The 121,959-nt window shown below is 52.7% G+C and overlaps 36 protein-coding genes across 36 annotated transcripts; 15 read left to right on the top strand and 21 right to left on the bottom strand.

Moving 5' to 3' along the window:
* Positions 1-5,895: 5,895 nt before the first annotated feature.
* Positions 5,896-7,503, bottom strand: J7T55_010661 (uncharacterized protein; the record flags this gene model as incomplete). The annotated part of the gene is made up of 1 exon (XM_053130753.1): positions 5,896-7,503. The coding sequence occupies one exon, from the start codon at positions 7,501-7,503 to the stop codon at positions 5,896-5,898; it is 1,608 nt and encodes a 535-aa protein (XP_052990942.1).
* A 647-nt stretch (positions 7,504-8,150) lies between these two features.
* Positions 8,151-9,047, top strand: J7T55_010660 (uncharacterized protein; the record flags this gene model as incomplete). Its single annotated transcript, XM_053130751.1, has 1 exon — positions 8,151-9,047. The coding sequence occupies one exon, from the start codon at positions 8,151-8,153 to the stop codon at positions 9,045-9,047; it is 897 nt and encodes a 298-aa protein (XP_052990941.1).
* A 1,062-nt stretch (positions 9,048-10,109) lies between these two features.
* J7T55_010659 (uncharacterized protein) lies at positions 10,110-11,783 on the top strand (the record flags this gene model as incomplete). Its single annotated transcript, XM_053130750.1, has 1 exon — positions 10,110-11,783. The coding sequence occupies one exon, from the start codon at positions 10,110-10,112 to the stop codon at positions 11,781-11,783; it is 1,674 nt and encodes a 557-aa protein (XP_052990940.1).
* A 305-nt stretch (positions 11,784-12,088) lies between these two features.
* Positions 12,089-13,223, bottom strand: J7T55_010658 (uncharacterized protein; the record flags this gene model as incomplete). Its single annotated transcript, XM_053130749.1, has 2 exons — positions 12,089-13,070; positions 13,135-13,223. 2 exons carry the CDS (start codon positions 13,221-13,223, stop codon positions 12,089-12,091), a joined length of 1,071 nt encoding a protein of 356 aa, XP_052990939.1.
* A 7,026-nt stretch (positions 13,224-20,249) lies between these two features.
* Positions 20,250-21,758, top strand: J7T55_010656 (uncharacterized protein; the record flags this gene model as incomplete). The annotated part of the gene is made up of 3 exons (XM_053130748.1): positions 20,250-20,890; positions 21,059-21,384; positions 21,445-21,758. 3 exons carry the CDS (start codon positions 20,250-20,252, stop codon positions 21,756-21,758), a joined length of 1,281 nt encoding a protein of 426 aa, XP_052990938.1.
* An 833-nt stretch (positions 21,759-22,591) lies between these two features.
* Positions 22,592-22,896, bottom strand: J7T55_010655 (uncharacterized protein; the record flags this gene model as incomplete). Its single annotated transcript, XM_053130747.1, has 2 exons — positions 22,592-22,691; positions 22,745-22,896. The coding sequence occupies 2 exons, from the start codon at positions 22,894-22,896 to the stop codon at positions 22,592-22,594; spliced, it is 252 nt and encodes an 83-aa protein (XP_052990937.1).
* Positions 22,897-24,781: 1,885 nt separating this feature from the next.
* Positions 24,782-28,522, bottom strand: J7T55_010654 (uncharacterized protein; the record flags this gene model as incomplete). The annotated part of the gene is made up of 2 exons (XM_053130746.1): positions 24,782-25,348; positions 25,421-28,522. The coding sequence occupies 2 exons, from the start codon at positions 28,520-28,522 to the stop codon at positions 24,782-24,784; spliced, it is 3,669 nt and encodes a 1,222-aa protein (XP_052990936.1).
* A 679-nt stretch (positions 28,523-29,201) lies between these two features.
* J7T55_010653 (uncharacterized protein) lies at positions 29,202-30,759 on the bottom strand (the record flags this gene model as incomplete). The annotated part of the gene is made up of 2 exons (XM_053130745.1): positions 29,202-29,741; positions 30,091-30,759. 2 exons carry the CDS (start codon positions 30,757-30,759, stop codon positions 29,202-29,204), a joined length of 1,209 nt encoding a protein of 402 aa, XP_052990935.1.
* A 556-nt stretch (positions 30,760-31,315) lies between these two features.
* Positions 31,316-32,839, bottom strand: J7T55_010652 (glycosyltransferase family 1 protein; the record flags this gene model as incomplete). Its single annotated transcript, XM_053130744.1, has 1 exon — positions 31,316-32,839. One exon carries the CDS (start codon positions 32,837-32,839, stop codon positions 31,316-31,318), a length of 1,524 nt encoding a protein of 507 aa, XP_052990934.1.
* A 2,345-nt stretch (positions 32,840-35,184) lies between these two features.
* Positions 35,185-36,485, top strand: J7T55_010651 (uncharacterized protein; the record flags this gene model as incomplete). Its single annotated transcript, XM_053130743.1, has 2 exons — positions 35,185-35,482; positions 35,584-36,485. The coding sequence occupies 2 exons, from the start codon at positions 35,185-35,187 to the stop codon at positions 36,483-36,485; spliced, it is 1,200 nt and encodes a 399-aa protein (XP_052990933.1).
* A 568-nt stretch (positions 36,486-37,053) lies between these two features.
* On the bottom strand, positions 37,054-38,974 carry J7T55_010650 (eukaryotic translation initiation factor 3 subunit d; the record flags this gene model as incomplete). Its single annotated transcript, XM_053130741.1, has 3 exons — positions 37,054-37,348; positions 37,418-38,663; positions 38,764-38,974. 3 exons carry the CDS (start codon positions 38,972-38,974, stop codon positions 37,054-37,056), a joined length of 1,752 nt encoding a protein of 583 aa, XP_052990932.1.
* A 7,051-nt stretch (positions 38,975-46,025) lies between these two features.
* J7T55_010648 (uncharacterized protein) lies at positions 46,026-47,150 on the bottom strand (the record flags this gene model as incomplete). The annotated part of the gene is made up of 1 exon (XM_053130740.1): positions 46,026-47,150. One exon carries the CDS (start codon positions 47,148-47,150, stop codon positions 46,026-46,028), a length of 1,125 nt encoding a protein of 374 aa, XP_052990931.1.
* A 918-nt stretch (positions 47,151-48,068) lies between these two features.
* Positions 48,069-48,986, top strand: J7T55_010647 (uncharacterized protein; the record flags this gene model as incomplete). Its single annotated transcript, XM_053130739.1, has 1 exon — positions 48,069-48,986. The coding sequence occupies one exon, from the start codon at positions 48,069-48,071 to the stop codon at positions 48,984-48,986; it is 918 nt and encodes a 305-aa protein (XP_052990930.1).
* A 369-nt stretch (positions 48,987-49,355) lies between these two features.
* J7T55_010646 (uncharacterized protein) lies at positions 49,356-50,085 on the top strand (the record flags this gene model as incomplete). Its single annotated transcript, XM_053130738.1, has 3 exons — positions 49,356-49,665; positions 49,770-49,930; positions 50,056-50,085. 3 exons carry the CDS (start codon positions 49,356-49,358, stop codon positions 50,083-50,085), a joined length of 501 nt encoding a protein of 166 aa, XP_052990929.1.
* A 565-nt stretch (positions 50,086-50,650) lies between these two features.
* Positions 50,651-52,791, bottom strand: J7T55_010645 (major facilitator superfamily transporter phosphate; the record flags this gene model as incomplete). Its single annotated transcript, XM_053130737.1, has 2 exons — positions 50,651-52,186; positions 52,258-52,791. 2 exons carry the CDS (start codon positions 52,789-52,791, stop codon positions 50,651-50,653), a joined length of 2,070 nt encoding a protein of 689 aa, XP_052990928.1.
* Positions 52,792-58,105: 5,314 nt separating this feature from the next.
* J7T55_010644 (catalytic protein) lies at positions 58,106-58,381 on the top strand (the record flags this gene model as incomplete). The annotated part of the gene is made up of 1 exon (XM_053130736.1): positions 58,106-58,381. One exon carries the CDS (start codon positions 58,106-58,108, stop codon positions 58,379-58,381), a length of 276 nt encoding a protein of 91 aa, XP_052990927.1.
* A 636-nt stretch (positions 58,382-59,017) lies between these two features.
* J7T55_010643 (uncharacterized protein) lies at positions 59,018-59,676 on the top strand (the record flags this gene model as incomplete). The annotated part of the gene is made up of 3 exons (XM_053130735.1): positions 59,018-59,169; positions 59,241-59,347; positions 59,429-59,676. The coding sequence occupies 3 exons, from the start codon at positions 59,018-59,020 to the stop codon at positions 59,674-59,676; spliced, it is 507 nt and encodes a 168-aa protein (XP_052990926.1).
* Positions 59,677-60,170: 494 nt separating this feature from the next.
* J7T55_010642 (uncharacterized protein) lies at positions 60,171-60,386 on the bottom strand (the record flags this gene model as incomplete). Its single annotated transcript, XM_053130734.1, has 1 exon — positions 60,171-60,386. The coding sequence occupies one exon, from the start codon at positions 60,384-60,386 to the stop codon at positions 60,171-60,173; it is 216 nt and encodes a 71-aa protein (XP_052990925.1).
* An 896-nt stretch (positions 60,387-61,282) lies between these two features.
* On the top strand, positions 61,283-63,750 carry J7T55_010641 (metabolite transport protein YwtG; the record flags this gene model as incomplete). The annotated part of the gene is made up of 7 exons (XM_053130733.1): positions 61,283-61,764; positions 61,866-62,069; positions 62,124-62,194; positions 62,253-62,321; positions 62,431-62,558; positions 62,631-62,893; positions 63,000-63,750. 7 exons carry the CDS (start codon positions 61,283-61,285, stop codon positions 63,748-63,750), a joined length of 1,968 nt encoding a protein of 655 aa, XP_052990924.1.
* Positions 63,751-64,282: 532 nt separating this feature from the next.
* J7T55_010640 (uncharacterized protein) lies at positions 64,283-65,916 on the bottom strand (the record flags this gene model as incomplete). The annotated part of the gene is made up of 6 exons (XM_053130731.1): positions 64,283-64,486; positions 64,576-65,077; positions 65,223-65,488; positions 65,571-65,668; positions 65,752-65,819; positions 65,909-65,916. 6 exons carry the CDS (start codon positions 65,914-65,916, stop codon positions 64,283-64,285), a joined length of 1,146 nt encoding a protein of 381 aa, XP_052990923.1.
* Positions 65,917-66,834: 918 nt separating this feature from the next.
* Positions 66,835-68,439, top strand: J7T55_010639 (uncharacterized protein; the record flags this gene model as incomplete). Its single annotated transcript, XM_053130730.1, has 4 exons — positions 66,835-66,937; positions 67,099-67,151; positions 67,731-68,004; positions 68,111-68,439. 4 exons carry the CDS (start codon positions 66,835-66,837, stop codon positions 68,437-68,439), a joined length of 759 nt encoding a protein of 252 aa, XP_052990922.1.
* Positions 68,440-68,973: 534 nt separating this feature from the next.
* J7T55_010638 (uncharacterized protein) lies at positions 68,974-70,824 on the top strand (the record flags this gene model as incomplete). Its single annotated transcript, XM_053130729.1, has 3 exons — positions 68,974-69,411; positions 69,500-70,037; positions 70,127-70,824. 3 exons carry the CDS (start codon positions 68,974-68,976, stop codon positions 70,822-70,824), a joined length of 1,674 nt encoding a protein of 557 aa, XP_052990921.1.
* A 563-nt stretch (positions 70,825-71,387) lies between these two features.
* Positions 71,388-72,913, top strand: J7T55_010637 (uncharacterized protein; the record flags this gene model as incomplete). Its single annotated transcript, XM_053130728.1, has 3 exons — positions 71,388-71,654; positions 71,962-71,996; positions 72,811-72,913. The coding sequence occupies 3 exons, from the start codon at positions 71,388-71,390 to the stop codon at positions 72,911-72,913; spliced, it is 405 nt and encodes a 134-aa protein (XP_052990920.1).
* A 450-nt stretch (positions 72,914-73,363) lies between these two features.
* Positions 73,364-79,419, bottom strand: J7T55_010636 (serine/threonine-protein kinase RIM15; the record flags this gene model as incomplete). The annotated part of the gene is made up of 5 exons (XM_053130727.1): positions 73,364-76,698; positions 76,810-77,634; positions 77,803-78,646; positions 78,761-78,886; positions 78,940-79,419. The coding sequence occupies 5 exons, from the start codon at positions 79,417-79,419 to the stop codon at positions 73,364-73,366; spliced, it is 5,610 nt and encodes a 1,869-aa protein (XP_052990919.1).
* An 11,204-nt stretch (positions 79,420-90,623) lies between these two features.
* Positions 90,624-91,780, bottom strand: J7T55_010635 (uncharacterized protein; the record flags this gene model as incomplete). Its single annotated transcript, XM_053130726.1, has 2 exons — positions 90,624-91,117; positions 91,351-91,780. 2 exons carry the CDS (start codon positions 91,778-91,780, stop codon positions 90,624-90,626), a joined length of 924 nt encoding a protein of 307 aa, XP_052990918.1.
* Positions 91,781-95,260: 3,480 nt separating this feature from the next.
* Positions 95,261-97,234, top strand: J7T55_010634 (uncharacterized protein; the record flags this gene model as incomplete). The annotated part of the gene is made up of 4 exons (XM_053130725.1): positions 95,261-95,691; positions 95,765-96,244; positions 96,503-97,030; positions 97,117-97,234. The coding sequence occupies 4 exons, from the start codon at positions 95,261-95,263 to the stop codon at positions 97,232-97,234; spliced, it is 1,557 nt and encodes a 518-aa protein (XP_052990917.1).
* Positions 97,235-97,936: 702 nt separating this feature from the next.
* J7T55_010633 (uncharacterized protein) lies at positions 97,937-100,825 on the bottom strand (the record flags this gene model as incomplete). Its single annotated transcript, XM_053130724.1, has 5 exons — positions 97,937-98,159; positions 98,245-98,254; positions 98,329-98,619; positions 99,352-99,903; positions 100,441-100,825. The coding sequence occupies 5 exons, from the start codon at positions 100,823-100,825 to the stop codon at positions 97,937-97,939; spliced, it is 1,461 nt and encodes a 486-aa protein (XP_052990916.1).
* A 640-nt stretch (positions 100,826-101,465) lies between these two features.
* On the bottom strand, positions 101,466-102,230 carry J7T55_010632 (uncharacterized protein; the record flags this gene model as incomplete). Its single annotated transcript, XM_053130723.1, has 1 exon — positions 101,466-102,230. The coding sequence occupies one exon, from the start codon at positions 102,228-102,230 to the stop codon at positions 101,466-101,468; it is 765 nt and encodes a 254-aa protein (XP_052990915.1).
* Positions 102,231-102,938: 708 nt separating this feature from the next.
* Positions 102,939-103,798, bottom strand: J7T55_010631 (uncharacterized protein; the record flags this gene model as incomplete). Its single annotated transcript, XM_053130722.1, has 3 exons — positions 102,939-103,578; positions 103,670-103,704; positions 103,763-103,798. 3 exons carry the CDS (start codon positions 103,796-103,798, stop codon positions 102,939-102,941), a joined length of 711 nt encoding a protein of 236 aa, XP_052990914.1.
* An 850-nt stretch (positions 103,799-104,648) lies between these two features.
* Positions 104,649-105,641, bottom strand: J7T55_010630 (vegetative cell wall protein gp1; the record flags this gene model as incomplete). Its single annotated transcript, XM_053130720.1, has 1 exon — positions 104,649-105,641. One exon carries the CDS (start codon positions 105,639-105,641, stop codon positions 104,649-104,651), a length of 993 nt encoding a protein of 330 aa, XP_052990913.1.
* A 2,013-nt stretch (positions 105,642-107,654) lies between these two features.
* On the bottom strand, positions 107,655-107,960 carry J7T55_010629 (uncharacterized protein; the record flags this gene model as incomplete). The annotated part of the gene is made up of 1 exon (XM_053130719.1): positions 107,655-107,960. One exon carries the CDS (start codon positions 107,958-107,960, stop codon positions 107,655-107,657), a length of 306 nt encoding a protein of 101 aa, XP_052990912.1.
* Positions 107,961-110,447: 2,487 nt separating this feature from the next.
* J7T55_010628 (uncharacterized protein) lies at positions 110,448-111,932 on the bottom strand (the record flags this gene model as incomplete). The annotated part of the gene is made up of 2 exons (XM_053130718.1): positions 110,448-110,673; positions 110,749-111,932. The coding sequence occupies 2 exons, from the start codon at positions 111,930-111,932 to the stop codon at positions 110,448-110,450; spliced, it is 1,410 nt and encodes a 469-aa protein (XP_052990911.1).
* An 838-nt stretch (positions 111,933-112,770) lies between these two features.
* J7T55_010627 (uncharacterized protein) lies at positions 112,771-114,039 on the top strand (the record flags this gene model as incomplete). The annotated part of the gene is made up of 2 exons (XM_053130717.1): positions 112,771-112,825; positions 112,943-114,039. 2 exons carry the CDS (start codon positions 112,771-112,773, stop codon positions 114,037-114,039), a joined length of 1,152 nt encoding a protein of 383 aa, XP_052990910.1.
* An 872-nt stretch (positions 114,040-114,911) lies between these two features.
* On the bottom strand, positions 114,912-115,535 carry J7T55_010626 (uncharacterized protein; the record flags this gene model as incomplete). The annotated part of the gene is made up of 1 exon (XM_053130716.1): positions 114,912-115,535. The coding sequence occupies one exon, from the start codon at positions 115,533-115,535 to the stop codon at positions 114,912-114,914; it is 624 nt and encodes a 207-aa protein (XP_052990909.1).
* A 719-nt stretch (positions 115,536-116,254) lies between these two features.
* Positions 116,255-117,578, bottom strand: J7T55_010625 (uncharacterized protein; the record flags this gene model as incomplete). The annotated part of the gene is made up of 2 exons (XM_053130715.1): positions 116,255-117,131; positions 117,193-117,578. The coding sequence occupies 2 exons, from the start codon at positions 117,576-117,578 to the stop codon at positions 116,255-116,257; spliced, it is 1,263 nt and encodes a 420-aa protein (XP_052990908.1).
* Positions 117,579-118,556: 978 nt separating this feature from the next.
* On the top strand, positions 118,557-121,400 carry J7T55_010624 (uncharacterized protein; the record flags this gene model as incomplete). The annotated part of the gene is made up of 1 exon (XM_053130714.1): positions 118,557-121,400. The coding sequence occupies one exon, from the start codon at positions 118,557-118,559 to the stop codon at positions 121,398-121,400; it is 2,844 nt and encodes a 947-aa protein (XP_052990907.1).
* Between the last annotated feature and the right edge of the window lie 559 nt (positions 121,401-121,959).

Genomic DNA, 121,959 nt, shown 5'->3' with positions numbered 1-121,959 from the left:
GGACAGCTGTGTTTATCGCTGCCAGGGTGGGAAAGGGCTCGATAACACATTGGTGAGATGGCTGTCGATCGGCTGCCGCGATGGCACCGGGAAGAGCAGCCAAGCAGGCGAAGCAACCAGGCTGCAGCCATCGCAGAGATGTGGGCCTCGCAAAGGGGGAAGGGAAAGGGGTCGGAAGGAGATGCTCTGGGCTGGCTGATTGGCCAGAGAGACAGCATGGTGGGAGGAAGCTGACCTCGAGGCGAAGGAGGCGACGCCGGCCGGGGAGTCTGATTGGGTTGGTGAACAGTCAAACAGGCAACACGTGAGCGTTGTATGATGGGGGCAAAGGCTGCTGGGCTGCTGGCTGGCTGCTGGGCTGCTGGCTGGCTGCTGGCTACTGGGGGGGCAAAGGGGCCGATTGGGTTCTGAGGACCCTGGAGGATTAAGCGATAGGAGGCTGCAGTATAGATTTGATTGCGCCGAGCATCTTCGGCTACGCCTTCTCCGCGGTGCTGTGGCTTGCGAGATTTGTTTCTTTGTTTTGGGACAGCGGATGCAACGCTATTTTGGCCAGCAGGGCGTGCGTGGCAGCCGTGGTTGGCTGGGGGTAGAGCAGCATCGATACCCGCCGCGGGAGATGGCTCGCAGCCAACAAACAACCTCGGTGGCAGGCTGGCAGGCTGGCTGGCAGGTGGGTTGTGCTGAGATGTGTTGCAGGCAGTATCGCCGTCCACGTTGGGCCTCTTGTTTGGAGGGCTGAGTGGATCTCGAGGCGGGGAAGGGTGTCAGCCGTGACGCAGCCGGGCTCCTGGGTGCCAGGTCAAGTGGGAGATGAGATCTGGTCTAGCAGCCATGCTTGAGGGATAGGCAGACGATGGAACCAAGGAATCATGGAGCCATGGAACAGGAGTGGAACTGTGGATGCCCCGAGCTGGCCGATGACAGCCCTAGCAGAGCCCGAGACAGGGACAGAATCAGAGACAAGACACAGAGACGGAGATGGATATGGAGAAGCCAGCCGAGGCAGTTGGGTAGAGACCAGCTTGCTGAAAATAGCTTCTCTCTCTCCTACGAGTCATCGTCACGGAGCCGAAGAAGACGGGATCGGAACTGAGACTGAGATTGCGGCGTGCATGCTGTCAGCCGCGAGTGGGCCTGCGTCTACTTGGTTGGATGTGTGTACTGTTTTGTGTGGTTTTGGCGCCGTGTGCGGGAAGTGTCGTCGTGTCGTCGCATCTACTGTAAGCCGTCGTCGGGTTTTCCCTGGATGATGGCTGAGGCTGCTGAATCAAAGGATGCGCTCTGATTGGCCAAAATGGCGGCTCCCCACGCACGCCCCCCGATGACGACACTAGTTGCCCAAACAGACGGCCCGATGACGTAGGCGGAGAAGAGCAGGAGCAGGAGCAGGAACAGGGGTCCCGGGAAGGCAAGAGGCACAGAGAGGCAGGTGTGCAGCAGCAGCTAGCAGTTACTGCACACGCTGCAGTAGCAGCAACAGGTGTTAGGGTGTGTGTGTGAGTGGTAGCGCCCAATGGGGAGTGCTCCACTGCCTGCAGACCGCATCCACACACACCCTGCCACTTTCATGCATCCACATCCACCAAAATCCACCACATCCTTCCTCATCCATACAGCCCTCTCTCCTCTTTCCGCATCGCCAAGGCCCGATGACTGGAGGAGGTAAGGAGGAAGCCGTCAGGGCGTGGGGCAGCTAGGAAAAGCTAAATGAAAATAAGATGGCAAATCGTTGCGCGATGCGGCAACGCCCCAATCCGAAACAAGAAGTGCCATTGCAGCCACAGTTGGGAGATCGTCAGGGTCCTCCTGCTCGTCCTGGCACATGCCGTCTCAAGGTGCAGTAGCAGCAATCATCTACACGTATACACCTTCAATCCGTGTCGATACAGTCAAGTCTGAATGTACGTCCCGCTTGTCGCGGAGTCGGGCTCCTTGTCCTGTCCTTTCTGCCGCCGTCCTGCCTTATCCACATCGTCTTCTCCATCCAAGTGCATATGTGCATCTGTGCATCTGCGAACTTAGCTTGAACTGCCAGAATCGTCACCAAACCCCACACTTGATTGATGCACATGTGTACATAGAAAACAGCCTTGCCTCTCCTCTTCCTTCCACCACGCAGCAATAGTGAATATACCCAGCTCACCTCAAATTGAAGGATCCAGAGAGGGCCCAGCAGCAAAATTGCTTCTCAATGCAAGATGCTGGCTCGTGGCCATATTAAATGCGGAGGGCAGCAAAGGGTGCGTTATTAAACCCCGATATGGGACTCCACCCAGCATACTCACCGAGCCCACCGCGATTAAAATTGACGCAGTTGTCATCAATTCTGCCAGCCAGCCAGCGAGCTATTCCAAGCGCACACCTCGTAAAATCCCACATGACATCGTCGCAAGACTTTCGACTCTGCCGTTGGCTGCTGGCGGCGGATGATGATGCCGCCCTCTTCTCCTCTTACACTCGTGTCCCATGTCGCTGCCGCTGCTGCTGCGGTGGGTGTGTGTCGTTGAAATAACCCTTGATGCACAATGACGCAGTTGGCGCTGTGGCCGTGCCCCACCCTCAAAAGACCCCTGCACAAGCGCCCCGCTTTTCCCGTCGCTTAATCCAGACCCCTACCGCTGGATGCTCTCGTACCTGTACATCTCATTTTGTTCAATGGAGACCCTGAGGATGGAGCCCCTTTCCCTACCTACCCCCCTTAGCGTCAATTACGCGTAAACCTGGCTGAGATCTGAAATCTGCCCCCGTCTGTGTGAGGTGAGTGATTGAGTGAGAGAGTGTCGTCGTCCCGCCCTCAATTAGACGCCCAACACGGAGAATTTCGACCACAACATCCACTCCAATTACATCTCCTCGAATCTCTAGTGTCTAGTGATTTTCATGTATCTCGTTTCGTGATCACGTCTCATCTTGATTTGGACCATCGTACATACACGGATGATTCCAGCTCAAGCTCCAGATCCAGGGTTGTAAAATCTCCCACTGGAGGAAATTCCATGGGTCAGCAACTTTTTTTTTTTTTGTATGGGCCCTTGAACAGACTAAATCCAGGGTCCAAGCAACAGCCAACTCCAAGCAACCCTTGGTGTCATTCTCTTATTCCTTTCCCTAGCGTCGCCGTCTCCCCTCCCAAGATGAAACGAACTGTTTGCGTCCTAGTTCCGCTCGTATGCGGATTTTCACTAACCCACATCGACTTTCCCCGAAAATCCCATCCCCCAGATGGGTGCTCTTGGAAATCTGCACACCCATGCATGCTGTGACAAGAGAGTCGCAACAAGGATTGCGCTTCTCATACGACTGTACACTCTTCATCATTCATTCCTTCATTTGCACAGTATACAGCGTCTTCTATCTACACCCTTCCCTGGCTTCGCCTCAATGAAACAAAGCCTACCTTTCCTCTTGCAGGCTCACTAAGTCATTTATCCAATCTTCCCCTCTCCTCAAACCCAACAGCGACCAGGAACCAAAAACATCCTTCCTGCTTGCCCTTATACGTCAACAGTCCGATTGGCAGGGCTATTCTGTCTCTCCGCCAGCCAATTCACCCGCCCCGTCTCACATCCTCGAGACCCCCCACCCTGTCCCCCTCCCCTGGGCCCCCTCTGCGGCTGCAGCTCGCTGCGCATTACACAATGCGTTACAGCAGCCGTAATCCGCCTCCCGCCCTCCTCCCACTGACCCTGCCCCCTGCCCCAGTTCCCTTCCTCGCAAGGTACGACAAGGCACACCGCTAGTCGAGCGTGCAGGCGGGATTTGGAAAAGAGCCCTGCGATGTGACTGACACCTGCACGGGCAGGCTATGTCCTGCACGCCCTCCCTCACCTTGCCCATCGCAACCCACCCGCCACTCCAGGAATAACAAATTCCCCAGATGAGTGATATTGAACAAGGCCCTTAACTAGACAGTTGAGGCGGGCGCGGCAAAATCGCATTACACCAACGCCGGCGCCGCTGTCGTGCCCTTGGCGCCGGGCGTCAGCTAGCTCTTCCGTGCCTGACCCCCCCTGCCCGGTGATTTTGCTCCCCGGGTCTAACTGCTAGGTCCATCGGCGCAATCCTACCCCAGACTGTACACACTATAGTATTTCTCAAATCTGTTTTTCGCCACTTCTTAGGTAAGGAAAGTGAGGTAAAGCATGGGAGGCGCTAGGCTAGGGCACATTCGCTATAGCGTTTGGCTGTTTCCGTCTTGAGACGATGATGAGGATGGGACGGGGATTACTTCAGATGGCGCCTTGTGTAACGTTGCTGTTTGAGCACAAAGAAAGTTTAGTCTCAGGCCAGGGTCAGTGAAGGGGTGTCCACGTGATTTGAAGGGGGCCGGAAAACTTCTCGGTCGAGTGTTGAACTTGCGCCTGTTCATCGCCGGCCAGTTTGGTGGTGGATGTCGTCCATATGACGGGTCCCGGCGCTTTGCGTCGAAGATCTCAATGAAAGATAGAAAGTTATTGAATGCAGACGTGCTAGGGGGAATTGGCTGTTGAATGGTCAAATATTGTTATGTTGTACACCACGAGTGCTTGTAGAAGCCCACAGACGTGCCGCCGAATGCAGATCGATCAGCTTGAGCTGTCCTAACCAAGGAAGATGGGGACACATTTGACGTGTCTTCTGCGTGCATTCTGTCATGTGTGTTCTTATTCATCATCGACAAGTATGCGCGCCTCATCATTATCGCCGTCTTCCGTTGAACTGTTCCATCCGTGAAATCTCGCCACCTGTCAGACGGGAGATCGTCAGGACCCTTTGACTTGTGCGTGCCTGACAAGGCCACGCCAAAGTCCAAAACAGACACGCTTGTTCAAATTGGAGGGCGTAGGGCATATAACGATAGCCGCTGTCAGAAATCTTTTTTCGCGGCAGATCAACACTGCCAACACAGGTCGTCGGGTTTTAGACTCGAGACGAACTCTGAGCACTTGAGCTTTCGCGTGATGATCACTCGCCACCTGCAGGGCTGCCAGCTAAAGAGGGATCGGCAAACTCTGCGTGATTGCGCTCATATCTACTGCACTGCTTCGGTGTTTTCGTAATTTACGCGGGATGTGCTGATTGATGTGTCCTACACTCCTGCAGCCTCATGTTGGCTTTTCGAGATTCACGCACCAGCTTAGGCTGGAGCCGCTCAAATTTCTGCTGCGCAATGTTTACTCAATTGAGAGCCAGTTTGCAATTGGCACTACGCCTCTAGAAAATCTCTGAGCGCCTCCAAGCCCGAGCGTCGAGTCCACGCACGATGGCCGTCGGTAAGGCCGCGCGTCACCTGACGAAGAGCCACGCCTCTCCTCTCATTGTGCACGAACTCTAATGGACGGAAGATGCACCCAGTCGGCTCGTGGTCTCGGCATACAGCTCGTATGGTCACATTTCGATGTGAGCCAGGCGGACGGATTTGTTAGAGTGATGCCTTCTCGATTTTCCTTCACTTTGAGGTACTGCCTGGACGTCGTATGAACCTAGATTACATGCGCTGACAATATCTCAAAGCCGTCTTCCATCCCTGGCGTACCGCCCAGCCTCTTCGTGAGGCTTATCGCGTCCTAGTGGTGCGCAGCCTGCCGAAAACGGCGTTTGCCTCTCAAACCACTTCAATGGCCGAATTGTTGACAAAGTTGTCTGCCGTAGTAGACGTTGAGGTGGACGTCATGGCAATGCCGAGAAATGATGGTGTCGATTGAGCTCTGGTGCAACAGGCAGAGACTCGGGTTGACCGGTCCAGTCTCATCTGCAAGATGTTCGACTGCTTGAACAAATGCCCATAGCTTCAAGGTCTCTGCCATTCAGAAACAGAACCAGGTGAGTCGATTCTCACATCCTCCTCGTCATGCCCAATCCGCATGCTATACAAAAGTAGACCTGCGTTGTTCTGTGAACATCAAGGCAGCATCACATATCATCCTGGGCATCATCGCCTTCAGTCAGAGGGCTATGGTACAGACCCAGTATAGCAAGAATCCCACCCGCAATGTGGCTATCCAGGCCGTGCTCCTCGAGAAGTCTCAGGATCTGATGAAACACGCCCGAAGACTGCCAGGCAGCTTGAATCCACCACTTCTCGGCCGCGCCCTGTATCTCGTCCTGCAGCTCCCTCGCACTGGGGCTGGCGCCGTACTCAAGGAGTAGAGAGACGAACGCCATGGCCGCATCCTTGGTTGTCTCCATGCACGCCAGGCGCATCGCCGTCTCCATGGCGCCGGGCTCGTCGGCCTTGGTGCCGTACTTCAGGAGGACTCTCACAACGGGGATGGACATGGCCGCGCTGGCTGGGTTGCTTGCGAGGTTCATTGCGTGTGCCAGGTCGCCCTCCTCAGTAGAGACTCCGTGCTCCAGGAGCGCGGTGATGAACGGGAGGCAATGGTCTCGCTGGTAGGCTTTGTTTCTCAGCAGGCTGGGATCCATGGCACCGGCTACTGAAGGCTTGACGAGGCTGGGGTCGCTGTATCCGGTCTTGGTCCTTGGGGGAGTGGGCTTGAATCGAGCGAAGTCAGCGGCCCCACGTCTGGGTGTGTCAGAATACGCATCATGGCCGGTCTGCAACATTCCGCCGTTGCTGTAACGATAAATGTTGATGCTTTGGGAGCCTGGGGACTGTTGCCCAATGACCATACAAAAGTCGTCGGCCGGGAGCGCAAACTCGACGGCTTCGCATGGCGTCCACTTCGCGCCATACCGCTGGAGGAGACTGATGAGGCGCATTGGGCATTCTCCATCTTCATTTGCGCCGCAGCCGCATTCCCACTGGCATTTCATGCACGTGCGAAGAATGAACCAGAGGTGCCGGCCAGTCGGAGTGAGTGCCTTCTGGGTCTCGAATGGCAAACGCGATGTGAACTTGGACGTGTAGCCACTCAAGGCGGCTGCCAAAAGCATGGGGAGAAAAGTGCAACGACAGTTGTTCTTGATATGAACAGCTACTTCTTGATCGCTGATCTGGTCGGCTACTCTTTGATAGAGGGGGTCGCGCAGGATACCCATCACCAGCTCGTCGGCCTTGTCAACTCCGCGTCGGAGGAGGTAGAGAACTACGGGAAGCTGGGCTACCTCGACAGCGAGCCTCAGCGGTGTTCTTCTGTACTCGAGTTTGGTACCCATCTGGTTCATATCGGCTCCCTCCTCGACTGCTCGGTGGACAAGATTGATGTAGCCTTTGTCGATGCTTCTGCAGAGGGTGTTTTGAAGACCGTGCTTCTTGGAGTACTCGTTGAAGAAGACGTTGCATAGTCTGGTACTTGTGGAGGCGAGGGCGAGTATCGAGTCATAATCTTCCCGATGGTCGAGGTCCTCGCTCATGACATCGGTCTCTGTCCAGGACTGTTGCGGAACGGCATTGTTGTTATAGGCGATCCAGATGTTCCCGTCTCGAGCGTCGACTTGTACAGGTGGAGAGTCTTTCAGGCAGCAGCCGATTCTTAGCTTGATCTCATCAGGGAGTCGTTCGAGGGGCGACTGCCCTGGAGGGAAGACGTGCGTCGCCACCGGGGCTTGGTCGTTCATGGTGAAGGGACGGTAAGAAATTGCACGATGCATGAAAATTGGGCGCAGCAGTGGCAGGCTGTTGAGTCGCTCGATTAATAGAAAAAGGCATCGGACAAGCGACTGAAGTGATCTGAAGGTGTTTCAAGTCTGGGTAGCGGTGGTTGAAGTGGTAGTGAGGAGTGTTCACCGAAACGAACGATTGAAAGTTTCCTTTTGCAGGCAAGCAGTCGAGGTATTTACACAGACCCCACCAAATCCAACTTGTGAATTGAGTTGAATCATTTGTGGTTCGTTTGGTTTTCAAGTTCTCACTTCTTGCTAAAGGACAGTGGAAGGCGTTTCCGTCGTCTCATGTGCCAAGTCAGTTACGGGCGCCACGAACTGCAGGCTTTCTTCATTCACTCATCCGCATATCACGCATTGCAAATAGGAGAAGTTAGATGGCTTCCCACAACAACATCGCGACCTCTCAAGGCGCTCCCTGACTAGTTCCAAATAAAGGCCATTTTGTTGACTTGTTTCCGCAGGAACAGAGCTGAATCGCCCTAGAGGAGCCCGGAGGAGCCGCGAATGCCCCGCTTTGCTCTATTACACAATCCGCGCGGTTTCTCGACTCGGCAATCCAACTGACAACATCCTCAGAAGCCTCGACAAACAAGCTCACAATGGCCACTACAAAACAAACCTTCGTGTACAAGACTGCTACGGTCCCCATCGAACTTGACGTCTACCTCCCCTCTACCCCACCTAGCGATGGCAAAGAACTGCCCCTGCTGGTCTGGTTTCACGGCGGCGGCCTGCTCCAGGGCAACCGCGACGGCGTGGCACCGCACCACCTCAACGGCGTCACCAAGCACGGCTATGCCCTCATAAGCGCCGACTACCGGCTGAGCCCCCAGGTCAGCGTCAAGGAGGTGCTTGATGACGTCAAGGACTGCCTGGACTGGACCGCGACCGAGCTGCCAAAGAAGCTCGCAGACAGCGGCAACAGCACCCTGCTGGACACGACGCGCATCGCCGTCTCAGGGAGCTCTGCTGGCGGCTACCTGGCCCTCCTGGCCGGTCTGTATGCCACGGGGCCGGGGAAGCCCAAGGTCGTCCTGCCGATATACCCCATCACCAACCCGCTAGGCACCTTCTTCACCACACCGCAGCCCCACCCCGCCGGCCATGTCGACAAGGCGACCCTGGAGCCTTACCTTGACCCCAAGGCGCCCGTGCAGGCTCGTACGCTTTGGGAGAACGACCCGCGAGCGTCCTTCTATTTCTACATGTTGCAGGAGGCCAACCTAGCGCAGCTGCTGCACATCGAGCAGGGCGATGACACGTTCATCATTGCGCCGCAGATCCGGAAGAAGGGTAGCTTCTACCCGACATTCATCGTCCATGGTGATGCTGACAGGTTTGTTGGCGTGGAGCAGTCGGATGAGGTCGTCGATGTGTTGAGGGAGGTCGGTGCTGTCGTCGAATATGAGAGACCCAAGGGGCTGGACCATATCTTTGACCTGAACGAGGATGTCAAGCTGGAAGGGTATTATGCATTTTTGAAGAAACATCTGTAGATGGTGCTTGTCATACGCCACGCGGTAGTACGCGCTGATATATAGACTTTTAGGTAGCTTACTATTTGCAGAGTAGACCCGTACTTGGTTTCCACAAATCGTAACTGACATATTCCAATGCCGTCTACTGCTGGCTAACATAGTATCAGAAGAGCATGAACATTATGAGCCTTGCATCACCTAACATACACACCGAACAATGTGAAAAGGCTGTCCAGCGTCTTGGTGCTGCCGTCCCATGCACTAAAGCTTAGATGGAACTGGCGTATTCTCATCGAGTCTTTTCTCTATGTCGTCTGGCCTATCTTGCCGCGAGAGGGTATATAATGCAGAACCATTGTAACAAGGTCAAGTTTACATTGCTGCCTTTTACCACTGTAATCTGTTCTAACGTGGGCCCCGGCGTTCTTCTCACTGTCGTAAGAATCATTCCCCAATTGTTTCTTAGGAAAAAGTCCAGAGTAAGGTATAGAAAGATAAGACCAAGCAATTCTATCTCTGTAGCTTCTGGAGAGCATCAGGGTGCCAAGTTTTCTGCAGCGTCCCCAGGACATCTTTACAGCTCAGGAGAACTCTCCTGATCAGAAAAAATGGGTCTTTTGAGGCTGACACTGACATTTGAACTTAGGTCGTCAGGGTGCTCACAAACGATCAGGTCTCGGAATACCAATTGCCTAAAACGGAAATAAATTCCCGGCCCGGCCCTGATCTTACGGCATTCAGAGGCCTTCCCCGTACATGATAATGACCCAGAGGGCTTCGTGAAGACAACCCTGGAATATTTCGGCGCAAGAATTACTTGATCTGAGCCCTTCATGTCCGGATTACGTTATTTGGAAGATTCGGATTTCAAAGACAGGAGAGAGCACATGCGGCAGATGAAGGTCCATGTGAGTCGCTACAAGAATATGACGACTGCCATAACTCGTCACTAGTTTTGTCTCGCTGAGTCCTGTTCTTTCTCTTTTATTTTTGATTTGGGGACGCAAATTGACAGTCTTTATCACGCAGTGCTTACGCTCGCAAGAAGTATCAAGCTCGCAAATCCAACAATTTGACACGATGGGGGACAAAGAAAGCACCACCGCTGAATTCCCGATCAGCGATGCTTCTGCCAACCATGCCATCGAGAAGCGAGATCAAGATGTTGAAGTTGTCAGAGAAAGTGCGGCATCGGAAGCATCCCCAAGGAATATTCACGGCTTCAAATGGGCGTTTTCGTGCGCTGCCCTGCTTTCTTCCATCTTTCTCTACGCGTTTGACTGCACCGTCGTAGCCGACATCCAGTCCAGTATCATCGCCGAATGGGGTGTCATAGACAAGCTGCCATGGCTCAGCAACGGCTTGGTCATGCCAGCCACCGCCTTCGTCATGCCATGGGGCCGCCTTTACGGCCAATTCAACGCCAAAGTTCTCTATCTGGTCTGCGTGCTCCTCTTCGAAGTCGGTTCCGCTCTTTGCGGCGCTGCGCCCAACGTCGATGCTCTCATCGTTGGCCGGGCTGTTGCCGGCGTGGGCGGTGCGGGAATCTATATGGGCGTAATGACCCTCATCGCTGCCACTACCACCATGAGGGAGCGGCCCTTTTATGTCGGCCTCACAGGCCTCACATGGGGCATCGGTATCGTCCTGGGCCCCATCATCGGAGGTGCTTTCAGCATATCCGCTGTTGGGTGGCGCTGGGCCTTTTACATCAACCTTCTCGTCGCAGTTCCTGCAGTGCCAGCATATGTCTTCCTCTTGCCCAATCACATTGATCCCCGGCCTGGCATCTCTTCGCGGGCACGCTTTGCAGAGATAGACTACATTGGCAACATTCTCCTCATTGGTGTTCTCATCTGTTTTATCCTCGCCATTAACTGGGGCGGCGTCATCTACCCCTGGAGCTCAGGCCAGGTTATCGGATGCTTCTGCGCGTCTGGCATGTTGCTCGTTCTCCTCGCCATCCAGCAGGTCCGCACTATCGCCACTACTCCGACCTGCCGCATCATCCCCGTGCAGATCTTCAACAACTCCACTGTCCTGCTCCTCGTTGCCTGCTGCGCGTCAGCCGGTGCCTCCGCCTTCGTGCCTATCTACTTCATCCCTACTTTCTTTCAATTTACCAGAGGTGACTCAGCGCTGGACGCCGGCGTTCGCCTCCTTCCGTTCATTGTCATCATGGTCGCCTTCATCATCATCAACGGCGGCCTGATGGGCAAATTCGGATACTACACGCCATGGTTCACAATTGGCGGTCTGCTCGCCATGACGGGCGCAGCGCTCATGTACACAGTACGGGCTGACACTGCCTTGAGTCGCATATACGGATACACGGTCATTCTCGGTTGCGGAGTCGGCATGTGGTTACAAGCTTCTCTCTCGGTTGCCCAGGCAGTTGTGTCGCCGGAGAACGTACCCGCTGCTGTGGGATTGGTGATGCTAGGGCAGTTCGTCGGAATCTGCATATCCCTCGCCATCGCCAATACTGTCTTTCTCAATGACGCCCGGAGGGCCATACAGGTCATTCTGCCGGATGTCCCATCTGAGACTATCGGGTCTGCCATACAAGGCTCCACGAGCGGATTCCTGGATACTCTGGAGCCTAACGTGAAGTCGCGGGTGTTAGATGCGATCATTGTGGCCATGGGCAAAGTCTATATTTTGGTTATTGTGGCGGGAGGATTGACGGCTGTCCTCAGCCTATTCATGAAGAGAGTCAGGCTTTTCGGGGCCGGGGGCATGCAGTCAGCGTAGGGGCGCGTTGCTCTGCTTTGTGCGAGAGCCTCATCACCATCAATGCTAATTTCATTCGAGAAGGCTTGTTCGTGTAGTTAGGCCTAAAATGTTGGAAGTGACTCCCTGGGATTCATCAAATAGTAGAACACTAATGCAACACAAGAATGCACCCACAAGACAGAGTGTGTAAAGGAACTGGGCTTGATTTAGCGCGCTGTGCTACTCACCTTGGAGCTGGATATTTTCTCAACTAGGGATCTTAGGTGGCAGACAGATGGACACGCTCTGAAGTGTTGAAAATAACAATACGTGTCTTGAAATCCTTACTCTACCGTCCTCGCGTCATCCTGGAACCCCTCCATGACATGTTGGACATTTTCCCTGGAGTTCCCAATGACGGCCTGCAAGTAATCGATGTTCACCCTCCCCAACCGACACGCCGGATCCAACACCTTCAACATATCCTGGCCCCTTGCGCTGATGGAGTCCAGCAGCCCGTTGGCCCGCCTCACCAACTGAGTCACTAGCATCCTCCTCCACAGCTTAGCGTCCTCCTCATCCGCCTCAATCGCGTAAGAGCCCATGCTGACGTTGATGTTGATAGCCCGCTCGTCCATGTCGTCCTTCGCAATGTAGACAAAGCAGGCATCCGCCTCCTGGAAGACAGCCATAATGCAGATGAGGTCGGTACAGTTTAATTTGCAGCTCTGACAGCTCACGATTCCCTGGCACTGCTTGATCACGTCGTTCGCCACCTGGAAGATACCGTCGAGCCGCCGCTCTTGCAGAGCCGCTCTGATGCCGGGGATGAGCAGGGTGAGCCCTGTGCGGCACTGGCAGCCCTGCGAGGTGAGCTGATTCTGCCAGGAGAGATCGTCTGCGCTGGTGATCAAAGGGAAGAGGCCGAGGCTCGAAAGGGATGACTGCTGCTCGGCTGTCGATGTGGGTGGCCCAGTGTTGTGATGGGCCGACGTATTTGATGTGGTTGTGGGCGCGCTTGGGAGTGCCCCAGATAGTTCGAGGGATGTCGCAGGGCTCACTTGCGCCGTCCAGCCAAGCGTAGGGTCGACCGCCCTCCAGTCCATGTACTGCTGCTGTGCTGACCTCTCTGTTGGGTGGCTCATATCGGACCAACCTGCAGAGGACCCAAGCAGTTGCTGGAAGTCGGTGTTGTAGCCTCCGAACTGATCCATAGGGTCGACACTACAATCGATCCGAGTTTCTTCTGAGAAACTCTGCCCAGGTCCCTGGTCCGAACGCTTTGGAGTGGTAGCAGAGCTGGGAGACTGAGTCGACCGTATGTAACTGCAAGAAAGTCCCCGGCTGATGCAGCGCTCACATTCGTGCTGCCTAGACCCGTTTCCATTACATCTGACCTTTGCGGTACGGCATCTCTCGCAAGCCGTCTTTGGCCGCCGGACCTGTGGCCTTATAATTCGGAGCTCCGAACTCTGCCATTTCTGAATCAGGTCAGCGGGGATATTTTGCTTCCCGGAGCCACGAGGCTTGCGGACAGTCTGCGTTGACATTGTACTTTGAGTGCAAGTAAAGAGGTTTGGTGTCGGTTGTGCTGCGGATTGAGACTCGTGGTGCCATTAGTATGATTTGTAAGCATTTCGTATATGCACAACGCCAGACCGTGGGAATAAGCATAAATTGGTACGTTGAATGATATTGTTAAAAATCGGCTTTGCCTTCTTGAACTCCAAATTTGAGGAACACCAACAAATCGAGTAACAACTACGAAAGGGGGAAAACATGGGTTGAGTGCGTCTTGTGATAATAAGTAAAGAAACGTCAAACTAAATTGGTCGCGTAAAAGACTAAGAAAAGAATGGTGTGCATAGAAGGGACGAAGACAATGGATACTGCATCTATGTGGATACTTCAAGACGAGTCGATGCTACGAAGCAGGTTTGGCTTGCCAGAAGGTCCCTGGCTTCTAGCAAAGATAATCTTGGCCCGCGATCTTGTTTGCCTCACAATCGTCCCTATTCCGGATGTCGCCGTCCATTGGCCTGCTTTGAGGTTGCAAATCCAGTTTTGAAAACTATAGTAGATGAATCTTGTGATCTCAAATGATAGCTATTTCTCGTCGTTCCATCATTCGGATATGGTTGTCGTTGCGGAAGTAAGAGACGTAGAAAGAGCCCACTCGCTCAAAAGTCCCAACACGCGTGAATGACTCCTGTAGGATTAATCCATGAATGAACCAATCTTCTCTCTCCGAATACTTGGCGAGGATTAGTGGGACGACTGTGACTGCTATTTCAGACACTTGATTCTCCTCGTTCTCCCCCTGTCGTAGGCGTCTAACAGAGATACGCTCCATCTGGGCGCCTTTCTCTTTGAAAGATGTAACCTGTAGTGGTGTATCGAACCTGACTTGACTGAATGACTCGCCTATCTCAGGCATACATATTCTCCACATTCTTTGTGCATTATCGAATTTTGCAACTGCTGGCCGTGCTATTGCTGAAAGCTCAATTTGTCCACTGGATACCGGTCCAAATGGATTGATCGTCGAAGGGTGTGTGTATGCTTTGAGAATTCGAGCCAGTGGCTCTTGTATGTCACAATTGCAGTGAAATGGATGCCATGAAATTGGGGCGTTGACCGAGACCCAGCTCCAGGTAGGGGCGTAGAAGTTCTCCTGGCGTATTGAGGGGCGGTCTATGGCATCGCGAAAATGTCCAATGAACCATAAGAGCTCCGATATGAGATCTTCTTTCCAGAGTCCAGCGAGGTAAGTGGCTCCGAATTCGGACTGTAAATGAGAAGCGGCAGCCGTTAAAGCAATGAGTTTATCCGTTGATTTGGTCAGAAGCCGTCTGCTGTAGGGCGTCAAGACTTTGTCCCTCCAGTACGTCCCAATGGTGGCGCCTTTGGATCCAGTGGTGTGTCGGTTTGCAGGTTTAGCTTTTCGAATATTGTCAACAGCAGGATAGTAATCAGGGCGGAATTCCGAGCAGCCACATTCGCAAAGAGTGGATTCCATGCACTTCACTTGACATCAGCGATATGATCTCCTTCCCAGCGCTGCGTGCATGATAAGCGTCATGATGCTAAGCAAATGTTTGTAAATAATACCGTCACGAGAATATTGGGACTATTTTAAGTCTTCTGAAGGCTCGTACCGACAACAGTTCTGGGTATATATGCCCGTTCTAAGGTCAGATTATAGGGAAATCAGACCCTTCTTTTCTCTTCTCTTCTCATTTACTCGTGGCAGATAAGATGTTTCATATTGGGCTGAGGCCAAGGTTTGCTTGACCACGCAACAAGGTATCGCTCAACAAAGAGCTTGCGTCGAAGAAATATAGAACAATTGAGAATGATTGCTTACTGTCCAAGATAGTTCACGTCTCCCAAAGGCCAGATATCGTCTGGCCAGCAGCCTTTCTTGCAAAGCCCATCCTCGCATATCCAACGGATCTCCATCTAGTGGATCAATGAATACGTCATTCTCCATGTACAATGGAGGGCCCAGACGATATTTCAGACGTAGTGGCTGTCCATTTTCTGATCGAGACGGAATATGAACCGATGACTCCCTTGTGAGTCTCTTATGTCCAAGAAATCCCTCATTGGCGGACGAAGAACTGGCAGCTGCTAGCACAAGGTCTGCGTTGCTATATACAGATGCCACTGCGAGATACCGCGTCAGTATTTCGTGGGAGTACTCAAACTTTGAATACAGTCTGGGCAAGATCTCACTCTGGCTTGACTGTTCTTCCCAGTCTCGGTGATCATCCTGAATGATGCAAAGGGAGTCTATCCATATGAATTTGAATCCCAGATTCCGCGACACTTGAACTAAAAAAAAAACAGTGTTCAGTATTCAGTTGATTCACTGCGTAAAAATGAAGATCTCGAGTAATTGTGGGTGTTGGAGTGCTTCCTTCCCCCCTGGCAGGCGTACCTGCAACGCCCTTCGATTACACTTTCCGATACTTGACGATGTGCCTTTTGCCACTCACCCATCGATGACGGCGCTAGTCATTGAGTCTTCCGGTATCTAAAGACGCAACTAGATATATACTCACTAGCATCGCGGAATGTAGCTGGTAAATCATTTTGTGACATTCCGTATGCAACGTGTATGTCAACATTGTCTCGGCAAGTTTTCAGAGTTAGCGCAGTTCCCCAACAGTGGCTCAACGCCACATAGCGAACATTTGTGCCAGAGCTCAAATCCAGTGCGACCAGTCGCTGGGCCCGACCAGTAATATTAATGAGTCTAATTGGATATTTGAAGTGGCTCATGTCCTTCTGATTGCACTCCGTGTGGTTGCTTTCACATCCAGCCAGCCACTCGCGGGCCAGCTGAATGCACTCAGGCGAGGATGCGAACTTCTGTATTTGCCGGTACGGTTCAAGCTCTGGAATCGAGTTTTCGCTTTGGCCTGGAAGAGCTATAGCGTTCTACAGGCGTATTCGATCAAGAGACTAGACCAGGGTTGGGATTTACTTACCTGCTGAGTAAACAACCAAGTGGTCTTTCGAGTGTTGTGATCCGAGTGTGCTGTTGTTCACTTGCATGAGAAATCGGCCTTGTCTTGGCAGAAGCGTCATGCTGCATCGATCGCCTTTCGGCTCGGTAACGTATTTTTTCTCACGGGCATCACGCAGGACAGCCTTGACCATTCCCCACAGAGGACATCCCAAACCTGCAGCTTCGACATAGTCCTCCCATCCGTAGTGTGGTTCTGAAAGTTCGGCCAGCTTCGGCCATTCCGCCGACATGTCGCACCCGCACTTCAAAAAAGTCTCGACGGGAGAAAGAGATTTCTCTTGAGTATCAGTTGCATCCATCTCGGCCCACAACGTCAGATGTGAGTGGGTGGGGAAAGGATGACCAAGTTTGAGGGCACAAAGTCGAACCCCTCTTTTGAGGCAATCATAGGAACATAGCGCATGTGTAACGCGTGGCTGCCTGCATGTACTGAATAAGCCATGCCCAGTGTGCTGTGAAAGAATGTTGTTGCTTACATGCACCTTGCCCCTCAGCCCTGAGGCTAGTCGAGCAGGCAGAAGCCGATCAGCCTATCAATAATCAAAACAACAATTTCGCGTCCTGTCAGATAGTTTCAGATGGCGACTCAGCACAGTGGAACTTACTCCTCATCCTCAACTTTAACCAACCTCGTCACGAGCAGCTGGTCGTCATAAACATGGAAAATCATGAACCTCACATCACCTACCACTCATCTCCCTGCCCTTCCCATTCTGCGTCTTCCTCTTTCTGTCCGGCAACGTATCTACCTGCACGCTGATTTGATACCGACACGTGGTTATGGTCGACATTGTGTGCTTGACTTGCATGGACAAAACTAATCATTTCATCTACGCTTCCATGGCCTGCTGTTTTCCATGCTGTACCAAATATGCCGAAACTTCCGCCATGGTGTATTCTGCCAATAGATTCAACATTCATTACTGGGACACGAGATCTATTGAGCCCTTGCGAAACTTGACTTCTACTTCGCTCTCAACACTCAAATATCTCTGAAAGTTATCCTGAACGAGACTTGTCATGCTCGAAGCGAGGTAGAAGCCTACGATGGATACAATGTTGATTGAGACCACTCGAAGACATCCATGCAGAGTGAAGACGAGGAATTCCCCAAGGCACAAAATGTGCCTCTCAACAGCTGCCGGCCGCTAACGGAGGCGTTGCTCGCAACATGGTGCTCAATGGCTCGTTGTCTATCGTCCGGAATAGCTACAATGCAGCTCGAGCTATATGTGATTTGTGATATTGATTCCGAAGACATCAATGCAGCCCAGCGTGTGGTCCATCCAATATTCTGCCTCTCAGCTGAAGAAATGCCATCTTCGCCTATCTAGGACATCGACTCCTGAACTCAATAATATAGCACGGCTTGCAGCTCTCCAACTCCATGACATATGCTGGTGACGGGAGATGCCTCTAGTCCCGTTACGCCACGACTCATCGCCTCCAACGCAGGCTCAGAAGTACAATGGTTCCCGGCTCCTAGCCCTTCCCCGTGAGTTGCGCTTTCGCATTCTGGAGCTTGCCGACCTCATTATGCCGTGGAAAGAGGTCACGTGGAGCAAAAAGCACCGGGCTTTCTTAGGACCCGCGCGTTCTGTGCTATTCTCGATCATCGGGGAGAAGGATGCCCGCCTCACGTCCACCATAGTTGTCAATTTGTTCAGTGCTGGCAAAGATGCCCTCAGTTTGCTATTGGCTGCTTCTGTCGTATCAACCACTCGGCCTTCTCGTCCACTTGCATGTGTTGGATGCCACCGCGAGATCTGTTTCTTGTGTGCCGCACTCCGTAAGAAGATGCGCTGGTAGTATTCTATTCAGGAGACCGAATTTCCGTCCACGATCATAGCCAGAGACTCATTGCGGGGCCCACCCTTCGATTAGTCATGGCAGATTTGGACGGATGGGAGATTCCTGATGATCGCAGAAATGTGACACGAGAGCAAGGAAGGCATATCATTGCCAATTACACACGCATCGTGGCCCCAATAGCTATCCTTGGGGCACAAGGTCTCGCGAAGTTCTATCGTCGCTTTGCTTGGCCCTGGACCCACACTCAACAGCCCGAAAGTAAATGGATAGAGTATGGTTGGGAATGGGTCACGACCAAAGAGAGGGAGTTGGGAAAGCGTTGAGGGCGACTTGCCATGGGCGGCCGATACGAATCGCTTCACTCTGTCGGGACGGAGCCTCCTGACAGCCTCTGGGTGCGAAAATATGTTAGGGACGCTTGAGAGGCGATAACGTACCTATTGTTTGAACAAAATAAATGGAGTTACGCCTAACAAGGTAAGAAAGAGAATATACAAAGATATGGAATACATGAGGACATGCCGGTGTGACTGACCAGGAGATGATGCTCCATGCTGAGTTCAGCAAAGTGAGGCCATTGGGAGCAGACCAATAATCCGATTCCATGCGTAGTGCGAGATTCCTTGATTGCGTGACGACTGCTCGTGCCCCATGTACCAAACAGCACATCATGCCCGTTCCCGTGGGCGGTATGGATCGAAGATTTTACAATAATTTGCAGTGAACAGAGACACGCATCAAGTAGCTTGGCTCACTTTATTTCTACTCGTCTCTCCAATTCCAGACGTATGATTGCTACGAATGAGCAAGATGTACCATCGCTGTAAATACAACGGGAGAAGAGTAAAGCTTCATTCGTTTCTTCCGGTCATCACGCCACAGAAATTGCACGAGTTTTCATCCCAACTGTGCCCACATGGGTGACTACCGCTTTAATTAGGATGCGAGTACATAGATGTTACGAGGGTAGCATGTACCACCTATTTGGCAGATCGATTGGTACATAATGTTTGCTGCACGTAATGCGACATTGAGAGCCGGTAACACATGCAGGCGACTAAATCCCAGCAACACATATACACTTAGCATTTGTCTGTCACGCTTCTGAGTATGCTGCTACTTCGGCGATGAATCTAAAAGTTGAGAGAAAGCTGGGCATGACGTCGGAGAAAAGATCAAGAATCACGCAGACCGCATCTAATTTTGTTTCCACTTTTGTAATCTTTTTTCTCGTCCTTCTTCCTCTGATTAAAAAAGGTGCTTCTAGTGATACATGAACTTACAACTTCATGCTAACCTGTGAAATTACAATGCAAAAAGACACTTCTAACACTGTGCTATCAACATTCAACTGGGGGCACATGGGTGGCACTGCCGAAACTTGCATTACTTGCAAAATTCTCCTAGAAGCAGCTCACCTTATAGCGAGTAAGAGCATTCAGAGACGCGACGACGGAGATGGATTTGAGCAAGACACGGATGAACGCCTGGCCAAACTCGGACGCTTGGGTGACATTTCGGAGAATTCAAGCTGTGAGGCACACAAAGACTTTATGCGACATGCGTTCAGTCTAGATGAAAGCCAGACATTACCAACTAGATTGATCTCTGAGGACGGCGTAGTTGAAATGGGCTGGCGGGTAGAGACAGGCTTCGCAACTCTTGCTTTGTATGGTAGCGACAGCTGCGCTGAAGAAGACGTTTTGTTGCTGGACAGTGAGCCCGACCATTTTGGGTTGTCTTGCATGGGGCGATCCAGAGATGAAGGATTCATCAATATCGACCTATTAAAGAACTGGATCTCCACTTGCGAAACATATCATACAGAAAGTTGTTGTGTATCGACTTCGCCTTCTACCTCGCTATCATATATGATCGACACCATAAGCTGCTGCTTAGTTCCAGCCAGGCAGGAATTTCGATATGTGGCACTTAGCTACGTATGGGGCCAGACTGAGATGATAAAGACAACCAAGGAGACGCTCAGCGCTCTGCAGGAGGCTGGAGCACTGGGTGCAAATACACACTTGAAGATACCTCAGGTCATAAGAAATGCCACCGCCCTTGTTTCTCGGCTAGGAGAGCGTTACCTATGGGTGGACTCTCTCTGTATTATACAGGATGACCAGGAGAACTTGGATCGCCACATCCGTCATATGGCTTCCATCTATGCATCTGCCCTTTTCACAATTGTTGCTGCCGACGGTCTGAATGCAGAGCATGGCATTTTGGGGATCAGAGGCATATCCGCAGCCCGAGAGCTTCCACCCTCGTTGCAACTAACGTCGAAACTTCGTCTACAACTGCGAAAGTCGGTCAACATACTTGCCAGCCCCTGGGGTGGCCGAGGCTGGACTCTGCAAGAACACATCTTCTCCAGGAGGAAACTCGTCTTCGTCCATGACTCTGTTCAATGGATATGTCAAGAATGCCGATGTTTTGAAGACATCTGCCAGGTCTCTCCGTCCATCCGGAAGATGAAAAGAAGAGAATACGACATGGAGCAGGAACTTGAAAGTCTTGGGGATCTCGCGCTCGAATATCCAATGATATCTGAGTTGGAGGGGCTTTTGCATGATTATAGTACCAGACATCTTACCTACCAAGGCGATGTCCTCAATGCCGTTGGTGCAGTCTTCACGGCTCATCGTAAGGCTTTCCCTCATGGATTTCTCCTTGGCTTGCCGATAGATTTCCTCGACATGGCGCTGTTGTGGTCTCACTCCTATCGCCCAGCGAGGCGTCAGGCGCGCTTGCACTCTTCGCGGACTCATTTCCCAAGCTGGACGTGGGCTGGGTGGGTAGGCGTATTGAAAAACGGGCAATGGCGTTCTGCAGCTTATATAAAAGACGCAGATGAGGAATCTTGGATTGATCGCAAGGAGTGCCAGACCATCCCAATACTTGAATGGCGGTGTCGGTCTAGCAGTGACTTTCTAGATTTGCTGATCCCAGGGCAAAACAGCGCCCATGCTTACAAACAAAACTTCATGGGAAAGAAGACTGGGCTCCCACGTGGATGGAAGTATGAAGACGAATCATTCGGGCCAGTCTCTGAAAAAGACACCCGCTTAGCTGAGAGCAACTCGAGCAGCGGCTGGGCTCTCGCAACGCCTTACTATTATTCCTACGACGCTGCTCCTGGTGTCAAGTTTTGGCATCCGGTACCAGTCTTCCTTGAGCCATTAAGCACTACTATGGTTCCTGCCAATGCTCGGATTCTATGTGCGAAGACCCGAAGAGGCCGTCTTTGGGTGATCAGTGCCAAGGATCATGCCGATGGAATCAAAGGTTTGCCATTCGTAGGTGTAGGAGCAACATGTGTCCGCCTTTTCAGCCACACAATTAAAGTCGATACTGTGCTCACGAATGAAAAGGGAGACTTGGTTGGCGATTTGCGCATCGACGATCGGGAAGACATCCATCTTGTCAACGAACTCAAATGTGAAGCCGATCAAGCCGGCCTTCCTTGCGAGCTGGTTGCAATTTCCAAAGGAAATGATTTCATAGAGCCTATGGAGCCTTTGAAGGAGACCTACACATTTTACAACGTCCTGTGGATAAAATGGGAAGACGGCATCGCGTATCGAAGAGGCGTGGGTCGAGTCACAAAGGAGACATGGGAAAGCATGGAGCTGGAAGATGTTGACTTAGTGCTAGGCTGAGGAAGACCAACATTCATTATCACCGCGTGAAATAAATAATGCGTTGCTTAAACTAGGAAAGGTTTCAGAGCTTCTGGACCAGTGTTAATTCTTACTACGGTATTCACATAAAGTATTGGGATGTGTCTAGAAACTTTCTGTTGAGTTAAAGGCTCTCCTCACAACCTGGGAAGATATACTTATTCCGCGCATGAGAATTTCCAGAACCCTATGTGATAATTGATTGCGATCTTTCAAAATTGAAGTTAACGCAAGTTTTTTCCCCAGGTTTTCAGAATGTGCAAGCAACCCTTCTCATGGTAGTCTAGTACCTAGGCGGATATACCTCTGTCCAAGCGGGCCAGGGAGAATATCTCTGCAAGCATGAAGATAGGGACTAGTGCACGAACCAATGATCTTAGCCAAAGCATCTGAAGGACTTTAACTTACATTGCTTATATCTATATGTGTGGATCAGTATCTGGGTGATGTGAGTCTGCTCACGTACGGACAACGTGTGATATAATGTTGCCCAACCGGCCAACACTACCTACATACACTTAGGTGTCCATTTCCTCACTAATTACCAATTATCTAGCATTCATATAAAGATGTTTGGCTCCTCCTGAAATGACCATATCTACAGTGTGCTGTGACGCGAAATACTCAATTACACATTCGGGGGGCGGGGGCACATTTCACGTCAGATGCATCAACTCCACACTTTGCCAAAAGCGCTTGATCCAGCTGCATTGATTCTAGATTGCTTTTAGGTCTTATTTCCCTCACCAGATTGAGACCATCCACCAGCAGAGAAATCTAGTACCCATCCTCTCAATCCTCAAACCTCTCGTTTAGCCTGTGTATGTTTCCACTTTTTTTGGCCGGTAGTCCGAGACATTCGGCTGTGATATGACCGGTATCGTCGGCCAATGATATGGTAATTTTGGATCACTAGCAGTGATTAGCATATTTCTGGATATGTGTGAGACCTCAGTGGCACATACCCTGTCTCTCCCTTCTCTGCGATCAGGTTGACATCGTAGACATAGAAATCGAAGGGTTTGACCCGCTTAGCTTGTACCACGGCACCCAGGTATTTGTCGTCAAAGATGACCGCGTCGTCCTGATTAAACACGGGTTTCATCATGTTGCTCATTGTGGCGTTTGTACTTTTGGGCTGGTTTATGTTGCTGATATTGTTCTGGCTTTGCTCGCACTGCAGTTGCGTTGACTAATGCTGCTTCTCTTGATAGCTTGATTATTGGTTATGCTTTCTGATTATGGTGTGCTCTGTCTTGAGAGTGGGCTGGTAGAAGGCAAGAGAAAAGGCTTTTTATAGGAATTCTCCGAACAGTCACACTACAATCTTCTAGAAAGACTTTCTTGTGACGGTATCTCTCCAAATGATGAGCAAAGTTTCTATACACAGGTTATTGCTTGTCAGACCTTGTCCAGAGTGGAGTTTCATCGTTTTTCACAGACTCTCGACTGCAATACCCAGTTCGGCAGTCGTTACTTTAGAATGTAATGATTATCAGTTAACACTGACTGTTACTTATCAAATTCTTGTCCTTTGTGACTCGCTACTCTCTTGAACCTTGGGCTGAAGGACAAAAGCCTGTGTACCGATGAGTTCACAATAATCACACCTTTGCAATACTCATAAATGAGTAGCAGAAGGAATCTGGCTGAATTTGCATGACAAGATATCGAAATCTCGTAACACCAGAGAACTTTTTTTTTTTTTGGAATCAAACTGATCTCATGCATTTCCTTAAGACTGCCATTGACTATCCGTCCCCGAACTACAAGACACCACGTATGCCCTATCTCAACACTGCCGAAATGATGTTCTGTGCGTTCTGCGTCCGCGCACAATGATCCTCAGGAAGACACCACAGGTGGCCTGAAGCCATAGCTTCGACTCCTCTGCACAGTCTCCGACATACACAACAAATTTGCGTCATTCTCAATGTCCGTATGCTTCACGAGCGAGGCTGGACCACCACCTTTACAACTGCAAGTGAACCGCCACTTCCGACGGCATGAGCATGATTTCATATTCAAGCAGAAGCAACCTCGACTTTGGGTGTAGCATGCGTCTTGACATATAGAGTCCCAGGCGATCCATGGGGCGTTCCCGGAGGGCCAGCCTGAGCTGGGCTGCTGTTGCCTTAGTCGACTTTTTCGATACTCCGGGACATAGTCAAGCAAGGCTGTTTGAAAACGGTATGGTGTGAGTATGAGTGGAACTATTGTGTTATAAAGCAGAATGCGAGGACTTGGTTTAACCCGTCGCCAAAGCCTTCCGCTGACGGATCGACATGTCGTGGTCGAGGTTCCAAGGGATATAGCTTTTTTGGTATGGCTATTCTGTTGTCCAGTATAAGTGGGGTTCATATTTCCCAATCATTCAAATTGGGTGTTTGATGGTGTGCTTTGGTCATGTCGGGTCAACATCAGTTGAATTATTGCGCTTAGTCGTTGCCGTTCGTTGCACTCGTCCTCACGGTCATGTCCATAAAAAGTTTTCTGGTCTAGGCTAAGATCAAAGCTCGGTTTATCGGCTGTAGTTGTTGACTGCCAGACACCATGAGGCGGGGGTATTTACTATTTTTCCTGTGAGAGTGACCCAAGGTAGAGGCATCCTCAGATGGGAGAGAATAATGTACCTGGGCTGGAGGAAGGAACTTGAGGGGGAGGGGTTGTGACCTGGGGGAGAGCGAAAGTTGGGCCGAGTGGCTTGTTTTAGAGACAAGGAGACAGGAAGAGGGAGATAGGAGGATGGAGGGAGGGACCAAATCATTTCACGAAGCACATGAGCACATTAACACCGAACATGATCAAATGACCCAGCTATATTCCAACTCCATGCCCGCACCAACAAAGCCTCCTAACCTCACACGAAACAGAGCAAACTAGACTCATTCTGCAACTGAGAAGCCATCCACGCCTATGTGTATGTATGCGGGAACGCGTTCTAATTTTTCATACAACACACAACCCTGCCCTCCCTTTCAAAACCCCACCCCAATTCAAACCTACAAGATAATGCCCAACTCCCCACGATCAATGCCATCTTCAGAAAGGTTAGGGTAATAAGGCACCATAGCATCAGCCTGCATGACATAGGCATCATTATAAATCCTCCAGAACGGCTGGCGCACCTTGCGCGCAGGGTGGAACAGCCCAGCCCAGACATAGTTCATGACGAGACCGGGGCCCACAGCGACACGAATAGCCTCGATGGCCTCGATGACACGGTCGATGACGTGGGGAGACTGCTCATAGGCGTTGGGCAGGATGAGGTTGAGGCAGTGGAGCATCGCGTCCTCGAGCCCGAGGCCGACGACGCCGAGCGCAATGTGCTTCACCACCGACGCCGCCGTCTGCCGGTGCACTTGGTCTCGGTCGATGAGAGCGTCCTCGAGAAGTGGCACTACTGCGTACACGTAGTCCTTGGCCATCTCGCCGATGTACTCGAACAGGAACGAGAGCGACTTGAGCACGCCCGTGCGCACGTTGAGCTCCGCCACTGACGCGTACTCGTTCATCAGCGCTGGGAGGACCGTGAACGGTGCGCAAGTCTCAGCGACGATACCGATGGCCTGATGTGCGTGTTAGCAGCCTGAACAAACATAAAAATGAGACTTAGGGTTGGAGCTGGGGGGATCACTCACAACTGCCGTGTTAACACGGCTCTGACGCTCCTGCACCCGCAAGTTGGACAACAATGTCGCCAGCACATCTTGGGGGCCAATGGCCTTGGCGATGAAACCAAAGGTGTTGTTGGCAGCGCGGCGGATGCCCTTCTTGTGTGCCTTAAGCATGTCGAGCAGCTCAAAGCAAATACGCATCCACTCGCGCGCGTTAACAGACTCGGGGCCGCGGTCGGCGATACGCCCGACCAGGTCAACTACATTCTCCTGCACCCGCTCGTGCCGGTTGCGCAGGATGGGCGTCAGCCGCGGGAGCAGGTCCTTGATGGGCGGCTGCATTTGGTTGATGCCGACGACGGTGACGATTGATCGCAAGGCACCAAGGATGGCGCCGAGAACCTCGGGGTATTCTTCGCCCAGGTATTCGTAAAGCACGATGCCGAGCTTGCCTAGGAGTGCGTCTTCGCCGCACTGGGCCATGACCATTGCGATGCGAGAAATGAGGTCGGCAGCCTGCTGTCGGGTTGCCGCACTCTTGTTGTTGAGCCGCCAGAGGATAGTACTGACGATTTGCGGCAGGTATGGCTTGGTCCTTGTGCCCAGCGCGTTGACGCATGAGCCAAAGGCGTTCAGCACCACGACGTCTTCGACCGACTGCTCCTGGAACGAGTGGAGGATACCGTCGATAAGCCGCTCCTCTAACCTCTCACCAATGTCAGCAGCGCCAAGAGATGCGACAAGCTTCTCAATAGTTTCGACGGTCATTTTACGGTAGGCCTCGCTCTCGTCTTTCAGGTTGCCGACGATCCTCTCCAGAATCTCACTGACACCAACTTTCTGCCCAAGATCACAGGTGGTCTCGACAACCGAGCGGTAGTTTCGTTTGTCAAGTGCCACTCTCCGGACCCAAAAGTTGGAAAAGAAGTCATCCAGCACGTGAGACTTGAGGTAACCTGCAGTGACTCCTTCAGTCTGGGACATCTTGGAAAGCACTGTCAAGACCACACGCCTCATCTCATCGTCAGGGCTCTGGAATTCTCGTAGCACAACATCCATAATCTGTGACGTGTAGTAATTCGCGTACTCTTCGTCCATCAACGGGATGATGAAACCAACAGCCTTGAGGAACGCAGCCAAGTTCTTTCCTCGTTGTCGCTTCGTGCCCGTCCACAGCGGGTTGAGGATACTGTCGAAGCTTTCAATACCGTAAGGGTTGGCAGCTTCAGCCAGTGCCGCGGTCGCGAGCGCCGTGACGGTACGCACCTTGGTCTGCTCGTCGTTCAGGTTGGGCCTGATGCATTCGACTAGGTCTGTGAGGTGAGGTAGCACGGAACAACCCATTAGGATAGCAATTTGCTGCACAATCTTGACACCCGTGTGTCGTGCCTGCCAGCTCTTCTTGGTTCGCGTAACAGCTCGCAGGAAGGGAATAAGGGCCGGAATTCCGAGGGCCGAGGCGACAACTGCAAAAGCACGAGCCGTTGTGTTTCGAACGTACTCATCGACGTGGTCAATATCAGGTCTCATGGTACTGATCATAGTTGACAAGCCAGCGGCCTTGGCGAGGTTGGAGATAATCTCACGACCCTCGACACGGGCGTAGTAGTCTTGATCGATCAGAAGAGGCTCGATGACAACGAGGATCTTGTGCGTATATGGCCTCACCAATTCGTCCAACTTGTACAGCACTCGGTCAATGACCTTCACCAGCAAGTGGCGCTCCTGATCCTCAAGCGTCCTCTCCATAAGAAGCGGCAGGATCTGGTTGAATAGCGGGCCGGCGCCGAAGCTTCGTGCATTGTCGGTCAGCTGACGCAGTGCAGTCTTTCGCATGGGCGGTGTACCGTTCTTGATCTTGAGGAGCAACCTCATGATCTTCCTCTCTTTGAGCTCATCCACGCTCAGATGTTCCTCGTCGACAGTCTCGGTAAGTTTGGAGAAATACTGCATATCCTCTGGCTTGAAAAACTGTAAATCACCAACACCGGGAATCTCCTTTGGTAGCTGATTCCCAGCCAGCCGCGCTGAGTTGGGGTCCTGCATCATGAACCCGGTCGTCTGAACCGGAGTTTGCATGAGCTTGTGTGCAGGAGCACGAACTGGGGCGTATCCTGGCGGTGGCTCGAGAACCTTGTATCCGTCAGCCTCGCCCGGCAGGATGGCGTCGAGCTCCTCGTCGCTAATGGGCGCATTGCGTGCTGACATGTCCATGCCAAGAGGAGCTGCCGGAAGCATCGAGCCTTGAGAGGGGTGCATGGGCGTGGCAAGTCCGGTGTTGCCAACGGGCGTGGCCGCTGGAGCCTGGTCCCAGCGCGACCGCTTCTTGACTTCGGCGCCCGGAACCTGGATCGCGGGAGCTTCGTCCCAGCGCGACCGCTTCTTCTTCTCCGGCTGTGCTTCTGGCGCAGGTGTCGCGTCATCCGCCGAACTCACATCCCACCTCTTCTTGCGCTTCCGACCAGCCGCAGCCTCTGTAGAGCCGGCTTCCTCGTTTTCCTTGTCTCCGTTGGTCAGTGCCAGCGTCGGCTTGTGCTCCTCGGTCGCATCGGCATCCCCATTCTTGATCTTATCCTCGATGGCCTTCCTGACTCGTTCCTCTTCTCGCTCCAGCTCTGCCTTTTCCATGACGGTTCTGTAGGTCTCGCCATCCTGGCCCGCGGCGGCCGCCTGCCTGTTCGCCGCAAAGGGGTCGGCACGTGTGGGGGTCAGCACGCGGTCGAAGCGCCTCTTCTGGTAGTCGGTCTCTCGATCCGAGATGCGGTTGCTGCGCTCGCCCTTGCCCAGCAGCACATCCTCCTCTTCGACACCCTCGCCTCGTGAGAACTCGTCGATCTGCGCCTGGGTGGCGGTGTACTGCCCGACCAGGCGGCGGGAGTTGTCGGGGCCATCGACGTCCATGTCATCGCCATCGTCGTCGCCGGCAGGCAGCGAGGTGTGGTATCCGGCAAACTTGTCGGCGCCATTTCGCTCGTAGAGGTCGGTGTCATAGGCTTCGGTGAGGCTGGCCTTGGTGGACGAGTCGCGCTGGGAGGAGAGGTCTCGTGAGGCTCCTTTCTTGGCTGCTGCAGCGGCGTTGCGCTCGGCCTGCAGCTTGCGGATCTGCTCGAAGTCCGAGTCCGACATGGTTGCAAGATTAATCGACTACATGTATCGTGTTGGCTTGTATCTGTAGGACCGTGGCACAGGATGGGGAGGGGCTCGGACGGGCTGTCTGGATGGCGTTGATGGTTTGGCGAGGAGGCGACGTCGCGAAAATTAGAGCTCTGTCGTGAAATGGTAGGGACCTAGTCTGCGGTAGCACAAGGCTGGAAACTTAAGTGGGTCTCCTTGGAGGTGCCCATCTCCGCCGAGTGGCGGCTTTGCGTTAGTCCCATTTTCGGCCCCCGGGGCCCCCTGTCAGCCTGTCTGCGGGCGAGGGAAAGTGTACATTGTACCATCCCTCTCCAATCCTCATGCTCAAGAAGAGGACTTTCAAACAAGACTCATTTCATTCATCGCTTTTTGTATGACTTCAAAAAGCTAGTTGTACATGGGTATCAATCTTATCATCCTGCCTTGAGAATGAGATCTACTGTAAAGCACCTTCTCAAAAATAAACACCAGAAACCGTGGCAGGCCCCCGAACGCCTGTTTGATGCTGCCTCTCACCAACCAACGCCTGACCCGACAAAGATGTTTCCATGATCCCGTTGACCCGATACCTTTCTGATTGGCCTCGTTACATCTCCAAGTTGTATGCCTATCGAGTACTTTGGGGTCCCATGGCCTGGCGTGAGCTGATCACTCCTGGATTCCAACCGGCTTATTGCTCGAGAAGAGAAACCATCCATGGTCCATCAACAGGATTGAATTGTCTCTGCTTCTCATCGAGAGGCAGATACTCATTTCCTTGCTCCAGGATCTTTTTGGCCTCTTGGACTACCTGGTCAGGCAGTAGAATTTCCTCCTCGTCCATCGCCTTGTGCTGAAACAGGAGCTTCATGGCATACACACCCTGCTTGGCGGAGCACGAGAACTTGACATGAGGGTTCAGAATCCAGACAGTGACGGCCTCCTTCTCTCCCTGCAAGACAACCTTTGCACTGCCAGAGCGAGCCTGGGTCGCGACGAGGGCCGCAGCGAGACAATGAGACAGAGATGGTGGGGCAGAGGAGGGCTTGCTCTTGCCGGCTTCAGCTTGGTCGACGAGGTTGAGCTTCCACTTGAAGAGCGCGAGGCCATTCTTGCGGTTGTCAACCCGCCCGAGCTGAGTCTTGCACTTGTGGCAGTGTGCATCGAGAGTACGGAAACCGCTGTAGTCCTGGGATACGATGCTGTCGTGTGCGGCGTCGTAACGAGGGATCTATATCATGGCAAATCAGCAAGGGCCGTGCTATGGTGCAGTCGTTAAGATTTATGTGACTCTGACTAATCGCGACAGGCCCAGGACTTTGAGCAAAATCGGTGAAAAGCAGAGTAGCTGGCCCTCTGCCTCAAAACGAGAAAACCGCGTCGCAGACACGAGGGTTCACTTGTTCCTCAGCAGCTCGCTGGATGCAAGGCGAGCCAGTGGTTCGATCTTGGGCAAATGTATAGGTAGCCACACCACCAAGGAGGCGGACACCTTCTTTGATGCCCTATCGGGTGGGACATATGTGTAGGGAGGATTTGGAATGGAACAGGAAACTAGATTGGAGATGATATATGCTTACCAACAGACAGTTGCAGTCGTCCTGAGAGAAAAGAATGGTCATTAGATCAACAAATCCGACCCCATTCTTCGCAGAAATGATGGAATTGGCACCGTAACCACGAGAAGCCAGGTCATCCTCAGAAGCCTTCTCTTGAGCACCGGCAGCAGCATCATTCGCCTGGCCACCAGCAGGTTTGTGGCAGTGCCAAAACTCCATCATCTCGGCCCAATTTTCACTGGGCAAGTCCTTGAACGACTTGATTGTCTCCTCTGGGATGATGGGCTCATTGCATCCTCGACAAGCAATACGCAGTCCCGGCTTAAGATCCGCTGCAGACCAGGGCACGCCGTCCGCGGCGATAAGCTGTGCGGCCTGAGCCTCCTCTGGAGTGGGAAGCAAGCGCCAGCTCATCTTATCGAGGCCTGGCTTGACCTCTCCTGGGAGATGCTCGCCGGCGATGCGGTTCTTGACCGGCAGGCGCAGCTTGGTGCTGCTGCCGTCGTGGTCGACGATCAGATGTAACGCATCCCTCGCGACGAGAACCTTGGTCTTGTGGGTTGAAGGGGTAGGGAGGTGTATGACCACAGAAATCCGACCCAGGCGTGGTAGAAACTCGGCATAGATGTTGGGCTGGGTCATCACTGTGGTGGCCGCAGCTGATGCAGGAGGCTGCGGGTCTGCCGCCATGGTGGAGGGCGACGAAGAGCCAGCCAAGGCCTTGCAGCTAAGGCCTGTCGTTATCAGTTACGCGACATCTATTTCTAGGTATCATCCATACGTAGACGTACATGGAGAACCGATGAAGTAAGAGGAAAGACAACAACACAGCCAAAGGAGGACTACGTTGCGTGAGGATTGAGGTCGAGCCGTGCCCAGTGGTGGTTGCAGAGAGTGACTTTGAGACTGATGCTTTGCAGTGTTGATTGAGCTTTAGCGGTGCTGATTAGTCAGGAAACCCTACCCCGGAGAAAATATCTAGATGAGCCTCCCTCCCCCAAACACACTACCGTCCACCTTCTCACATCGCAAGCAATCAACACAGCTAACTCCAAGACTTCGACTAGATGCCATCAGCATGCTCCCAAGGCGTGTGATTTCCTCTGCTATTCTTACCTATGATCTCGAAATACCATTACAGCGCTCTATTTGTAATTAAACCCATTATTGCTGCAACTCCTCCCGCTCTATCAATGAACAGGAAAAGCATATGATGGCGCATAGAAACGTGGAAGAGTAGAGCCGTCTATTTTCCCAAGATGTCCAGAATGATCCCTGCTGCCTTCTCCCTCCCAGCATTCTCAGGATGCTTCGCTCCAACTATACGCGCCTTCTCACGGAACGCCTCCCGCTCGCTCACCAGCACCCTCTTCAGCGCACTGCCGAGCTCGACCCTCTCCCACCGCGGCGCGGCGCCCTTGTTGGCCCACACCCCGACCCCGTTCAGCTCGACCCGGTTTCCAAAGTCGTAGCAGTCGATCCAGCCCGGAACCAGCACCTGCGGCACCCCTGCGGCGATGGCCTCGTGGTGCGAGTTGGCCCCGCCGTGGTGCACCGAGCACGCGATATGGCCGGACTGGAGCACCGCGCACGGGTCTGCCTCGACCCAAGGCGTGATGCGCACCCGATCTGTCGATATCTCCGGGCTTAGTGTCTCGTAGACAGCCTTCCAGTCGCCGTCCCACGAGGACTGGTCGCTGGCATCCTTCCGCTTCAACTTCCACAGGACCTGCAGCTTGCCCTTCTCAGGCGCGTGCTCTTCCGCAGCGTCGAGCAGGTCCCGCAGCGCAAGCGCAAACTCCAGTGCCTCACCCGGCTTGACCGCGAACTGTGTGCCCAAGTTGACATAAACCGTCGGGCCCTTAGCAAGCCACCTCTCGAGCGCAGGGTCGACCTCAGCCAGCCTCCTCGACGGCCGCACGATGGGCCCACACGGCGTGACGTGGGCCGGCAGCACGGAGAAGGGGTAGTCGAGGTCCTCGCTCATGGCGCAGAGCAGGCGCACCCCGGGCGGCGGCGCCTTGACGACGCCCAGCTCCGCGAGCGTCAGCAGCTCCAGATCGTCCTTGCCCGTCTGCTCGCGCAGCAGCCGTACCGCCTCTTTCATTCGCGTGTCCGTAAGCATCGTAAACGCCAGCACCATCAACAGGCCCGCGTTCATGGGCACCTGGTGCCACGGCACCGGGTACGGCAGGGCTGAGCCGATCACGGGGTACTTCCACAACGCCGCGGCGTACGGCTGCAGCGGCACCGCAAAGTCCTTGATCGTGTTGGGTGCGAGGACGGTCCACTTCAGCCCCAGGTTGAACGCCGCCGTCAGGGCTGGCACGTGCAGCGGGTCCACGACCGTCAAGTCCGGTCCGACTGACTTGATGATCTCCACTATCTGCGAGTAGATGTCGGCGACCTCAGCCGGCTCCCATGGCATTGCGCCATATGAAAACTGTCGCATAAACTTCGCGGCGTTGGCGAAGTTGGGCAGTGGCAGCTCCCACGCCTGCGCGATGCCTGCCTCGGGCCGCATCATGGCCTGGAACTGTGAGATGCCCTCGAAGGCATGGAAGTGGATCTTGTGCGGCGCCGTCGCCGGGAGCGTCTTGTCCGCCAGGCGTATTGCGTTCTGCACCTCGGACTCCATGCGCTTCTCCGAGCCGATGTGAAGCTGGACGGGCGCCCCTGTCGCGAGGATTGCGTACGCCGTCGCCAAGATCACGTTGGCTTGGCCGTAGTCGCTCGAGCAGAGGAACAGGATCTTCTTCGGGGCTGCCATCTTGTCGGGTTTTCCAGCGTGATCTCCCAAAGGTGACTGTTACTACCCTAGAAGGTAGATTGATCAAGTGCGAAGAACCCAAAGGAATGGGTCGTCGTCTTCAATCTGGGGTTGGTCACATATGTGGTTGTCGTGGACCCCTGCTTATCTTCCTTCATACGTACCCCTGGACCATGCGTGTTGGTTACATTGAGTGGGCCCGGCCAATACCCCCGGAGGTTTTAAAATTGCGATGGGAAAGGATTCAGCATCGAAGAAGCAGTTCATGTTGCTGCATAGTTTTGTCATGGGGCTGAGTCGTGGTAGATGGCAGGAAGGACCTGACTGCACCAGTATGATTGGAATCTGGGTATTAAAAGCGAATTACAGACTTTTTACGATCGTCAGAATTCCTTTATTCATCATGAGTTCATCATTACTTTTTCTAATTATTGTCCCTCGGTAAATTCAATAGTCATAGTCCGAGTCAGGTTTGGATCTAGCCAAGAAGTTTGAGGCCTGGATACCAATCCTTCCAAGTTATGCACTAGAATGGCTTAGGTGTAAATAACATGGACCTCAATCAGCAACTTGATCGATATTTAGCTGCAACGTAAGAGCCATGAGGAGAGGCAATTTGGAGTTTATGCGCTGCCAGTGCCCACGCTTTCCTCAAAGTCTTCATGGACGAAGTATATGTTATACCGGAGTACAGATCGAGTGGAAAACTCCTGCGTGGCCCAAATACTACATGACCCAATGCTGTCCTTGTTTGAGATATCTGATAGGTCCCAGGATTCCAGTTATGCGATGTGAAAAGCTTCACTTGCCGTGTGAATTACACGACTCTCAATGTCATCACCGCGGTGTAGAGGCAGTGATAGAACCGTGTCGTTTTGATTACTAAATTAAACAGTAAAAACAATAGTAGAAATTAGCAGTGTATTATATCGATTTACATTGAAAGTGTTGGGAAAACCATCGCAGTTGGCTATTAAGGAGGTTTTGTACCCCATAGGCATTGCCTGTGAAATTGAATGAGCCCTCATAGTCCACGAAACTGGCCCGGAGTTTTTCAGTCAATGATCATCGTGGTTCAGAGACGTCTGTAAAGCGCTTAGTGCTACCATTCTCTTTCAAACAGGCGTAGAACAGCATGCCATATCTGCACTGCAGGTACAACCAACCTGCATTAGTCTGTAAAAGGTTTCAGTCAGAAGGAACTCAAACCTTTACAGATAAATGCTACTTCGGTAATGTCAAAGGTGCTTTAATTTGAGATTCGTCGGCGAGTGTAAAGTATGGCATCATTTGAAGTGAAAAACAGCTAGAGTCTCTGGGAAGCTTAGTCTGCGAGAGAGAGACTTGCTCTTAGTCACTCCAAATGCACATTCCCATCCAGTCGTGATGGAATGAGTCCTAATGCATCAAGATTTTGACAAATATAATGATATGTGTTTGCCTCGCTAGCATGAGTGAGTTGGGGAGTGATTTGGAGAGTGAGTTGTTTAGGGGTGACGAGTTTGGAGTGCAAGAGGGAGATTTTCCTGTGTATAGAAAACAAAGTAAGTGGTGAACTTTAGAAACATAGAAATGAATCTAGAGAACGAAAACAGTAGAGAAAGAAGAAGTTTGGGCACGGTAAAATGTTGGGATACAAGGTCTCGGGCTAAATCAGGACGAGGTTCATGGGGCCAAAAATAAGAGAAGTACCATGACTAGAGTCCAACTTGCAGTGTCATCTCAAGAACCCTTTCTAATAATGTTTACAAGCGAGGCAATTGTCAGGTCTAAGGGGAATATCATCAGTCGCCCAGACAAGCTACGGGATAAAACGCGTGCGGCTTTACCGTAGCTGGTAGCGTGATCCTACCGGAAAGGCTCCAGTGGCTCCATCATCGTACCATCCAGACCACCCGGAGACACAGGCCACACAGCATCTAGATCTAGACCAACTGGACCCGCGAGAAGTCAAAACGTGCCTTGCATATAGGCAGAAAAGTTCTGGGGAGAATCCTGCTCACCTGATAGGTGGAAAATTGGCCGTCCTCTCCTGGATTGAGACTCGTCACTTTTCCGGCTCCGGACAACGAGAACAACGTGACAAGACACTTCGCAAAGATGATTGTATCGTCGGGTTCGTCCAGAACGTCCTGTCACGCGTGGGATGGGTAACGGGTGGCCAGATGCGATATCATGACCTCGCCGGCGCAACGGATGCGTTGGCCACAGCCACACATGCAGCTGAAGATGGAATACTTATAGTAGAGCATCATCTCGCAAATCAACAATGCAAGATACCCCAGACTCTCCAGGAATCAAAACAACAAAACCAGTGATATAGATTCGACACAGCCTCTCACATAATGTCGGCTACCACGCAAATCTCCTCCGACATCCATTCGGCCGCAGGCGCCAGCCTCACGCTGACAGGCGCTGGCGATGTAAAACCAATGAAGCCCCTGACCAGGGACGAGGCCATAGGCTTCGAGGCCGACTCACCCGAAACATGGACCGAGATGCACAAGCGCGTACACAAGCTCAAGCCTCAGGGCGACTACGATGTCGACATGCAGATCCTCGCCTGCGGCGTGTGCGGCAGCGACGTACATACTCTCTGCGGCGGCTGGGGCGATCAGCACTACCCTCTCTGTGTCGGCCATGGTTAGTCCTCACAATTTCACTTCTTGGCCATCATGGTCTCCTTTTCAACTGCCATGTACCAAACCCTCAGTCCCAATGCTAACAACAAACCCACCGCACAGAGATCATCGGCCTCGTCACCCGAGTCGGCCCAAAAGTAACCCTCCACAAGCCCGGCGACCGCGTCGGCGTGGGCGCATCCTCATGGGCATGCCTCGAGTGCCGCAATTGCAAGAAGGACAACGAGCAGTACTGCGCGCACCAGCTGGACACGTACGGCGCCAAGTGGCCCGACACGGGCTACGTGACCAAGGGCGGCTACTCGTCGCACATCCGCATCCACGAGCACTACTGCTTCCCCGTCCCCGCGAACCTGCCCACCAACGTCGCGGCGCCCATGATGTGCGCGGGCCTGACCGTGTACTCGCCGCTGAAGCGCAACGGCTGCGGGCCCGGCCGCAAGGTCGGCATCGTGGGCGTCGGCGGCCTGGGCCACCTGGCCGTCATGTTCGCCAAGGCGATGGGCGCCGACGAGGTCTGGGCCTTCATGCTGGACCACAGCCTGGACGAGGACGCACGCCAGCTGGGCGCCACGGGTGTGATTGTCATGTCGGATCCGGGGGTTCAGGAGGAGCACCGCCACACCTTCGACCTGATCCTCAACAGCGCCAGCTCCAGCGTCAACTGCGCGCCCTTCCTGCCGCTGCTGGACGTTCACGGTCGCTGGATCAGTGTCAGCATGCCGGCCAAGAACGACAAGGGAACCGAGGTGTCGACGTGGACGCAGATCGAGAACGGGTGCCTGATTGGCGCGTCGCACCTCGGCTCGCGCAAGGAGGCGCTCGAGATGCTGCAGATTGCGGCTGACAAGGGCGTCCGGACGTGGATCGAGGAGATTGACATCAGCAAGGACGGGCTGAAGACGGCGTTGGAGAGGTGTCGCAAGAGTGATGTGAGGTATCGCTTTGTTTTGACGGGCTTTGACAAGGAGTTTGGTGAGGACATTAAGGATCGCGAGACTTGATGGGTTGAGTGGGAGTTAGTGGATTGGCGTACGGGTCAACTTCAATAAGGAAATGGAAATCCGAGTAATGAATAATAAACAATAAACATCTCTGACAAGACATCATTTGTTTTCGAGACGAGCTTGCATTTGCCCATAGGAGGGGAATTAGTCGGTTGAAGATAGAAGGAGAAATGAGGCGAAAATTGAAAAAGTAAGAGCAGCGTCTCGGTATCATCCAAGCTTGGAGTTCACAATCCAAGCAAGCATGGCCGTGACCACGGAGCAATACCTCCACTACGAAGGTAACAAATTGCAAGGGAGATGCCCCTTATGTGCTCTCAATCAGAGTTTGCACCCAAAGGAGACGCATCAGAGAGGGAGAATAGAGAATTAGAGCGCTAAGGTGGACTGGATAAGAGGCAAAAACCCGCTGTCCGTCAATTCCGTGTTTTGGTCCGTCCATTCAGTTTTGTCTATCACATTGATAAATCATTCACCTCCAATCTCATCATCTTCATCGATCAGGCCACGCGCCACACAACTTCAAGTCGCAGGACCTATAAGCCTAAGGGGACGAAGAGGAGCTCTACTCCTCGGCGCCCTCCTCCTCGGCGGCGGGCTCCTCGACATCCTCTTCCTCATCCAGCGAGCCGGCCGGCACGTCGTACAGGCGCAGGATGCTCTTGTTAGGGTCCTTGACAAGGACGTACTTTGCGTCACCCTCGCCCGCCTTGAGCACCATGTCCGAGATGGTTCGCACGATACCCCAGCCGTTGGACAGCGACAGGTTCATCTGGTTGGCGAAGTCGCGTGGTTTCCACCCGATGACGCCCAGGATCACGTGCTTGTCGTTGGCCTTGGGGTTGACTCGGGAGACGAATCTGTGAGGGTTTGTGTTAGCAAAAGCTTGCGAGGGTGTGTCAAATGGAGTCTGCAAATGATTCACTCACCCAATCTTCATCTGGTCCGCCTTGGCCAGGATGCTCTGCACGGTCCACCGGGCAAGCTTGCACGAGTTGTTCTTCATCTCGGTGGCGACGACGGCACCACGTTGCGAGACAAGCTTAGAGCGCCAGTCCAGGGCGCCGCCGCTGCCCTGGGCCTTGCTGTCGAACTCGTTGAGAGCGTGCACGCGCAAGAACTGGTCGTCGCCGCTGATGGCGTTCTTCTGCACCGCGTCCAACTCCGTCCGCACCACCAAGTACACAGGCTCCTCATCGTTAATGCTGATGTCGAACTTGCGGTATCGGTACGCCTTGGACGCCGGGGGCTCCGTCTCCTCGGCCGCGTTGTAGAAGGGGTTGCCGTGCGCCATCTCAACCTTCTGCGACTCCAGCACGACCTGGTTGGCGAAGTTGTGGTTGATGTACGTGGCCTCCTCGGCCAATGCCGCTGGCTGGTTGATAACGTCCTTGGAGCCCTCAGACGCCTCGAGCGGCGCGTCGGCCGCGTTCTCGTTGACCGTGACCATGTCGAGAGCCGCGTTCTCGCGCTTATCAAGGAACACCTTGTTGCCCTGCTTGACGATGACAATGTCCCAGGGGTAGACGGATCGCGGCGCGCACATGAGCATGGATAGCACGCTGTCGGTAGCGAAGACGGTGGCCTCGTTCTTGTCCGCGAGCTCCTGGATAATGGGGTCGGACGACGTCGTGACGTTGTAGGCGGCGCGGTCGATGGGGCTGAGCTTCTTCTCGGCCGACTTGACGGGCTGCTTGTCGTAGGAACGATCGTAGTAGGAAACGAAACCGTAGCTGTCGATGTCCTCGCCCTCGTCGGCGTCGAGGTTGAGCTTGAGCAGCCTGTTGTAGTCGATCTCCTCGAGCAGCTTCCAGTCGGCACGGATGTTGATGGAGGCGTCACGGTTGCGCTGCGGCTTGTCGTAGTCCTTCCAGCCGAAGCGACGGCCACCGCCGCCACGACCGCCGGCGTTATTTCGTCCTCCGCGCCCACTGTCGTAGCCGCCCCGGCCACCGCCACGGTTGTTGAACTGTTGGCGTCCACCGCCGCGGCTGTCCTGTCCTCCTCGGGCACCGCCACGCTGGCCACGGCCGCCACGTGTGAAGACGGCGCCACGGCCGAACCGGGACTTGCCGCTGTCGCGGACGTTGGAGACGACGGAGAAGGAGGCTTCGTCTTGCTCGACTGCCGGTGCGGCGAAGAGGGAGGCACTTGCAGAGCCGTAGGTCTGTTGGTCTGGAGGGAGACGAGTTAGTGTCAGCGAGGTGGAGCTACGTGCAGTATGATATGGCAACCAGTGCGAGCTGATGCCACTTGGTGTTGTTGGGGGGCGCACCTCTGTAGTTCCTATTGTACTGGGCCCTTCCTCCGCGACCATCACGGCCATCCTTGCCATCAGCAGTCCAGTCAGCCATGCGACCCAGCTTGTCGCCCTTGGAGAAGGGGGCGTAGGGGACGCCATCGAGGGTGGTCTCGGTGGTGACTGGGGGTCCCCATCCGTCGCCGTCAGGCAGCGCCGCGATGAGGTCGGCGATCGATTGAGACATGGTAGGAAATGTGTACTGTCAAGCGATAGAAAAAGATACGATAACTGCTATCTGACCTGGATGATTTCTGGGTTGGGGAGATATGCCGTATCGTTGCTGTCGGTCGACTTTGCCGCCTCTTTTGCCGCCTTGGATGGTCAGTGAGTTTGTGCAAATTCGTCAAAAGCTGCAGAAATTCAATGTTTGGTGGGGTCCGGGCCTAGCGTAGCAGTCTTGGCGGGTCCCGACTATGGAAGGCGGCCAGGAGCTTACCCAGCTGCTCCCTCCTTCGGTCCTGATCCCCGCATGACTAGACGACCCTGCCAGCGCCCCCCCCCCAAAAGCCCCCCCTCCGCCTGGAATGGAAGCCCTTCCAGGGTTAGGTCTTCTGGGAAAGGCCTAAATATCACAAGTGCCACTTAGTCACCGTCGAGATCTAGTTTATCTGGTTCGCTTCAGTGAGAATGAAGATAAAGTCGTTCATGAGATTGCCACATTGGTACCATGACGGTTCATATGCCCACATCTCCAGGAGGCAGCCAGTGGCTCTTCACAATTAAGCGAAGCTTGAGACCCCGAGGTCTTGCGAAGAATGAACATGAATCGTCACCATTTTATTTGTCGATATCTCGTTGTTCCCTCAAGTTAGTTCTGCTCACGCCTACTCTATGTATGGGCATCCCCTGCACTTCTGAGGATATGTGCATTTCTTCCAGTGACGCAACTCTCTCTTGGCCCAACAGAGCCTGGAATTTGGGTCCTGTGGCTTCTTCCACACTTTCCATTTGTGTTCTTTTTCTTGCTCTAGAGACTCGATGTAGGTCTCTAAAACCTCAACGTAGTGCTTCCCAACTGTAGTCTTACGCAAAGGCACTGTTTGAAGCTCCTCTCGGAGCTGAACGATCATCTGGGTGCCTGACTTGATCGTGTCCCGCACTGACTTTGCTGCATCTTGGTGCGAGGTTAAAAACACTACTTCAGGTCCTGAGATATGCTCAACCCAGATTGAACGCATAGCGAGGATCTCTTGAAGATTGCGGCTGGACACCAAGAATTTGGACTCTCTAGGCTTGGGAGGCGTTCCCAAGATGCGACTCCATACTTGTAGATGAAGTCGATGTGTCTGTACTTCTTTCGGTGATTGGGAGTCGTCGACAAGGTAGACGAAACTTGACACTTTAATGTGACCTTCCCTGGCACAATGAATTTATCAGCGACTTTCTTCAATTATGCTACAGTTTTGACCCACATATTCCTGATTTCGTCCGCGATTTTTGCCAGTGTAAAACCATCCATCAGAACATCGTCGCAGAGACATGGGAGCCTCAGAAAATATGCCACAGAACCTCTGTAGAAGAAGTCGGCACTAGACTGGACACACCTTTCCTCGCTCAGGGAGTGTTGGCAAAGACCCTCCGGATTACAAATCCCAGTCACATAGTCAATAAACTGGCAGCGAGATAAGTCAGACCTGCAGAGGTATGGAGAGATTCACGTTGGAAAGTACTTCTCTTTTCCCGGAATTGACGAGCCCTCCAACACTGCTGAGATCAGTGAATGATTCTTACTGATGTGAGCTAAACAGGTACCTACAGTATAGCGGATTTCCTCGGGAGTTCTTTTTGTTGTGTGGCTTCTAGCTTTAGTAAGTTCTTCAGCATGGTGTCTCGATGATCGTGGTGGTTGATTGATGGGTTTCTTTTGACTATCTGGCAATGATTAAGCGTCTATTCGTACAATGAAAGTCTCAGTCTCATTTCTTTATGTTGGATCGAGCCCGTCAGTGTATGCTTGAAAGCGACGAGGCTCTGCCTTAAGTACTTAGTACCTACATGTATACTCCCCAGCCTCAGCTGAACCTCGGGTCCGGTATTTCTCTGTTCGGAGATCAGTGGGCGTTTTCGAGAAAAGTGGCGGACCTATCGTGACCTTGGAACTAGACATCTTGTGCTACCCAATCTGTCAAAGTCCACCCACCTCAGCTGAGTGGCGGCCTCTGGCAGTGCAAGCCGAGCCCCCCTTTCATGCAGGAGAGGCCGATGAGCCATCAAAAATATATATCAACACATTTTAGCTCTTTACTAGCTGCGAAGATGCACACCTGAATTTTTCTACCTAAATCATGCACGTAAGCGGAGCGCCACAGCCTATATTTAAGCTCTCGAGTCCGGTATTACAGCGCTGTAAACGACCCCCTATGTGTTCATTTTCTCTGTGCGCCATTTTATATCTCGGGTCTGAGAAAGCCACACATCGTTGACACAGTACCTTGAAAACGACGGGCGCTATGTGGAGCTTGAGTAACTTGTCAAAACTTATTTGACCTGAGCCCTCCACTGGATTTCATTCTTCCGTCTCCTCATTTCACACTTCTCTCCACATCAGGACGGCCGAGAGCAACCTTCGCCTCCGCCTTGAGCCTCAGATTTTCCAGTTCACTCCTTCGCTTCAGTGGAATACCAGAAAAAATGGAAGAGCCCCACGATACTCCCTGGGCTATGTGTCCAACAACTTTCCAAAGATCGATTCATCTGGTCCATACGCTTCCTTCCGCTAGTCATAGTAATGAGTACCCAAAAGTTCCCACTGATGCCCATTCTGATACGTCAGACGATGAGGTCAAGTACTTTGATAGTCTCGAGAGAGATATTCCCGGTGTTGAAAGCGATTTCTACAATGCCATTACCAATCCAACCTTAACAACAGCAAAGTGTGGACGGGTTGCAGTACTGCGCATGTCACATCCTACCTTTCCGGTTCAAGAGAGCGGGATAGATCTGATGCCGAGGAAGATCATCTGGCGAAACCCACGAGATACGTATTCAGACCCACAAAGCTCGACATCAGCGGCCGGTGCTTCAGCATCGCTGGAATTCCCGGAAGGACTCGTCTTCGAGGATCTGGAACTGTTCAAAAGGACCTTGGAAAAGTTCCCACACCGCTCTGAAAACGAAGCGGTGCATCGATTCTTCGACAAACAGCTGATCGTTCTAGAGAATCTGGGAAGGGACTGGGTCGAGACCGTTGGAAAGGCCTTCCGAGTACCTCCTCACGTGTTTGCTCATCACTGGGCTTCTCCAAGCCTTTGCAAACGTGGTAGAGCCCGTCTTCCACTTGGCCAGCCTGCCGAAGAACATTTTGTTCTGCCATATTCGGAGATACTGCCCTTTGAGCTCAAAGACAGTATGACACTTTTGTTTGGATATAACTCAAATACGCTTCATTGCTTCCTTTGGTTTGAGTCGTCTGTCTGACATTGTCATCACAGACAACGAATATTACAAACTTGATTGCTGCCAAATCAGATTTGTGAGTTCCGAGATGCAACAAGACCAGAAAGAAAATCTAGCGGACTACCTTGAAGACGAGGCTTCGAACGCAACTTGTGAAGGCGCCATCAGTTATTGGGGTCGCTTGGAAAGTCGAGAACAATGGACAGGTGAGCACTCACAAATACTGCATTCTATTAATCTGTGGATTGTACATTAATAGTGGTGTTGGTAAGCAATTTTGTTGGTAGACCCCCGATCGCGGTCAACTCAGCCTGGTCAACGAAACGAGTACGACATTGTGCGGGCGAATGCGCGAGGTGATACACTCGAGTCTCTGCGGCACAATAAAATCAGGAAAGGACGAGCGATGATTCCAAATCCCGTCCCTGCGTTACATATTCCTCGTGATGAGTCTACCTGGAGACCCGCAATCCTGGAGGCCGCGGTCGATGGCGACTCAGGATCAGCAATGTGGACACCAATCGGCTTTAACAATATATATGGCGAGACAAGTGTGAGATCGGAAACGCCGCCAATTCAACCGCGCCCTCTACGAACTGATGAGCTTCTTAGTGAAGCACCGCTAGATACGGACTTTGATTCATACAGGAGCAGTTTCCCAGCAACACCACGGACCCGGTCTCTACCCATGTTTGACCAAATCCTCCGGGCTCCTCCCCCAAGACCGAATTTTCATCCTGTTCACGCCACTAAGTTCGTGAGACGCCTTGTCTTGGCTAAGATGGCACCAATCGTAGATATCTATCTAAAACAGACATACTCACTCACGATCAAGGCAATGCAGAATATATCAAAGATAGCAGATTTCGACCCTCAGCGACTTGGTGAGAAGCCGTGGCAGGACGAGTGGAGGTCGGAGTTTTTCAATCGACTGTGGGAGCTCCGCGGAAATATAGAGCTCCTGGGCTTCGATATGGAAAGCACAATCCGTCTTTTCCAGGACCTCGCCGACGGAACGAGCTGGCCTGAAATGCTAAATCTTGACATGGCCGACGGTGGGAGGTGGCACGACGAGAGACGCTGGAAGCATAGACAAATTCGAGACCAGGACCTAGACGATCTTGAAGAGTGGAAACGTCTTGAGGCTACCAGGAAATATGCTGCCGGTTTTATCGAGCGCACCACAAATTCTTACCTCCAAGCTGCCACGGCGGAGGGGGCGAAATTTGCGAACCTTCAGGCAAAAAGGTATGTGCGAGACCATCCTTATTTACTATGGTTCTCTGATAGTAATAATACGCTGATGATCCCTCGCAGCTCCAAGAAAATAACGTTGTGAGTCTCGGGTGCTTCCTTTCCGCGCATGTATGTGATGTCATTTGCGACTATACTTACGGAATCTCTCCACTAGTCTTGCAACTCTTTTCGTACCGGCGAGCCTTTGTGCGGCTATACTGTGAGTTTGATCACTCACAGATGAGAGTTCTCTATTAAGCATGAGACGCCCGTCCTGACTGTGCCTGAAACAGTGCACTGCCCGGTTACTCTGGAGCTCAGGGTAGTACAAGATTCTGGTATGTATTGTATACTCTGGCCGTTGGCACAGACTCTTGGAGCTGATATATTGTCAGGCTGTTTTGGGTCGTGAGTGTGCCTATAGCAATTGTATTGGCAGCTACTCTGCTATACAAGGATATACGCACGTACATCAATGAACACATGCATCGGAAGAAGAGAGACCAATCATATAAGGAACCGGAAAGCCAATCCTACAGAGTACCGACAAGATTGAGCCTAAGCGATTACATGTTTTCTAGAAGAAGAAATGGTTGAGAATATGCTATCTGAAGGATTGTTCTCGAAAAAAAAAACAATTATTGCTTTGATTACCCAGAAGCCAATCGCAACAAATTCACAGCAAGTACAGAGCATTGAACGAAAGCCTCTATGTCAGAGTTTATATAACTACTAATTCTTATGCGTCTATCGAAATCTTGATTGGAACGAGACCTGGGCCCCGACGGCGTTACGCCTGAGAAGCTTCGATCAGACTATGCATCCTTTAGCGTAAGAAGAAGATTCCTTCGCCCCCTAGACATCGACATGTATGGCCCTGTTTGATCGAATGTAGACTTCAGCGGGTTTTTGAATACCGAATTCCGTTCAAATGCAGTGATTGTGCCCTAATCGTACTAGCGGCTAGGATGTGGGCGCAGCCAATGCACCCTGTACCTCACCAATGTATACGCAAGCTGACACAAAGCGGAATGTCGTCGCGAACACCGGCCCGATCTTGACTTTAGATGGCTGGCTCGTATCACTGAAAAGGATCGAAGCCGGCGAAATTTGTACGCGTTGAGTGCTTCTTGAATCAACTTACATTCATTCACCCTACACACAACACAAGCCTGCCGCGGTGACTCCGACATCCGATTCCGGTCGCAACAGAGACCCATGAAGCTTGTAATTGTTGGAGGCACAGGCCTGGTGGCCACAGAGCTCATCAGACAGAGTCTGGTCATGCCAGACTTCACTTCGGTTGTAGCTGTGGCCCGCAGACCAGTCGAGCTCGAATTCGATGCGGTCAACAGCTCGAAATTTAAGACCGTGGTGATCCAAGACTATGAGGGATATCCGGACGAGATTAGAAAGGAGTTATTTGAAGCGGATGCCTGCATCTGGTGAGTGTCGTGATTTCATCTTTTCGAAGAGAACGCAGTGTTAAACAGAGTACTCTGGCAGGACTGTGGCAATCACACCATTCAGATCGTTTAATTTTGACTTTTCTGAGGTTAAGCGTGTCTGTCAAGACTGCACCATAGCGGGGTTGAAAGCAACATGCGAGGCTAATGTTGCTTCACCGAGACCCGTAGTCTTTATTTATATGAGCGCAGAGGGAACCCTAACAGATCTCTCCAAGAAGCCTTTCATTCTAGGGGACTATCGGATCATGCGGGTATGTGAGGGGACTGCGACATTTATACAAGCGCGGGCGGCATCCACGAAATCACTGACATTAATCTAAATAGGGAATGACGGAGAAGCTCGTGCAAGAATTCGGTAAAGAGCATAGGGAGGTGGATATCCATATCGTCCGGCCTGGAATGGTCTGGTCTTCCACTACATTTTGGAGAAGTGCGCAGGCGAACACGTTTCGGGCCATCAACTTGCTGTCGCGAGGTATCCCTAATATTAGTCTGACTGAGCTTTCTGCGGCGATTTTGGAGCAGACCGTGGGTGGCTTTGAGAAGGAGGCTCTGTCGAACGCTGACCTAGTTCGCATCGGAGGCCAGGCCCTGAAAAGGAAAGCGAGGCCCTAGACAGAACTTGAATTAGACAGCTCGGTGCACATCCCTCGTCGGATTTAGCTACCTATCCACAGAGTGCCGAGATTTATTTGCTATAAGGGCGATCTCTCGTATGGATTGCTCTAGAAAACCATTCACTGTTCTTGCCCCAACACTCGATCTACTATTCAAGAGTAGGATGGGATAGAATGGTGCAGACATTTGAATGGTCATTATTTCGAGGTACAAGCTTTATAAACTCTGACTAAATGACCTCACTAATCTGTGAAACAGGTGGTAAAATGATTTGTCAAGTCAACACATTAGTTTCAAAACCAGTCTCAATCTGCTTCTAAAGTTGGTCGTCTTGTCTCTGGGTTTTCCAACGCGCCTTTGGTTAATTCAGAAGCTTTCAACCTGGTTGCAAGTGTCTTAATATACTGAAAAAGGGTGCTCCGCAGCCGGTATCCCCGCGTCACGAGGCACACTCCTTGGTGACCTCTGAACGCAGATTCGATGTGAGGAAGGCAACTATTATTTCTGGTGTCTAATCTAATACTGCTTTGCATCTATGCTCTTGGTCAAGAGATTTCGCTGAGAGAACTCCTGACTGAAGGGATAATCAATATAACCACTCTTGGTCTTGGGCGCGTAGAAAGTTTCCCGATGGTAGGGACTTGGCATCAGACCCTCTCGGATTCTGAAAGGAAGGTCGGGCGTAGAGATGAAATATCTCCCGAACATGACGACGATGTCTTTTTCCGGAAAATCCTGCTCGACCACCTGCCTCGCCAATTCCGGCGTGAAGCCACCAGCGACCAGTACGGGCCCGTCGAACTGCTTGAAAGCAAAAGAAAGGCTTTCTGAGCCCACAGCGTCCACATTCCCGGCTACTCTCGACTCAATTAGGTGGACGTATGCGATCCCCAGCTTGTCAATCTTCCGAATGACGTCCGTAAACTGCGGTACGGGATCGGCCATCCTCATGTTGTTGTAGGTACTCCACGGGCTTAAGCGGACCCCAGTCCTCTCCGGCCCGATGGCGTCACTCACAGCCCTCACAGCTTCGACGGCAAAGCGGGAGCGGTTTTCCACGCTGCCCCCGTACGCGTCCTCCCGGTTGTTGGTGCTGTCGGAGAGGAACTGGTCAATCAGGTACCCGTTGGCTCCGTGCAGCTCGACGCCATCGAAACCGGCAGCAATGGCATTCTTTGCGGCTGTAGCGTAGTTGCGGACCCTGTCCTGAATCTCGTCGGTGCTCAGTGGAGTGGGGCGTCGCTCCTCGTCCAGTCCGATTGTGCCCGAGCTGACTATTTTGATTCCCTCGCGGGCGGCGACGTCGGCATAGACGTCGCGACCGAGAGCCCAGAGTTGACAGAAAATGTAGCTACCTTTGGCATGGACAATGTCTGTAATCTCCTTCCAAGCGTCGATCTGTCTCTGATTATAGATCCCGGGGGCGTTGGCGTGGCCACCATCCTCGGGGGAGATGAGCACACCCTCAGTGATCAGTAGAGTACCAGGGACCGAAGCTCTCTGTCCGTAATATTCTTTCACGAATTCCAGAGGGACGTGGTCATCCGATGCTCGATAGCGAGTCAAGGGACTTAGGCCCACGCGGTGGGACAAGGTCAATTTTCCAATCTTGAGTGGCTCGAAGAGACGAGAAGAAGTCATTGTAACTAATTAGCAAGATGTATGACGTAAAGTTTTCCCGATGTTACTTGGAGACGACTTGTTACTAGCCATATTCAAGGGGTTCATAATTATCAGTTCTGTTTGCGTACCGTGTAAGTATATAAATACTCTTGGGCTATTTGGAACTGACATTTCATCCGCATTCATCAGCGAGAGCGCAGATTTCAACGGGCAGCAACTCGATTCTAGAAGTGATGAATTGTCAGCTCAACTCTCAATCCCGACTTGGGCCGCCTTGGCGAATATGTTCTTGCTGCAATTCTTTCTCGTTCTAGACTAAATCTCAACAATTCTTCCGAGGGGTTCAGATACCAAGACGTCCTCTTTTAACGTATCCTCGTTGTAGCAAGACGATAAGACACTGTCCAACGTACCACTTGTGCATGATTGAACTTATCTGATCTAGAAAAGAAACGAAATCACATCACACCCATCGGGTGTGCAAGGGAACGCTTACTCATAGCCCTGCTACGCATCTTGGTAATCAATGTTTAGTGATCAATTCCCAACCACATCACATCCGACTTGGAAAGCAAGCCCCTTATCGCGTGGTTTTGCTCATCTAAAACTTCACATCATAGACTGGACGATAAAAAGCAGGAGTGCTTGTGGGGTGTAATACTCGATTACTGAACGCCGTGCTGAGTGTTATCGCCTAACCGCGAATGCCCACTCAGTTGAGCCTCGTCGCGATTTGGAACACGGCACGCGACATAACAACTCGATTTTGAGCTACTGAATGTTGCTACAATAAGACGCGATTTCATATAAAAGTGATTGTTTAAGAACACTGAACAACAACCAACAGCTCTCGTATTCACAATTATCTCCCCTTTCAAACGCCATCTAGAAGACTATCAAACAGTGCACAATTATTGAACCACACTTTCACCGAACATGTCTTCCTCTTTCCAGAACATCGTCATTATCGGCGCCTCGGGCGCCATAGGTAGCATAATACTCGAAGCTTTCCTCAAAACTCCTTCTGTGACAATCACAATCCTTCAACGCGTCTCCACCACCAGAACCGTCTTTCCCCCGTCAGCTCGCGTCATAACCATCCCGGACGACTACCCCCACGACTCACTTGTCGCCGCCTTCGCAAACCAAGACGCAGTGATCAACTGCGTTACAACCCTCGCTGCGCACACTCAAGTCCGGATCATCTCCGCCGCCGTCGAGGCCGGCGTCCGGCGCTTCATTCCTTCCGAGTACGGGCTCAACAACAACAACCCGGCCGCCCGCGCACTTTGCCCCGTCTTTCGCGAGAAGGGTGAGGTGCAGGACTACCTCCGCACCCTGGAGCACCGCATGGAATGGATGGCCGTCGCGAACGGCATGTGGCTCAAATGGAGTGCCACACATGAATTCCTTGGCATGCACATCGCCGCGAGGAAGTTCGTCCTTTGGGATGATGGCGAGGGCTTGTTCAGCACGACGACTGAGGAGAACACAGCCCTTGCGGTCGTGAACGCACTGACCAACAAATGGGAGGAGACGGCGAACAAGGTCGTCTGGTTGAGCGATTTTGCTGTGTCTCAGAAGCAGTTGCTGGAAGCGGTTGAGCGATTCATGGGGGAGAAGTTCGAGACAGAGTTCATTGACTCGAAGTCATTTATACGGGAGAAGCAGGCAGCTGCCGCGGCTGGGGATGGTGGGGCCACGTATGCACTGATCGAGACAGGGTTCGTTATGGGAAAATACGGGGGCCATCTGGAGAAAGAGGGCGATATCATGAATGAGCTGCTGGAAATTCCAAAGCGGTCACTTGATGAGGTTGTGAAGGCTGCTGTTGAGGCGGTGAAGACGTCATGAAGACCAGTTGACGGTGCTCAGGATGTTTCACGACTTAGACTTTGATGTCAATCTCTGACATTCTCTCTTTGTACACCAACTAACACCTTCGGTGAAAATTTCAGTCGATGGGCTTGAAGTTGCGTCTCAGACAGTCTAAAGTATCATTTTTTATTATTCAAACTGAAGTATATTTTATATATTAATATTTTCAAAATAGCTTACGTGTTATGCAGTGGCAGGGATCAGACCAGGCACCAGTTCCCCGTGTGGTATAAAGTTCGAGCCCCATCACTCCTGCTTTTCGTCTCCTTTTGGCTAGAACTACCGATTACACGCAGTCTCTCTACGTCAACCACCGCTCAACCTAAAGCCCCCCAGCAACACGATATGAGCGTCGTGACCGTCCTACGCGGCTTTAAGGTCCCGCTCCCGGTACTCGACGCCTTCCTACTCGCCAACAATATCAACGAGTCCGAGGTTCTCTGTTCGGGCTTTCCACCCTTCTACGACGAGGATACTGACCAGGTCACCACCCTCCTGCGTAATAAGGTCGGCAGCGGAGACGTCAAGACACGCGTTTTCGTCCCGGCACGAATGAGCTACAAGAGGGCGGCCAGCGGCTACATTGCCTACGACTGGACAGTTGTCTTTGCACAGCGCAGATTTGATGCTGGGGACCTCGCAGAGCACCCGCCCGGTAAGCATCACTTTTCTCCTGTAACGGATCTCCATCTTTCATGTTCTGGAATCTTCTAGAATGCAACACTTTAGCATCGGTAGCAGGACTAACGTCACCATCAGTGGGCTTTGAGGAGCTGAGGAAGGAAGTGCTGTCGTACGCCACCGCCGGCGACGGGGCTGAGTCTCTTGCCGACGATTCGCGATACCAGAATGCCCTCTATATCGTCATCACTGACGAGCGGACATATATCCCGCCTGAAATGCTGCAGCGGGATGAAGCTGTAAGTTGTTAACTCGGCTTAGAGAAGCCTCACATCAAGAACACTCGCCCTACTCTTCTCACCTAAGCCCCTTTTCCGGCTCCAGCTCCTCGTCTCAATTTACTGACTCGTTGGTATCTTCACAGGATATATTTACGCTACCGGAGAATCTGTAACAGTAACTAGCAGCTTGTTCGCCTTACTTTTTGAGACTTCTGCTGACAGAAGTAGTCGTTTGTTTCTTGCTTACTTAATTGATATGGAAATTTGTTTTGGACGGTAAGGGCTCCCAAGTTCGTTCTTATGAGCTACCAAATGTATATTCTGCAGAATGACACGAAATTGCTGACGCACTCGCCATACTTGAGTTGGGAATCGCAGTGGCGGATCTTCATTGAACCAAAGTCTTTTAGCGGAGCTTCCAGCGAGCAGCATATTAGAGAGCACAATGCACTCAGGGGCCATACCGAGCACGCTGACGCACACTAGCACCTCAAGTATAAAGTGTTGCCAGCACAAAATCATTTCATGCCTTATGAAGTACGGATATTGTCAAGCGTGGTGTAATCCAATATGACTTCGCTACCACTAGTTAGAGACAGACAACACCTCACCGATAATACAATTCATGAGACAGTGTTGTCCGAGATGGTATGCATTTAGTATCTATATAATGTATTCCCATCAGGTATCCAAACAAATAAACAAACAACTAGTTTTTTGTCCACAAAACTTATGCAATCAACCAGTCTTCTCCGTGCTGCTGCCATCGGCGCTGTCCCCACGGAGCTTCTCATCGACCCTCTCGCTGGTGGCGAACACACCGTTGCCCTCGCCCGCGCCGTTGACGACGGCGGCGCCGTCGCGCGAGCTGGTGCGCTGGAAGTAGGCGTGGGCCTCGTCGGAGAACTCGTCGTCGGCCAGGACCTGCTCGCCCTTCATCTCCTTCTCGCGCTTCTCGGCCTCCTGCGCCTCCCAGTCGCGGCGCAGGTCCTCGATCTTCTGCTTCAGGTCCAGCTCCGGGTTGTAGTGCTTGCCGACGCCCATCCAGCGCTCCCACATGCTGAGGTGGTTGGGGTGCACCGCGATGCCGTGGTATTCGTGCTCGCGGCCCTCGAGGATGTACCGCCACCGGCGCTCCTGCTCTTTCAGGTCCAGACCCGTCGTGTCGGGCAGCCACAGCCACGTCATGACCATGCCCGCCAGTCCGAACCAGGGCACTACGTAGAAGCGCATCTGTGTGTCGATGTAGTTATATAGCACTGATGCCAGTAGCGCACCGGCCTTGCCCATGCAAGCCGAGAAGCCGTGAGCTGACGCGCGCACGGGTGTCGGGAAGACTTCAGCGGCCACAAGGAAAGTCACGGCGTTGGGGCCAAATTGGTTGAAGAATGACGACAGGTAGTACATGGCCTGGAAGGAGTGGATGCCCGCGGGCGAGGTGTAGTAGTCGAGCTTGAAGGCCGGGATGACGAAGGTCAGGAAGCACACCAAGAAGCCGATCTGCTGCATGTTCTTGCGGCCGTATAGCTTGTTGTCGATCAGGAACGAAGCCAAGTAGTAGCCGGCCAGCGCGACAATAATGTTGTACAGGTTCCAGATCCAGTTGGTCATAACCGACTTGGAGTTGTCGCTGATGACCTCGATGAACTGCGCCTGGAATAGCTTGTTGCCGTAGAAGAACACGTCGTTGCAGAACCAGCCACCCGCCGTGGCCAGCAGTCGTCCGCCAAAGTACTTGAAGGTCAGGCGCAGCGAGTTGACGTCGTAGCCTGTAACCTTATTCTTCTTCTTGGCGATCTGCAGCTGCCGCGAGGCCTGGGGCATCTTGTAGGCACGGTAGTAGGCGAGCCAGAGGGTTCCGACGGCGGGAATAGCGAAGGACAGGCGGAAGACGACCTGGGTGGTCTGGGCGCCGTATGGGCCGTCGCCCTGGCCGTGGTGGAAGATGAGCAGCAAGACGATCAGCAGGGCCTGGTTGGCAAGCTGGCCCCAACCCTGCATCAGGAAAGCGGTGGTGACCTTGCGGCCACGGTGCAGACGGTCCTCGCGGGTTGAGACCTTGCCGGCTCCCACGGCGTTTTCCATAGACGATGTCGCAGTCATGGGATACTCGCCACCAACACCGAAGCTGTACACGAAGAGGGACCAGGCGTAGCAAATAACCCAGCCCTCGAGGGTGGTGCCCCAGGAGGCTGTGAGCATAATGAGACCGAGAACCATAATGAGCGCATCCTGAATGAGACCGAATCGTCGACCGACCCAGTCACCAATAATCTGTAGACCATAAGGTTAGCTGCGCTGTTGCATTTTCAAGTGCGGAAGAGGGGTGTTTTCCGGGTACTTACACCGACAGCAACCTGACCAACCATGATACCGACAACCTCGAGGTAGGTGACGGCAGCGATCCAGTTCACAGAGCACTCGCCGTCGGTCGTCTTGCTACCCCAGCACGCCTTCCAGCCATCCGTAGCAGCAAAGTAGCTGCTCAGGTTTCCGATCGAGAAAAGCACGTAGCCTTCAAGACCGAGACCGGCACCAGGCAAGATCGCGTTGTGCCAGTACCAGCTCAGAGGGCTCAGGGGGTCCTTCTTCATCATGGCGCCGATCTGACCCAGCTCCTTCTTAGCCTCGGCATTGTCGACGGAGGTGACGAATTTGATGCGCTTGGACAATGGCAGGTCAGCCCAGTAGACGCCCTCCGGTGTGTAGCTGTCGTCCGGGTGTGTGATGTAATTGAAGATCTGGCGCTCCTCCTCGGAGGTGACGCCGGCGTGAGGTGGGTAGGTGTAGGCCTCATCGCCGGTTTCCGGTCCGTGAGGCACGGGTATTTGCCCGGTGGACGGGTTGTGGTGTTTTTCGTGGGCGAGGAAGTTCGACATGTTGGCGGTTGGTGGAGGGTTAGGGGAGGGAATGAATTTGGAGGGGTTGGAGGGGTTTCCAAGGATGCACCCTCCTGGCTGCTACTCCCTGCGACACTGGTGTCTGTGCCGAGACGGCGTGAAGGCTTTGGGAAGAAGAGCCTGAGTCGAAGGTGGGCGAGAGAAGCCTCAGAGGGGGAGTTGGGGTCTTGACTGCAGAGCTCGAGGGGAGAACCAACTGCAGAGCAGACGGAGGGAAGAGATGGGAGGTTTTTAAGAAAGACGGGCGGAGGCCCTGGCTCTGGACGAGGCGGCAGGGTGGCACCTCGGAGGTGTGCAATCCAGGATCAGGATTGCCTGGACGGGATAGGATAGGGCGACGACAGGATACGGTGCGATGCTGCTCGATTGAACCCTGCAAAATAGTTCGAGAAAAGGTTCACTGTGTAGGGGACCCCACCAGCAGGCACAAGGGGGCCCACAAAATAGGTTTGAAAACTGGAGCGTCGCGTTGGATCGTGGGCCAGATGCTGCACCGAGCGGAAGCGAGACCAGCTGCTGCGCGGAGGCAAAATGGAGCCGTGCAGACCGAGGGGAGGGACCAAAATGTGGGCGATTACGAGCAGGAACGAGGATGATGAGGAGGTGTCGCTGTCGCTGTCACAGAGAGTTTTTAAAATCTGACCGACAAAATCGTGCATTTTTCTGGAATTTTCAATGGACGAGCGCCCAGTCCCTCATGACCATGACCATGACGGACAGACGGACCAGCGCGACCAGGACTCGGGTAGGCTAACGGTAGAGCCAGAGAGCTAAGCAAAGTTGGAGGTTAATGAAAAAAATCGCAGTCAAGTCGGCACACGGCTTGTTTCTGCCAAGGGTTTGGCGCCGAAAGCTTGATGCCGACGGTGCGGCAGCAACGGGTTGCTGATGGCTGATGTCACTCTGGCTCGGTGTCTCTTTCTGGTCAGCCGCTCACACTCTGATTTCTGAGCTGTGAACTCAGAACTCATCACTCTGAACCCACGACACCACCAACGGATGAAGCGAGCATTCGATGATGAGTGGGCTTGCTCGAGGATCGGCCCATCTCGATCCACGCCACGAGCATTGGATTCAATGCTATTCAAGTCAATGTCATAGTCTATGTGTCGACTGCCTGAATGCTATGCTTTGTGCTATGCGATGTCGCGACGACGAGTGGTCCTGTCGTCGAGACACGCCTCTCATCAACGACATCTCAGTGGACAGAAGACAATTGACCATGACATAGAAGGCTGTCTATATGCTAGGTGATCTGCCCTGGGTAAAACGCCTCCTTTCGCACAGGGTCGTCGAGTCCCATCTGATCCAGTAACCCTGATCCCTCCCCCCATCCCCATCCCAATTCCATATCCATCCGTCCCGGAGTCGTGGTAAAGCGTGGGTGGCACGTACTAATAATAATGCTAGCACATGTGGACTTGACTTGCATGAGCACAAAACACAAGCACCCGCACTCGCACACACCTGATCGAGTCCTGATTCATGGACAATTGAATTGTTTCTAAACTCGGCCAGTCCTGTATCATTGTCGTGCAAGGGAATTGTTCTGTCTTTCCATCCCACAGCGGGGGGGAACGAGAGACATCTACCGTCAACATACGAGAACAGATTGAGCCGAGGCCATGCGACCTGTTTCCTGTATCGCATCCCACATGGCTTGGCTGCATTTTGTCTCTCGTACAGATTTGCAGAATGTATTGACACTCGGTATCGAGATCGCATCATGACCGATCCACGGCACACAACCTTATCGACATCTGGCCACTACACCACCACAGTGCAACATACAATGCCACAGTGTGTACGTGTGTGTGTGTCTCCCCTTCTCGACTCGACCTGACTTGAGGTCAGCACGGTAAAGTGCTCCAGGCGAAAAGGTACGTACACGCGGCTGCTTCTGGGTGCAGCTGCAGCCCCACCCAATCTCTTCAACAGGGCCCCCCTGCAAACCGCCTGCGCCTTTCTGCAACCAGCCTTCCAGCCTGCGCCTGCACCTGCACCTCTGCACCTCCCGTCCGCCGCCCTGCCGTTTCCTCGCCCCTCGTCCCTGCCCCCCTGCTCTTTGCCCAGCATGCCAGCTGGCTCCTTCCCTCTTTCGGCGGGCTCAGGTGGGGGATCGCCCAGGCGCGCATTGACCAATCACAAACCTTAATCGACCACACGTGCGTGGTTGACAGGACGTCCGAGCTCCAAATCTCCTACGGCACAACTTTCTGACTTGACGACACCTCGTCCCTTCCCCGGCTTTACTGCTGGTAGGGCGGCGGCCCCCTCCCCCCTGGTGCGACGACGCGACGCACACCCAGCCCGCCCAACCCAACCGCATCCTTCCCTCCGCGGGCATACCAGAGCGCCCATGCATCCAATGGACCTGGCTGGGCTGGTTTCTCTCGGCTTTAAGGCGGCCTGGAGGTGCTGCAACGGCGAACCCGCGCTGCGCGAGGAACACGGGAATCTGACATGTTGCTTCCGCGGAGAGGGTGGAATGGCGCGAGATGGAGGCACGCGAGGCACGATACTTGCATCGAGGCGAGCTTTGGATGTCATCCGTACCAGCAATGAATGCGATGGGCATGATGGGCAACATATTGGCAGGATTGGCGGCGTGGGTCGAGTTGACTTGCGTGTGCTGCCCAGCCGGACATCCCATCCACCCCTCGTCCTTGTAGCTCATCACAACGTGAGCCAAGAGCCAAGGGGAGCCACAAAGCTTGACCTGACACCGTCGACAGAGAGACAAACCAGTCGATCAGCGAAGGATACGTCGCTCGTGTTTGGTTTACACGTGTGGGACGGGCAGAACCTCAGGCGCATTAGGCAAGAAGTCCCTCATGATCGACCAGACCAACTCGGCTGGGACACCGAGAAGCATCATGGGGGTCACACCCTTCCAAACTCAATTCCGCGTCTACGTCTGCGTTGCGTTGCTTGCAACGTAGCCGCGCACGCATGAGGGTTACTTCGGATACCTGTCAGGGAGGCAACGTGAAGGTCAGGGCTGGGCACTCAACCGTGAACAAGTCAGGGGCTGTCATGCACATTGATGCATGAAATGATGTCCCGGATGCCTGAGACCGGTCGCCCCGTCCAGATACCCAAGTCGCGCCGTGTCGGAGTCGGCGTCGGGCGAGCGCATGACAATCACCTCCGGGGGGCCGGCGAGGCCTGGAAGTCCAGAGTTTCGCCGACGGCACTAAGCTCCCTCAACTCCCATCTCTCTCCTTCGTCGTTTCTCTGAATCTGCCTCTGTCCTTCGCGCCAGAGGCATGAATGACTCGGACAGTGGAAGTCGGCCATACAGCTAGAAGAGGCAGGTTGTCACACGACACTCGTTGCAATCCGCCAAGCTAACGCCTGCGGCATGGCGCCCGCCGGCACGGCAAGGCAAGGAAATCTCCTTCCACTGCCGCTCAAGCTTTTCTTGGCGATGCTGTACCCTCACCTGCTGTCCACCCTCTCCGCTGGGCTGGTCGAAATGAGGAATGAGAGGCCAGGTGCCCCTGCCCCGGTCTTGCAGGGGAGCCGACGACGCCGTCCACTAGCTATATTTGGCCCCAGCCGAGGTTTGAGCTGAAAAAAAGATATCAGAAAACTCGCGCGCAGATCATCACGGCTTTTCGATGTACTCTTCGAGTCAGCACGGTGGAGAGGGAGAGATTGCCAACGTTGTGTTGCTGTCTGTTCAAGGTTGCAAAAGCTGATCGAGCGCGAACGATGAGGGCCACGTGCTCGCGATGGCCCCCAGCCTCACCCCCCTTTCAATCACCCGAGTGGATTCCCTGGTATCAAAAGATGTCCAAAATCAGCCGATCATGACTATTTCAAGCCATAGAAGAAGAATTGCACATCAGCGAGAATTTACGCGCTCAATAGTCCTTTTGGATTGATCCCCTTCACTAACACTGCCGTCCTGAGCCAGAGTTTCTCGAGACTGGGGCCAGCCCCTTTTTCAGGGTTCGGGTTCAGCGAGGAAGAGAGTGTGCATGAATAATACGAGTTGCTCACTAGGTTTTTCATGCCATGCCTCATTTTGTCACCCTCCGGCCGGTCCCGAATTCACTTTCTGGATCAGCTATTTATTTAGCTTTTCGTGAGACACTAAGCTTCCGTAGGGCTGGAGTGTTAATTTGGTTTTGCTATTCCCTTACTTTGTTGGGACACTCATTTCAATGCGTTGCGCCTCGGTAAATAGTCATCTGCCGTGTCCCCTATTTCAAGGTTGCACTTGCATCGTAGCAAACGCTTTGTTTTGGGACGAACAAGATATTCTGACTGCTGAGGTAGGTCTTCTTTTGGCCTTGTGACATAAACTGTTTTTTGTGTGCATGAATGGGTGAGTGCCTAGCTGCAAGTGGTACGGTCGCTCGGTCGAGTGACCAAGGGCTCTTTGGAGGGGCGCTTTGGAGGACGCTCCATGGCAACGTTTGAGAGATTCAATAACAACATATCGGATCAGCTCTCCTGAGCATTTTACATCTTGGGCTGCAGTGCCACCTGGCTTCTCTTTGTGGTGTGTGCGGCTGTTGGGACATGATTTGAATGGCGACAACGAGAGTCGTTCAGCTGCTGTGCCTTCGCTGGCTCTGGATGACCAGATGTCGCATGATAGGTTTGCGTCGGCCAGATGATATTGCCTGACTTCGATCATTACTAGATGGTGTATATAATTTTGATGGCTAAGCTAAGTGCCTAGGGTATACTCGGACCTCTCCGTTGAGATTAAACAGCGATGAGGCGCTTCTTCGGGGACCGATCTCTTTATGATCTTTTGAAACCGACCAATAGTGGCATTGGCAGGGCTCGTGATATATTGTTAAGCTTATTTTCACTAATACTTGGGCAGAAGCGCCGATCAGCGACGTTGCGACGAGCTTCGGGCGCCTCTTCGTGCTCAATATCTTCTGCAGGGCGTCAACAACGTTGATCTCAGTCACACGCGAACTTTGTTGGACAAGGCGGCAGAGATCAAGACGCGAGTCCATCGAGAGACCAGGAGAACTTTCACCTCGCTGGCGGCGTTACCAACACAAAAACGGGGCGGCAGCTTGCAAATGCGGTAGCCAAGAAATGTGGTGGACTGGACATACGCATTCTAATGCTGCAATCTTAATGGTTGCTGAGTTTCTCTTGTGCGTTGATATCAACGTGGCTTTGAATTCTGCCCTGTCCATATAGCTAACAGTGTTGTGGTAGATAAGCCTGGAAAGGAAGCAATTTGACTCAACAATGGACAATAACTTAGACAGGGCTTTCTACTGATGTCAGACCCCCGTCCGTCAAATGGTGAAGCATGGCCGCGGCGGGTCCTTCGTCTGCATCTCATGCATTAGAGCCCTCGTGGGCCGCAGGCTCCCGTTGCACTTCACCATCCAAGGCAGCGGTACTGTCCATTACGCAGCCGATGGTCATCGCGCTGCTTCCGCATTGCATTCGCGGCAATGCGATCCTGCCAGGCACCGTCCACACGCAGCTGGCTGAGCCGGATATGCAGATTGAGACGAAGCGGAAGCAGCTGGAGCAGTGGATGCCGCTCGGGATCAGCAAGCCGTGGGATATTGCTTGTTGATGGCGGTATGTATGTGGATCTCCAGTATGGTTGTCGATAGATCTAGGTTCTTGAATGTGTGCTGCGGTCTATTAGGAGTGTAATCTGGAGACATTGTTATTCCGAAAGCCATGAGAGATTCCTATTCGATTTGATCGCCAGTGTGGATTAGGCTAATTGTAAAAGTAACATCTGAGCACGGCATTACTATCGGGACACAGAATCACTGCCGAATCGTTCGGCTGGCTAGGCAATATGGATAAACAAGACAGCAAAGAGCAATGCTACTTTAAGAGGAAGTATATTAGTCCAACATAACGACCTTAAATTTCATTGGAAGTGAATCGGGTGGTGCACGGCAAATATTCTTTATAGACATGGTCTATGACATACCTTTGCAGGTTGATTAGGGGCTTCGTACCCTTTGGGTGATCTTCTTGAACAATCAATGAGATGTGATGTCTGGGCATAGGTAGTTTCGCCTCTTCTAGGAAGAGATTTAGCCGGGTGACTTCTGCTGGCCCCATCTGGGACTGGTCTCACACTGGCCTGTGGCGTTGGCTTATAACGACGAAGTGCCATCCAAAACCATCCGCTGCTCCTCTTCTAAGGGGATTGTTTTGCTTCCTGAGAAGTTCCGACCAAATGACTGCCAAAATGCTTTTTATCCCTTCCGTGTTGTTTGCGCTCGCTGCGACCGGCCTTGCTGCCGTTCCTGATGGCTACCGAAAGGTCCTGATCCCCTCAAAGGTGAACACCGCTTTTGTAGTGGTCCCAGTATCAGCCGCAAATGGCAGCTTGATTGTGGTGTAAGTGAGATTGATTCCAAGGTGAAGGTCTCCTCCGCTTGATTCGCTCATGATTATTCTGTGGCCTTTAGTCAATCCAAGACAGGTGCTGCTGGCCAACAGTGGTATCTCCAAAGCGGCAACAGCTCCATCATCTACGCCCCAGACACCACGCTCTGTCTTGACGCAGGCGCCCAAAGTAAGTCATCTCTTCATCCCCCGGCCTTGCCTCGGAGTTGCCCTACCATGTATTCTTACTGGCCACTTCTTTTTGCCTTAGGCAATTGGAAAGACATGTCCAGGATCTCCCTTGTGACCTGCGCCGCGGGCTCCGCCTCCCAGCAATGGGACGTCATGGCCGATGGAAGGATCGCTCTTGTTGCCTCCAAGCCCCAGGAGTGTGTGGATCTTCAGTATTCGCGAGCAGTCGCGAACAACCCGGTCGGAATCTACAGTTGTGCAGGCTTGGGAGGGATCGGTGCCGCGGATGATGGGCTTAATTGGCCACTTGCGAACGCAACCAGTTAGGAGCATTGTAAGAAATGGGATGGATTGTTATGTCTACTTTGGAAATTTGAATAAATCCATGATGCTATGTTTCGAGTAATTTGACTCTTTTGGGTCCATGTCGTACGAATGTAGCCCGATGATTTCCAGTACAATCAAAAGTTGAGTACCAACAATATACAGGTTCATAGTAGGAGCTACCGCTCAGATTGAAAAGGTGCATTCATTTACCGCGTTCATGAAGTATCAAACACATCTCCAATGCTCTTTGAGAGAAAAGAAAGGAGTCAGGGGTGCGGCTGAGAGCAATGCGCGGATAGACGAGTGTTGGGTTGGTAATGAAATCTTTATCTTCCAAACCCTTAAACTTGATATCAAGCGAGCGACCTCAACATTGCGGAGAGCCTCGCTACGAAGGCTTGGTATGAAGTCATAGCTGGAAGCAAGAGTGATCGGTCCTGAGTGCGAATGACTGCGAGACTAGATGACAGCATGGATGGGTGACTTGTGGCTGTTCAACTGTCAGATTTCTTGTGCGTGCCGCGCGCCGAGCCAAGCGCCGAGACGAAATCCTGCCGATTTCTGATGATGAGATGTTGGCACACTCCATCCTCAGTGAACGAAGCTCCGCCGCCGAGCCCGACTTTCGCTTGGCCGTGCTGCCGATCATCATCCGAGTACCACCAGAATCGCCTTGGCCGCATGTTAGACCAGGCCTTTGTGGATGGCATATTCCTTTGTGACTCCCAATTTCACCAGAAATTTCCACACTTAATGTGCAAAATTATGTTTCCTCTGCTCATCGCTCTCGCGTAAACGAGGACATTGAGAACTAAGCAGAGGCCTCAACGAACTGTCACATTGATTTATGGTCACTACAAAAGTAATACGGCATCAGCATTCCGTGGCTGCGCTCAGTTATTTCTAGGCGATATGGCCTTTTGTGCTGCGCATGGTGGATTGGTCTAGCTCTGCATGTGTAGTACCTACGATTTTATTAGCACCGTTCGATAGGTGCCTGATTCCAACAAAGCCGTCGTCCAAAGCGACCACACGTTTTCTCCTGGATCCTTTGGATATGGCATATTTTATATCTGTCTACTTGGATTTGAACAGCAACTAGCCCCGTACAAAAGCAAGATCTGTATAAGAAGCATAAATTAACCATTACAAGAGACTAAACACCTTGTCCATCGAAACGTTCTTAGCTTGGCGACAGACTGCACACTTCCCCTTTGAAGAGAGGTGGATCAGCGCTTTTGATATGCCCCTGCGCTTCTCCAGACTTCGTTTTCTTGGAAGACCCACACCCCCAAGTTTATCTGAGTCTCATGCCCGCGGAGAGGCCCAAGGTCGTTACGTCAAGGTCTTGGGATAGCGATGCTATACTCTGTTTTTGATCCTTCTGGGCCCATAACTAGCATCTTGGCTTGCTCTTGGAAAGCTGACGTCCCAGAGACACGACCTTATAAATAATAGTCGTCCGTTCCGAGCTCTGTCTAGTCCATCAGCTTGCCTTCATTCATTTTTTTCGCTCCCCAAGATCAACATTGCTTCCATATAATTGGTCCACGTGACCTGCACGTCTCAGTCAATACTACATGTTACACGTGCTTGGTGCAACATCATGCCTCCCGCCAAGATAGACACGGAGTCTCCCCCAGATGAGAGCGTCCATAAGGGCGTTCGCACTTCTGGAAGTGATGGCGGCCCTTCAGATAAGGCCGGCCAAGCCTCCATTGCCGCTCTGTTGCGCAACCCCCTTCTAGGATTGTCTCATGACGAGCTCATGGCAGACGTGGATGCCTTCACGGAGAAATATGGGCTCAACGAACACCGAGATTCTTTTCGTAAAGGTGCCTTAGTGGCTCAAGCCAGCAATCGCCCTAATGGCTTTGAAACTATTGCCGAACTGAACGAGGAAGAAAAGGCCGTGCTCCAGAAAGAAGTCACGCATCGCTGGGATCAACCCTTCATGCTCTATTTCCTCGGACTACTTTGTGCTGGATCAGCAATTGTGCAGATATGTCATACTTTCCCCGAATATACAAATCATTTCGCTGACAAGTACATTACGGTATGGATCAAACAGCGGTCAATGGTGCTCAGGTGCGCTCATCCTGTCCTAGCACATCTACCGCTGGTGGCTAACAAGTTGACGTAGGAATACTACTACAAGACTTTCAACATCACGGATCCATTAATACAAGGCTCGTGACTCCATCAGGGGGCCAGCGTAGTTCTTTTTCTAACAATGGAACAGGTCTCCTCAATGGTGCTCCTTATGCATTCTCAGCGCTCTTCGGCTGCTGGACCTCACCGTTCCTGAATAAATGGACAGGCCGCCGTGGCACTATCTTTATTTCATGCTTCTTCTCCGTCGTGACAGGATTTTGGATGGCGGCAGCAGATACGTAAGTCTACAAGTTCGCTCTCTAGATCTGGTCCAAGCTGATCGTTCATGACAGGTGGTACAATCTCTTGATCGCGCGCTTCGGGCTTGGTCTTGCCGTCGGCGCAAAGAGCAGCACAACGCCAGGTACGACACAAACCAAAGTAAAACAATTGAATCTTAGAAAATTAACAACTTGTCATAGTTTACTCAGCAGAGTCGGCACCAAAGGCTATCCGCGGGGCTTTAACAATGATGTGGCAAATGTGGACAGGTTCGTATTTATCTTTTGCTATCATAATAGTGCTCTTCCTCTTCTCCGGGCAGAGATACATTTGAGGGTTGTCTCCAGATGCATCATGAGAAACACTAACAAAATTCAGCTTTCGGCATCGCACTGGGACTGATTGTTTCAGTTGCCTTCCGGACCACGGATTTCCTCGGCCCAAACACCCAGTGGCGGTGGATGTTAGCAAGCACTTCAATCCCGCCCTTGATAGTTATGGTGCAGGTAAGACCGTCCCATAAAGGCCCGTTTCATCGTCCAATGTCTCGATTCTGAATTATCTAATTCATTTCACAGGTCTACTTCTGTCCCGAAAGCCCACGGTGGTACATGGAAAAGGGCAAATACACGCACGCCTTCCAGTCAGTCAGCCGACTACGCCGTCATAAAATCCAGGCTACGAGAGATATGTATTATGCACACAAGCTCCTCGAGGTCGAGACTCGAGCAAGAAGCGGTCACACCTGGAAAGAATTCTTCACCGTTCGAAGAAATAGGCGAGCCGCCACTTACTCGTATTTCGTTATGTTCATGCAACAGTTTTGCGGAATAAATGTCGTGTGAGTCGTTCTGATTAACAGCCGGCAGAAATTCTCGATGCCAGAGATGGCGGGATCTTTTACAGGACCAGGAAAACCAGGACGTGTGTACTAACAGGAGTTCAAGTATGTACTACTCAACGGCCATTTTCGAATCGTCCGGCTTCCAAAGGTCCGAGGCGTTGCTGACGAGCATGGGTATGGGCCTGATTAACTGGCTGTTTGCATTGCCCGCCTTCTATACGATCGACACCTTTGGCAGAAGGAATTTATTGCTGGTCACATTCCCTCTGATGTCGCTTGCTTTGATCTTCACCGCCTTTAGCTTCTACATACCTGAAGGAACCGGACGGCTGGCCTGCGTAGCGACTGGCATCTACATCTTCGCGGCCGTATACTCACCAGGGGCTGGGCCCGTGCCCTTCACATATTGCGCCGAGGCATTCCCACTCCACATTCGCGATATCGGCATGAGCAGCGCGACGGCCGTCACGTGGGGCTTCAACTTCATCATCAGCTTCTCGTGGCCAAAAATGGTGGACAGCTTCACGCCGACGGGGGCCTTCATGTGGTATGCGTGTTGGAACATCTTCGGATTTGTGGTTGCGTACTTCTTCCTCCCCGAGACGAAGAACTTGACGCTCGAGGAGCTGGACAGCGTCTTTGCCGTCCGAAACCGTGACCACATGCAGTATTATGCGAAGAAGGCGCCTTGGTACGTGAATAAATATTTGCTGCGTCGAGATGTCGCTCCGTTTCCTGCCCTTTATGAGGTTGATGATCATCACGATAGCCATCACGCAACCCAGGAGAAGGAAGTGGTGCAAGAAGCTGAGGGTGGTTTGGTGTCGGGTGGTTTGAGCGAGAAGCAATCTTGAATGGACAAGCTGGAAGGTAAGTGATGGTGATGGACGAGTTGCAGTACGAAATATCTCTGAATGGTACAGAGTAAAGACTTAGCCAAGGATGTTGGCCCGTGAAAAGTTGAAGACGATTCCGTCATGTTTGTTAGACACATTATTGTTAATGCGGTTTCAGTGTGTTTCTGAATACCGCCAACCTTGCAAAGTAATAACACTGGTATTTGGTAAACTTCTTCGTGATTTGAAATATGGAAGACGTTACGATACTTCGTCTCGATGTGCTCTGAACAAATTATATCTCTTAACCTCTGCGGTACACAAGTAAAAAAGTCTGGGGAGGGCTTCAATGCTACGTGAAAGGTGCCTTGTGAGTAAAATTCTGGTCGAAAGTTGATTCTTCTATCAATTGTTTGATGCTGCAAATGCACCGACTGCCTATGGCATAACAGCAAATGCCAAAAAGTTGAGACGACGTAATTCTTGAGAAGGGATGTACCCGGGAACGCTACAGAGCAGAAGCATTGCTCTACTTTTCTTTAAATGTTTCTCATTTCCTGGTAACGTCCTGTTGTTGACCATCCCGCTTCACTCCCCGCATCTCGCTCATTCTTGCCTCAGTCCATGACCCGAGCTCGCCAAAATATCCCTCAGGGTCATCCCCTCTCCACCGATTCAGAGTGGACCACAACCGCCGGGCATCGTTTCCGGCGTGGAGGGTCTTCTCGAGGTAAGGTGCACGTTCGTATATTGCCTGTGGTCGTAGTACACGCATGTCAGCTTATAAAGGCAGGTTTGGTAGGTATGCATATTGGGATAGTCAGAGGAAGTGGTAAGACACACATTTAAGAACTCAACAGCGTACTGTTGGTTCTGGAGACGTCTTTCCGGCTGACGCTCCAAATCCGACCTTATGTGCACCGACGGCTCGCCTTCCTCATTGACGATAAAGTCGCAACTGGCATTGGAAAATTCGATCTCGGTGAGAATAATCGGAATGATACACCCCGTCTCCCAGTCATACACCGAAGTTAAGCGGATCTCCCCTGCCTCGTCCACGTCGAACGACATGTTATGGATGCCAAAATCATCGTGTTGGAGAACTAATCGATACAGGACCTCCTCATCGCCCTCCGGGAGAATCAGGGGTATCAAGCGGAGCAGCGATTGTTTGGCAGCAAATGCCCGGGGGCCCACGGTCAGGTTGTCTTCCTCCCAACCGATTTTGTCACCTATGTCCCCGATCAAGCCTTCGACCTTTGCCTTGAGCATCGAAATACAGAAGTCTCGATTGGCATTGCTGGGAGGCAGGAATGTTTTGGGCCTCCACTCCACAGGCTGGAAGCTTGTCCAGAAAAGCCATGTGGTAACGAAGGTGGTTGTCAATGGCTTGTTCAACAATGCTGCACGACTTGCTGCTGCTTGAATAAGGAGCGAACCCTATTCCAAACCTCGAAGTCAGCGATATCGTATATTTGGTAATCAGTCACCTGTCGAAAAGCATGACTCGTCGCCCGTTGATATCCTCCGGAAGCTGGGTTGTCGACCGCTGAGACTGCTCGGAGTGGCGGAAGTAGATCAAGCGAGAAGTAGGGATGTCGGTAGTGCCCTCGAGGAGAAGGTACACGGCAGCCTCGAACTCGACCTGGTTGTGCAGCCAGGTCATAACGAAGCCGTCGTAATCTGGCATGTTCACATCAGCCCTCGCAACACGTGCCAGCACATCTCGGTGGTCGGAGAGTTTGATGTGAAATCCCTGTTGTCAATTCGATGATTAAAATCGATCAGCGGACTACACAAAAGATAACACTGGCCATGATAGTCAGGAAAGTACGCACGTAGTTGTTTGCGCCAGCGTGGACTTGGGGGATATCGACGACTCGGGCTTGGACTTGAGCCTCAACCTCTTGAAGCAGGAGCCTAACGTCCCAGACATCTTTAAAAGGGCTCTTTCCGTCGTGTAACAGTTGAAGCAGGCTTTTGCCATGCCATTTGGTACCATCTGGCATCAATGGCCACTTATTCCCCCGGTATCCATCTCCTGCAGATGGCCGTCGGACTGATATTCGGTGAGTTCCCCGGCATGACTGTTTTTGCAAATGTGCAAAAGGAATCGGGTAGGCTGAACTGTGTTACAATGTCAAGTTAGGCGCCGAAACTTCCAAGGTCCATGTACATATTCATCGTATCCTTACAAAATCGTAGAGCCTTGTAAGCGCGGGAGTTTCAAGTTGTTGCCTCGTAGGCTCGACTGATGGCGAAGGCTTGTCTGTGCAGCCGCAAGAGACGCTGGACAACCCACGTCACCACTGGAAGAGGGTGTTACGAAGGGAATACACCAGAGACTATGGTGCCAAATCTCGCTTCGGATCGTTGGATCTTGACCAAAATGTCGTCTAGCTGAGAAATAAGAGAGGAAGGAGAGGGCTTTTTCAACTGCCTCCGGCCTTGAGAGTTAAAGGCTTGTACCTTCAGGCGGCCCGTGACTCTCCTTTCCGTTGGCCGAGCTGCCAGTCACGCCAGTCCCATCCTATTGTGCGGTGACAGAGGCGGTCGTGATTCAAGTACTTGGCCAACGTTTCCTCCTTCAAGATGCCTGGTCTTGTACAAATTCGGCTGTACAACGGTCTCCAACAAGACAGTTGGAAACCCTAGCTCGGTCATATAAGCATCAATCCACGCCTTGAGGGTGTGGGTGCATCCATTTTCCTCTTGGCTGACTAAGACTGCCTACAAACAGCTTGGCGTGTGTCTTCTGGGTCCGACCTTCTTGTGGTCACTCATTCGAAGTCGAAGCCAAACCGCACTACGTGTTCACAGAAAATTTCTTTGGAGCCTGGCTGAGCGGCCAGGCGGATTTGAGGTTTCTCCACTAATGCATGATTACAAGCAGAATTTCGCGTGGATCTCCAGCATGGGTCTCATCCCCAGTTGACAATTGCCATGGCGAAGCCATCGTCAAGATGCCTAGCAAATCTTACCGCATGGTCCATGAGCATGCGGTTGCATGACCGCACTTGATAACATGATTGTGCTGATCATATGCAATCTGACTGCCCAAAAAGTCTGAGCAGAGGCCAAGTCGGACCAGAGCAGGCCGCAATGAAAACAATCCCATACCAACAGACAAATGCCGATGCCAATATGGAGGTTGGCGCAACAGGCGTCATGCCCATCAGCAATGAAAGGCACTTGTTCCGCGGAGGTTGCCTTCGCTTTCCGGAAATATAAAGCAGGCTGCAAGATGCATCGGCAATTTGTCACCAATATTCAGTACATGTCTCAAGAACGGTTGGGATTACTACCAAGGACAGTGTAACCAAAGATCTGCAAGTACTTGGGAGACTTGATCGCATCTCATGCTAGGCACGAGGGCCTACGACATGATCCCGGAGACAATTACTGTTGCGAAGGAAATGGTTAGTTCGGTAGAGTACCCGACATGCAAGGGTGGAGATTAGTCACAAGGCGGAATGAGGCCCTGTCGGCAACACTCTATGGCGATCAGGAGTGTAACGGAAGTTGGAGGAGCACGCATGTCAAAAAACATTCGCCAAACCTTATCAGAAACGTGTACCGAATAACGTAACCCCCCAGAGGTTCTATTTGGCCAACTAAGAACTTCATGCATTTATTGGGGAAGAAAGTTTATGTAGTGCGGCAAAGTATCACGAGGTCGCAACTGCGAATCTGTCAGGCTGTGGAACATGAGACGAACTAAACGGCCCATCCGCAGCCGCCAAGTATGATCGTCAAGTCAGAGCCCCTTCACTATCACGCCTCTCAGATCCGAGTGACGCTGGTCATGTGCTATATATCAGCGGTGTAAAGGATGCGCACTCAAGCTGTAGACACTGTTTTGTCCGCCTGATTAACATTCTCGTGGCAATAGACTCGTTCGTCTTGCGGACATCGTTCTAGATATCATCTAAGACGGCAATCATTCCGTGCAATTGATATTCCCACTCCACAAGTTGGGTCTTTCATTCTTTTCAAAGAACATGAAATACACGTTCGCTGTTGGTGCACTTGCCGGGCTCAGCACCGTCCTGGCAGCCGGAAACGTGCAGACCTTCACAGGCAACCTCGGCGGCGCTGCTCCCCCTGTGATCGAGAACGATGCCTCTGACCGGCCGTTTTCCGTCAATGGTGCCACTTTCTTGAACAAAGGCGCCGCTCTCCAGCGCAGCTGTGCTGTTCAGCACAATGCCTGCGCCAGTGCCGCGAACGGTGGGAAAGCCGATATAAGTGTCGCTGACTGCGACCAGCAGGGTATGCATACCTTATTTTCTTCCAGATGTCGCCTTTCAGTGCGGTTTCCCCTTCCCAGCTTCTTTCCCAAGAACATCTCGATTCACTGATCCTAACATACCTCCAGAGGACGCGTGCAACGCCGCCGCCGCTACCAAGGTCCGCGCCCGCGCCGCTGACTTCGGCAGCTGCGCAAACCCGGCGATCGAGTTTGCTCCCCAGAATGATCGCGGCGGAGCAGACGCCTTTGCCGCCGTTGATCAGAACGATTTCAATCACGGCTCCGCCAATAACATTAATGTCATCAGCGGGTTTATCTGCCAGCGCCTTGCGGACAGCTGCAAGGCCAGTCAGGATACCACCGCTGCGTGTGACGATGCTCAGGCGGCAGCTGATGGACTGTCTGGGCAGGCGGCTGCTGATGCGTTTAATAACGCCCTGGGGGTTTCTGCCTAGGCGAAGTCGTTAAAAATGTGACGATCGGAGGTTGAGTGACGAGGATTTCTCAGCGCGTGTGGAGTAGTTGATATCTCTTCTCACATTTCCGTAGTATCTAGTATGTACAGTACAGTGTCCATCACTCCAAGTTGACTTGATTGGGCACATGGGACGAGGTACTAAAATAGCTCAACGTTCAGTTTGAGTAAGCCAGGTATACACCATGTTACCTTTCAGTTTAGTCTGTCTGTGCATCATAGCCAAGTGCCTGCAACTGTGGATCTCGCCCCGGGAAGGATCAGTCTAATCAATAGCTCGCCCGACAATGTGACCAACAGCCTGAACTCTGTCAGACCTTGTGGGATTAACATCATAGCCCTCATTTCAAAGCTGACTTGTTCGATCTTTTGCCAACCCAGTGTCCGTCAAACCTCTTCTCGACACATAGCATGCTCCTCAAGCTGTAGCCTACCCTAAGCCAGGCGCATCTTTCACCCTGCACGTCTTCCATCTCAGGGCGTTCATATAAGCCTCGTGCTGTGCGCTCGCACCATGGCTTTACTCACCTCAGCAGTAGGGTCGATCCTGCTGCTGCTGCTTGCTTCCACGCTTTACTCGTTGGCTTGCTTGCTCCGAAACTACCTCGCGGCCCGCAAAATCGGCGTGCCGGTACGAATCATCCCAGTCGACCACATTAATCCACTGTGGTTGCTCGTGAGCCAGCGAGTCGTGTCTGCGCTCAGGCAGCTGCCCTCCTGGATGGGCGATAACAACATTACGAAGTATGACTACTTAGGATTTGAAATTCCTATACGATGGAGCAGTCACGCGGAGATGGGCGATGCATTTGTGTTGTGCACTCCGTCGAGGAACTGGTTGTATATTGGCAATCCGGAGGTCATCACGGCGATGCTGAAACGACCGAATGACTTTCCCCACGACTCACAGCTCACCGCTATGCTCGATGTCTTCGGGCCTAACATATCTACGGTGAGAGGAGAGCCCGGTCTCCGGATCTATTTGGGAGCAGAGATGAACAACCAAGCTGGATTCGGAGTGCTAACCATCGTATTTGTAGGCCCAAGGAGCGGATTGGAAGAAAATGCGCAAGCTAATGGGCTCTTGTTTTATCGACCAAAACTTCGAGATTGTCTGGCGTGAGAGCATTGCCCAGGCAAGCGATATGGGCCGATATTGGAGCTCTCGGCCATCGGTTGAGACCGTTGCCCATGATACACGCACGCTTTCACTTAACGTCATGTCAAGAGCTGGTTTCGGCAAATCATACCCTTTCAAGGGCCACCACGAGACACATGACACATTGAAAGGCAGCTCTATGAGCTATAAAGAGGCGCTTCAGACCATACTCGAAAATAGCATCTTGATCATGGCATTGGGCACTAAGCTCCTCGCGAAGTCTTGGCTTCCGAGCTTTTTCAAAAACCTTCACTACGCCTGCACTTCGTTCCAGGGATATATGACAGAGTTGTTCGAGGAGGGAAAGAAGACTTCAACTGCAGAGAGGATTTTCGACCGCACCCTTATGAACTCCCTGGTTCGTGCTTCACAGCAGGAGACGACTGGTAGTCTGAGCGAGCGTGAGATCTATGGAAACAGTAGGCCCGGCCCCCCAAAAAGAGATCTAACTTAGCCTTTCTTTGAGGCAGTAAGCTTCGAACTCGAGCTAACATTCGAATTCTTTCAGTGTTTGTGTTCAACTTTGCAGGCCACGATACCACAGCTCATACCTTCGAGTGGGTCATGCTCTTCCTAGCCGCAAACCCAGAGGTCCAGGATTGGATCCACGAAGAGGCACAACATGTCCTGGGCGACCGTCCAAAAGAGGAGTGGGATTACAAGACCGACTTCCCCCGCCTGAAGCGCTGCTTATCCGTCGTGTTCGAGTCGCTACGGCTCTACTCCCCCGTTGGCTTGGCAAAGTGGACCGGCGAGCACTCAGCAACGCTCCAAGTGGGAGAAAAACTGCTTACGATCCCACCAAAGACGATGGTTGTTCCGAGCAACGCCTCTGTACACACCGATCCGAGATACTGGGGCTCAGACTCCCTCACCTGGCGGCCGTCGCGCTGGATCGAAGCAGGACCGTCCGGTTCCAAGGACATCGACGGCGAGGAGCTGATCTCTCCCATCCGCGGTGCTTTTATTAGTTGGTCTGAAGGCGCGCGTGACTGCCCTGGCAAGAAGTTCTCGCAGGTAGAGGCTGTTGCGACGATAGCGGCGTTGTGTAAGGACTGGCGGGTGGACCCTGTCACCAACCCAGGTGAGACGCTTGATGCTGCCAGGAAAAGGGTGTCGCGTTTCATAGAAGAGGACACAGGCATGGTGCTGCTGGTTCAATTACTCCATCCTGAGCGCTCTCCTCTAGTTTGGAGGAAGAGGTAGCTTGTGGTGGCCTCAAGAGCTCGAGGAGGCAAATGGGTATGTTTGGTTTCGGCGTATAATGACTTTTTCCATTTGAGCTCCAAGAGGAGATCTTGTTTCGGTTTACATGATGTTGCGGCCCCTAGTGTTATATCTATGTACGAATATTGAAAAACAAATACGCGAGCTTGATGGAGAGGACTTGGCAACATATCCTTTTGTCGCACCTGAGCAACCAACCATTTCAAAACCGCCCTTAGTGTTTTGATCAGTCGTTGAACAATTTCGAACTCATTGTAGTTGTTACAACTCACCATACTGGATGGGCTTGGTCCCGTATGGGTCACTGTTGGTTGCTCCGGGTGGGTCACGAAACTGTAGCCAATCATGCCGAAACACCTTCATCAGGCAGCAAAAGCCAACCTCAAATCTGAGCCTTTAATTAGCCACTCCAGTCGTTCCCAGCCCAGACAGTATCACAACCGTTCATCCTCTCTTACCTGAGAAATCCTCGATGGGCTAAGAAGCAATTGTCAACAACTACAAACACTTCTAATATCGGCGGATAATCCATCAACGCAACCATGAACACCACGGAACCAGCGCTGGTAACAGCAGCAAGAATCTCTGCCGTACTCGATGAAAACACCAAAATAGATCCTTCAAGAGAGCAAAATGTGGAAGCCATGAAGAATTTTATCAAAGACGGCAAGAACCTCCCCAACCGGCCCCAGCGCGAAGTCCTCTATGCCGTAGATGGCGTGGCCGGCCTCACGAGCAAACCCGAGTTCTTCAAAATACTCAAGAATGCGTACACCAAGGTCCCGAAGGCCGAGGTGTGTTATTTTATCGTGAGTGTCCGATCGAACACAGTTGCTTGTTCCCTCATCTGTCCTTGCTAATAAGCCCCGATGCAAAATGAAAACAGGGCTTGCAATGCCAGCCGTCAGTGATGTATCAAAAGCCATCGAGGCCGTCTTATACTCCCCCTCCGACTCCTGAAGAGCCCCAAGTCAGTGAAGGAAGCCTTTCTGTGATACAGCTTTTGGGGGGCCCACAGTCTTATGCCTACCTTCTATTTTGTCTGCAGTAAGCTTTGACCTCATCGCCAGACAGATAAAACTTTGAGGGAAAGATTGGCTGACGTGGTGCGTGAAGGTCTATGTCTACACTACCAAGTCACCGGCCTGGTGGTGAGAATCTTGAAGTTGACATAGGTGGCGAGTAGAAATGAGGACATGTATAGATGTAGGGCATGCATTCAAGGTGTACCTAGCACAATTCCGACTTGAACCACATGCATGCTCCGTGACTTTGCGACGCTGGGCAGCTACGCAACCATAGGCAGTGCACCTTAAAAAGTAACACACATTCGTGCTGACTTCAAATCTTCATCTACTCGCAGTGGTATACAGATTCAGCAGCACAAACACAAACACTCAGCACCAAGAAAGAATTCTTTCCAATCTTATTTATATTCCACATCCCCGCAGGAGCGCCAGTCGAGACTCATCCCACCCGTCCGTCCATCTGTCTGTCTACCTGGTCGATCGATCGATTTCCATCTTTTTTTTTGTTCTTTTTGAATCAGCTTTTGTTTTCCCCCCAATGGCGTGCATACAATTCAACGTTCCTACTCCCCTACCCCCAGCTCACTTAGCCAGGCCCATCTTCTCTCGTACTCCAACCGACCCACTGCCCATGTACGTACGCACGTGTATGCATGCATGTATGTAGAAACCGACTCCAGCCCAAGCCAGCTAAAAGGATAAAAATATATGAGATTCGCACCCCCAGGACCAACCAAACGAAACGATCTTTGTGACCTCATACAGCTGTGACAAACAGACAGACCTGAGACGGCCCCGGCACAATTTGTGCCGGGGGAGGGGCGAAAGCAATTGTCCTTGCGTGATTAAGATACACAGAGAAACAAAGGGAAGTAAAAACAAGAAAGAGAAGAAGAGCAGAGAAGAGCTGACTGCTTGGCTACCGCATTTTTGCGAGCTGGCGGCCCTTTTTGTCCCTTACACCCGCGAATGCCTTTGATGCTGACAATGACGATGACGGCGCCGACGACGACGACGACGACGACGACGGAACGGTCTGAAGTATGCGGATTTTGTGTCTTGTTTGTGCCCTTGCGGTTGTTGTTCACGTTCCCCTCGAGAAGAACGCCGGTGCTGAATAAATAAAAAAGACACAAGAAGAAAGAGTACCCTCAATCAGCTTGATCTCAGCTGGCCACCCACCCATCCGTCCCCGTAATCAGCCCGCACCTTTTCAAATTTCACCTACTGCCGACCGTGTTCACCTAGATCATTTCTTGTTCCTCAAGTGGATATGCTCGATTGGAAGTACATTGAAAGGTGTCGGCAGTCTCATTTTCAACACGCGTAGATCAAACTTTGTTAGGCCCGTTGAACGCCGCGCTGAGCCTGTGGTTTGCAATCGAAATCAAATGACGCAAGGAAAAAGTGTTGTAATTGTTGTTGCTGGTGACTACTGGTTGTGCAGTCGTGCCAGCCGCTTGATCTTGACCATTATTATGGTCGGTTAGTCAGCTGTCGTTAGCTGATGTTGTCCCTCCGTCGTTATCGACAGACTGCTCATTGAGATCGATAGGGGGTTCTTTTGAGGTTGATTTTGGCTGATCTTCAGTCCCGAGCGTGGGAGAAGACAGCTTTCGCTCAATTGTAGATGGAGGCGGCCTCGGTGTCTCCTCGATCTCGTCTCCGTCCTTTGTAGCCAACTCGGCCGCTTCCCCAGACGGAGGTGTGTGAATAATCACGGTCTTCTCATCTTCCTCATTCTCCTCCTTGATCACTGGAGCCGGGCTCAGAACTAGTCCACCAGCATGTAGATCCGGTGGCTGGAGACTAGGACCAGATCGTGGGGATTGACATTCAACCTCATTCGCAGACGCAGAAAGACCTTGCATCCTCAGCTCGGTTGCGGACGAGCCATCCGGCAAGTTGGTACTCTCATGGCTGTTGGCGCGCATCATCTCGATGCCGAGCTTCGATGAAGGGAGCACCGACTTGCTACGGTAGTGCTGCTTCGAAGTTGAAACCGATGCTGGGGCAGAAGTTGGCCCAGGACTGCCTGCCTTGCCGGTGCCTCCGAGGCCTAGCTCTTCGTCCTCATCGTCTGCGGAATCGAAGCCGGTGTTGCCCTCGAGGCGTCTCTTCTCCATTATTTCTCGTTTCGCCCGCAGTCTCTCGAAAGAGCGACGTGGCTGCGGACCGGCTACCGGCACAACTGTTGGACCGTGCTCGATCTGTCCCGGAGCACTTGTCTGGAGCCGCAGCGGAGGCATGCCCTTCGCAAGATCACTCGAGCTCAGCATATGCTCCTCCGATGAGACATCAATTCCCAGGCCGTGCTCGCTCCAATCACCCGTGGCCTTCCGACTAATCACGACAGGGATGTCATCAGTCGATATTGACTCTGAGTCGCCAAACAGGCTAGAGGAAATCGAGTCCTCGCGGCTAGAACCACGGAAGCTGCTACCGGGCCGGTTTGCAAAGCCAGAAGACGTACCACTGGTAGGGCTATCCTCCAGTCTCAAGCTCTCCTGCCTCAAGCTTGACGGTATCGGGCGGGCCAGCGACATCGGCGTCATGTGAGGTTGACTGGGCGACGCAGGTTTCCACTGACAAAAGTGAGTGAGGACCTCAGTCAGTTTCGACGAGCTGATGGGCTTCTCAATCAGCGAGTCAAAGTAGTGCGGAGCCTGAAGTTCCTTCAAATACGCGGTAATGGCCACTAGTGGCGTGTGCGAATTGGCATTCTTGGTCTCGCGAATCATCTTGGCGACGTCGGCACCGTTGATTTGCGGTAGCTTGAACTCCATGAATATCACGTCGAATTTGATGTCGCTCATGGCGTACCGAACAGCCTCAGAGCCAGTGGAGGCCGAGATTGTGCGGCAGCGCAGCTTCTCCAGCAACTTTTCCATGACCATCCGAGATACAGGGTGGTCTTCGCATATTAGAACGTCGAGCGGCCGGAATGTTGGGCAGTCATACGTGATTTGTGACAACCGCCGGGAGCTGTGGCGCCGCCTCTGGACCCTAAGAAGCGCGGCATTGGCTTTTTCGCCTTCGTTATCAGACGACGAAGGTGACATGTCGAAGACTTGGCTGCGACGGTTTCGATGGTGTGCTAAGAGGTCGGCAGCCACAGGGCTTCCTTCCTGCGAGCCGACGGTAAGTGACCTCGACCTAGCGCTCGATTGGCCACTTCCCTGGCGAGGTGTCGTAACCGTCCTCTGTGGAGATAAAGCGAGTGGCGGCGGTGCACCGCGGCCCTTAACAGGAGACGCTGACACTGATGAGGCGGCCTTCTGAAGGCTCGGCGGAACACGTGGCACATCGAAGAAGTTGCCTGGCTGAAGTGAGCTACCAGAGCTTGACTGTTGAGACAAATTGGAAGCATTACTGGAAGCCTTACGTCTTCCTTCTTGCCCTGCCACAAACGAAACCAGAAGAGGAGACGATGGCTGTGAGACTCGGCTTGGCGACGAGTGCGCGTTGCTCAAGCCTGATGGAGACTGTGGGCGCTGAGTGGCTTTCGCGTTGGACAACGTCCTGTGTACTGGGTTTGACAACACAGGACTGCCCTCGAGGCCAGCGCCACCTGGTGAAGTGACTTGGTTTATGCCAACAGGGCTGGTGGCCGCTGATGATTTGTTCTGTGCCGCCAAGGCATCTGCGCGCAATTTCTGGATGACATCTTTGTTTGCTTTGTCTAGCACAGGTAAGTTCTTGTAAGCAAAGTTGCCAAAGTCATCATTGACCATAGGTTCGCTCAGTCTTCTGCTCTTGAGATCTCGGACGTGGGGCGGTATGTGCAGAGGCATCAGTCCGCGCTTCATCGAGTTGACTTGTGACCGTACGCGGTTCAAAGCGTCGTGCGGGCGTTCTGGATAATCAGTGACAGGGCCGCCTGGTTGCGGCGACAACTGATCCTCCATCTCTTCTGCAAATGATTGCAATGTGGCACCACGAGCATCGAAGTATTCGGTATCCTCGAGATTTTCGGGCTGTGGCACGAATTGAGCCTCATCCAACAACAAAGTCTCCCAGCTGAGTCCCTGAAACCAAGTGTGATTCCGAATCTCCTCTCCACCAGATGCGAAGTTCTCGTTCTTGTTCGAGCCTAGCCGTTCCTGTGGGTCTATGCACAGTAATTTGTTGATCAGATCCTTGGCTTCAGGCGACACTTCATCCTCGCTCTCGTCCGGCCAGTGAATCCTTCGAGCCAGGATATTCTCGAATACTTGATCGGGCTCGCTTGCATTGAAAGGCGGTATGCCATAGAGAAATTCGAACAAGATGCAACCAACCGACCACCAATCACTTGTCTCATCTTGAGGTTCGCCTCGGATCGTCTCTGGGGCGAGGTAGTCGGGCGTGCCAACAAACCGCCGGCTTGTATCTTCCGGATCAAACAAGGCCCAGTTCGGCGGAGGCATGCTAGGCAAAGGTGGTGTGGCCTTTCCTTGGTCCATGCTGCCTTGTGTGCTCGTCGTGCTTGCTTGGCGCAGAGACCCGGCCTCTATGGAGGGACTGCCTCCTTCACTTCCCTCGTTCGGCGACATGATAGCCTGGGACGCTGAGCTTTGAGTACTATCGTTCAGACTGAAGTTGCCAAGCATGTGAGTCAGAGACTCGCTGCCTCCACTATCGCTTCGATGGCTACTAGATATTCGGCGGGGCTCTTGCGCCGTGCCAAGGCTGAAATAGGACGGTTGCCCGAGGCTTAGGCCGAAATCGCTAGGAGTCATCTGCGGTGTTGAGCCCGGTGATGAAGGGTGGCGTGGGGCATGGACATCGAGTGATGTTGATCGAGAAATTGAGGACCCCACGGACGTAGACCTTGCGAATGGGCCTGTTTTTAGTAAGTCAGGAGCGGGCTCAGTCGAGCCACTGTTAAGGGCTCGCTTCTGTCGGCCGACTAAACCCATCCGTGAAAGACCGAAGTCGGTTAGTTTCAGATGACCTTTTTGATCGATGAGAAGGTTATCCGGCTTCAAGTCTCTGTGCACGATACCACGACTGTGAAGATGCTCGACACCAAGGACGACTTCGCCAAGGTACTTTTTTACCCAATCCTCCGGAAGCCCGCCAAGCACCTTGATCAGAGAGGCGCAATCGCCGCCATTGAGGTACTCCATCACCAGATACAAGTAGTCTTTGCTTGAGAACGTCCAGTAAAGCTTAGCGACGAAGTCGCTTTCGCCTTGCCACATCATGATGGCCCGCTCAGCCTTGACGTTGGTAACCTGATTCTTTGCCACCATATCCGCTTTCTTTAGCACTTTGATCGCGAAGTATTCTCCAGTAGACTTTTTCTTGGAGAGGTACACGCTGCCGAAAGCACCCTTGCTGATGGGTTTGATGACCTCGAAGTCTTTGATCGAGGGCGGGACAGCACGGGCCATGGGCGGGGCACCCACTCCGTTGAGCCGTGGCGAGGGTGGCAATCTGACATTTTCCCCTGTTGATGATGATATCGCGGCAGAGGACTGTCTTCTGTGATGATGATGATGGTGTTGGTGGTGTTGGTGTTGAGGAACAGCAATGGGTGAGCTGAACTCGCTGTTGGGCAATTTTGGTGACGGCTCTGGAGAAACCATGCCGTCTTGCTGAAACCCAAGACCTCGAGGTTTCGAGATTCTGAGGGGCGATGAGGGTTGGTGGGCGCTGCGAGATGGTGATTCTTGCCTTCGTGGAGAGATGGCACCAGGAAGGATCCAGCTTCGTCGGTGATGGGACCGAGAACTGGCTTGTCTCCTCAGATCCCCAAACTCTGAGATCGGAGACTCTGTTCGTGGAGGGGGTCGAGAGGCCACCGAAGACGATCGCACACTGCCTTCGCTATCCCCTGTATCACTCTCGAGAAGCATTGACTCTCGGCGTGACTCTCTTGCACCCTGACCAAGCGCACCTAGCATGCCATGATGGGATCGGGGCGTGGGACATTCTTTCGGACTGCTTGAGCGTGTCGACTCGATAGCTGTGGAGAACCGTCGCTTCTCGACGTCATCGCTTAGGTTTGCGTTTTCCAGAGCCAAGGCAAGAGATGCGCCCGCGTCGAAAGATCCGGGGAAAATGCCCTCTTCCTGGGCAGGTGTGACATCCTCTTCTCCAGTTTCCGACCCAGACTCGGTAGAATCGCTCATCCGCCCGGCAGCGATCCGAGCAGCTCGTCGCATGGCACCATCAATGCAGTCTTGGACCTTTATCGAGAACTCAATGCGTATGCGCTCTGCATATTCGATGATTTTCCTATGGCGGAAGACGGCGTCAATCTTGGCCTTTGCGATTCGTTCTGTATCGGCACACAAGAATGCCAAACCCTGCTCCTGCTCGAGAGTGTTGGTACTGGGAGAATGCCATTGCATGACCTGGCCTATTCTTGACTCGGATTGCGGCGATTGAGTGCGGAACTCCCCCGGGTTCTGCGTTGAGGACTCTTTGATGGCCGGGGTGCTGATCTCAATTGCCGTGTCACACAAATCGAGTAGCAACTCGACGATCCGGGCCTGTGGTCGCCGAACAGCGAAGGATCTTGCACGCGAATGACCAAATCCCGAGGATCTCTCTCGTGATCGGGCACCGCTAGTTGATGGGGAGGATGTCCCGGGCGACGAGGCGCTGGATTGTGGAGGCCCAATGGGCATTCCTTTGTATTCAGCTGCTGGTAAGGCCGTTTGCTCTCCGATGAGCGAGCGACTCTTTCGGGCCTCCAGGGCATCAAGAACCTTGACAATGGCATGGCGGTGCTCTGACAAGCTTTCCTGAGCCATCTGCACCTCCATTTCGGCCTGGTGCTCCTGTAGGCAAAGGTCTGTGTGCTTTTCAAACCACCAAGGCGGTATTTGGCGCTCGCAAATCCGACAGAGAACGGGCGGTGGAGGATCATAGCTAGTAGGATCCTCCAAGCCTACTTCTGCAAGTCGGGTCAGATAGCCAGCGAGGACTTCGGCTCCGGAACCAAGTGAGTCGACGAGCTCGGAGTCGAGATCTATCTTGATCTCTCGGGGCGCAACCCATGGCCTGATCATCCACATAACCTAGGAAACGAGTCAGCTTGTTCTTGGAGATTGTAGTTATCGGGGCGACCTACGTGGCTTTCTCCACCAGTATCATGGACCATGATGCCTTGCGCCTCGAGGTCGACGACTTGTGGGGCACCCTCCTCTTGCTCGGTTTCGTCCTGTTGTTCGCTGTCCTGGGGAGCATCTTCGGAAGCGAGTAACTTCGACTCAGGCCCAGTCTTGACAGAGAAGCGGATGAATTTGCTACCGGAATCATCCTCCTGCATGGACTCAACCACGTCGGTGAATATGGACGTAGGCTCGCTCACGACGACATCGGAAATGAGGGTGCCCTGAGCTTGAGCCGCATCCGTACCGATCACATCGACCCAAGAAGGGCTCACCCAGCGGATGGAGCCATCAAGGTTCAAGTCGACAATGACGTTCAGGGTCTGTTCTGCAGCCTCCTTGAGATCTTCCCTGTCCTTCTCCCGTTGGTGGTGGCTGAGAGACCTTTCCATGACGCCGGCCGTCTGGGCGCGCAGCGACGTCACCGCCGGCGGAGCCATTTGTGCCGGATCTGTATCCATTGGGGGCTGGGCTCAGACGACAGAACCAACTTGGACCAGCTCATCTGTGGGCTCGTGTTGGGGGCAATGAAGGGTAGGTTCGAAGCAAGTCGTAAGTTGAATCGTTCAGGGGGTCGTCTGGGAGTCTCTGATGTCGCAGCCGTGGGTGCAAACGCGTCGATGGTGAAAGAGCGCATGAATGACTGACGTGTGTAGGGGTCGGTTGAGAGTGGCAGGCCGGAGACGTTGGAAACGGGGTGCGGCGGACGGAGAATTGGCGATAAATAGGTGGTCGTCGGCGACGGTAGCAGTAGCGACGGCGTGCGGCCAACAAGCAGGGCTGGCTCGACAGCCCGGCCAGGACGAAGGTGTCTGGCACGAACAGCCCAGAGCTACATCAAGCAGCATGCAGCGACCCGAGACATATCTGGTGTGGACGTCTCTGTGCCTCTGCAAAGCTGGGGGGAGAGAGCAGGTCGAGGGAGGCTGTGTCGAGCGTGGAGCGTGGTCGGAGGGCGTACGAGTGCCCGTCACGCCGACATGGGCAACGAAAACAAAAATGGGCCGTCAGCTGCTATACAGTGGTGGTGGTACTGGCCTCGTTCACTCTGTCGTTGGTGGTTGGTCGCGGGTCGCGGGTGGGCAAGGGAAGAGGCCCGTTTCGATTTTGGAGTCCTTGGCCGACCAACTGACAGACTGACTGGGTGACTGGGCACACTTGACTTGCTGGGCCTGCTTGGTCTGGCTCGACGTGGACTTGGTCGGGGCTCGTCGTGTACTATGAGGAACAGGCGAGGTTAGTGGGGACCTGACTGGCGAGTGCTGGCTGGGAAGGCTGGTTGGCTGGCTTTGGTTGGTGGGTGTCAGGATCAAAGTTGGAGTGGCAGGAAGTGGGCACGGGACTGCACAGCAATGCAGTGTCTCGTCAACATCGTGGCGCGCTGCTAGTGCGGGTGGTGGTGCCGCCTGCCTTTGCACTAACAGAGGAGAACAACAAAACAGGGACAAAGAAAAAGAGGACCTACATGCTGGACTATGCTATGCATGCACAGCTGGTGCATAGGGATGGGGCACAGATTACCCAATGCTGCTTTTGGTGCAGGCAGATGATTAATGTAATGTCAGGTCCGGTCAGGTCATTCAAGTTCAGGTTCAGGTCAACGGTGCGAACGGCTGGTGCGGCTCGGTTGGGCGCGTCCAACATCAAACACCGAGTCCAGCCCACTTGCAGATGCAGATGCAGTCGCAGTCGCAATCGCAGTTGAAGTTGCAGTTCCAGTCCAAGTTCAAGTTTCCAGTCGTGGAGCCCCAAGTGAGCGGCAAGTGAGGCAGGACTGATGCACGTCGACAATGCAGAGGGGTGGAAACAGAGGGGGTAAGTGGGAGAGAGAGAGAGAGAGCGTGTGTGTGTGTTTGTATGATAGAGTTAACGATTGAAAAACTGCTGAAAAGAAGAGCGAGGTTGTGAAGGGGGGGAGAGGGAAAAGGGAAGCACTGTGTAAAGTAGATAGAGAGAGAAGAGAGTGTGTGTATGGAAGAGGTGGTGCTGGTGTTGGTCGGCCCAAGCAGAAGAAGACGGACAAATTGTTCCTGTCATGCCAGGTCTAAATGCTCTGGTGACTGCCAGGCAAGGTTCTGTTCACGTCCAACCCAGTGTATACGGTATCACAACCAGGTCGGTTCACTCAGTTGACCACTTCTTCAGTCCATCAGTTCACAATCGATGCTTCAGGTGCATCCATGGCGTGAAGTTTGGTGTGGTTTCGAGACGGTAGAGTTTAAAAGTGGGGTACTACTAAACGGCAATGGCAACAGCAGCAGGAGCATCAGCACAACTTCAACCACCAGCGGGAGCGGCAGCGGCAGCCCGGCCAAGGTTCCTACCCTTCCTCCTACTACTCCTCCTCCTTCCAAGTGGACGGACAGATGGATGGATGGGCTCTGAGTGCCCTTGGGAGGGTGTGACCTTGACCACCACCTGGGCGCACCTGGACATTCCTGGACCATCCCTGCACGCGTCCAGCAGGTGGTCGGCTTGCTTTTCATTACAGTAGACTAGCAGCAAATATGTACAGTACGCGCTGTACGGTATGGTACGGTACGGTGCGGTCATTGGAGAAAGAGAAAGAAAAAGAGAAGTGACTGACGAACCCTCCTGCCCTCAGACAGAAAGACTGAGTGACTGAGTGACTGCCTGCCTGCCTGCCTGCCTGCCTGCCTTGCTTGGTAGTACTCGCTTTTTTGCTCATGCTCATGCTCATGCAGTGGACGGACACTATGACATGCTGCAAAGCACCTGGCAGACCATGAAATTACTTCATTAGGTCTGGATATGTTTCCCACAATATCCTCGAGTCTCTTGTTTTGACATCTGATTTCGCCTGGGCGGGCTTAATCGAAATTGGAAATTCCTCTGAAAGTCCGTGCCTTCCATGAATGACTGACTGACAAGGCGTCGTTCCCTGACGTTTTCTCTACTTTCTGGGAAAGTCTGGTAAAGTCTGGTAAGGAACGTTTCCGCCGTGTAACCCGACCGAATCAGGACAGTCCATCTCCCCCAAAGCAAGGGGCGGATCCCGCCGCCCGGTATTGCTAGTGGGGTACGCTGCACCACACCCATTTCTGGGAGCAAACACGTGTATCGAGTAATACCGTGGTACAACCCCCCCATCCGTGGTCATGGGATTCTGGTCTTGGTTTCTGCCTCTGCACATCTCAGGCACACGCTCACATTGAGTGTCACTCTCTGCAATCACACAATCCTCTCTCTTGCGCCTCTCTCTCTCTCGCTCTTCCTCGCACTCTCTCGGAGCCTCTCTGATGCCATGATCTGCACGTCTACGCGACTTAGATATTTCACTGCACACGATGACTCTTTTCGTCACTGTCACATCCACTTGCACCTCTTCAAATAACAACGGTTGCCAACACATCCAACCCCAAGAGACCATGACCATCCTGGCAATGAGGTGACTCTTGACCTCGCCTTCGCCTCCGCCCTCGCCCTCGCCCGAAGCCCATCCTGGAACTTCCAGTGTCATCGATGTTGAAAACATCCATACTGCGTACAGCCACGGCTACAGTACCACGGCTGATCGGCAGGCAAGACATATCTGACACGACTAAGTTTCTCTGTCTCGAGCGAGTGGCATTCCATACTCACCCGCGGCACCTCATCTCCCCATATCTGTGGTGCCTGGGAGCCCACACGCTGGGCAGTCCTTTGTTCCAGATGTGGATTGGCCTAATGCTACCGCCCGCCCTCAGCAGCAAGAAACCAATGAACTGTACTGGCTCACGGCCTTTTGTCACTTGATAATGGTGAACGCCATGCCAATGCATCATCCTCTAGCCCCTGCCTCCGCCTGGCTCTCCCAGTCCTATAACCAACAGCCCTCCGGTCTTATCTGTCTGCGTTTGGTCAAACACTCAAAGACATTGACTAGTCTCACAGATCAAGCCACCGTTGGCTGATCCAGAGACAAAAAGACACCACGCTTGCATGACCCCGTCGCACAAGATACTTGGAACCGCTTGAGATATGCAGCCCCAGAGAACCCACTTCGGCACGAATGCCATTCGCGTCTCGCGTGGATTCCACCTGCCACATGTCGACCATACTTTTTCTCTCATCCCTGACCTCCGTGATCGACTTATGGGGGCATCTTGACTACGTACCATGTTTGGGGCATAGCGCTGAATCCGCAAAGCAGCACAGCACAGTGCCCTGTTCCCCGAGAAGTCGTTCTGCCGCCCAGCCTAGATGCAATTGAAGCTCTGTTCTCCCAAGCGGGCACCATGACCACCCTCGATGTCATGTTGGCTGTCACTCCAGAAATTCCTCTTGATGATGCTTGACACCACAATCTCTGGGTCCAACGGCAGCTAAAACGGGTGTTTACCAGATCATCCATGCTAGTTCGCTACCACCAGCAGCGTGTATGGCCAGCTCCTCACCCGGCTACAGCATGCATGATGCCAGTGAGGCGGCTACTGCATCTTTGTCTGCAGGTCGTGCCGTAGCCCCGCGACCTAGCCTATTCACACCGTCATCCTCCACCCTCGGGACAGGCTCTCATTCGCGTCTACTCTTCAGCACCTGGTCATCCTGTTTGGGGCCTCTTCCGAGCCTGCATGGCGGATGAAAATCGATATGGGGGCACACGCCCAGCACACCAAGAAACGAGCACTTCTTTGGGCAGTAGGGCATCCAAGCCACTACTCGTGCTTGCCTCTGACTTGCGCCCATCAAAGCCAGTTTGACTATCAGCAGGGTATGCTAGTCAGTGCTCACTCGCACAGCCCCGTGCCGCACACTGGCGTCGTGCCTGCGGGCGAAGATATGTCCCAGATCCCCGAGCTGAGCTTGGCCAGATCTCGTTACTACTCTTTGGGACACCACCAACTCGTGCCATATGTTTGAAGGCTGCCAGCACTAAGATCACTTCATCTGACTTGTTACTTTCGTCGTCACCTGCTTTGCGCCTTGTCTCCATCGGTTGATTGCTGTGGCAGCAGGCGCTCAGCGTGGAGAAGGAGAATCGATACTTTTGCCTACTGCGAACGGCCGCTTATCCTTCTTCGTCCTCGCGGCTCGGTCTTACAAATAGAGTTGCAAAGATCCTTCCCCGGGTGCTACGCAGTAAGGGTTCCATCACCCAGGGCAAAGTGCAAATGACCTCGAGAGAGATTCAACTGTCACTGATCCCGGGCCAATACCGTGGCGCCGAGCCAATACAGTGTAAACCATCCACACGAAAGTTGCAATGCCAAAATCGAAAGTTTGTCTTACCTCAAAGATGGGTCTAGACCTATTTGGACAGCATTGAAACATCAAGATACTTGGGACGACGCAGACTTTCGAGAGTGGCTATGGCAAACGCTTGTCCGCAACCTTCCAGTCTTCTGTCGCGACCACTGCAGGCATGCTGCGAGAGCATGTTTCTCCTGGGCCACACGCCTGGGAACCATGCCAACAACTGTCAGCCTGCATGTCTGCCGATGCCATATATCACCCAAGAGTTTCAGACCGGCGTCTCTGGCCTTCTTGAACAAGAGATGGTGTCCGAGCAGGGGAGTTCAATTGTACAGTACTGGACGAACGGCCTAGCGACGTGGAAAACACTCAGTTCGAAGCGGACACTTGACGCTTCCTTGGTACAGTACCTCGCGCCGTCTGCGTGACACCCGCCCAATTGCTCCGTAAACCCGCGCAGCTCCCGACCTGTTGAGTGGGACCCCGCCCGAGGACGCCAACGCACACCAGTCCTCCGACCGGTAACGAGCTCTTCACCTGAGCCCCCTTCCCGCAATCTTGCATGATGATGGAGCATCCATCAAATCCTTGGGCCGCCGCGTTATAGCCAGTCACGGGCTCGCCCCCAACTTGATTCCAGAATAAAACGAGAACCCGGGGTTGCATCGCATGTATTGCATTCAATGCACACGCACTCCTGCAAGGCGTATCCGCATTGGAGTGTGTCCAAGGGGCCAATTGAGGTTACTCTTGCATCATCTCGCCTACAAGATCTGCTTTTTTTTATGGGTACACATGTGCGCACCGGCGTCAGCTTCGACTGGCAACAAGCCAGCTGTGGTGTATGGCAAGCTCGGCTCACAAGACAGAACGAAACCACACCGGGAAGAACTACAGCTGTGCGTCCGAGCACACTTTCCTTGGGCTGATCGTCGCCATCCCTGGGAGTTCTTCTTTTCTGTCCAATGCAAGACCAAGGGCAGTAAACGTTTCACCGCCGGCCACCACAGGACAATGATCAACCACCAACCTTCACCGAAAAAACAGTTCCGAGCCATGATTGGGTATTTGACGCCGTTCTTGGGGTCAACGTGACTTCCCACCGAGCCCACGGTAGTTGATCATTGCTCACCAACTGCCACTTTACCCTTAGAGCGTCGCGTAGCTATCCGTCTACGGGTCGCAAACCGCACAGGCCAATGACAAAGCGATGTCGAAGGAATCCTCACCGGGGTAGCAAAGGTTCGATTGCTCGTTGACCTCGACCGATTGTGGAAATTCCATGCCAAGGGTTTATTTTCGGATGTCACGGTGTGTCACGGGCATGACCCAACAGCCGCGTCTCCGGGTGGCAACCCGCTGGAGTTCTTCAATCTGTGACCATTCCGTACCACATCTTAGTTGGCTATCCTCGGTGTGAGAGTGGTGAAGTGAAGGCATGTGAGACATCACTCGGTCATATAGACTACATCATTCCTCCAGGCACTTCCTGACGGCGTTGGCGGTGAGAACAGGCGTCTATACATTGCTTCGCGGCGCTGACCACCTCCAAGAGATGACGGCTCACGAGTTCGATCCGTCTGTGTTCAACGCCCACCAAGGCATCACTGCCGATTCGCCGGCTGATCGTCCTGGTGACCTCGACCTACGATGCGATAGCCCTCTTACCCCTCCTCAACCTCCCACTCCAATTCTCTAAGTCGCACTTCCGAGTCCTAGCACGCTTTGCTATCTAGGTAGGCCTTGTCCCCCTTCCGGCTTTGGGTTTTAAAACGCCCATTACCGGAACGAAAGCGTCTCAAGCTTTTTGAGACGGTCGGTACTTGTCCCCCAATCCAATGCCTGCGCATGTCACTGGGACCGAGGCGCGGTCAGCAAGGGTCGCGACTCGATGACCACCTTCGCCTGCGGCTGCTGGGCGCAGGATGATGATGAATGATGAAGTGTGGTTCTGGCATACGCCATGTTTCACCGTCAATATTAAAGACGTGGGGCTGCCCTACACAAGTCACTCCCCTGGCTCCCTTGCGCCAGCGCGATGGGACCGAGCTTGGGCCTGTTGGGTGTCTACTTCATCTATGTCTTGTCATCGGGGACTTCTAGGCGGGCGAGCCGGGGGGGAGCAGCCGAGGCCAGTAGACGGAGGGGCAGATTGCGGCATCCTCATCTGCGGGTAGTTCTAAGAAGCCTACGAAGATCGCACCTTGAATCATCCCCCATCCCCCAGCCCAAAGGCGAATGCGAATACCTCTCCCTGCCCAGGAGCCGGCGTGCTCGTCCCTGTTGTGACGATGCTAGAAAGAAGGGCTTGTCATACGTCGGCCATGACGACGGACATGTTGGCAGGCAGCCCGCATTCTCTTGTTCTTTCGTCCGTCTGACGGGGGAAACCCGATCGGTCGGCCGAGCATCAACACGAACGGTGTGCAATGTCGCCCATTGATACCGGCCGAGTTGGCACTGCGCACGTGGGCCAAAGCTCTTCCCTTCCTTGCGGTCCTTGCCTTGCGTGTGCTCCACTTCTTTTCCTTTCCCCAAGTTTCCTCTCCTCCCCTCCCCTCCCCTCCTCTCCACACCCGCCAGGGGCCTGCTTCTCCAAGACATGTGTCGTGTGTCTTGGGAGCGTCGCGGGAGGGAGGGATGCTAGTGGGACCCACACACCTTGGGTGACTGCTGCTGCTGCGAGCACTTTAGCAGCGAGAGGGAGGCATGCGCAGCCATGACTCGGGTATGGAGCTGGGGTGGTACGGGCACGGGCTGCACTGTCGTTGTGGTCAGGGTGTGTAGCTGTGTATGTTTTTCTTAGTGAAGAGGAGGGAGTGAAGCACGGCACGGCGCAGGACGGCGCAGGACGGCGCAGCGCAACACAGCACAGGCACTTACCTTATCTCTGGGAACGGGACTATTGCGCCCCGAGTGGTCGTGGGCAGTTCCTCGATTTCCTTGGCGGTTCACCGCAACGGCTCTCTGCTACAAGCAGTAGCCGTTTGCGTCACGCGTGCTGTGTGTGTACATTGATGTACGTGTATGTGGGCCACCTGTGCTGCTTGACGACTAGGCATCGTGTGGGTGAACGCTCCCGCCTTGATGGGATTACCCCTGGAGATCATTGTGGCCCATGTTGTGCGCGGCCGGCGGTGGTATGAGTTGTGGGTGCTTGCTTGACAAGGTACATGTAGGTGTGTCGCCGGCCGATGTGAAGGCCTTCAAGGTGAGACACTTGAGCTGCAAGAGAAGAGTGGATGACAGTCTCTACTACCGCTGCCGCTGCCTCTATGTGGCGCTGCTGGTGCTGGTCACTGGACGTCTTACTGTCTGACGACGGGCAATATGTGTGTCATCCTACGTGGTAATTAACCTGCCTGCCTGGATACATGTGGAAGCATGCTGCACTACCTCCACGGTGAGCCACCATCACGGCCTGGTGGCGCTGGTCACACATGTGGCGCCTTCGATGGGGGGCACTCGGCTTCCATCTAGGCTTTGAGAGAAGGCCGGCCTGTCTCTCGTCTTGCATCGGGACTATCGAGTGATGTGCAGACGGGTAGGTCTGCCCCGGTCTCTCGTCATGCGCTCCGGATTGCCAACACGCTTTTGAGTGCTTAATCTGGATGACACGACGGTCTTGACAACCCGACCTGTGCCTCGCGCCGCCAAGCTCAAGTATCCTCCGGCAGTTAGCGAGTTCGTCCTCCTGCGGGATTCTTGATAGGGCTTATATGTTTCATTCAATTTTCCCCTAGGCCGCGGCAGGAGAAGATCGGATGGGCGTTCCTTTCATCGTCGATGCGCGGCCCCTCGGGATGCGAGGGCGGGAGGGAAGGGGGGGAAGGGGGAAAGCCGCTCCGCCGTCGACCTGTCAGATGTGGTGATGGCACTGACAAGCGTCATGCTGTGCTGCCCCAGGAGAGAGGGGCGGGGCCGCTTTCGAGGGCTGGCCCTGTGGGGTTGTGTTGTTGTTGTGAAGGACTTGGGATGGCATGAGACTGGGCTTTCTCGCGTATGGAATGGACCGGGAGTGCGGGCAGTTCGTGTTCTCACGATTGCGATAGATACTCGAGATGCGCGTCCGTGCTCGGGATCATCCGTTCCTGCTGCTGTTCAGCTCGGTGTCCCGGGTGCGGCAGCCGCGGATTTGCTTTTTCCCTTCTTCTCTTTTTTGTTTCTCTTTCTGTTTCTGATCCTAATTCCGGGGAGGGCGGGCCATTCGCGTCCTCTTGCCCTCCTCGACGCTTCCCCCTCCCTGTCTATATCGCACTCACATGCGCTGCGTGACATGCGAAAGTGCGCAAAAGCTATATATCTCCCACCGGTGGGGGCGCTCATCTGCGCTCCGGTCGGCTGGGCGGTCTCGGCTGGTTACGTCTTCATGTACGCGGGCAAGCGGCCGCTGGGGGAACACGATGGGTAGGATTGATGTGTGCGAGTATATGTGTGTAAGACGAGGGTGGTAATGGCAACGGTGGTAGCGGCGGCAGCGGCAGCGGCAATGGTAGCAATGGAGGCAGTGGTTGACTCGGCTCCCTGGCTGAGAAGGTGACCCTTTTTTCCTTCCATGGCCAAGCTTTTTTCCTTTTTGTCTCGAGGGGCTTTCATGCTGTGCGACCGCTTTGAGGCCCGGACCGGCCTCCAGGGCACTCTACTGGTGCGGTTGTTCCTGCTGCGAGCTATCTGGTTCGGGCGCGATTGCGAACCGGGTCGGGTGGATCGTAGGATCGGTGCCCCATTGGTATGGTGTTTTGACTTGATGGAGGGTATTATGAATGGCTTCAGGACTTGTCATTTTTCTATCGTGGGATTTTTGGTCACCGGGCACGTTGCATTACCTCCTTACTTTCGGCGGAGAGGGGGCCGGGCAAATTTGCTGGGCTGCATAGTCGGGACCGACAGTCTCGTAGTAAGGGATAAAGTACATTTGTGCGACGGTTACAACTGTTGTTCCTTCGTTCGAATTGCATCTGTATGATATAATATTGCCCTTCATATAGCTGGAGGACTCCGGTGTTACCAGTCGAGATGAGACTTCACGATGTGACAGTGGAGCAAATCCTCCATTCTCCTCAGCACATAGTGGTGATCGTACTCGTCTTCTGATGAAATCGATCACATGTGGGGGCTTCTATATGCAAGCCTGCTTCACGTTGATAGAAGTGCTCAATTGACATCTAAACATTGATGGTTTCGGGTCTCGGTCTGCATCTTGTGCTATTACTAGATAGCAATAATTCCTTGGGTTGGCTGGTTGACTGACCGGTCAATGAAAGAAGTGAGACCTCTGGCGGCAACCGCGTGAAGTTCGTCAGCTTGTGTGATGATGGGTTGTCTTGATATGCTTTGCGAAATAATGACGATGGTCTCATGTGGCATTGTTGCGCTGGGCAGCCTCGGCTCATGCTCGGCCTCTTTGACGGAACTCGTGCGCACGGGGAAGAATTGTCTAGGGCTGGTAGTAACGTTTGCCTTGATAGAAGCAATATTGTAAGACTTTGTTTCGGCTCTTAGTTGTTCGTGCGGTTGTGTCCAACCTGGAATACAATGTTTGGAATAGTCTACGCAGACTGAATCGTTGCCTGGGATGTAAATTGGTAACAGTTTTTTATTTTTATTTTCCTTTCTTTTCCTTGTCCCCCCGACCTACTTCAACTCGGTGAAGACGATGATAAACAGGTTGAAATTCTAGACTTGACCTTTTTTTCGTGTCGAGAAAAATTGAGATGCTTCCTGTCTCGTAGACTTCTTGCGAGCCGTGGGGGTCCAAGGAATTGCTACTTTTCTTTGACTCTAGCATTATGAGGTGTGTGGCGTTTGGTGTTCGATTTTCTGCATCATGTCTCACCTTGGATAATAACTACATGCATGATCCCAATATATCGCCGCCTTGTTATGTCTTATGAAACGTTGATATAACTGATTGGCCTGAGATGATAGCCTTGCGGCCAAGAAGCAGTGTCCATTTTCGATGCTGACGACATTGAATTCACCTCGACCGCTACTTCGGGCTGTGCTGTCAATTCTAGGTACAGTTTCCAGTTCCACTTGAATAGTGAGTAAGACAATTCAAAGTGAGAAAGATAGAAAGTATCCATTGCAGTGTGTGGCGTATGACTGCACAACTGTGCCCAGTTCATCCGGTTCGGTCGAACCTGAAACATAATTGTAGTCATTTCAGTTCCTTGGGCGCGAAACCCTCATCATGACATTATCTTTCCATAATATCGATTATATTTGCATTATCGTGAAACACCTCACAGGCTCACTACCACCACCGTCTGATTCTAGAGTAAAGTCTAAAATTACTCTCGGTAACTCCTCTTGATTAGTTTCCCCAGTGACTTTCAGCGCGGTGACACTCTATGCATATTCCTCAACGCCTCGATGCTCATTGAAGGCATCTTTCGCATGAGCCCGCTCACAAGACAACCACTGTTGACGTGCTGAGCACATCACATCACCGCCCGCCGTCCTCGGCCTCCCACTCAACTCTCTTCCGCTCCAACCACTCCCCCTTCTCAACCCACCTCGTCTCCAGCCACTTAGCCAGCTGCGCATCCTCAAGAGGCAGGTCCTCCATCGCAAAGCGGCGCAGGTGTACCTCGAACTGGTACCCACCGGGCCCGCTGAGCTTGTCGGACCGGATGGTGTCCCAGAAGGGCGGGGCGGCCTGGAACTTTCCGCCGCGACGGTAGGCGATGGTCAGGTCGTAGACGGCCTTGACATGTGCGGCATGACGCACGTGCTGGACGGTGGCGATGAAGCCCTTTGTGCGCGGGTAGAGCAGGTGCTGGGGCTGGGGCCGGCCGTTGGCCTCGCACCAATGCTGCATCTCTCGGTGCTTCTGCGGCGTGAAGCGCGTCGCCTCGCTGAAGGAGATGAGCCAGGTTGGGAAGCGGTGCTGCGTGATGCCTGAGAAGACGCGGTCCAGCTCGCGCTTGTCTTGCTGCCCTGTGAGATGTTAGCGCGGCCTTGCCTTTCCTTCCTTTGTTTGGGTCATGGGTGTCGTGGGTGAGTAAGTGTGAGAGCGGACAATGTGTGACGCGCTATGACGATACGACGATGGCTGTAGGCCGTCGGCCGCCGTGATGACACTTATCAACAGTTCATGAATCGTATGAGAAAGTATCTCATCACTCAAAGTTCGACATCATGATGGAGGGAGAGAAAGAGTCAAAACGCACAGTTCCTGGTCACAAGCGGCATGCCCATGGCCATCAGACCCCAGCCGAGCAACGGGACCTTCTTGAGTTGAGCTTTGGCAAAGTATCTGCAGTACCCAAGCATCTTGGCCCTCATGGCCAGGTGCTGGATCATGTAGAAATCGCTCCAGCCCACATGATTGGCGATGACGACGGCTGACTCGCCCGCCGGGAGCTTGTCGCCGGAGACAACGACCTTGGCACCGTTGAGCCGCTCAAAGATGAACTGGATGCCGGCCCAGCAGGACCAAGCGATGGGACTGGACAGCCTATACGCGAGGAGGGGGTTGAAGGGCCTCAGCAGCAGCAGGAGCGATAGCAGCAGGTCCTGGGCCAGAAGGGCGAGGGCCCAGGGAGTGATGATGGCTATGCCGCGGAGGTGGGCGAGCAGGCTGCCGAGGGTGCTTGCCATCTTGGCGCCCGGCCGGCCGGTCAGGAACGGGAATCTCGGGGCCGGAAAAGACGGATGCGGCCGCGGTGCTGGGCAGAATGAGCCGGGCCACAGGAGCTGTGTGGGCAGTAGACGTGGTGGTTGGCTGGTGGTGTGCAGGTGAGTTGTGTGGCGAGGGAGGCCAGAATGGATGGCGTCACCGACTCAGGATCACTACGTTGAGCTTGTTCCCCGAGGATATCTACCCTAAGCTCAAAGAAAATTGCTTGATCACGGGTGTTGCTGCCGTTGGATGTCGAGCCGGGAAGGACAGAATGACAGCTAGCCCCGTGTTTCAGGGCGTGCAGGCCGGCTGGTGGCCGAGTGGTAGTGGTCGCAGGCTGTCAGTGTAAAGATGCGACGGCACAGATCGGGCAGGCGATGGACGCGATGTCACGTCAACCGCGGCTGTTTCTTTGAGGAACGGAACAGGAGAACAGAAGCCTGTCTAGTGTCGCGTCCGAGCGCGGAAGAAGGCAGTTGGGCAATCGTCGACGCCACAGACGCGACAGACGGAAACAAGAGTGGATTGAGTGGGTTGAAAGATTGGTTGACAGCGGGATCGTCAGAGTGACCGCATCAGATTCCTGATGCGTGATAGAGCGAAGGGCTAGGACTGGGCTGAGACGATCACAGAGATCTGAGGCTCGTGAGGCTCGCGAGAGGGGAATTGGACTGGCTGGCTAGAAGCCGTCGAGCATACAGGTAGGTATAGCCAATTGCATTTCCTGACAGCTAGGTTTTTTGAGGTGAAGAGGGTTGGGGGCCGAGATGATCAAGGATGTATGGCTGCTTCATCGTCATCTCATCCTCATCTTCATCTTCGTCCTCATCCCCATCTCCACCTTGATGCAAGATCCGGCAGGAACGTTCCGATGTTATGGCACGCACTACACTGAACCAATTTTAGGGGGACAAACTTCCCGGTGTATCAGTTGTTTGGATTCACTGCGCCTCTCGAACCCCTAGTCAGAACGTACCATCATGGAGAGGCTCAGAGCTTGTTCAATTGTTTTAATTTTTTTTTTCAGGAGCTGAGGATATGAAGGGATAGAGAAGATTTGAGACGCCAACGAGACTGACAGCCAAAGCTTAGACTAGATACACACCCTTGATACCGTCTACGTACAGCTTGCTGTCATGGGAGGGAGGACCCGCCTGACCCAAGACAGAATGTTTCTCCGGCTCAGACACGATCAGCCACAGCGTTACGCAGTAAGCTGAAAGGGACGAATGGACTGGATAGACCGACAGACAAGAACAAAAGAAAAAAAAAGAAAAGTAGTTGTGCAACGTTGATCGTTATCATGGAATTTGGAAGACGATGGAATGCAGCCAAGGCGGGCCTGCCTTTGTCTGGACTCTGGATCTCTGATCTCTGATCTGGCACTTCTGGTAGAGATATCACATCAGCACTTGGCACTATCGCGGATGCAGCGAATTGACCACTCAGATCTGATAGTAATCGATGCCGCTCACTGCTCACCCTTGCTCGGTACCTTGGCGGTGGACCCACGTGCTGGCCCGCTGAATAAGCTCCTTCTGGATACGGCAGGACCAAGGGTTCCTGCACACTCTGCGCCTCCTGTCCTTGTCCCTTCCTTCGCCCCTCCCCGTTCTGCCCCTCTGCCCCTCCTCACTGGCAGTCGTCGCAATGGTTCTGAATTAGGAGTGAGAGACGACTGAGTACCTAGGTACCTACAAGTAGTGAGGACAGGAGCAAGACCGTCTTCAATCCTGCTCGACTGACCTCCCTTCCAACTTTTGACCTCGACCTCGACTTCACTGTCGACTTGATTCTTTTACTCTCAACACAATTGCGTGCAAACATTGCGTGCTCATTGACCGACTCGACGTTCCTTTGACCTGGCCATTGACCTGGCGTGGCTTGATTTGAGTTGAGCAATCGTCACTACCACCAACCAAGCCGGGCATATTTCATCCGACGTTATCATAGCGACTATCTCTAGTCTATCTAGTCTATCTGGTCCATCAGTTCAACGTCCAACGTGTAGATCTCTGCAGTACCGATAGGGCACTCGTCCATCCTCACCCACGCCATCACCATCGCCACAGCCCAAGACGGTCAGTCGATACCCGCGCCAACTTCCACAATCACACCCACTTTCCCCAGAGACCAACCCAAGCCCAAGGTGCCAACAGCCAACCCCTCAACATCCCTGGCTGCCGTTCATCTTCCTGCAACGCCTTCGTCCCTGGCGAGGACCATGTCGATTATCTAGGTTCCAGCATCGCTCGGCTCCAACATCTCTCAGACGCTGCTCTGCACTCGACGGGTTTCATCCTCATCCAAGCACCACTCACGAGCCAGCTTCCTCACCTGGTCCCTCCCCCACAACAGCTACCATCCCGTCCGTCTTGGCACTGCCCACGCCTTCTCCACACACACACACACAAATACACACAACACACACGCAGCCCACAGCCAACAGCCCGCCAGCCCGCCTCAGCTCGCACGTACGCAGTTCGGTAGGTGGTACTGCGTACCACCCCACTCGGCGAACCTTGCCGTACTACTGCACTGCACCTCACTCGTCGGCCTGTCTCTCTCGGTCTCCGCCTCTCTATCGATCTGCCTGATAAGGGGACGACGCCCTCCACGCCATCCGCGCACGCCCTTTGCCTTCGTCTTGTCTCCCGCTGTGTCATCTCACCACAGTCGTCGGCTTTTGGGTTCACTCGCCGGCACATAGCCTCTCCCGCCCTTTCGCAGTTGTGCCTTCTAGGCATGAGAATCCCTCTCCCGACCCCTTCGGCTCCAAGTGCTCGATCCGGTCCGGAAACTCCGTCTCTTTCGTTTCCAAGCGCTGCTAGTGCCCATACTACCCAGGCCAGCCAGGTAGAACCCCGACCCGGCTTTTTTTGCATGACGCAGCGCCGCCTTTCACGTTTTGGTCCCTTCTCGCACTTCGATTCGATTCGCAAACCGGGGTCGTCCCCCAACCCACCCTGACCCGGATCCACGAGGTGCCACTGCCACCTGCCGGTCCTCTTCGAATACCACCCTCGTCCGTTGCTGTGACCGTTCCACACATCCTCGAGCAGATCACGCACGGCACAGCGAACGGTCCAGAGAGGCGCCTCGTCTTGGGTCCCCGCCTCATTCATCGCATCTTTAAACAGGTGCTAATCCTGTCAGAAGATCCGGTACGTCCTCCGTCGTCTCTTCCTTCCCACTTCGCGGCTTTGTGCGATATCCTCCCCTGGTCTCGTCCTGCTGTTCCTATATGCTATAGCATTAGGTGCTGTGTGTTGTTCGATGCCATCTCTCCTGTTCCGCTGTCCTGCGATCCATCCCAATGAGTAGCAAGATCGGATAACGGTCTTCCGTTGTGATCAAAGAGCCTCGTTCAGACTGAAAAACTGGTGCACAACGCTTTGTTTTTCTTTTCTCCGAATTGGTCATCACAGTGCTTCAAGGCGCCCAACCCGTGAGACAAAATGGCTGACCCAGGACCACGCTTGGTAGCTGCCGCATACCCATCCCCTCCGAATCAGCATCGCCATCGTCACTACTCCCCGTCGCAGTCGCACTCATCCCAGGACTCTCCCAGCAGCCGTCGCAAGCCCTCCAACGCCTCGCTATCTGACCAGCCTTACTATAATATGGCGACGACTTCCCTGTCCCCGCCGAACATCAAGAACGAGTTCGGCGGGGTCGGCACCGGCATTGCATACGGCGGGCCGGCACATTCCAACCCTCAACCACCCAGTGAAAAGAACGGCACCCTCGGCTTCGGCTTCCTCAAGTCTCTCACTTCTTCAGAAAAGAAATTGACCAGGGACGGACAACCAGCGAAACGTCGTGGCCCAAAACCCGACAGCAAACCCGCCCTGACGAGGAGGCAAGAGTTGAACAGGCAGGCACAGAGGTAAGCTGGTGTTGATCGCATGCGCTCTGCTACGACGGCTTTGGGTTTTTGCTGACTCTGAGCGCTTGGGTAGAACCCATCGAGAGCGGAAAGAATTATATATAAAGGCCCTTGAGGATGAAGTCCTCCGCCTGAAAGAGGTCTACTCCAATGTCAGCCAAGACAAGGAGCGCCTGGCCGAGGAGAATCGTACACTCAAGGCTGTGATGCAGCAAAACGGGCTACCAGTTTCGGGCACGATAGGCATGATGGACGACAATATCAGCAGTCCATCTGTGGGCCCCTACATTGGCAGCAATAGTTCAGCCTCCATGACTGGGTCTGGCAGCTACGGTCTCGCCTCGGCATCTACACAAAATTCGGCATACACGCCACCGCCAGGCTCCGCGTTGAGCACGACGACCGCCATGCAAGGACTGTCGCCGCTGGGTGGGCTCAGCCCGAGCCAGCAAGCTGTGGGCCTTCATCGACAATCACCATCCGCGCATTTGACTGGACCCCGGCGGAACCCGGGCATAGATTATGATCAGGCTGGCGTTGACTTCGTTTTATCGTACGAAAACCCCCCGAACGCTTATTTATCTCCTCCCCATTAGCGACCGTCTTCATGTAATACCTGCACACTTCTTCACACTCGTTGCCTCACATCGCACAAGATCGGCACCCTGATCGTTGCCCGGCGGAACACTTCAGTGGTCCCATCACACCCACCAACACCACCACCAAGTCTCGACTCAACTATTTGGTCAACGGCGTTGTGATAAGCATGACGGAAAGAGGACCTTTGCTGACCACGGATTCGCTTCTCTAGTCTTGAGAGGCCCTGCATGGATCACATGCCCTGGCTATTGGATCGCTCGAGCGCCAATGGTGGCACGGAGCCTTGCGGCCATGCGCTGATGGCATCATGTCCGCCCGAGCCATTTTCAGACCTGACGCCGGACATACCGTTTGGCCACAAGCACAGCAACAATACACCCGGCACTAATGGTCACTCTCGTCAAACGAGTAACCAGAGAAACCCATCCATCAGCCGCAACTTCAGCAGGAATCACGCCGCCCCTAGCTCCCAGGTTGCTGAAAGGACAGGGATGGTGGCGCCAAATTCGGCCGCCATGGAGGTTGACGGTCCAACTGGGGGTCCGCCGCGGACGTGGGAGCTCAGCAAGTCGGACCTGGCGACGCTTTTGGACCTGAGCCAGAAGCTCAATCTTGACGGCGAGATTACGCCTGTCATGGCATGGGGCATGGTGCTGGCGCACCCGCGGCTCGGGGAAATGAACGAGAAGGATTTTGTGAAGCTGACCGAGGAGCTAGGAAGTAAGATCCGATGTTATGGGTGAGTCACAACTGTCTTCTGGCGACATGAGAGTCGATGATGTGTCATTGCGTGTGTGGTAGTGACTGACAAGTTTCCAAAAACAGGTTTGGCGCCGTTACCGAGGAATTTGAGGTCCGTGATGCGCTGGAGGCCATCTTCTCAACAAAGCCGGAGCAGCCCATGGGGCTGACCGGCGTTGCGCCCGGGGGATATAATTTGTGATGTCCGAGTCATACCGGCTGGAACTCCGGCGGAGTAGTATATATACCTTGTGATAATCGTGGATGAATGAACGATGTTCGCTTCTGATGTATTGGCCGTTCCTGAACCTGTGCTTCATTGGTGCTCTGATTATCGTGATGACAACACGAGTGGGCGAGTGGATTTCCGTATGTGTCCACCTGGGAGGGTAGACCTCATATGTGTGTTTGGGTGCGAGGTGCCCGGGCATCTTGGCTCGGAAATGTGCTCTCTTGAGTGAGATCGAGGTTCATGTAGCGGGGAGGTCTTCCTCCTCGGCTGGTAGGCTTGTGCTTGGTTAGCTTGCACATCTGCCCTCTGGCTTGGAAGAACAGACTTCTACCTGCTGCCAGTCGCGATGGACTGGGCTGTAGGGACGCTTGTGGCTTCATCGCTCCTCTCGAGCTAGACATCGTCGTCTTTGCCGCCGTTGGTCCGCCGTTGCACGTGTGAAGTTGGTTGACAGAGTATGAGACACTTCGTCCACGTAAATCGTCACTGAACAAGGATGCTGTGGGTCGGGCATTGGTCTGCGGTAGGGGCCTTTTGTTCCTGATGACTTGGTCTCAGAGTCTGAAGACCCATTGTTTTTTTGGTAGTTCGAAATTTACGATCTTGGATGTCACAGGCCCCCCCTTATATCGTGGATGTCTACCCAATCCAATCTAACGACTTGCCTGATTCTCAATATGAGCTATTCCTATCCTCTCTCGGCCCCTTCAGGAGTGCGAGCTGGTAATTACCAGCAAATCTATCGTTCAAATCGCTCATTTGTTGCAGAGACACCTTCAGTTCGCTATCGCCGCCGAATAAATCTCGCATGAACAGGGCAGTGGCATCAAGGCCCACCTTGTCGAGGGATTCCCTCGACGCCTGAAGCTTCGCAGCCTGGCCGTGTCCGAGCAATCTTTGCAATCTTGGAATTCATGCCCTTCCCTGGTTTGTGAATCCGTTCACCATCTGGACCTCTCGCCGATGGTGCTCAGAATTACCCGCCGCGCACTACCTCGCCGAACAGCACAAGTTGATAAGTCCCATTCGCAGCTCGTTGGCCATTGCCGACTCAGGCCGCTTACCTCTGTGGATGGCGCCGGCATGGGCAAGGCGAAGTTGTCCTATCGATTTGCAGTCGACTTGGGACCCATTGATGGGGAATGCTGGCGGGTTTGAGTCCCAGTGGCCTGTGACAACGATTGAGTCTGTCTGCCCCGTCCTTAGTGCTTTCCAGGGGAAGGGCATGAGGGCGATGTTTGCGTCCTGGAAATTGTTGAGGTTAGCATCGGTCCATCTCTGCGCACTTGGGAGGTGCAGGACTCGGGTGTGCTGGGCTGGCCGCTCACGCCGGGCCTTAAGTTCCTTTTCGTGTCCTGCTTGATTGCGAGAGAAGGCTCTAGCATGGATTAACCCCTGACTGTTCTCGCTTCCTAGGGCTGAGGGTATTCTGAAATATTTGGTGAAGGAATTAAATTCTGCATTGGGTGGTGTTCTTTCTAGATAGGGCTGATTAATCCTATGACCTTTGGCCCTCGAAGGGGGTTGGGCGAGAGGGACCTCCGTACAATCGTTATTGGCTAGTCACAGAACACTCTCACATTCCAGCTTGTACCAGCCTCGTAATGTTGTTCATATTATCACAAATAACATGGGTCGTGTGTAGCCTGAGAAATCTTCGGGTATGGAATCGCTTGCAAGTTATTCTCTAGACTCTTCATCAGGCAGGGTCACTTAGAGCTCCATGACGCGGGGGGACGGCAAAAGCATCTGGATATGTTTGCTGGTATCGACCGTTGTAAAGGAGGTCATAGAAATGATTGGACTTCTGAGTTCACATAGATAGAAAGGTACCTTTTCTTTCGCACTGTCTAGTGGATATATGGAGATGTAAGACGTCAGCTGGTTCTTTTCATATGGGTGAGAACTCTGTTAGTCACCCTCGTCACTTCTTAATTTCTTCATGTGAAGTAGGTCGAAATGGCCCGAGTATGGAGATCATGTGGACATCATTTTGCCTTGACTCCAAAAAGCACTATCTTCATAGACTCTCCATCTTGTGTTGGATCTGGAGTACCACGGTCTTCTTCCACCGAGTGGCTACCTACGCAGCTTTCTGAAATCATCTCCCCACTCTTCAACCCTCTTCGTGAACTTGTCCAAAAATCGTTGTCTATCCTTGCCACTATGCTTGCCGAGAATCCATTCCGCCAGAATCATATATTTTTGGCGCAAGTCTTTGACTCTAGGGCTGTCATTAAGATCAAGTTCACATATTTCACAATCATCCTGGATCATTCCCACAAGATCCTCGCCCCTCTCGACCATTCTTTTCAAGACTTTTCTCATGTCCCGGCCCCGGTTCTCAGCCAACATTTGCCGAGCCATTGGGAGATGGAGATACAAATCGTAAAGGCAATCCTCAAGCATCTGAGCCGCTTTGGAAATGGAACTCCTGGGCCCGTAATTACCAACAACGAAACGACGAGCCCATTTGCCAAATGAGGAAGCGTCGTATGCGGCACCGAAATTGGTGATTGGATCTTTGTCAGGATTCCATTGACTTAGATCCAGCTCTGGATCGATTTCCCATCTCCGAGCGTCTTCCCATGTAACTTGGCGTCGTGGATTTCGGAAGTGCTGCTCTTCCATTATCGGGGCTGCGCGCTGTTAAGCCTTCGTTGTGTCGCGAGAATAGAGGTGTCGGCGTTAGAGTTTCGGAACGGCAGCATGCATGCAAGATTGCTATTCATTCGATAGAAGATGTCTTCCGCGTTGCTGTAAGCGAGATTATGCGTTCTGAAGATGCTTTCTATCGAAAGGACGTTTATTCGTGACGGGTGATTTCTTGGATCAGATCTACTCCATTGCGGACTCCAGTTGGGTTCTAAGGAAGGAGAGAGGAGAGTGAGAGGAAGAATAAAGCTGAATTTATATAAGATTGGAAGTGGCACGTCACACGGCACATACAAATTATTCAACTCTATGACCACAATTCTCTCTACTGAAGTTGAGACGAACGGCCACATGGCTTTCAGCAGTCACCAACAATAGTTTTGCAGTCTCTTGAGTGACGAGATACAGGAGCGACTTGTACACCACTTTAGTACTCGGAGTTCTACTTCGTGTGCAGCGCCGCGAAATTGAGACATGATTGATACTTCCGTGGAAAGCATAAGGATTTTGATGCTTCATACGCTGGACAAGGCTCGTGGTGAGGACAGAAGGATAAGTTGCCTCCGGGATGGGGTAAGGGTTGTTGGCTGGGTCTGGATCGGTTATCGCGCTTTTCCGCCCTTGAACTTTGCTATGTCTCTTGAGCACGCCCGCAATTTCATACAGGCTCTGGCCAGTTGTTGCTGCAGTGGAGGTGCCTATGGCTGGCTCACGATTTGATGTTCCGGGGACTTGCATGTTGGATGCATGGGTCATACCATTCTTCAGCAAGTAAAGCCTGCTCAGTTGCCAGTCGCTCAGGACACTCAGGTGGAGATTCTTATGAGGCTTGGACAGCTCTTGCTCATGGCGGCCGGGTTGAGCTATTTGTTTGTCGTTGAGCTGTTGATTACGCTGGATGGTCATATCTCCAGTGATATCACATACTTAAGAAGCTTGGAAGGTGTGGTTTTGGGTTCGTTTTGGGTTTGATTAACTTCGAAAACGGCAAAATTGATGGTATTAGAACGCCAGGCAAATCACTGACCAGTGATGAAGCTTCTGCCGCTCTTGAGCTGGATGTGGTTGGGCTACTCGGATTTTGTGTATTACATTACCCTCCGAGGATTAAGGGTGATGCTGTCACACCCACGATGATGAGACTTCACCATCCGAGCTGGAGAGCCGGAGAAGGACTTGTCGCCAGTAAGCCATGGCGGCATTCTTTGGTAGAGTACTACGTTCTGGGGAAAATTTTCAAGGCGGGACATGTTAACAAGAAAGTTTCTGTGCCAGGTTCGAGTTCCTAGCCCTCACCCAGCCTTTCCAGATTCGCAAAGAAGATCTTTTCGTGCCATGATCTGCGTGAGGGTTTGAGGATTTAGTCATCCTTGAGAATCCATTGAATCCTTTTGGGCAAGTCTGTTTTGATTGAGTGGTATTTCTGACTAAGACTTGAATTTGTTGATTCAATGACATCTTTTGCAAGACGCCGCCCGCTTACACCTCGCCCACGCAGCTTGCCCAATTTTCAACAAGGGCCATGCACTTGACATCACCGTCCGCTCTAGATGCCTCGGAGGCGTGGTGCGCAACTCTTTTGAAAGTCAACATGCCACGCGTGCATGTTTTGCGTGAGCATTTCCGCTTTCTCCAGCTCGTAATCGCGGCCGAGGAAAACATCTATGAACCTTGCACAGGCCTCTCTCCCCACGCTCCCATCCTCTCTTAACGATCCCAGCATGTATTCTTGGCACACTTTGAGAAGATGTTGCACACTGGCATTCATCTTGTCCCCCGTTGAGAGAAACCAGTCCACTGTGTCCCTTGATTCCTGCGACCTGCCTGACGGGTCGAAATGCTTGCACTGCTTGAGGTCCTCGTTCAATACCAGGAGCTGATCGCAGAAGTCCTCGACAACCGCTGTCATAGGGGCATTAGACCCGCGAAATGCAACAGAATAGTCGAGGATGAGTCTTCCGAGATTATGTTGGTCAAGGATGGATCCGAGGAAAACGAAAGGCTGTTCGTCAGGGTCCCAGCGGGCCATTTCGAGTCCTGTTTCGAGTCCCCATGCTCTTGCATCTTGATCAGTGGCTCGTCGCGGGCGCTGAGGACGTACGCCCTGTCGTCTACGTCTGTCATCGTCACCTTGACTTGACCCAGAGGCCCTGTGGCGGTATCGCCCAGAGTGGACGACCACGAAGCCGGACTGAGGTTCAGGAGAGCGTATAGGGGGATGCACAAGAGACATGGAGGGTTGATAAGTCACTTCGGGCCTCCCCCTGTTCTTGCCGAGGGCGAGTGAAAAGTCCGGCTCGTATCTGCTCATGCTTGCTCTCGTTGCTTAGATGCTAAACGTGTTTCGAATGTTGCTAAAGAAGGCGATCGGTTTTGATGAGAAGTATCTGAGAAAATCTGGTGTTCTTGAGCGTTTCGACTGATTGTTCTTTGACGAAACTGGGCCACGGTTTATATGCTGTGGGAGCTGGCTGGTCAGTCACAACACGTTTCCCACCACGAACCGAATACCAGCAGACCTAACACTCATGGGACAGGTAGCCTGTGACTTGTACAGCATTAATAAATCTCCATTTCTTTCTCTCTCTGTCTTTTCTTTCTTGATTTTTGATAATGTGCCGGCTACTTGAGCCCCCTGTATTGATGACAGGCCCATGATGACGTGCGGACATATCGAGCCACCGCAGCTTTCAAGGCTCGTGGCACTCTTTATCATTAATGAGGGAGAACACTAGTTAAGGAGTTCACAGTGGGAATTATTAATCGATAACTGGATTCCTTGAGTCAATCGAGGCGTAGAAACATTTTTCTTCGTACCAAGCCATTTGTATTTGGGGAGAGGCTTTTTCTACTAAGGGGTATTTGCATGGGTTGATTCGCAATCTACGCCGCACCACTGTTCGATGTCTTCATTCCAGGCTTGTCACGTTGGTCCAAATATCAGGGCTAAATGGCATCCAACTGTGTCTGAATTCATCGCTCTGTCGCAGACTAAAACGTATGTTCGTGGTCTGGTCTATCAATGTCTAGCTTCGGTGAGGATGCCCTGCAGTTGACTCTCGTAGTCCCTTTCCCAATCTTTTATCATTTGCATCAACATCAAGAAGTATGACTCGCCCCCCGTGTTAATTGCGAGAATTGCCTTTATAAACTTTGCATGTCCTCTAGGCGTATTGATGATATCTTGAATTCCCCTTTCAGAATCTCTGATGAGTTCTTCAATCCGCTCGATACGATTTGTGCCAAGGGTGATACACGTTCCAAGTTGCCTCTCTTTATCAGGATAGGCGCCATTTCTCAAAGCGTATTCAGCCTGCTTCTGGTAGTGATACAAATTGATGAGGCGATTCCGGAGGACTTCCGCCTTTGGCAAAATATCATTGTCGACCCCGTAGTGATCAACAACATGGTCGTAAATCCACTGCCCGAATGACCAAGCATCGAAAACAGCATCAAGTGCCACGATTGGATGATTTCTAGGGTCCCAATGGCTCAAGTCCAGTTGTGGGTCAATGGCCCATTGTATCGCGTCTTCCTCTGTGGCTTCCCACCGCCTCGAGGGCTCTGGTCTGCTGGTCTGCTGCTCGCGTCGATCTACATGCGTGTGTGAATCCCCCTCACGATATCGAGATGCATGCGATCGATAGTCTCGAACTCGGCTGTGCTCAGGTGTGCGGCGGCCAGCATCGCGGGACACAGCCCGATCCCGAGTTGAAGGATCACGGTGGTAAGAGAATGATGATCGCCTACCTTGCTCTGCTATATATCGTTGGCTTGATGGAAACCTTCAACATTGTCATTTGTGGTCAGCCAAATCAGCCATTGAATCCCATCAAAACTCACCTTCCATTCCTGTCCCTTGTCTCCAAAAATTCCCATTGCTGTAAAGGAATGTCACGATTAGACCCACGGCTTACCGGCCGCGCTCCTGGTTCAGGGCTCCCGTCATTCGAGACGTCGTGGAAACACATTTGTGAAGTCCCGATAGTCTTAGCAAACCAATTCGGTGATTACTGATACTGGCACTCTGGTACAGGAGTAAGAGGCATGTAGATTCGTGGGAGGTAATCACCTTTTCGATCAGGATGTCACATCAACCCCCAAATACTGCACTTTTGACTGGACAATACGCTCGTTCAAGTGAGACAATTGTTTTTGGGGGCAAAGCTTGACTTGGTGGATGTAGTTGAGCACTGATCAGCGAAAGAAGCGGAAAAATGGGAAGAAACTCAAATTTATATAAAATTAGGGCTGATGCGATACAAGATGCATCTGGCATGTCACCTAAGACCGCCTCATCGTAATACACAGCAAGACGATCAGCAGCGTGACTTCAACCAGACTACAATCACCATGACTGGAATCAAATGATTTACGAATATGAGCTACTTGATTACTGATTCCATGCGTACCATGTAAAATACAGGAATCTCAATCACAGAGAGTGTAGTAGTGAGGTTAGATTTTCGTACGCCTTGGTAGGCAGGAAATGGTGCTTTCATAGAGACGAGAAGGTTCTAGGGCCAGGCTGTTGATTTGAACTGCTTAGGGAGTACAAATAGCGCGGTGGACTACGTTTGAGTGCATTTAACATTGTTTGTGGTCGAGGGACTGATCGAATGGCGGAGAGGACGATGGGTTGTGGACAGAGTTGGGTGCTGCGCGGTCTTCTACCTCCTGGAAAGGGTATTGGCAATAAATTCTTATCTATCCTAACAAAAGGTATGTTCTATTTCAACAGGCCTGCGCAGCTGGTGTCAAACCAAATATTCCACTCCCTTATACTCCGTGTGAGGTCGTGGAACATATCTCGCTGCGCTGGGTTGCGACCGATGAAGGAGTCAATGAAAACAACAACGCTTTTGTGACCGAGCTTAGGTATCTCACTTATCCCGGTGATTTCCAATACACGCTGCTCGCAATCCTTTAGCCTTTCCTGCAGTTCATTCACAAGTCTGTCACCATAAAAGGTGAACTCTTTAATCCGGTGACGGACGCTAGATTCCGTGATCTGGGGAGTGCGACCCTTTGCCTGCTTAATCTTGCCCCCCAGCTGGATATGTTCGAACCAGAACTCAGCTGCTAGATCTGTCATTTCATTGTGCTCTCCATAAATGCGGGCGGTTTGATCGAGAACCCACTTCCCAAGGGAATTTGCATCGAACACAGAAGTAAGTAGCATTATGGGCTCCTCATCCGGGTCCCAATGTTTCAGACAGCGTCCAGGCCCAATGTGGTGCTTGTTTGCATCTGCAAGGGTGGGCTCCCGATGCCTAGGAACTTCAGGTGATGTTGGCATGTTGATGCGGCTTATCTCAGCGTCATTTGTGTGTGAGTAGCGACGGTCATCTACATATGACGCGGCCCGTGAGAAAAAAGACCATTCCTTACTCTGGTTGTCATCGGAGTCTGCCTCAAAGTACGAACCTTGGCGTTCGTGCTTTGGTTCAGACTGGTATGAACTCTGGTTGCTCCTGTGACTTGGTCGACGATCTATCGATCGGCTACTCTTATGTCTATGATGAGTCTTGGACTCATTTGGTCTGGTCTTTCCAGATGTAGAGGTCGCTTCACGCTTCTCACCGACCGGGGCTCGACTTTTGCTGTGAGATTTATGGCTGTCAGGCTGCTGTTTCGAAGACGATGTGGTCCGAGTAGGCTTGTTCTGTCCACCGGCGAGGTAAGTCAATATGCTTTTTGTGCGTGTAGGCGAAAGGCTCATGATGCCTAGTGGCTCTTCGCGAATGGACTGTCGGGTAAATAATTTACTTCTTTTTGGGGAAAACTGACGAATGTTCAACTTCAGGGAGTTATCTGGGCGTTACGTTTGACCAGAAGGTTGACAGTTGGCACCATAATGGATACATAATTTATGTAATTCCGGTTCAACTAAGAGAACATTGTTTTGTGCGAAGTCTGAGTGACTACAATGTTGCAAACCGGGCCAGGACGGCAGGTACGGGGTTGCCGAGCCATTCCAGCAGCCGAGATGCACTCCACACTCTATCGTTCAACAAAAACCGGCCGCCTAGCTATTTATGTGACGGCTTGCCGTCTTATGCCGTTGGCTTTCATGGCTTGTGTGTGAATAGAAAAGAACGAGGAGTCGGGTCTGGCACGTGCTGACAACACAAAGATGCAAGCCGAAGCGGAACCTGATGGCAAGCCTATTTGGGGTTCAATCTTATTATGAAAAATGTGCAGCTACGTGACTCGGCTGGTGACCCGAGATCCATCTGCGAACTGGCAGAAGCACATGTTGTGTTAAGTCCTACTGGAAGTTGAGGCTGCAACAGCTCCTCGTTTGTTTGAGGATGTTGTGCTCACAATTCTTACGCCCTGTTCGAATACATTATTTGGGAACGGAATATGCTGCATTTTTCCTTTCTCATGACAGCACTTTCGTCCCTGACCGATGCATTATGGCTAAACGGTACGCCTGGTCACACGCAGTTACCTGTGTCCACAAATTATGAGGTCCAATCAATATCTTAGCACGATATCGCCGTTCTGAGCCTGGATTGCTATTTGATATTAACATGGGATATCTGCACAGGCTACTATTGGGAGCCTTGACTCGCTACTCATACAGCACTCAGATGTGTGAGCAGCTGGATCGTATCGATCCTTTGTCTTAACTTTCGGGCGAGGCTCGCGGACTTAGAGGCACTGTTCGTCTTTCGTCTCGTACACCTTGGCTTGAGTGAGCTCTGACGGGTAAATTGTGTACTCATGTCAATCGACTTCCTCGCCGCTCATCCGGACTCAGTCGACAGCGTCACACAGCCGTCTGTGCTCTGCAGGCACTCATAGTGTCGCGCCAGTACCAAACATAGAAAAAGAGCCAAGTTGCCAAGTCTAGCATTGAAGTAATGGCGTAACATTCCAACGCTATGGCCCACGCTTGCGCTCGTCAAGGGCTGAGTCGAGCAGCCAGGCAGCGCAGCCCGTAAGTGCCAAGTGACAAATTAGCCGAGTGACGTGACCACCAGGTGTCTCTGAATTAAGACACGGAAAGTATAAATAATCGTGTCTTGGCCTTTTCGTGTATATAGAGTCAAAGGTCCACGCCATTTCTTGAAGATGGGAATTATCAGTTTGCAGCAGTAATTGAAGCAGACAGAGCTTGAAAACTCACCACAATTTGAAACACGGAAGGAAAACCCCTTCTCCCTCCAGTAAGCAAAATGCACTTCAATGCTTTTGTTACTTTGTTCTTTGTTCCAGCTGCGCTCTGCGTAAAACTGCCGTTGGATGCTCTGCAACCAAGGCAGGATGGCTGTGAAGTCTACGGAAACTATCCAGAGTACACCGGACCATGCGAGGATACCAGTAAGAGTTTTCACCTCCCAGTCACTCGTAACACCTCTGACAAGCTTGCTAGATTGTGGTGCCAAAGGAACGGATTGTACGAAGACATCCCAAGGTTGTGTAATTTACCCTGGTGAGTTGGGTTTCTAATAGACTACTCTGTACTGTTACTGTGATTTCTTGGCTGACGGGCTCGGATTCGACAGCATTTGGTTGTCCTGCTGAAGGTTGCACGTGCACTTACTATTGAGAAGTCTGCAAGAGAATATCGAACATGGATTGATAGAAATAGCCATCTATGACATCCCGCAGCTTCGTGTTTTGGAACTTTTCGATTATCTGAGATGGGATGGGCCTTGAGCCTCCACTTTCACCGCTTTTGTTCGTATTCTTCCCGGACGAGGCAACATCCGGAGCGGTTAAATCAGCCGTCTGGCCTAGCCGCACCCTCTCCGTGGACTTGGAGTCGGGTTTCGGGGTCAGCTGAATCGAACTTGGGGACATTCTGAGGCTGCTCCTTCTTGAAATCTTGTTTGGCATTTCTGGTCCAAGAGGCTGTTGGGACAACATCCGCCTGGCCCTCGAAAGTCTTTGTTTCATCCTCGTTGCCACTCCCATTGGCGGGCCCCTCCTCCTGTTCCGTCGCCTTGTCTGTAGACGGATCGGCAACTGCTTTAGTCTGGGTCTTGTGGAAACTCGAACACAAGGATTTCGAGTCCTTATTTGACATATTGATTAGAATTTTTTTCGGCGCCCTTGACGGTACCTGGGTGAGCTATCGCTGATGCCCAAAAGGGGCGTTTAAAGTGAGGCAGCAGGACTAGTTCCAGAAGTCTGGCTTGCCCAGAACAGAAGGCTTGGCAAAGACTTGAATAATTCAATTACAACAGATCAAGTGTCCCTGATTCTGTCTTCGCGTTTCTCTTACTTGTGTTGTTCGTGGCGATACAGGAGGGGGTGCTGGACTTGGCGATGGGGGAGTCGCTGCACAAAAAGCAATCCAGGGTATGGATTTGTCGCCGCGAGTGATTCACAGATCTATGGTCGTGCGCGCAGACTTGGGAGGGACGGATCACAAACTGGGGCAAGCAAGGTACACAGACGACAGTGCCTCGCTCGAAGATACCATAATGGACGTTGCATAAGACTGCCGTGCAAGTTGGAGCCTGTTTCATAAACGGGTGACTATGAGAGATAAGTGGCTCAAATCATGGCTGCGACTCTTAGCCAACAACCCTTCATTCCCAACACTGCGGACATGACGACACGTGTCTGCAGTGTACAACTTACGCCATGCGGCACAGGGCACCTGGCCGCCATGCTGTGCCATTCGGCATCAACTGAGCGCAGAGCGAGTTTCCTAGATATCTGCACAATATCTGGCCCACCGGGCTTGAAAGATTACCTATCTTTCAATCTCTCATCGCTTGACTATACCGCCCTTAGTCAGTACAGAGGATGGATCTGTGCTATCATTTGGCGGGCAACACGATCTATATTTGAGGACCAGCCACAGACAGACCTCTTTCATCGAGGCTCAAGGTGTTTCAGTCGCTGGCTAAATCCATCGTGAATTTTAAGCACCTTTCGGTGTCTTTTCTCAGTGACGCGAAAAATTGCTCGACATTCCCAGCCGGTGCGATCCGAAACCTCAAGTCGCTCGCCCTGAAATCCCAACTTTGCCTTGAATCCACTGAGCAGTTTACTAAATACCAACTTAACCTCGCCGCCAGGGCAGCAATGGAGATGCCGAAACTCCAAATCATGGAACTCTGGAACTGTGTGGCACTATACGCCGCCATCTTTAGATACGAGGCAGCGGGTACTCCCGAGCCGAGTGCTTGTAGGCTCACTTGGAGGTGCTCGTGGGCTTCGAGGGCTTCTGCAAGCCCGTGGGAATGGAACAGTGTGATCACCGCGTGGCGGCATGTGGCATCCACGAACGCATTGCGTGAGCTTCAGTTCGTGATGAATCCGTTGCCGAGTAGCTCATGTACGCATTATGGAGCTATTGTCCACCACTTGAAATTGAGGAACTTGATCCTTCACTCTACTTCTGCGATGCAGGTGCTCTTTGGGTCGGAAGGAGAAGACGAACCCGAGGTAGAGTCATGGAGGCCATCGGTGCCAGACTCACACTGGGCAAACTATAGCAAGTGAGGAGACTTGGTGAAGGAAAGAGAATACGGTTCATGATCATTCGTTTCTCGACCACAATCATGGGATTCAAATCCAATGTTTGGCAGTTGATGGCCTGTTTAGCCCACCTCGCGACCATCGCTTCTATTACAACTTCGCGCGAAATTCAGCACTTAGTCGAGATCGGCACACCGGTTTTTGCGAAAATCACCTACACGTTGTCCATCAAACCATGCATTGTTGGCGGGGCTTCGGGGCGGTGCACGTGCATGGGCAGTGTTGGAAATGCCACTGCAGTGCCTCGAGAATGCTTCAGGCAGTTGGTGGTCACCTCCTGGGCTGCAGATGCTGTGCAACCATCCCTGCAGACGGCGAGCCCGAACGTATTCTCTCTTACCTCACATTCCCAATCGCCCGACGTACGCCTTCTTTTCCCGTTTTCTCTCATGCCTGCATATTCTGTCTGCTGTCAGATCTGCAGAGGTCAGCTTCGCCACTTTTATAAGACTTGGACATCAGGCTGTGTCTGCCCTGTCATGAATGTTTCAATACCTTCAGTGGAGGCAAGTCTGAAAGACATTTCAATCGAATTACAGATGATATCTATTTGAATAGAGTGCCAGACGTATGTAAATCTTGATTAGCCTATTTAATGTTCCTATGACTTCCCTCCCATTCGCCTGGTATATCAACATTTGAAGCTGTATGTTCATTTTTACACTACCAAAGTAAGAGGGACCGTGCAAGCACGGCATTGAGACCGAATCATCACATCTACTATAGGATTGAAGTCTTATAGGAGGATATCCTATAGGAGGTTGTCCTATAACCTATAGGAAAGTATCCTGCAACTTTCAAGAGATTTGTTTTTAAAATAGACTATATAATAGTACATAGAAGATGATCATATAGGAGGCAATTCTAGTAAGGTTATTTGATGAAACGGGTGATGAGTTACATCATGGGAGCTGGCCTTAGAGAAAGCTTATACTAGGAGTCGTACATATCGGAGATTATCTTATAAGAAATGAAGCTTGTTCCACAGAGGTACATACTAAGTGTTTCCGGATCTGAAGTTTTAGAAACAACATCTTCTTGACTTTGCCTTTTTCTTCGCCTGCTGAGTATATTCACCATATGCCGGAGTCGAAGCCGAGTTCGCAACCTGTGAGTGATATGCCTGTGGTGGAGGTTTCTGTGGTGGGGTCTGTAACTTTGTGATAATCTGACCTGCGGCTTCATGTCGCACGGGCTGTGGATGATTCGCAAATGTTGAAGATTTGCCCATGCCCACTCTCTTTGCGCTATGTTATGTTAATTCAGTTTTTGACGAATCCACTGAGAAATTTCGGGCGAGTGAATTGTAAAGTCCTACTCACGTTGGTTTAGGGTAAGCTGGTAAAGGACACGGCCTGGGCGCAGCGTTCGCCTTTGAAGGTGGACGTTGGACAGATTGCTGGGTCTCCCACGTCCTCGCCTTTGGCATACCATAGCTCATGGCAACTACACGAGGAGCGTAGGGTTGGTCCGGATCCGGATCGCTTAACAAAGTGATATACAATTCCCACTCCGCACATGAGAATGGACCGTGAACATCCCTGTCCTCTGTAATACGCTCTTCAAACTGCTGGGCTTCCTCAGGCCTACTCATCTGGAACCTGAGGTGATCCAAGAGACAGGCGGTCATGTACCGTCCGGTGTTCCCGAATGTTGCATTACAGCCCATGATGGACTCGACGATCGGTGGTGCAGCTCCAGTCCACTTCCTCCCCTCCTTTGGCAGCTTTGACCATACCTTTTTGAGATTTTCGGAATAATCTTCTAATTTCTGAACACGTTCAAGGGATCGTGGTGGAAGCACATCCCTCATTCTGGTGAGATTGATATGCCGTAGACCAAGTGCGTACACCTGGAGACCACTGATGTATCTATATCGGGGTGCGGTCGAGGTAACAACGTAACGCGAATGTCTCTCGTGGAACATGATGCAGTGTGCTAAGCCGGTATATTCGCCACCGTCTTCTGTCTTCTTCAGGTTCTGCTCCATTCGATCGAGAACCTTGCGGAGCGGATCGATAGCGCCCCAGCCATTGTGAGCTATACCGGTCTGGACGCCCACCTTCAGATCACTGATGCTTTGTGCAACTGATCGTAACAGTGTCGTGAGAGGGCACAGGCATTGGTAGGCGTCCTGTATAATCCGTTGTGGGAGTTCATCTCCGGGTCCAGCTACCCTTCTGCCAGGCCCGGGCTCAGAACCGTAATCGCGAAGAAGTCGTAAACGCAGAATTGCAAAGATCTTCTTGAGGTCTGCGACTAGATATCTGACACTATCTGTGTCGAAACGGGTGGACCTATCGAAATTCGCGAAAATCCCCGCAATTCGGGATGCGGCTGACAAGATCACATCAAAGTTAACCTCAGCCTTATTCATAGAATCATGCATCTGCAAAAACTGCTCCTGATGTTTCCTGGGGTCCTGTTTGTTCGGTATTTTGAAATTGATAATGCTGTCATGGTTTAGGCCCTTTTGTGCTCGTGGGGCCTGTGCTCGTTGTGCCATTGCTCTGTCTGGTGCTGGTATCAGGGAGGGCTGGTTATTGAAACTGGATACCTCACATCGAGGCTGGAATAACAAAATGTACGGGTTCTGATAAAAGGAATGATATAATTTGGAGAACAACAATTCGAACGCTCACGGATGCCATCTGTTCAAATCACCAGAAAACCGTTGGGGGTGCGAGAGGCCTGTCGAAGCTTGCTTCGTACTTCTGCTTGTAGATCTATAAAAAGAACATGGTGCGTTCTCCGGCCACTTATGCATGTTGGTGTATGTTGGCGGCCAACATACCTATAACCTGTTACGCGATACGTCAGCCTGCGGTCGCAGACCTCGAGTAGCAAGGCTTTCCTGCGAGAAACGCTGGCTGGCCCACCTTTCATGATTTGGTGCCGCAAATAGAGGAGTACAATCTGAACAAGAATCGCCGCGCGTAGAAGAACTCTAGAATATTCATCACACTATCCAAAGCCAGACACGGTTGGGATCATATAGGGAGCTGTTATTGGATCTTCCGCGGCTACGGGACCGCTCACAGACCAAGACCTCCCTGCCCTGCCTTGGGCTACCTCCGTGTTGCTGTGCCGCCAGGCCACCTGAGCCTTCTGGCCCAGCGCCTGACCCAGCGCCTAACCCAGCGCCTAACCCAGCGCGCTTAAATACAAACTTGCGGCCATAGCCAAACAACATTTAGGCTGATGGTCATGCTATCGACTTGCAGTCATTCTGCTGTCCGTTCCAAATAAAGTTGTAACTCACTCCAAGAGTCAATTTCCACATACCTAATGCCGGCGTGAAACTGCCATTTGACAAATTGAGCATGGAAGCATCGCCAGATACCATGGGATCATTATTGGCATCCTCGAAGTCATCGCAGACCTTGGTGCAGGAGCAACGTGAGTCCAATCTGCATTAGAGACAAATGTGCCAATACACAGCGTTTTGGAGCCCCCGAACCTCAAAATTTTCATAATTTCGGGAACTGCATCACTAACCAACTTGATTTTATCTAGCTGACGTCGAGTCTTCGACTCAGAATACTCGCCCAAACAGCAGCTTCGACGACGGCCTTTTGCCCCCTTATGATGAAGAGGATGAAGACGAAGAGAACGATGGATGTGAGCACTACAATGAATGGCATGGTGATCATTGGGATGAGGTCGATTACTTCAGCTCATGGAAGAATTGGGATATCGGTGATGGTTGGCCCCACAGCTTCATACGTTCTGACGAATTGAGCAAACCGCACGACCAGCTCCTTGATGTCCCTCGACATCGGCGCTGGTTGCAAAAGCTCTCCGGTCTACGCCACGAAGACTTGCCATCACTTAGAGTCTCGGTTGCAGGTACTCCAAAGATACCATTATTCAAGGACGCTACGACTGGAGATGAGTATTCACTTCATCTCCATCCAGGACTCCTTCGCGGCCTGGACCGCATTTATTGCCGTGACAACCTTGCCCCGAGGCCCGATAATCCGACTCCTTGGATGAACGTCGCAGACCCCCTTTATGAAGTCAGGTACCGAAAAACAACACCTGATGAGCCGAACCGCGAAACCAGGCCTTCTCTGCCCAACTTTATCATCATACTGGGAAGCCTCGCAGTGAGGACCTCTGTGAGAGAGGTGTGGGACTCTTTAGTGGCCCCAGGCGAAATTGTTCCGACGGAAACCACAGACTACCTGGTTGCAATAGATGCTGGACACAAAGACATCCCAGTGTGGCTCCTCGTCTCACGTTCCAATCTTCGGGACCGCGCCGAGTTCAACGGGAAGAACCATCCTCAACTTCCAGTTTTCAAGGGGCTACTGAAGGATGACAGCTATGGTTATGACACTGCATGCATTCTCCATTCGATCCGCGACATAGCCGGTCCGACTGAATTTGAAGAGGTCTGTGAGCTGGTTCGAAAGACCCGTGCTGTTACAGACCCTGGAATTCTCAATATCGAGGTGGAGAAGATGGCAGAGCTATCGGGGACCACTCTCCCCGAGGGATGGTGCAGGCCAATGCCACACGAAGAGAGTCCGCCACCTCCACCCAAGGAAATTGTTGATGATCATTTAGGCTTTGACCCGGCCGATTTGATGAGGGCTAACAGTCTCTAGGCGACTGAGAAGTCTTTTGTTGAGAACGACCTTGATGTTAGGACAAGTGATAAATTGTACAGAGCTTCGGAACCCGTGGGCTGGATTTACAGCTGTTCCAATTCTGCTTTTCTTTTTACGGCCTGCCCGTCGAGAGATGTCTCAAATTGGTGCAGCCCTTTTCTTTTGTTTCAACATATTCGGCTTCTTAAACAAAGTTCTGGTAATACACTGCGGGTTCTTGCTTCTGGCTTAATTAATTTTCACTGGATAGATCTCAAATCGTCACGGAAGAGATTTAGTTTGCGCAACTAGGTTGACTGATGCTTCAGGGGTTCCGAAGGGCCAAAGGCGTCTGTCAGCGGTTATCTGCAGTTAACTTTGAACAACTCACATGAGGCAATCTTGCGCGCCAGCAGCCAATAGTGTACTTTCAAGTCATAGATACATGCACAGAGGTTCCTTCTATGTGCATTGAGATCCTTTATACTACCAATGAGGGGATCATATATAGGGCACAGCTTATGAGAATTTCTACCCCTTAACTGATCGCTGACTTCCAGTGTATAACCCATTGTATCTCAAATCTACATTGCCTCAAGTCTACATAGCGCACTTATTCCAAGTATTATACAGTTGACGAGCCAATGCCTGGTAACCACCACATATGTGCAACACTTGAGCACTTCGCTGCCATGAACCACGATGCGAGGAATGCAAAACCTGCTGCGACTGATTTCAACCAGCCTATGATGTATACAACAAGTTATCTCCAACTCCAACTCGATTTCGCCCAGGCAGGATGCGCATCCTCAACGAAGCGCAGCCAACCCCTATCCATTTCAAAACGGGACGCATCATTTACTCTATGAACATCACGCTCTGGAAGCGACCTATGCAGCCCTCCACAAATCCCGCAGCTTCTCACTGCCAGCTTGAAAAGGACTATCGCCGGGGAGTTCATGGGGCCCCGATGTCATAGGTCGAGTGTCAAGCTCAGCAGGAGCAGGTCGTGATCCCCGTTTCGTCATGGATTTAATCGAGAAAGCCCCCCACCCACTCTTCCGTGGTCTGTCTCCCTCCAGCTCAGGCTTCCCACCGTCGTGCAGCCTCTCGAGCCTCCGCGTGTACTCGGCGTCCTCGAGCTCTGCCTTTCCGTGGTGGGGCGTTGGGCCGCCGGCTGCCGCGCCCTTGTTATCACTCAGCTTCGGTTCTTCGGTGCTGTTGGGGTCGCCTCGCCACTTTGCGCGTCTGATGCGGAAGCCGAAAGCGAAGAGCAGAAACGAGATGAGTAGGACTAGTGCGGCGATGGACCCCACCGCTATGCCTACGATGGATCCCGTGGATAGCGGTGCAGAGCTTGGGGTGTGTGTTGCGGAAGCAGATGCGCTTGTTCCGGACTTGGGTGTGTCCGTCGACGGGTTGACCGGTGTGGTATTAGAAGATGTAGGTGTCGGAGATGTAGCGGTATCCGCAAGTAGTAATCCTGATGATGTTTCCGAGACTGTTGACGCCATTATGGGGGTAGGGAGAGTCTGCTGTATCACCTGAGAAATAGTTGAAGTCTCAAGTGTTGTGAGCAGACTACTGCTCAACGTCTCTGACGTTAGAGTCGTTGGAGCTAATTCGGCCATCTCAGGTTGATCAAACCACTGGTGAATGGCGTGAAATGAACACTGAGATGGTGGTATGCGAGGGAAAATAACTCAGAAGAGGATTTGGCATTCTGGCGGGTGCTGTTACGCAGGACGGCGTGACGGATTCCACGTCCTTTCTATTCTGGGAGGCTGTGCAGCCATTTTGTGCCGTATCTGCAGCAAGCGCAAAGATACAGGCTGTTCGTTGGTAGCCTGATCGATGCATAGAGCAGAGCATGGCTGCGGCGTGTCTTGTCGCCTATGCCTCTTTTGTGCACGGAATGGGGGCTGACATGAGCGACTGATGTCAACATGGGCATTCCCTTTCATCCCCATCCCTCTTAGTTTCCATTCTTTTTCATTGCTAGGTACCAGGAGTTTAGAAGTTGGGTGAATGTCAAGTTTGATAAACTAGAATCACTGATACCCTCCTCGCAGAGCACGTACAATGTGAGCCCCTCGAGGATGGGCTTACCTTCCACAAGGGTGCAAGAAGATCTTTCATTGGAGCTTCGATGCTATCATATCTCCTCAAGTGAATACAGTCAACATTACATATCTCACCACATCGGCGTATTATATATATGTACACGTCTCACTCACCACCCGCTTCCCTTCTCGGGCGGAAAACCCGTCCCTCCCGCACCACGGCCTACAAGGTCGACAGGTGTGTTCTGCCTCGAGTTGTCCATAACGCCACGCGCTCCTTCAAAAGTTCCCGAGAGCTGATGATAGTCGTTAGAAGTCGAGACCTCTCCAATACCAGGCATTTCGCCGCCATGTGGCGAGTACACATTCCCTCCAGCACCCTGCGGTGAAGCCCCTGACCAGGGCTGTGCGATGGGCGTGCTGCCATGGAGTTCCATCGCATTCGGATTGGCGTGACTCGCCGGTATAGGGCGGGTGGAGACAGAATCCGTGGCCTTCAGCTCATGCTCGGCTCCGGTCGGGGCGTGAGGTGCTGAATGAGCTGCTCCCGGTCCAGGCTGCGCGTCTCCAGGCACGTTTTTCGGGGCGTGGCGGTGGGCACCGTTGCGACGGCGGAGGAAGAACCAGAAGAAGGCCAAGACTGCGAATATTCCGACTGCCGCGGCACCGATGGCTATGCCTGCTACTGCGCCGGTCGACAGGCCCGATCCCGAGTTCGACGAGCCCGAGCTAGATGATCCGGAGTTTGAACTTGATGAGCCGCTACCACCGGTAGCTGCGGCCCCGGCGGCTGTCATGTCGGACGATCGGTAGAGAAGAGCGACACGTTCGGCTGAGACTGTGAAGACGGCATCACCAGAAACGGACAGGGTCGTCGATTCACGGTCGACCCAGGTTAGCTGGATGGCTTTGTCGGGTCCGAACGTGAAGGCAGTTGTCGAAGAGGGGCACTGCGACAGGCCGTTGACGATCATGGTCTCTTCGCCTGCGGTGACTGTTCCCTCGCACCATGTTGAGTAGATCCCGTATGTCGTGACGGTGAGTCCGCTGCAGTACAATGAAGTTCAGCCTAGTGACCTTTGCATGAGAAGAATGTATCAGTACGCACGTGGGGCAGCAGTGCGCTGTGGTCTCCTCATCTTCGCCAGTTGGTGTCCGGACCTCCTTCCACGCGGTCGACCATCCACTCGGACAGCTCAGACCCGGTGAGTAGAGGTACGTGTTGTCCAGGACGCCGGGGACTGGAGGATAACAGGACTGGCCATTGCTATCGCACACCCCCTCAGGATAGACGGAGACAAAGCATGGCAGCGTTCCGGAGACGGCGTCTGTCTGACAGTTTGAAAGGTAGCTCTGGGTGCAGTAAGATGGCGGCTCAAAGGCGGTGGTCAGCGGGTTCGGTGTGATGGTCAACGTCGTTGCGAGGGTCGAGGTCTGAGTTGCCGAGGCACCTGTAGAGACAATTGTCTGGAGCGATGTCACGGTGATCGCCATCCTCGTTCACAAAATGGACAATCTGATCCGATAACCCCGAACTACGGCGGCACAAAGAACGAGAGAAATGTCAGGTCAAGACGAATTGCAAGGCAAAGGTTGCCTCGTTGAACGGAGACGACGGCATCTTGAGCACGCCTCTGCGGAAAAAAGGAAACGGAAAAAGAGCCAAGACCAGTGCCATAAAGAAGCCCCCAATGTCACCATACTTTTGCTGGTTTAATGAGAAAGGCATCCCGAAGGATTCAAAGTCAGCTCCGCCCCGTGCTGGGGTCGATGGAACTAGGCCTGATACTGCCTGATACCTACTGGCGATCGACAACCAGGTTACCATTGGCGTTCTTCTCTCTGCGGAACTTTTGAGTCTAATTGAGGTGCAAGGGTCAGATCATTGGGGTCGAATAGACTTCCAGCCGCCAGCCAGCTCAGCATCGCAACATTGTTTGCCGGGCATGATCAGGTCTCCAAAATGGCCGCCAATCGATTGCATGAAGGCGTTCGATATACTGCGAATGTTTTAACATGACTTTTTTTTTTTTTTACGACGATGCTGGTCTAATCATGATATGATGCGATAGTCGCATACTGCTGAAAATAATCGGCTCGACAGGTGAAGCATTGATCGAGGAGAGACGTAGTGAGGGAAGAGGAGAATGGAGCAGGCTCCTAACGGGGGTTTGCCCTCGTGACTGCGCGTTAAGAGGTGGTCCGAGCTCTTCGCGTCTGCCTCGAACGTCGTCACGACTTTTTGGGGCCGACTTCTTTGTGTCGCGGGACGGAAAGAGACTGCTGTGCCGTCCTGGTCACATTTGATCTCTTCTGGTCTCGTCATCTTTCAACCAATGTGTATCAATCACTTGACCGACGTCCAGCCAGTCTGCCATTCCCACAGATTGTCGTCCCCTCTAGAACCCCGCCATTGCGCATCATTCGATTCTCGACTCGATCCTCAATTCCACCAAATCCCACCAGCCATCCATGGCGCCCTCTAAGACGAGCAGGGCTCCTCGCCCCGCGCCCAAAGTCTCCAATCCAAAGACCCCAAGGCGCCCCAGCACAACCAACAAGAGCATCCTCAACTTCTTCCAAAAAGTTGATCGCCCCGAAGAATCCATGTTCGTTGGTGGTGACGCTAGTGTCGCGGTGGCAAATCAACCCGCCCAAGAGGTCGACGATATCTACGCCGCCGAGGATCCAGTTTTGGAAGAGAGATACAACGAGGCCCAGGCGCCAAGCAAGAGGAGGAAATTGAGCCCTGCCGAAGACATCCAGGACGAGAACGCTGCGCCAGTTGCGACCAAGCCCAAGCCACAAGGCAGACCGACGTCTGTCAAATCTTCTCCGCCGCCAAAGAAGCCGAGGAGAGGACCCTTCCTGGATGACTCTGACTCCGACTCCGAACCCGAAGATGTTGCCAAATCATCAGCGCCCCAGTCAAACGGCCCAGAGCCCAAGCAATCACCCCCGAGCAAGGAAAACCAGGAAGTATGGCCAACGACATCCAAGGACCCGGAGAGGACGAGTCTAACCGCTGCCCTTGAACCAGTCTCCAGAACCTCCCCGCCGCCCCTCAAGATCGAACCATCAACCGACGGAGACTTTGCCGACCTCGAGGGCCTGAACGACGAATTCGACGATGATCTATTCGAAGGCGAAGAGTTGCGCGAAATGCGGTTTATCAAAGAACAGGCCCGGCTTGAGGCTGAAGAGGCCGGAATACCAACTTGTGATGACGGGCTCGAGACGCTGATGGAAGACGATGGGATGACCGAGAGCTGTCCAATATGCAACAGCAGCCTCTCAGGCGTCACGCCGGACCAGGCTACCGTGCACGTAAACTCGTGTCTAGATGGGAATCCTACTCCCTTGCCATCGGCCAAGCCTACGAAGCAGCCTTCGCCCGAACCGAAACATATAAAACGAGAGGTCTCAGATGAGAAGAGGACAGACTTGGTCTCAGCGCCAGAGGTAGGGAAACGGTTCGCTCGAGCCGCAGTCGCGCGGCCGGGCCAGGCAAACCCAATAGAACTCAGCGGGGGACCAAGCAAGGATGGCAGTGGAAGCACAACCGCCTTCTCAAAGCTCATGTCTGGGCATGCTGAAGACGCCGCCTGGGCCACTGCAGCAGCGGCTGAGAGCGCCGCTCGGGGAAAACCTGCGTATCAGCGGACATGCCCTTTCTACAAGATTATGCCTGGTTTCCACATCTGCGTTGATGCTTTCCGGTATGGCGCCGTCGACGGGTGCCGAGCCTATTTTCTGAGCCATTTCCACAGCGATCACTATATTGGCCTCACAGCGAACTGGACACACGGCCCGATATACTGCAGCAAGGTCACAGGGAGCCTTGTGAAGTCCCAATTAAAGACCGCAGAGAAATACGTGGTAGAGCTGGAATTCGAGAAGAAGGTGCCTATTCCAGGGACTGATGGCGCGTTTGTGACTATGATTCCTGCAAACCACTGCCCTGGGAGTTCTCTGTTCCTCTTCGAAAAAACCGTCTCAAACCCCAACCCACATGCGCACTCAAAGGAGAAACGAATACAGCGTATCCTTCACTGCGGCGACTTCCGCGCATGTCCAGCACACATTGAGCACCCACAATTGAAGCCGGATGTTATCGATGCGCTAGGTAAAGTCAAGCAGCAGAAGATCGACGTCTGCTATCTCGACACTACATATCTCAACCCACGGTACTCATTTCCGCCACAAACCGATGTAATCCAGGCGACAGCCAACTTGTGCCTCGAACTAGACACAAGTCTGCGAGCAGAGGACGAATCAGTCTGGAACGGTGTACTGCGCCGGCGCGAGGGCCGCGGGATAGGGAACAACGACACTGTCAGCCGTTTCTTTGTCGCAGCCGACAAGAACTCCCCAGACACCAGCAAGCAGGACTCCCAGGTCACCACCACCACCACCAAGACCAACCCATCGAGCCCAAACGCCTTCACCGCACTAGGCCAAAAGGCGCGCGACAACCGCAACCGCCTTCTAGTAGTGTGCGGGACATACAGCATCGGCAAGGAGCGGATCTGCAAGGCGATAGCGCAGGCGCTGCGGACCAAGATCTACGCGCCTCCGGCCAAGATCCGGATCTGCTCGCAGCTGGGCGACCCGGAGCTGGCGGCGCTGATGACGGGCGACCCGGCCGAGGCGCAGGTGCACATGCAGATGCTCATGGAGCTGCGCGCCGAGACACTCGCCGAGTACCTGGACGCGAACCGCCCGCATTTTGGCCGCGTCGTCGGCTTCCGCCCCAGCGGGTGGAACTACCGGCCGAGCCTGGCCAACAACAACGGCAGCGTCGGCTCCGGCGGTGGTGCGGGAGGCAAGGCCCCCACTGGTGGTGGTGGGGGAAGCGCCGCGCAGGTGACGGCCAACATGCCGCCCAGCTCGGTCCCCACGGCGCACATCCTGCACGGGCCGGCGTGGCGCACGCGGTTCGGGCCCCGCGACCTGGTGCCGCAGCAGGGCAGCTCGCGCGACGCCATGTGCTTCGGCGTGCCGTACAGCGAGCACTCGAGCTTCCGCGAGCTGATGCTGTTCGTCATGGCGCTGCGCATCGAGAAGGTCGTGCCGACCGTCAACGTCGGCAGCGAGCCGTCGCGCCGCCGCATGAAGGCCTGGACGGACCGGTGGCTCAGCGAGCGGCGGCGGGGCGGGGTCATCAGGCTTGTTAGGGAGGACGGGGATGGTGGGGAGGATGAGCTTGGGAGCGATGGGGAGGCTCGGGAGGGGCGGAGGAAGGGTGGTGGTGGCGGCGGTGATGTCGCGATGTGGGATGGAAAGGATGGGCGCGGCGGAGGCGTCAATTGGTAGTGATGAGTGATTGCCTCCTCTCAGTGTAGCATCTTATGACATGCATGTAGCAGGATATTGAACAAGACATCAGCGAGGACATGACGAGACCGCATGGGCGAAGTAAAGTTTGAGATGGGGCAATATGTCATTTTCTTTTCCTATGCCTCTCCTGGGTATTGTCTCCCACACAGCCCCTGAAAACGCCCTCACAGTCTCTCAAATGCCAAGATGACCAAAAAGAGCCAGCCTTGTCGAGTTCCTCTGATCCTCATGCTCCATCCCCCTCCAGGGTTGTCAATTCATCCTCGGTAGGATTTCTCTCGTCCTCGTGGAGCAGATATGCTGTCCCAACACGTCCTTCGATATCTCCGCTATCCTAATTTCTCCAGACTTACTCACTTCGCCTTAGCAGCCTGGTTCGAAGCCTCTGCAACAGACATATGTCGTCAGCATGATCCTTTAATTGATCATCCTCACACCGTTAGGGGCTTTGGGGGGGGGGGGGGGGGGGTGAATGTCTAATAAAAAAAAAAAAAAAAATACAAAAAACAAAAACCGGGTCAACACCACCGCGCGG

Source organism: Diaporthe amygdali (genome assembly GCF_026229845.1).
Source record: "Diaporthe amygdali strain CAA958 chromosome Unknown NODE_24_length_778219_cov_64_757418, whole genome shotgun sequence".
NCBI classification, from domain to species: Eukaryota; Fungi; Ascomycota; class Sordariomycetes; order Diaporthales; family Diaporthaceae; genus Diaporthe; species Diaporthe amygdali.
The sequence above is the reverse complement of the archived record's forward strand: the minus strand, read 5'-3'. Positions and strand labels throughout refer to the sequence as shown.